Raw genomic sequence first — 144179 nt, 5'->3', positions numbered from 1 at the left:
TTTTACACAATGGGTGTTTGGGATTTGGAATGCGCTGCCTGATAAGGTGGTGACTATGGATTCAATAATAGCCTTCAAAAATGAAATGATTAAATACCTGAAGGAGGAATAAAATGAAGGGAAATGAAAAAAATAGCAGAGGAATGAAAGTAACTGAACTGCTCTTCAAAAGAGTCAGAGAAAACTCGATAGGCCGAATCGCCTTCTTCTGTATTACATTATTCTATGATCCTCCAGGATATCTTGAACTGCAGCTGTTTTTACCTATCAATTCTTTCTTTGCTCTTCCTTCTCACAGAAGCTTGCTCCTTTCATTTTCTTTCATTTCGGAATGTGGACTTCCCTCTGTCAATTCACGTCCTGAAGATGAACCATCACTTTGATTAGACTTTACCATACATTGGGACAGAGTTTCAGTTTCTGAGGCCAAGTGCAGAGGTTCTGTGGCGTTTTACGGGGGAATAAAACCCGGTGGCGTCCCCCTCGATGGTCTTGCGACCAGTGACGTGCTAGCAGTCACACCGCAGGAAACTCCCAGGAAACGGGCGGAGAATGGCTGGGTCGGTGGCCGCGCATGCATACGGTGATGCCCTGCAGCTGTCGTGCCATAAAGCATCGACCCGTGTGCGGACCTGACCTGCCAGCTAGGGCCCCCCCTGGCCACCCCCTGGTCACCCCCCACCAGTGCCTTCAGCCCTTGCGGAAGCCCCTTCCCCGGCCAGCAGCACAGCTCCCGCCCAACCGTGGCGGCACTGGACACAGTCTGTAGCCACCACGCCGAGTTCCCGCACGGTTGAGACCACAAGTGAACCACACCATCGGGAACTCGGTCCATCGGGGGCGGAACATCGAAGGAGGGCCTTCAGATGACATGCTGAGGCCGTCCAAACGGCATGCAGCGTGTGCAATGATGATGCTGTTTCGGAAGGGGCGGAGCATATGAAACCTGCGTCAAACAGGCACCGCCCCCGATTTTGGTGTCAAATGGGATTCTCTGCCCTATCGCCAAATACAAAATAGGCGTCGGGGAACAGAGAATTCCACCTGTCATCATTAAATGATACGCTAGTGGTGGCATCTTCACACGGTTTATCACCGGGCACACACGTGCAGTATTTAGGGCAGGGGAGCTCTTTCTCACTCTTATGCAATCTTCATCTTGAAAAGGGAAGATCCATTTTGCATGAAGTAGATATTTGAACTTGTTTTTCAGATTCTGTTGATAAGAAACTACAGCCAGGCTCCCAAATTTTTACATGGTTCAACAGTGGTGCTTATAGAAAGCAGAAGGAAGAAGGTTCTCTTCCCTAGTAATGGTCAACAAGCACCCATGCAAATTTATCAGCAACACTTTCAGAAATATCCACTTGATTCACTGGCGGCACACCATCATTGCTATGTGCACTGACCACAGGATGCACTTCAGAACTTGCCAAGGCTTCTTCAATCGCATCTTTTACATCTGTAATTTCCACTACCTAGAAGCACAAGGCCAGCATATGCATGGGAATACCATTACCTCAAAGTCACATATGATTCTGAGATAAACTTATCTTGCCATTCATTACGGCTGGGTCAAGAATCTAGGCTTCCCTACCTAACTGCACTTTGGAAGTATCTTCACAAGGTGGACTGCAGATGTTAAAGAAACAGCTCTCCAATGCCTTCTCAGGGGTAATTAGGATGGGTAATTAACGCTGGCCTTGCTAGTGATACCCATATCCTGAGAAATAAAGTTTGAAAAAAAAATGCCAGAACATACAAATGGCAGAAACATTGGGAAGAATTTTAACTGTCAACGGGAGACAGGTTGAGGTGCAGGTAGATTAAAGCTCCAAAGAGTATATTTCTGTTAGGAACATGTAATGATCCCTTCCAATTCCAAGTTTCACCCGGAGGTGTTTTCAGACATGTGGGGAACCCTCGTGGAGCTCTCAGATAAGTAATTAAAATATTCAAAGGGACAATTAACTCTGAATTTAATTCTGAGTTTAACAGCTGGCACACAGGTGTCCCAAGCTGTGTGGAGCTCGCCAGGGTCAGCTAGGTGACAGCAGGGCTTCTTCGGTGAAACAGACAGGTTGGGAAGCATTCAAACAATAAAGCTGAGTAGCTGCTCCCCTGCCGAGCTGAGAAGTTGTGCTCATAACCCTTCTTCTGATAGTATCATCTTATTGCTTGATGGGTGATTTAGAATTCTTCTTGAAGGAAAGTTCAGCTACTTTCCTACTTTGTAAGAAAGGTACTGCAGTAATCATGGGCGATTTTAATCTTCATGTAAAATGGATGCCTCAGATTGAAAAAGATAGCCTGGTCGATGACATTATCAAGTGTATTTGGCACAGTTTCTTGGAACAATATTTTCTGGAACCAAGTAGGGATCAAGTTATTTTCAACCCAATAATGTGTGATTTGACCCAAATAGCGATTAATTAATAGATATATAGATGCATAGAAGATAGGAGCAGAAGGTGGCTTTTTGGCCCTTGATCGCATAGTAATAGTGATCATAATTTCACATTCCATTTCAGGCTGAAAATTGTGGGTCTGAAACTAGAGTCTCAAATGCAATTACAGAGGCAAGCAACAGAGTTGATTCAAAGGGACTGGGAAAATAATACAAAGGATGACAGGAGAGAACCATGATATTTAAAGAGGTATTTTGTAACTCTATCCCCCACTGACCTCACCCCCCCCCCCCCCCCGCCACCCTCCAGAACCCCAATTATTCTTGTCACAACCCCTCAGGCCTTCCCTACTGTCTCTGCCTTGGGATACTTCACTTTTCCTCAAGTTCCCTGATTTGGTCACAGGCCTCCTGGTACAGTTCTTTGTCTGGCCACTGGAGTGCTGGAGAACCGGAGAGTTGATGGCCATTCTGATTGGCCAACAGCTCCCCAGGTAGGACTTCCACCTAAGTGAGCGGTGGAAGTCCGGTCCATTGCCAATCAATGCTCGTTTGAGCATAAAATGGCTGTGCGTCAGCTTCATCGTAAACATTCATGCCACAGTGTATTTGGATTTGCAATAAGTATTTAATAAGGTGCTGAATAAAAGGTTATCAGACAAGAGCTCATGATGTTGAGGGTGATACATTAACATGGATAGAGAATGGACGAATTAACAGGAAACAGATTCACGGGGAGGCACGGTGGAAAAGTGGTTACCCCTGCTGCCTTGCAAAGCCAGGGACCCGGGTTCAAATCTGGCCTTGGGTGACTGTCTGGAGTTTACATTTTACTCCCCGTGTCTGCATACCTTTCCCTGGATGCTCCAATTTATTCCCAAAGTCCAAAGATGTGCAGATTAGGTGGACTGGCCATGATAAAAATTGCCCATTTAGTGTCCAGGGATGTGCAGGCGAGGTGGGAATCGGGCAGGGGAGTGGGCCTTGGTAGGGTGCTCTTTCAGAGGGTCGATGCAGACTCGATGGGCTGAATGGCCTCCTTCTGCGCTGTAGAAATTCTATGATTCTACCAAATTATTCATTCTCAAGTTGGTAAAATGTATCTGGCAGAATGCCGCAGGGATCAGTGCTGGGGTCTCAACAATTTCTGATCTACATTAGTGACTTTGATGAAGGTACCAACTGTATTAAAGTCACATTTTGCTGATGATGCAAAGATAGGTAAGAAAGCAAGTTGAGGAGACTACAAAGAATCTGCAAAGGAATATAGATTGGTTAAACATGCAGGAAAAGCATTGTCTTATGTTTCTAAAAGAAATTGGAAAATGTGTGGCGGGATTCTCCGACCCCCCGTCGGAGAATCGCCGGGGGGCGGCGTGAATCCCGCCCCGCTGCTCCGACGCCGGCTGCTGAATTCTCCGGCGCCGTTCTTTTGGTGGGGGCGCAGATCACGTCGCAATGGTCGGGGGCCGTTGGCAGTGGCGATTCTCTGGGCCCCGATGGGCCGAGCGGCCGCCCGTTTTCGGCCGGTCCCTCCGGCGTGAAATACACAAGGTCCATACCGGTGGGACCTGGCTCTGAGGGCGGTTAGTGGGGTCCTCGAGGGGCTCGGGGGGGATCTGGCCCCGCCTGGCCCGCGATCGGGGCCCTACCGATCTGCGGGTGGGCCTGTGCCGTGGGGGCACTCTTTCCCTTCACGCCGGCCTCTGTAAAGCTCCGCCATGGCTGGCGCGGAGAAGAAACCCCCTGTGCATGTGCCAGAACACGCTGGCGCTCCCGCGCATGCGTCAATTCGTGCCGGAGGAAGCCCCATCCGCGCCGGTTGGCACGGCACCAACCACTCCAGCGCCAGCTTCCTCCCCCGGAAGTGGGGAGGATACCGCAACTTCCGGGCGGCCTGACGCCGGAGTGGTTCACGCCGCTCCTTGGTGCCGGTACGGCCCGCCCGCCGGTTGGTGAAGAATCCCGGCCGTGAAGTATTAGCAAAGAGGAGGATTGGTTAACTAACAGAAAGCAAGAGTGGGGATAAATGAGTGTTTTTCTGGTCGGCGATCAGTGGCCGGTGGTTTGCCTCAGGGGTCAGACCGCAATTGTTTACAATTTACGTAAATGATTTGGAGTTGGGGCCCAAGTGTAATGTGTCAAAGTTCGCAGATGACACTAAGATGGGTGGTAAAGTGTGCAGAGGATACTGAAAGACTGGGCAAGGGTCTGGCAGATGGAATACGATGTTGGTAAATGTGAAGTCATCCATTTTGGAAAGAATGACAGCAAATGGACTATTATTTAAATGGTAAACAATTGTAGCATGTTGGTGTGCAGAGGGACCTGGGTGTCCTTGTGCATATATCACAAAAAGTTGATTTGCAGGTGCAGCAGGTAATTAAGAAGGCAAATAAAATGATGTCCTTCGTTGCTAGAGGGATGGAATTTAAAAACAGGGAGGTTATGTTTTAGCTGTATCGGGTGCTGGTGAGGCACACCTGGAGTACTGTGTGCAGTTTTGGTCTCCTTACTTGAGAAAGGATTTACTGGCACTGGAGGGGTGCAGAGGAGATTCACTAGGTTAATTCTGGAACTAAGAGGATTGGCTTATGAGGAGAGACTGAGTAGACTGGGACTATACTGATTGGAATTCAGCAGAATGAGACCGGATCTTATAGAAACATATAAAGTTATGAAGGGAATAGATAAGATGGAAGCAGGGAGATTGTTTCCACTGACGGGTGAACAAGAATTCGGGGGAAATAGCCTCAAAATAAGGGGAAGCAGATTTAGGACTTTGTTGGGGAGGAACTTCTTCACCCAAAGGGTTGTGAATCTATGGAATTCCCTGCCCAGTGAATCCCCCACAAACAACATTGTGGGAATTACCATTGATCAGAAACTGAACTGGACTAGCCATATTAATACTGTGGTTACCAAGGCAGGTCAAGGCTAGGAATCCTACGGTGAGTAACTCACCTCTTGACTCCCCAAAGCCCGTCAATGATCTACAATTCAGGGGTGTAGTAGAATACTCTCCACTTGCCTGGATGAGTGCAGCTCCAACAACACTCTAGAAGCTCGACATAATTTAGGACAAAGCAACCTGCTCGATTGCTCTCCTTTCCACAAACATTCAAACCCTCTTTCACCGACGAACAGTGGCAGCCATGTGTACCATCTTCAAGATGCACTGCAGTAACTAACAAGGTTCCTTCGACAGCACCTTCCGAACCCACGAACACTACCATCTGGAAGGACAAGAGCGGCAGACACCTGGGAACCTCATCGCCTAGAGGTTCACCCTCCAAGTTGCTCACCACCCTGACTTGGAAATATATCACTGTTCCTTCACTGTCGCTGGGACAAAATCCTGAAACACTCGCCCTAACAGCACAGTGGGTGTACCTACATCTGAAGGGCTGCAGCGGTTCAAGAAGGCAATTCACCAACATCACCTGAAGGCCAACCAGGAATGGGCAATAAATGCTGGCATAACCAGCGATGCCCACAACCAGTAAATGAATAATAACAAAAAAAGTTGAGGCTAACTCGTTGAACGTTTTTCAGGCAGAAGAGGATAGATTTTTGAACAGAAAAGGAATTAATTGTTATGGTGAGCACGTGATTAAGCACTCTGTGGTCTCTCTCCGTTTAAATAATATCCCGCTTTCCTATTCTTCCTGTCAAAGTCAACATAAGAACTCGGAGTAGGAGTAGGCCATCATCCCTCAAGCCTGCTCCGCCATTCAATTGGATCATTTTTGCCCGGGCACTACAGATAGGCCAGGGTGTCCTCATACGTGATTCAAGATTCATGAAGATTAATCAGGTATTTAGGAAGGTGAATTAAATATTGGTCTCTATTGTATCTATTGAAAACTGGATGGATTATCAAAGTAGGGAGACCTTGCTACAACTTTACAGGACATTGGTGAGACCTCACGGGAGTATTGTGCACAGTTTTGGTCTCCTTACTTTAGGAAGGATATACTTGAATTGGAAGCAATTCTGAGAAGGTTCACTATGCTGATTCCTGAGACACAAGGGTTATCTTAGGAGAAAGGTTTAAGCAAGTAAACCCTAAACTTGTTGGGACTTTAGACGAATAAGAGGTGATCTTATACAAAGATATAAGATCCTGAGGGAATTTGGCAGATAGCTGCTGAGAGGATGTTTCCTCTTGTGGGGAAATCTAGAACTAGGGGGCATAGTTTAAAAATAATGGGACCCTCCCCTTTGCTGGCAGTGCACTCACCCCCGTGGATTTCCCGACGGCGTTGGAGTGGCCACAATGGGAAATCCCATTGGCCGGCTGCTGGGACGGAGGATCCCGCTGCCGGCGGGAGCATGCCGTGCCGGAAAACAGGTGCGGCGGGACAGAGAACCCCACCCAATGGTTATCCCCTTTAAGGAGGAAATGAGGAGACATCACCTCCCTCTCAGAGGATGATTACTCTTTGGAATTTAATTCCACTGAAAGCAGCGGAGACTGCGTCATTGAATGTACTTGAGGCTGAATTCCTCAGATGTTGTTTGCTTTCAGAGTCAAGGGTTATGGGGGGACAGGAAGCAACGTGGGTGTAAGGCCAAAATCAGAACAGCCATGATAATTTTGAATGGCAGAGCAGACCCAATGGGCCGAATAGCCTCCTCCTGCTCCACTTTCTTCTGGTCTAACGACCTACATTGAATTTCACTCACCTTGATCCTCACTTGCCTGCTGTCAGCCTTCATTCTGACATTGAAGCAACTTATGCAGCTCTGTCTCGCATCTTTGGTGAGGAATAAGAGGAGCAGCACCAGCAACACCAGAAGCAGCATAAAAATGAAGTGAGTGTAAGTATTTGACTGATCAGGTTGGGATGTGAGATGATGTGAGGGGAGAGAGGGATGAGTGGAGCTGCAAGCTGCATTGCTCTGAGACACATTATGAAGGAGAATGTTGGGAAAGTCTGACCTGCAGGTGTTAGGCCACTCACCTTTCCTGCCCTTCTAAGGTCTTTGTATCTCGTGAGACCATGTCTCCAGGTTCAAAGCACCTAATTCCCACAGCTGACATCCTCAGCCACTTCCATCCCTGCCTGCTTGATTACAGAGGCTGATGACTTCTTCCCATCCTTGATAAGTATAATGAATCTGTTTTCAAACCTCCACATTCCACATCATGACCTCCAGATAAGAATTTGAGAACTGGGGGACATATAAGATATCCCAGGTCCCCTTTCCATTCCTTATTGCTGAAGCAACAGGAATCGATGTATAATCCCAAGCTACTATCACTTCTGCCTGGAGTCTTCCTTTTACAATTTTAAAGCACCATTCCACCCCACCCTTTCTGATTGGTCATAAAACCCAGAAACAGTGGGGGGATTCTCTGACCCCGGGCCGGGTCGGAGAATCGGCGGGTGGGGGGGGCGAGGCGCTATTCACACGACACCGCCCCAACGCCGGTCCGCCGATTCTCTGGTGATGGCGCGGTCAGCGCGGCGCCGGTCGGGGGCCACATTACGTGGACCCCCCTGCGATTCTCCACGCAGTATGGGCCGAGTGCCCGTTGAGATAGGCAGAGTCCCGCCGGCACCATTCACAAATGGCCCTACCCGGCAGGACCTCAGCATTCATCCTGCGAGGGGCGACGTGGCAGGGGGGAGGGGGGTCCGACCCAGGGGGGGGGCTTCCACCGTGGCCTGGCCTGTGATCGAGGCCTACCGATCAGCAGGCCGGCTTCTCCAGGTGGGGGCCTCTTTTACTGCGCCGAGCCCCTGCAGCTCTATGCCATGTTGCATTGGGGCTGGCGCGGAGAAGGAAACTGGCACGCATGCGCGAATTTGCGCCGGTCGCAACGTGCATTCGCGAATTCGCGCTGGTCGCAACGTGCATTCGCGAATTCGCGCCGGTCGCAGCGCGCATGCGCAGACCCATGGTGCCCATTTGACGCCGGAATCCACAGCTGGTGCTGCGTGAGTCACTCCAATGCCATGCTGGCCCCCTGTAGGGCGCAGCATAGCTGATCCTCGTGGCCTGTTGACGCCGTCGTAAAATGCGATGGCATTTACGACGGTGTCAACACTTAGCGTCAGGATCAGAGAATCCCACCCAGGATGCTAATGTGCAATTGAACTAAAGAGCCATGGCGAAACTCACTTCAATTTCAAATGAGTACCTGACCCGATACTGACCCACCTCTGCATCCTGCACCCCCTACATGCACCGTCAACCTCTCCCCCACTTACTGCCTGTCAGTCTGTTAAGTTTAAATTCCACCCAGTTCCCATTTGGTGGAAATGTAGGAAGAGACTGTAAATTACCTCATCAGAGCTGCCATCATGCATAATCCCTGTTTCCCCTGTCTCCCTCCCATAACACAATACTTTGCTGCAACTCATTCTGCTAGCTTCAGGCTATCTTTGAGTAGAGATTCATGCCATTATCAAGTGCAATCAATGATATCTCTTCCAATGTTGTTGTATGGCACGTAATTAGCCACATATACAGAGTTAATGTCCGCCCATTGGGGGCAAGTTGACAAAAACGTTTATCTGCCTTCCTGCTGCATACAGATGTGGATGAAACATGAGGCGGCACGGTGGCACAGTGTTTAGCACTGCTGCCTCACAGCGCCAGGGACCCATGTTCAATTCCGACCTCGGTTGACTGTGTTGTGTTTGCATTTTCTCCCCGTGTCTGCATGGGTTTCCTCTGAGTGCTCCAGTTTCCTCCCACAGTCCAAAGATCTACTGGTTAGGTGGATTGACCATGTTAAATTGCCCCTAGGCATTCAGGGATGTGAAGGTTTAGGAGGGGTTACGGAGCTAGGGGGGTAGGGTGCTCTTTCCGAGGATCAGTGCAGACTTGATGGGCTGAATGGCCTCTTTCTGAACTGTCAAGAAATTTACACACAAATTAATGTCTCAAGATAAATTTGACTGGTTTCTGAGATATCTGCTGTGGATGGCTGGAATAATTCAATGGCGTACTGACTGAATACAGTGAGGACCTCCATTGTCATTGGTGGAACAGCACAGATGCTTGGTTGCTTTTTTTTTGCACATGATGGCACTTCACAGTGAGGCCTGCACCTGCTCATGTTCTGATGCTCAACTTTTCCCAAGTGGGGTGGTGTATGCAGTGCGGGGACCTGGATTATCACACTCTATCTGTCATTTGCAACCGGCACTTCCACCCTGCCCTCTCCTTGTGCTCCACTTTCTGCACTGTGAGATGTCAACAACTTGCATTCCAACTCTGGTGGAATAACGTGCTGATCCCGGCGGCAATGACACATCAAAAAGTTACCCTCTGACAAGTTCAGGGTGTCACGATTGGCCTGAATTAAGACATTCGCTTTTCTATTGACCTTTGTGATTCTGCTCAAATCTTTCATAAGTGGCTTTTAACCAGAAGGCATCAGTTCTATTCAGCACTGTTTATATTTTTGAAACCGTTCAGGAGGAGGAAGAGTCATCAGAGTTGCAGTAACCACAGCCAATTCATCCATTCATGCTGTCTGTCAGCATCACTATTTGTATTCCCTCATGCTAAAAGTGGCGGACAGGAGAATTTGTCCTGCACATTCAAACACCTCTCTATTTAAATTCTTCAAGCAGAATATATCCAAAAAATTGTATATTTCTGGTTGTGCTGAATAGATTAAATCAGCATAACGTTTGGTAAGAGATGGATACATGAGCTTCTTTGGGTGTCAGCTATAGCTTCTATTTGGAGTGGTAAAATTTGAGGACTTGCAAAGTTACAGGTGAATCTAAACCACCAGAGACACTCACAAATCCCTTTATCACAACTAACTAGACCTCTGGGGATGCAGCCATCACTGAATCACATGGAAAGGCACATAGTTCCAACTCCTCCCTCCAAAACTAGGCCACAATACGTTGAGGGAAAAATAAACTGCCTGAAAGAGGTTGTCTTCATCTGAATGCTGTAAGGTAAAATATTAGAACATTTCTAAGTGCCTGTTGATCTGTCTTGTGCTGGATGTTTTCAACTTGTGGGTGGAATTCTCCCACCTGGGAGGGGATGGGGGTGGGAAAGTGTCTCCAACTGAGGAGATGGAGGGGAAACCACACCATATCTTCTGGCTGCGACCTAATTAATTATGCATCTGGGGCTTTTGCACCGTATTCCGAGGTGGGCTGGGTTTGATGGTGTGTGTACCACCATCATATCTGTGTGTTATATTTTAAAGGTGCCGGACATCACTGACACACCAGTGAAGAATTACATATATAGAATTTACAGTGCAGAAGGAGGCCATTCGGCCCATCGAGTCTGCACCGGCCCTTGGAAAGAGCACCCTACCCAAGGTCCACACCTCCACCTTATCCCCATAACCCAGTAACCCCACCCAACACTAAGGGTAATTTTGGACACTAAGGGCAATTTATCATGGCCAATCCACCTAACCTGCACATCTTTGGACTGTGGGAGGAAACCGGAGCACCTGGAGGAAACCCACACACACACGGGGAGGATGTGCAGACTCCGCATAGACAGTGACCCAAGCCGGGATCGAACCTGGGACCCTGGAGCTGTGAAGCAATTGTGCTATCCACAATGCTACCGAGCTGCCCACAAAGAAAGAAGATGGACATCCAGGATGAAACTGAAATGGATGTTGCCCACCATCACCAACTGCTATAGCGCTCCAGAGTCATTGCTGACATCCATCCCAAACTCTGGAGACAAGCCCACACCTTCTTCAGGTAAATTCCGATTTCTGCGCACCATTTTGACCTGACGTATTCCTGACCGGCTCTTGTCACCAACTTCTTCAGGGGTCCACGCCCACTTATGTGCAAGCATCAGCTATCAGTGACTTTAGTGGGGGAGAGTGGGGGTGGGGGGGACGGGGTCAATATGGATGGGTATAAAGCAGACTGACAATTCACATTGTTCAATTTGTACTGTAGTCAAGAACAATTTCATTCCTCATGAACCAAGTAGGAATGCAAGTGTCAGGGAGAGAGGTTATTAAAAAAAGGCCACACAAGCAAGGACACTCATGGATAATTAGCTGGTGAATTTTTGTTTAAAGTCATTAGTTTATTTCTGTCAAATTTCAATAGGAGTTAAACAGATAGATGCATGGCAGGGCACTTTAGTTCCAATGAATGCACATCCTGTTCCACGTGAGAACTCCAGGACCCTTATCATGTCCTGGACAACCAGATGTGCAGGAAGTTTCATCAGCTGAAGGAGTTAGAGATACGAGTTTCAGAACTTCAAAGCTGATGTCACTGTCATGCATCCATCTTTGGATTGTATGTCCAGTTCAAAAGACTGACATATATCTTATTTAAAGCCCAATATTTCCGGACGGAATTTTTTCTTCTTTCCTCCATCATCGTGGCTTTTCCAATCCCCTGCGAAATGAAATGAGATTCAATCTTATTTCATTACAATGGGGAAGGGAAAAAAAGACTTTTAGCACAACAAAACACTCTCTCACGCACACATTAATTCTCTTACCAATGGTCAGTTTTATCTTTTTCTAGTCTTAATTGGGCTTATTTAAGTCCTGAATCAGGCGTCCGCAATCACGTTCGATATCCCTGGTATATTATTCTCTAAGTCTGAATAAAGATTGTAGACTTCCAGTTAACACAAATACTTTATTCAGTAGGTTTGTTCTGTTTCCAGAGCTTAACTAGATGTAATACAGTCAAGAGGTATGACCAGTGAAGCTAAGGTAAGCTGCCTATGTTGAGCTGTCTCTGTCTGCTGCTGCTCCCTAGCCTTGTGCTTCTGAAAGAGGCAAATGCCACCTTGGGCTGGACCCTTTATACCCGCCTGTGATGCCCTCTAGTGATGCTGTGTCTGTTACAACTGTCTGCAGTCCTTGGTGTATGTGCAGATGTATGTACAGATGTACAGATCACTACATCCTCCCCGCCCCCCCCCCCTTTTATTGGACATGTTTTCTAGACTGGCCTCAAGAAAACTGTACATAACAAGTGGTGAGAATATACAAATCTGCACACTGTGAAAATGATAAAAGTAATACAGAAACAATTAACTGTGTTGTGAGTCCATTGTGAGAAATGTCCATATTCGTCTTGTGCGTGTGTTTAAGTGTCGTCACAAATCTAGCCGGTCGGGTGCCTTACGGCTTCTGCTGGAGCGTCTTAATGGTGGTAGGAAGGATGATGGTTTGATGTCATGAAGAGTACTGTCTGGCATTGTGTAGCGAGGAATGTCCTGTAGACAAATGGACTCGGTCAAGTCAAGTGTGGGAAATACTGGCGTTGTAGGTCGAATCTCTAATAGATCCCGGCGGTTATGGCGAAAAAGTACTCCTGCAGACGATTTGACAATGTAGGACCGCGGTGCCTCCTGCCTGATCACCGTGGCTGACTCAGACCATCCGCCTTCTGGGTCCCTGATTCTGATGGTGTCACCTATTATCAGTGGCTTGAGTAGGATCGCATGTTGGAGTATAGTTTTTGTTTGGAGCATAGTGCCCGCATGTCATCGAGAACCGATGCGTTGCCGGGGTCTCGGAATTGCTTTGCCAGTAGGGCTGTCCGGGTGTCTCTGCCGAAGAGCATTTGCGCTGGCGACAGTCCTGAGCTCAATGGGGTTACTCGGTACGATAACAGAGCTAGGTTGATGTCGGAGCGTGACTCGGCTGCTTTGCTGATGAGCCATTTAATGATGTGGACACCTTTTCCCCCTGTTCCATTTGATTGTGGTTAGCGATTCTGTGTCACACCGGTGTCTGACCTCGACTCTTTCTTGTGTTTATGGTATTGATTCTGTATGTCATCGCTCGTGAAAGCTGTTTTGCTTGTTTGTTCTGGAGCAGATGTGAATTCGTGAGATTCTTTATCATGCCATGGCATGTTTGTAGCCTTGTCATTGTTTCGCAGTGTGCTGTGGCATTGTCCTTCATGTGCAGAGTTGTACCATGTTGTACAGGTCGTTATTTCATTGTTGTTTCTGTCTTTGTTGCTTTTGTTGGCGTTCTTGTTGTTGTTTTGTCACGCATGTTGATTCTATTTTCATTGTTTTCGCTTTTATTCTTGCTCGTTTTCTTGTCGTCCTTGTTGTTTCTGGGATGCTTCTTGTTGCTTTTGTCGTTTCTGTTGTTGTTCTTGTTGCTGCTGTGCTTCATGCGGTTTTTGTTGTTCTTGTTGCCCTCAATGAGTGTGCCATGTGGATGATTTGAGTCATTGTCACAGTTTTTGGTGTCCGTGTCCTTTGTGGTCTCTGCTACATTGAGCGTATCTTCTTGAGAAATGTGAGAATGATCTGATGTTGCATTGATGTTGGTGACATCAGTCATTTGTGGTGGATTTGATTCCTCTTCTTTGCTTACTTGGTACTCCTCTTCTAGAGTCATTTCTGGTTCACTTGAATCATCATTGATTTCTTGGTGCTCCTCTTTTGGAGTCAATTCAGATTCATTTGAATCATCTGTGATCTCCTTGTGCTCCTTTTTTGGAGTCAAAATCTTCATGATTTCATTTTGTTGTGGGTTGTGGTGCTCCTTTTCTGGAGTCAAAATCTTCAGGATTTCTATTGACGTGGTCTCTCTAGACTCATGGGTGGCCGTCCTCTGATTGTTGAGTGCTTCTGTGCAGCCGAGCTGAGATATGTCAGTCTTGCTGTGATCCTGCACATCCTGTATGGGAATTGTGATTTCTTCATCACTTGTCTCACATACAGTGGGTAGACATTCAGTGTCTTCTTCTGGTGGCTCAAATAAGCTTGATAGATCTTCATGGTCTTGTACATGCATGGCGTTCGCTATGGAGTGTTTGCTTGCTTCCATTTTTGAGTCTGTCACCGAGCTGTCTGTGGAGCCTTGCGTCACTCTTTGTGGAGGCTTGTGTCGCTCTCTTTGTGGAGGCTTGTGCCGCTCTCTTTGTGGAGGCTTGTGTCGCTTTCTTTGTGGAGTCCTTCATCACTCTCTTTGTGGAGTCGTGCAGTGTTCTTTGTGTGGCGTCGTCTTCGTCTTGTGTATTGTTGTCAACCAATGTATCGTTGATCTGCCATGGCATCATGGTGTTGGATTCATCTACCATGATAAGAGTCGTATTGAGCTTTTCAACCGTGTTGCTGATGCTGTGATCAGGATTTCCGAATAACTCAGCCATGTCTGAGCAGTATTGTGTGCATTGTTCGATGGACAAATCGTCGCTTTTTGTTTCAGAGTTGTGATCGTTCTCTTCATGTTCAATGAACAAATCATCTTCTTGTGTGGAGGCTGGGACCCTTCGTGGTGAGTGGACCACTCTCTGTTTCTTGGCATCAGGCCGCAGCATAATCCTGCATTCACGAGTCGGGATGTCATATATGCTGGGCTGAAGATTTCCTATTCCAATGAACTCATCGTCGGGGTCTTCACGGTACAACACCTCTAGTTGCGGTTCGGATTTGGTACTGGGGTAGCCATCTCCCAAGATGAAATCTTCGTCTGAGTCGTAGTCTACAAGGACGATATCATCTTCTAGGGCGGTGCTAGCTACTTGTTCCAGGATGTTGTGAAAGTTATTTTTTACTGCCGGTGTAAATTCGGGCATTGCTCTGTTTTTTGAGGCAAGAAAATTGGGTGTTGCAGCTTTAAATTTCTTTTTGTTCATTTTTGTGCATTTCCCTTTTAAATGGGCGTGGTCCTGGTCATCTGACGTCATGACGCTAGTGACGTTGTGTGCCGGACTCAGTTGTGCATGCGCCATTCGAGTTTCCTTTACTATGCGCTCTTGGCACAACTGCGCATGTGCGGCTCCTTCCTCAAGATGGCTGCCACTCAGAACTTCCTTCAATCCTGTCTCTGCCTCGAGGTAAGTTTTGGCGCCGTTTTTTCTGATTTTCTTTTCTGGACACTGATTCTGTGTTTGTAACGACTGACAGTGTTGATTTTGTTTTTGTTCATAAGCAAGACATTTTTGTATAGCGATTTCTAGAGTTAGATGCTTATTTTGTAATAGTTCTTCCCTCAAATTTTTATCAGATAGTCCAGAAATTAATTGATGTATTATCACAGTGTCTCTGAAATCAGCATAATCATAGCCTTGTGGTATTAACTTGAGATTTGTAATAAAATCAGAGATGGGCCCTCCGTTTCTCTGACAAGAGTTAAATCTTTCCAGCCTCTCACCAGACGGACTCTTACAGCATTTAGCAAATTTTTTGAGTATGGTTTCTACTTTCGATTTGTCTTCATCTTTTAAGTAATTAAAGAAATTATAGATTTCTCTAGCTCCATGCCCTCCTGTTGAGAGAAGTAGGACTATTTTTGTTGCATCAGAGGCATGGCTTAAATCATTAGCTTTAATAAATATTTGGAACATCTGTTCAAACATTTTCCAGTTATAAATTAAATTACCGGTTGTTCCCAGCCACCATGGAGTTCCAACAAGTTCCATCAAATCAGTTAGTCGAGGATCCATTTGCTGTGAAGTCTTCCACAGTCGAAAATCCGGTTTAAGTTTTTCTTCTCTTGCTGGTGTCTAGCTAGCTGTCTGAAATCACTCCAGTACCATATATTATTCTCTAAGTCTGAATAAAGATTGTAGACTTCCAGTTAACACAAATACTTTATTCAGTAGGTTTGTTCTGTTTCCAGAGCTTAACTAGATGTAATACAGTCAAGAGGTATGACCAGTGAAGCTAAAGTAAGCTGCCTATGCTGAGCTGTCTCTGTCTGCTACTGCTCCCTAGCCTTGTGCTTCTGAAAGAGGTGGATCCTACTTTGGGCTGGACCCTTTATACCCGTCTGTGATGTCCTCTAGTGATGCTGTGGCTGTTACATCTGTCTGCAGCCCCTGGTGCATTTGCAGATGTATGTACAGATGTACAGATCACTACACCTGGAACATGGGTCATTTTTATGTGATATGGTTGGAAAAACAAACTCCAATGGAATAGCCTGACGTTCTGGGTTTTAAACGTTTCCAGAGATGAAGGGCTTCAGTTATGTGCATCTATTGGAGAAGCTGGGGTCATTCTCCTTGGAGCAGTGGAAGATGAGGAGAAATGTATAGGGGTGTTCAAAATCATAGAGGTTCCAGTCAGAGTAAATAGGGAGGAGCCTCTCATTGGGCAAGTGGTCAAGAATCAGAAGAAAATGATCAGCGAAAGAACCAAGGGTAATTTTGAGAATAAGATTTCATGCACAGCAAGTGACTATGATCTGGAATGCACTGCCTAAAAGGGCGTGGAGGCAGATTCAATTGAAGCTTTCAAATATGAAGTAGGTAAGTTTGCTCATTTGTTTGTTTCTCTTCCCAGACCTGGTGATCCACAAGGCAGACTTTCATCTGATTCCGTAAGTGTTTTACTTGGAACAGGTCGCTAACCTGTCGCCAGAGGCGTATAGCTTGAGGGGCGCCACTTTGCACCAAGCACGTTTGACCAGGAGTCGCTCCCACTCTTAACGCCTGTTATTGTTGTATTGGAAGGATTTTGCAGGTTGATACTCAAATTGTTGAAGCAGTTCAGTGCATGAAGGGGAAGAAAAATAAGGTCAAAGCTACTGGGAAAGGACAAGCAGTGGAACTAACTAGTTTTCTCTTGCTGAGGCATCATGGGCTACAGACAAAATGTTCTCCTCCTGTGCTCTAACCGTTCCATGAATCAATGATGTGTAAAAAAACAATGCATGCAAGCTGTCTGTTTGATTGGTTGCTTCCCTGTTGTTTCATACCAGACCAATTCCATAACATTTTTCCTTTTCCATCACTATTCAATTTGAACAGTCGCCTACTATGAGACGGCAAGTACTTAAGGGACTGCCGACTGAAGTAAATACATCTCACAAAAGACATCACATGGACAACAACAAATGTGTGATCTTCAGTTCAAAAGCCCTAAGTATAATCCTTTGTTCGGATTCTGCTTTGAGCACTGAAGTGGGACAGCTGCTCCTGGATTTTCAGAGAAAATATTCAGAAGAGCGACTGTCTGCAAACTGACTTACATTTAAATGAAGTGCTGTGGGTTCATTTCTACAGCTTGTCCAGGTTCAACAGCACCCTTCACTCTCTCAAGAGGGAATGAGATTTCTGCACAAATTGCTTGTTATTCCTTCCAAAGCTGGTCTGACTAAACGGCCATCTCAATGCTTCTATTTCTAATACATATTAATGCATGGTAGGCAGCTACCATTTATGGATATTCGATGAAGGGCTTTAGCGTAAATTCCGAGGATCAAAAAGGATCACCTTGCACTGATGACTTAAAATCTCAAAATAAAAGTTGCTATCATCGCTGTTGTTGGGATCTTGCATCACTCAGGAAAGTGACTTTGACATAAGTCCAGTGTCACTGGCCCAGAGTTTTATGCTCCCCCTATTACTGTCCCCAGCTGGTGGAGTATAACTGGACAAAGGTGGGAGGGATGGTTCAGGTTGTCCAGGTGTCCTTTAAATATGAGGTAACATTTTTCCTTTTCCATCACTATTCAATTTGAACAGCCGCCTACTATGAGAGTGCAAGTACTTGTACTTACATTAGGAACCCCATGAGGTAACGGCGGGGATGGTGCCTTCTTGCCTGCCCCCGCCGCGGAAAACTGTTACCTTCGCATGGATGCCCCCCTTCCTCCGCCCCCACAGACCTGACAGAAATCACGCCTAACTTTGCGCCTGCTACCAGAATGGAAGATTCCAGCCAGGGTGTTCACAAGCTAAAAATGGAGTGTAAGAATTTACAAACCCATTGTTACTGTTCCCTTGTAATTTTGCTGGCCTCCTCCAAGTCTGCAAGCTCTGAAGAGGGCCATCAACTGATTAAGATATTTTAATTAGGGTCTTATTTCTGGGACTCGATGCCATTCCCAGAGGGACTGGGAAAAAGCAGTCAGTGCAGGGATCCCCTGCGGTCGTTCCCCTGAGAAACAAGTATACCGCTTTGGATACTTGTGGGGGGGACGACTTACCAGGGGTAAGCCATGGGGTACGGGCCTCTGGCACGGAGTCTGTCCCTGTTGCTCAGAAGGGAAGGGGGGAGAGGAGCAGAGCATTAGTAATTGGGGACTCGATAGTCAGGGGCACAGATAGGAGATTTTGTGGGAGCGTGAGAGACTCACGTTTGGTATGTTGCCTCCCAGGTGCAAGGGTACGTGATGTCTCGGATCGTTTTTTCCGGGTCCTTAGGGGGGAGGGGGAGCAGCCCCAAGTCGTGGTCCACATTGGCACTAATGACATAGGTAGGAAAGGGGACAAGGATGTCAGGCAGGCTTTCAGGGAGCTAGGATGGAAGCTCAGAACTAGAACAAACAGAGTTGTTATCTCTGGGTTGTTGCCCGTGCCACGTGATAGTGAGATGAGGAATAGGGAGAGAGAGCATTTAAACACGTGGCTACAGGGATGGTGCAGGCGGGAGGGATTCATATTTCTGGATAACTGGGGCTCTTTCTGGGGAAGGTGGGACCTCTACAGACAGGATGGTCTACATCTGAACCTGAGGGGCACAAATATCCTGGGGGGGAGATTTGTTAGTGCACTTTGGGGGTGTTTAAACTAATGCAGCAGGGGCATGGGAACCTGGATTGTAGTTTTAGGGTAAGGGAGAATGAGAATATAGAGGTCAGGAGCACAGATTTGACGTCGCAGGAGGGGGCCAGTGTTCAGGTAGGTGGTTTGAAGTGTGTCTACTTCAATGCCAGGAGTATACGAAACAAGGTAGGGGAACTGGCAGCATGGGTTGGTACCTGGGACTTCGATGTTGTGGCCATTTCGGAGACATGGATAGAGCAGGGACAGGAATGGATGTTGCAGGTTCCGGGGTTTAGGTGTTTTAACAAGCTCAGAGAAGGAGGCAAAAGAGGGGGAGGTGTGGCGCTGCTAGTCAAGAGCAGTATTATGGTGGCGGAGAGGATGCTAGATGGGGACTCTTCTTCCGAGGTAGTATGGGCTGAAGTTAGAAACAGGAAAGGAGAGGTCACCCTGTTGGGAGTTTTTTATAGGCCTCCTAATAGTTCTAGGGATGTAGAGGAAAGGATGGCGAAGATGATTCTGGATATGAGCGAAAGTAACAGGGTAGTTATTATGGGAGACTTTAACTTTCCAAATATTGACTGGAAAATATATAGTTCGAGTACAATAGATGGGTCGTTTTTTGTACAGTGTGTGCAGGAGGGTTTCCTGAAACAATATGTTGACAGGCCAACAAGAGGCGAGGCCACGTTGGATTTGGTTTTGGGTAATGAACCAGGCCAGGTGTTGGATTTGGAGGTAGGAGAGCACTTTGGGGACAGTGACCACAATTCGGTGACGTTTACGTTAATGATGGAAAGGGATAAGTATACACCGCAGGGCAAGAGTTATAGCTGGGGGAAGGGCAATTATGATGCCATTAGACGTGACTTGGGGGGGATAAGGTGGAGAAGTAGGCTGCAAGTGTTGGGCACACTGGATAAGTGGGGCTTGTTTAAGGATCAGCTACTGCGTGTTCTTGATAAGTATGTACCGGTCAGACAGGGAGGAAGGCGTCGAGCGAGGGAACCGTGGTTTACCAAGGAAGTGGAATCTCTTGTTAAGAGGAAGAAGGAGGCCTATGTGAAGATGAAGTGTGAAGTTTCGGTTGGGGCGATGGATAGTTACAAGGTAGCGAGGAAGGATCTAAAGAGAGAGCTAAGACGAGCAAGGAGGGGACATGAGAAGTATTTGGCAGGAAGGATCAAGGAAAACCCAAAAGCTTTCTATAGGTATGTCAGGAATAAACGAATGACTAGGGAAAGAGTAGGACCAGTCAAGGACAGGGATGGGAAATTGTGTGTGGAGTCTGAAGAGATAGGCGAGATACTAAATGAATATTTTTCATCAGTATTCACTCAGGAAAAAGATAATGTTGTGGAGGAGAATGCTGAACCCCAGGCTAATAGAATAGATGGCATTGAGGTACGTAGGGAAGAGGTGTTGGCAATTCTGGACAGGCTGAAAATAGATAAGTCCCCGGGACCTGATGGGATTTATCCTAGGATTCTCTGGGAGGCCAGGGAAGAGATTGCTGGACCTTTGGCTTTGATTTTTATGTCATCATTGGCTACAGGAATAGTGCCAGAGGACTGGAGGACAGCAAATGTGGTCCCTTTGTTCAAAAAGGGGAGCAGAGACAATCCCAGCAACTATAGACCGGTGAGCATCACGTCTGTAGTGGGTAAAGTCTTGGAGGGGATTATAAGAGACAAGATTTATAATCATCTAGAGAGGAATAATATGATCAGGGATAGTCAGCATGGCTTTGTGAAGGGTAGGTCATGCCTCACAAACCTTATTGAGTTCTTTGAGAAGGTGACTGAACAGGTAGACGAGGGTAGAGCAGTTGATGTGGTGTATATGGATTTCAGCAAAGCGTTTGATAAGGTTCCCCACGGTAGGCTATTGCAAAAAATACGGAGGCTGGGGATTGAGGGTGATTTAGAGATGTGGATCAGAAATTGGCTAGCTGAAAGAAGACAGAGGGTGGTGGTTGATGGGAAATGTTCAGAATGGAGTACAGTCACAAGTGGAGTACCACAAGGATCTGTTCTGGGGCCGTTGCTGTTTGTCATTTTTATCAATGACCCAGAGGAAGGCGCAGAAGGGTGGGTGAGTAAATTTGCAGACAATACTAAAGTCGGTGGTGTTGTCGATAGTGTGGAAGGATGTAGCAGGTTACAGAGGGATATAGATAAGCTGCAGAGCTGGGCTGAGAGGTGGCAAATGGAGTTTAATGTAGAGAAGTGTGAGGTGATTCATTTTGGAAGGAATAACAGGAATGCGGAATATTTGGCTAATGGTTAAGTTCTTGAAAGTGTGGCTGAGCAGAGGGATCTAGGTGTCCATGTACATAGATCCCTGAAAGTTGCCACCCAGGTTGATAGGGTTGTGAAGAAGGCCTATGGAGGTTTGGCCTTTATTGGTAGTGGGATTGAGTTCCGGAGTCGGGAGGTCATGTTGCAGCTGTACAGAACTCTGGTACGGCCGCATTTGGAGTATTGCGTACAGTTCTGGTCACCGCATTATAGGAAGGACGTGGAGGCTTTGGAGCGGGTGCAGAGGAGATTTACCAGGATGTTGCCTGGTATGGAGGGAAAATCTTATGAGGAAAGGCTGATGGACTTGAGGTTGTTTTCGTTGGAGAGAAGAAGGTTAAGAGGAGACTTAATAGAGGCATACAAAATGATCAGGGGGTTGGATAGGGTGGACAGTGAGAGCCTTCTCCCGCGGATGGAAATGGCTGGCACGAGGGGACATAATTTTAAACTGAGGGGTAATAGATATAGGACAGAGGTCAGAGGTAGGTTCTTTACGCAAAGAGTAGTGAGGCCGTGGAATGCCCTACCTGCTACAGTAGTGAACTCGCCAACATTGAGGGCATTTAAAAGTTTATTGGATAAACATATGGATGATAATGGCATAGTGTAGGTTAGATGGCTTTTGTTTCGGTGCAACATTGTGGGCTGAAGGGCCTGTACTGCGCTGTATTGTTCTATGTTCTATGTTCTATTCTTGCATTCAACTGTACGGAGTGTGCATTGGCCAATATGAATTAATGGTGTTGCTAGAGTACCTAGAAGGTAAGTAAGCATTCATTTTTATGTGACAAGGGTGAATAAAAGCCCCTTCCCAAGTGCTCCCCAGGGACCTCTAACCTCTACCTCACTGCCTCAGGAATTTGGCTAAGCACTCAGTATTATGGTGGTCCATAGCCAGGACACTCTCCTGGCTGCCCAATTACTATCAGTAGCTCAGGGTCAAGGTTACTGCCACTGTGCATCTTGATTTTCGATCAATGAATTTTTGATTTCAATGTTTACCTTTTTTACACCATTGGCTTCCAGGTATTTACCATATTGGCACACTGTTGCACTCTTAGTTTTTCTATCCGATTTGAATATTTAAATCCTGTGTTTGTTTCGACTGCAGTATGTAGACAGATTGTTCTTAATGATATTTTTGTGAGGGCCACGAAGAATCCAGCACGAGTTTTAAGGATACAAAGTAATAACATTTATTTACAATAACATATATATATAACAGCAGCAGCAACTTCCCTTGCTGCACAATTCTTCCTGATGGTTCCTGAACTGGCCAGCTTTATTTATACTAGGAGTTTACTAATGGTTTCTCCACCCCCCTCATTGGGGAAGCTCATACTCCCACAGGATTGTGGGATTGTCATTAGTCCCCAGCCAATGGTAAGTAGGCAGGTTATAACATCCCTCCCCCCCCAAAGTCCAAGGAATCCACCGAAGATCCTGGCGAAGGAGGGCATCGGACCCGTTTGGCTGCAGGCCGGACACCATTTGCACGCAGCGCTGCATCAGGCGACGTGTAACCAGACGGAGACCGGCGCTTCCGTGATGAACGGCGCAACGGTTGTACATCCAGAGCCCGTGGACCCGAGGATTCCCCCTCTGATGCATCCTGTGTCTCCATCTCGGAGTCAGAGTCCGCTGCCTCCATCATGTCAGCGTCTCTATCTTCATTCGGTTCCGTAACGACCTGCGCAGGCTTCGAGTGAGGCACCAGTGGAAGATTGTGAGGACTACCTTCCCTTGTCTCTGGTCTCTGCGGCTGTAGAAATGAGCTCCGGGGGCGGGGAATCTTTTGAGGGGATAGTCTTCTGGACCGAACGTGGTCTACATGTTTGCACTGGAGACGACCCTAGGCTTGCACCTGGTAAGATATAGGGCCCGTTTGGCGAAAGATTACGCCAGGAATCCACTGGGCACCACCAGCAAAATTCCGAACGAACACTGGGTGACCGGGCGCAAACTGCCGAATCGGCCGATGCCGAGAAAATCCCTGTCCCTGCCGTTCTTGTGTGCGGCGTACTTTTGCGCCAATGTCCAGGAAAACCATACTAAGGCAGGTGCGAAGTCTCCGGCCCATTAGGAGTTCTGCGGGAGCTACCCAAGTCACCGCATGGAGGGTGGTCCTATACGTAAACAAAAAGCGAGCCAGTCTCGTGTCCATCGATCCGGAAGACTGCTTCTTTAGGCCTCTTTTGAATGTTTGCACTGCACGCTCTGCCAACCCATTTGAAGCCGGGTGGTAAGGGGCAGTGTGGATATGGCGTATGCCATTCATCTTCGTGAACCTCGCAAACTCCTCACTCGTGAATGGAGTGCCGTTATCCGTGACCAGCACCTCGGGAAGGCCATGCGTACTAAACGACAAACGCATCTTTTCAATTGTTGCGCAGGACGTTGTCCCCTGCAACTTGTGCACCTCTAGCCATTGAGACTGGCCGTCAATTAATAGAAGGAACATGGATCCTTGAAAAGGGCCGGCAAAATCTGCATGCAAGCGTGCCCAAGGCCACCCTGGCCATTCCCAGTGATGTAGGGGCGCGGCCGGCGGAAGCTTCTGATGCTCCTGGCAAATGGAGCAGTTTTGGGCCACCTTCTCAATGTCGGTGTCGAGGCCTGGCCACCAGACATAACTCCAGGCCAACATTTTCATTTTGGTCACACCTGGATGCCCATTGTGCAAGTCTGTTAGTATCAGCTCCTGGCCTTTTTCCTGGACAATCACACGCGTCCCCCACAAGAGGATGCCGTCTTCCACGCTGAATTCTGACAGCTTGGAGGAAAATGCCCGCTACTCGCCTGGGAGCTGTCTCTGCTGCCCACCATACAGGACTATGTGCCGAACCTTTGACAGGACTGGCTCCGTCTGGGTCCACTCACGGATCTGTGATGCCGTGACAGGCAAGGTGTCCATAAAATTTAAGGTTGCAACCAGCTCACCGGTCGTGGGGGCCGGTCGATAAAGGCAATCGGCTCAGTGCGTCGGCATTTGCTATCTGCGTACCTGGTTTGTGCTCCAGAGAATACTCGTACGCAGCAAGCAACAAAGCCCAGCGCTGGATCCGTGCGGAAGCAATGGGCGGTATTGGCTTATCCTCTCTGAAAAGTCCCAGCAGAGGCTTATGATCAGTCACGATAGTGAAATGGCGGCCATACACGTACTGGTGGAAGCGTTTCACCGCAAAAACCACTGCCAGGCCCTCCTTCTCGATCTGCGCGTACTTTCTCTCCGCTGCAGTCAATGTGCGGGAGGTGAAAGCTATCGGTCGCTCGGCCCCGTTCTCCATCTTGTGGGACAGGACGGCCCCAATACCATACGGGGATGCATCACATGTGACGAACAAAGGCTTTCCAGGATCATAGTGGGTTAGTAACCCAGACGACGACAATTGTTGCTTTACCCGCTGGAAAGCAGTTTCTTGCGGCTGACCCCAAACCCGGGTGTGATTTTTCTTTAGCAGAAGGTGCAAAGGGGCCAGCATAGTTGCCAGATTGGCGAGGAACTTCCCGTAATAGTTTACAAGACCGAGAAAAGAACAAAGATGCGAAGTGTCAGTCGGGGCGGGGGCATGTTGAATTGCATGCACCTTCTCTGCGACGGGTTGCAAACCTTCGCGGTCCACCCAATAACCTAGGTAGACTACTTCCTTTGCCTGAAATACACACTTTGTGCGACGTAAACGGACTCCAGCCTCCAAAAGGCGTCTAAGGACAGCCTCCAGATTTTCCAAATGTTCCTGCTCCGATGTCCCTGTATACAAAACGTCATCTAAGTAGACAGCAACACGTGGTAAATCTCTCAAAATGCCCTCCATAACACGTTGAAAAATTGCGCAGGCAGAGGATACTCCAAAGGGCAACCATGTATATTCATACAGGCCCCGGTGTGTATTAATCGTTACATATGGTCGGGAGGCAGGGTCCAGCTCCAACTGCAGGTAGGCGTGACTCATCTAATTTTGTGAACAAGAGTCCACCTGCAAGCTTCGCGTAGAGATCCTCTATGCGAGGCATTGGATATCGGTCGAGTCGGGAAGCCGTATTCACTGTAAGTTTATAGTCGCCACACAAACGAACTGTGGCATCTGGCTTCATTACAGGTACAATTGGTGCTGCCCAGTCAGCAAAACGGACGGGCCTGATAATACCCAAACTCTCCAAATGAGTGAGCTCCCCTTCTCGAGCAAAACGTAAGGCACCGGGTGCGCCCGGAAATAGCGCGGCGTGGCTCCTGGTTCGACTTGGATACGGGCTACGGCCCCTTTTATTTTCCCCAAACCAGGCTGGAATACATCTGGGTATCGTCCTAGCACCTCAATCAACCCTTCAGAAACTGTTTGGAGGATGTGCTGCCATTGCAACCGCAAATGGCGCAACCAGTCCCGACCCAACAGGCTGGGCCCATGGCCGCGCACCACGATAAGTGGGAAACGCCCCTCCTGGCGTCCATAAACAACATGGGTCATTGTAGTTCCTGCAATGTCCAGTGGTTCCCCCGTGTAGGTGGCCAACCTGGCCTGTGAGTCGGTTAATGTAAGGGTCTGTATACCCTGCTTGATGCGGTCGAATGTCCTCTGGGCGATCACGGAGACCGCTGCGCCAGTGTCCAACTCCATCTCAAGCGGGTGGCCATTGACCCGTACTGTTACCTTAATGGGGGCCACACGGGGAGCTGCCACACAATGCAGCTGCAGGCAGTTGTCCTCCGTCTCCATGTCCTCAGGAGTAGTCACCGCAGGTTCATCCACATGGAAGGTACGGCCCCTGGGCTGGTCCCAGTTACGGCCCCTGGGCTGGTCCCAGTTTCGGTCGGAACAACGGCGCCTCTGGCGCCCCCAGGACCGCCGTCCGCGACGGGGTCGGCGCCTACAAGTCTGACACGGACATGGCTCCTCATCCATTGGTTCTGGAGAAGGCACCCTTCGGGGAGGAATGTCCGACAGCCACTGGCGGGTTGGTCCGGACTTTGCCTCACCCTAGGTACCGCAGGAGTGCGGGGGGACGTTTTCAGACGGATGGGGTTGCGCCCCAAGGCATGCACTTCCATTCCCTGTAGCTCCTGCACTCCTCGTTCTGCGCTCGCTCAGGACAATACTATTTGAATGGCCTGTTGAAAAGTCAATGTTGGCTCAGCTAACAACTTTCTCTGGGTGGCCGCATTGTTAATACCGCAAACCAAACGGTTGCGTAACATTTCTGACAAGGTCTCACCATAGTCACAGTACTCCGCAATCCTGCGTAGCCTGGATAGAAAATCGGCAAGGGATTCTCCAGGGGTCCTCTCAGCAGTTTTAAACCGGTAACGCTGGACTATCGTGGACGGGGTTGGGTTAAAATGTTGCCCCACTATATTCACAAATTCATCAAACGTTTTGGTGTCCGGCGCAGCTGGGTATGTAAGGCTCCTAATCACCCCAAACGTCTGCGGGCCGCAGGCGGTGAGCAATATGACCACCTGGCGCTCGTTTTCGGTGATATTGTTTGCCCGGAAATAGTAACGCATCCGTTGTGTGTACTGGTTCCAGCTTTCCAGCGCAGCATCAAAAACATCCAAACGTTCGTACAGAGGCATGGTATAATAGAAAACAACTTCCAACCTGTATCCAACAAAAATCCAGGGAGGTGGCTTCAGCAGTGTAGACAGCGATTCACTTTAACCTTCGTCGCCAGTTTTGTGAAGGCCATGAAGAATCCAGCACAAGTTTTAAGGATACAAAGTAATACAATTTATTTACTATAACATATATACATAACAGTAGCAGTAACTTCTCTTGCTACATACTCCTTGCTGCTGGTTCCTGAACTGGCCAGCTTTATTTATACTAGGAGTTTACTAATGGTTTCTCCGCCCCCCTCATTGGGGAAGCTCATACTCCCACAGGATTGTGGGATTGTCATTAGTCCCCAGCCAATGGTAAGTAGGCAGATTATAACAGATATTAAGGCCAATATTTTACCAGCCTATTGGAGACACTGGGAGGCAGGAGGGGAGCCTACTGTGTTTAAACTGGCAGGGGAGATTCTTAGTGGTAGGAGCAGCAATGGCTCGGCCAGATGATGACCAGATGCTGCCCGTCAATTTCCACAATTATAATGTCAGTTGATTTTCTGGCGCTGTTAGCAAAATGCCGCAAGTGGCACCAGCCCCTGTCCCTTGGGGATGCCACAAGCTTTCCGCCAGGTGGGAGGTGAAATGGTGGGTGGGTGGGGTTCTATTATTGTTGTTACTATGAGTCTTAAATGTGGAACTCACAGTTCTAGACTTACAGATAATGCTGGAGGCAACGCTTTATTAGTATCTCTCTCGTGGGTTCGATAAGATTCAGGTTCTCCATATTCTCTCTCAAACTCTGTGGAGTAGCCTGTGAATCTGCCAAGACTATTGGCTCTCTGCTCAGACTGTCTCCTTGGTCATATGGGTAAATAATCCATTCACTTGATGTTCGTCTTCCTATTTATGTGAATGCGCTTTATTTCTTCCCACTGTCTCAATCTCAGTCTTGACAAGATAACAGTAAGAAGTCTTACAACACCAGGTTAAAGTCCAACAGGTTTGTTTCAAACACTAGCTTTTGGAGCACTGCTCCTTCCTCAGGTGAAGGAGCAGTGCTCTGAAAGCTAATGTTTGAAACAAACCTGTCGGATTTTAACCTGGTGTTGTGAGACTTCTTACTGCGCTCACCCCAGTCCAACGCTGGCATCTTCACATCTTGACAAGATAAGGGGCGAAATTCTCCCCCAACGGCGCGATGTCCGCCGACTGGCGCTCAAAACGGCGCCAATCAGACGGGCACCGCGCCGCCCCAAAGGTGCGGAATGCTCCGCATCTTTGGGGGCCGAGCCCCAACATTGAGGGGCTAGGCCGGCGCCGGAGGGATTTCCGCCCCGCCAGCTGGCGGAAACAGTGTTTGTTGCCCCGCCAGCTGGCGCGGAAATGACATCCCCGGGCGGCGCATGTGCGGGAGTGTCAGCGGCCGCTGACAGTTTCCCGCGCATGCGCAGTGGGTAGAGTCTCTTCCGCCTCTGCCATGGTGGAGGCCGTTGCGGAGGCGGAAGGGAAAGAGTGCCCCCACGGCACAGGCCCGCCCGCGGATCGGTGGGCCCCGATCGCGGGCCAGGCCACCGTGGGGGCACCCCCCGGGGTCAGATCGCCCCGCGCCCCCCCCAGGATCCCGGAGCCCGCCCACGCCGCCTTGTCCCACCGGTAAATACCTACTTCAATTTACGCGGCGGGGCAGGCAATTTCTTGGCGGGACTTCGGCCCATCCGGGCCGGAGAATCGAGCGGGGGGGCCCGCCAACCGGCGCGGCCCGATTCCCGCCCCCGCCAAATATCCGGTACCGGAGACTTCGGCAACCGGCGGGGGCGGGATTCACGGCAGCCAATGGCCATTCTCGGGGGTCGGAGAATGCGCCCCAGATCTCGAACTTTTGTATCTTTTCCAGTAATTAGCCTTTTCTATTCTAGTCTCCAATCCAAACTGTGTCATCTGGTTAAGTTCTGCATTCTATGGCAGTAATAGCAATATTTTCTCTGATCTGCACAATATTCATTCCCCTTTTCCCTTACTCTCTTGATGTCAGAGGGTTTTAGACATGTAATCACTGTATGTGGAAAAAGCTGAGTCCATAGGCTTCTTCTGATCAGAAAGTCTGATGAGGCCCACCCTTTCTAAAGTGGCGTGAAATTGTAGTCAACTTTGCTAAGTTGATATCATCTATAATTTTCAACAAAACTTTGACCGTTCTTTTTCTTTCAGTCTTGCTATTTGTCTGTAGGGACCTGAGTGAGCTAGTTGTGTTGACATATCTCTCGTCTTCGATGAATTTCTTGAACACTTAATTTGCAAACTGCAGACCATTATCTGAAATGACAGGATCTGGAATGCCATGTGTTGCAAAAAATTATTTTAGTGAATTACTGATTACTTCTGAGGTTGTACTATGAAGATGTTTAACCTCATTCAAACTGGAGTAATCATCAAAAATTATTAGGAAGGTCTTCCCCTTGAGATCGTAAGGGCCCATTCCGAGATGTTCCCACAGCCTGGATGGAAATGATGATACCGTTTCATTTTGCTCTCAGTGATGGATTGTACATGTAACACAGCTCAGAATCATGCCCCGTAGTTACCTTGAGATTCTGGGCCACCAAACTGAATTGCATGCCCTTGCATGACCATTCTGGTGCCTAGGATTCCTGATGTACTATTTGAAGGACTTTCAGGATGACCAACCTATCATTGTAGATTAATATGCCAACCACAATACTGAGACATTGCTCGATGTACTGTTCCAGGATGGGATTGTTTGGAACTTATTCTGGACATTCATTTTTGCAGTATTCTCTACTCTTGGCACATTCTTCAACTAATTTCTGCGCTTGCTGTATTTTGTTTCCCCCTGTATGCTGTTGGTAGGAATTTTGAAGTCAATAAACTGTATGACTATATGTCCTCAACAAGAATTAGATCCTTCTGTTTGAGCTTCCTAACAATGACAATGCATCTGCTCTGCTGTTGTTTGCTGTTTGCCTTGCTCATGGTTGTCTGATTCCTTTACCTGCTGTTCCAGGGAGATCATTTGTCAGGTTTCCTCAAAGTTTTCCAATTCAATTCAAGTTAGTGAAAGCCCTGAAGACTGAGATAAATTCAGAATCCAGCAAGGAGGTCTAAAAAGATGATAAAGAGAGAGAAAATAAACAATGAGAACAAACTAGAGAGGAATATAAAAACTGACAATAAGAGCTTATTTAAATATATAAAAAGAAGAGCACGGTCAAAGTGAACATATGCCCCTTAGAAAATGAATCTGGGGAGATAGTTATGAAAGGAAATTGCAAAGGAGTTAAATAAATATTTTGCATCAGTCTTTGTGATGGAACATCCCATTAATACTAAAGAATACGGGAGCAATTAAATACCATCACTAGAGAAGCAGTATTAGGCGGCACAGTGGCACAGTGGTTAGCACTGCTGCCTCACAGCTCCAGGGACAAAGGTTCAATTCTGGCCTCGGGTCACTACCTATGTGGAGTTTGCATTTCCTCCCCGTGTGTGCGTGGGTTTCCTTCTGGTGCTCCGGTTTCCTCCCGCAGTCCAAAGATGTGCAGGTTAGGTGGATTGGCCATGCTAAATTGTCCATTAGTGTTCAAAAGGTTAGCTGGGGTTACTGGATTACAGAGATAGGGTGGAGGCGTGGGCTTAAGGAGGGTTTTCTTTCCGAGGGCCGATACAGACTCAATGGGCCGAATGGCCTCCTTTTGCACTGTAAATGATTCTAGGCAAACAAATGGGGCTAAAGGAAAAATAGGTCCCCTGGCCCTGGTGATTTGCATCCCAGCATCCTAAAAGAAGTAGCTATAGAGGCAGTGGATGCATTGGTTGTAATTTTCAATAAATCCTTGAATTCTGGAGAAGTACTGGAGGGTTGGAAAACTGCCAATGTGACGCCACTATTCAAAAATAGCGGGAGGCAAAAAGTGGGTAACTACAAGTCGATTAGCCGAACATTTATTGTTGGGAAAATGCTGGAAACAATTATTAAGGAAGTAATAGCAGCATATTTGGAAAACATAATCTCATCAAGCAGAGTCATGAAAGGAAATTTGTGTCTGACTAATTTATTGGAGTTTTTTGAGGAAGTCTCAACCAGAATGGAAAGAGGGGAACCAGTAGATGTGTTGTGTTTGGACTTCCAGAAGACATTCAACAAGGAACCTCCTATTGGTTAAGTCATAAGATAAAAGAGCCCATGGTGTTGGAGATAGTATATTGGCATGCAAAGAGAATTGGCTAATGGGCAGGAAACAGAGAGTGGTGAAAAGGGGTTCTTTTTCAGGTTAGCGACCTGTAACCAGTGGTGTTTCTCAGGGATCGGTGCTGGGACTGCAATTGTTTACAATATATCTAAATTACTTGAAGGAAGTATGTGAATGTACCGTAGTAAATTTGTAGGCAACACAATAATAGGTGGAAAGACAAACGGCAAGAGGGATACAAACAGTTTGCAAGAGATATCGATAAGTTTAGTAAGTGAGCAAAATGTTGGCAAATATAATACAATATGGGAAAATGTGAAGTTGTTCATTTTGGAAGGGAGAATAAAAGAACAGAGTATTGTTTAAATGGAGAAAAACTGCAGAAGGCTGCAACATTAAGGGATTTGGGGGTACTTGTGCATGAAATACAAAAAGCTAGCACATAGCTGCAGCAGGTAATCAAGAAGGATAATGGAATGTTGGCCCTTATTTCAAGGGGGTTGTAGTATAAGAGTCGGGAAGTCTTGCTGCCACTGTACAAGGTACTGGTGAGACCACATCTGCAGTGCTGAGAGCAGGTTTAGTCCCCTTATTCCTTATTTAAGGAAAAATATTATTTCATTGGAGGAGGTTCAGAGAAGGTTCTTGGATTATCCCGGTATGGAATCATTAAGCAAATCTTTCCAACGTAACAGTAAACATTCTTGGTTGTGGATAACATACAATGTTTCTGTGATTTATCTTCCTTTGTGCTACAATTTACAAGTTAATTGTCCCTTGATTTTCAGCTGAATGTTTTCTGGACTGTGGAGTCTTATGGTTGATGGCTGTAGGAAATCTGGGGCGAAATTCTCCGTTATCGGCGCAAAGTCCACCGATGGGCGCAAAAAACGGTGCAAATCCGACATGCGTCACGTCGGAAAAATGGGTCAAAAGTCTCCGGCCTGAAATGGGCTAGCAGCGACGTAACGGGATCCGTGCTTGCGCACGTGGTTCACGCCGTGCAGCGTCATACGCGCCGCACGGCGTGACGGCTCATAAGGCCGCGCTGCTCCCCCCCACCCGACCGGAACACCCGACTGGATGGCTGGCCGCCGCTCAGCCCCGAGGTTCGAGTCACGGGATGTGGAGGCGCTCCTAGACGCAGTGGAGCAGAGGAGGGACGCCCTGTATCCCAGGCACGGCCACAGAGTTGCCCCACGCCACAGCCGGCGTCTGTGGAGGGAAGTGGCAGAGGCCATCACCGCTGTGGCCCTGGCACCACGGACAGGGACCCAGTGCCACAAGAAGGTGAACAACCTCGTCAGAGCAAGCAGGGTGAGACACCCCCAAATCCCCCATCCCCCATATCCCCCCTCCCCCATATCCCCCCTCCCTCATATCCCCCCTCCCCATATCCCCCTCCCCATATCCCCCCTCCCCCATATCTCCCATATACCCCCTCCCCATATACCCCCTCCCCCATATCCCCCTCCCCATATCCCCCATATCCCCCCACCCCCATATCCCCCCTCCCCCTATACCCCATATCCCCCCTCCCCATATCCCCCCTCCCCCATATCCCCCATATCCCCCCTCCCCCTATCCCCACTCCCCCATATCCCCCATATCCCCCCTCCCCCATATCCCCCCTCCCCCATATCCCCCTTCCCCCATATCCCCCCTCCCCCATATCCCCCCTCCCCATATCCCCCATATACCCCCCTCCCCCATATCCCCCCTCCCCCATATCCCCCATATCCCCCCTCCCCCATATCCCTCATATCCCCAAGTGAATCCAGCCCTAACCTTAACCTCTGCAATGCACGCGCAACCGATGGCGTGCATTCATATACCTGCCTAACAGTGTTGCCTTTTACCTCTGCCACCCGCCCCCCCCACAGGAGAAGCGCGCACACAACAATAGGGAGCATGTGAGGACTGGAGGAGGCCCCGCTGATGAGAGGCCACTGACCGAACACGAGGAAAGGGCCCTGGAACTGGCTGGCGGACCTGACGACCGGGAGGTTGCTGATGCAGAGGTCGGGGGCGTACTAGCAAGTGACCCACCGACAGTACGTCCCCATATCCCCCCTCCCCCATATCACCTGATCACTGCCTGCGTGTCTAACCATGCGTGCTTCATTGTGTATCGCAGGACCAAACGTCCAGGCACCCATCCGCGCAGATGCAGACCGCCTGCAGGATGCCCCTCGGAGGCCACGGGAGACAGAGAGACCCGGAGCCTCCAGCATGCGACGCCCGCAGAATGCCCCTCGGAGGCCACGGGAGACAGAGAGTCCCAGACCCTCCATCATGTGACGCCCGCAGGATGCCCCTCGGAGGCCACGGGAGACAGAGAGACCTGGAGCAACAGGGAGACGACACCCCCGTCACGTGCGGGAGCGACCACCCAGCGACGAGGGGGGCAGCCACAGGCCCCCGTCACATCCGAGCCAGGACACCACTACCCAGGACACCACTACCCAGGACACCACTACCCAGGACACCACTACCTGGGACAGCACTGCCCAGGAAGTCGAAATACCGGACAGTGACTCAGAGTGGATGGGTGGAGACGAACCCCCACCCCAAAGTGCAATGGACTCAGAGTGGGACGAAGAGCACGACACAACGCCACTGCTGTCACCAACACCCTCCACCATCGCAGAAACACTCACCTCTGTTGGGCACTTTAGTGATGAGGCGTCTGGTACACTCGCTGGTGCGCACAACACAGCCGTCCCGGTACAGCAGGTGGAGGTAGGAGCAGCAGAGGGGCCGGGCGGTCGGAGGGCAGCCCAGCCCAAGCGAACATCTGCAGCCCAGATGGATCCCGGGTTCCTGGAGTTACCACACCCACACATAGATCCGATGCAACCACCGACCCGGAGACGAGCGAAGAGGGTGACGGCCAGCTTGCGGCGGCTGCAGTCGCAGGTGGAGGAGTCCCCCCGCGTCCAGGAGCTGGAAGTGGTGCCGGTCATGCGTGCCACCCAGGCCGACACCGCACGGGTGACGTCCGCGGTGGAGGCAATGGGTGCGACGGTGTCAGACATGGGGAACGGTTTGCGAGGCCTGGGGCTTTCCGTGCAGGCGGCGTCTGTGGCCCAGGACATCGCTGCCCTCTCACAGGAGGCCATGAGCCAGTGCCAGCGCCAGATGGCAGAGGCGCTCAACACCATAGCCCAGTCTCAGCAGGCCATGGCCCAGTCTCTGCAGGCCATGGCCCAGTCTCTGCAGGCCATCCCTGAGGGCATCAGCGCCAGTGGCCATGTGCGAGCCGGCGTCGCACTGTCACAGACAGGGTTTGCCAACCCCCTGGGCTCCATGGCTGCAAACCTGCAGACCCCTGTCGATACCAGCATGGGCCTCCAGGACTGGCAGCGCCAGATGTCGGGGGGCGTCAGATGGCCAGTCCGTTCGCATCCCCCACCCATGTAGAGGCCTGGGGGCCATCGAGCACCCCAAGGGAGGAGGAGGTGGTGTGGTCCGTCCCGGCTCCCCCTGTAGGGGAGGTCCCGGTACACCGCGACACCTCGGACTCCCCCCCTTCCGTCCCAGGTGCATCGGGTGGGCAACGGGCAGGACAGGCTGGCACCTCGCCATCCCAGTCGCCCGGGCTGCAGCCTGGCCCATCTAGGCCAGGACGCCCCAGGAAACGGCCGCCAAAGGGATCCAGTGTCAGAGGGCAGGAATCACAGGAGTCCACCTCCAGTTCTGCTGTACCGTCTGGGGAACCACGTAGACGTAGTCAAAGGGCCCGTAAGGCCAAACAATTAGACACTGAGTAAGTTGGCACGGGTGCAGGGCACAGATGAGTTTTAGGGGCTAGGGCACCTGCATGAACTCGTTTGGTTATTAAAGTCAATGTTACACCTACAGAAGCTGCCTTTGTGCTCTGTCCAAAGCGTGCGGGGGTGTCATGTACGTTGAGCGCAAGTGTGTGTGTGAGGGGTGGTCTTACCTCAGCCCCAGGTGAGTCTGCCCCCTTCCCCCTTGGCCGCCATCAACATCCCCCCGGGCGGAGGATGGGACCGTGCGCTGCAGTGTCACAGCCGCATGCAGGGATGGTCCGGGTGGATTGTGGTACTGTGGCCATGGGTCAGACATAGTTCAACGATGTGGAGCCAGGAGCTCACCGCAGGGTGGGTTGTCATCATCCTCCATGGCCTGCAATAGACACGCGTCCACCCGCAACTGTGTGAGCCCGGCCGTTGTGCTGCAGGTGGATCGGCAATGGGGTGGGGGGGTGGTGTGCATGCGGGTGGAGTGGGTGGGGTTGGGAAGTGGGGTGAGGGTGCTGGGTGGGTGGATGGGTGTGGGATGTGGGTGGTCGGCTGTTGCCGTGGTGTGCGGTCTGTGGCCATACTACCCGATTCCCACGCCCATCTAGTCAGTGAAGCGGGCGTCTATCAGTCTGTCCCGTGCCCGCTGGGCCAGCCGGTAACGGTGGACAGCCACCCACCTGTGTCTACCCCGTCTGCCCTGACCATTACCCCCATCCCCCTCATCTGGAGAGGACTGCGCCTCTTCCTGCTGCTCCTTTACTCCGCCCTCCTCTGCCTGAGGCACATCGCCCCTCTGTTGGGCTATGTTGTGCAGGACGCAGCACACTACAATGATGCGGCCGACCCTATCTGACCGATACTGGAGGGCGCCCCCAGAGAGGTCCAGGCACCTGAAACGCATCTTCAGCACGCCAAAGCACCTCTCTATCACTCCCCTTGTCCCTACATGGGCATCATTGTAGCGGTTCTCCGCCTCATTGCGTGGCCTCCGTATAGGCGTCATCAGCCACGATCGCAATGGGTAACCCATGTCGCCCAGCAACCAGCCCCTCAGCCGGGGATGGCGTCCCTCGTACATGCTGGGGATGGATGACCGCGACAACACGTATGAGTCGTGTACACTGCCTGGGTAACGGGCGCAGACTTGCAGGATCATCATGCGGTGGTCGCAGACCACCTGTACGTTCATCGAATAGGTCTCTTCCTATTGGTGAACACGGCCCTGTTATGTGCAGGTGGCCGCATAAGACCATAAGACCATAAGACATAGGAGCGGAAGTAAGGCCATTCGGCCCATCGAGTCCACTCCGCCATTCAATCATGGCTGATTTCAACTCCATTTACCCGCTCTCTCTCCATAGCCCTTAATTCCTCGAGAAATCAAGAATTTATCAACTTCTGTTTTAAAGACACTCAACGTCCCGGCCTCCACCGCCCTCTGTGGCAATGAATTCCACAGACCCACCACTCTCTGGCTGAAGAAATTTCTCCTCATCTCTGTTCTAAAGTGACTCCCTTTTATTCTAAGGCTGTGCCCCCGGGTCCTAGTCTCCCCTGCTAATGGAAACAACTTCCCTACATCCACCCTATCTAAGCCATTCATTATCTTGTAAGTTTCTATTAGATCTCCCCTCAACCTCCTAAACTCCAATGAATATAATCCCAGGATCCTCAGACGTTCATCGTATGTTAGGCCTACCATCCCTGGGATCATCCGTGTGAATCTCCGCTGGACCCGCTCCAGTGCTAGTATGTCCTTCGCATGGCGACGTGCATCCCATCAATCGCGCCCTGGACCATGGGGAACCCGGCCATGGAAGAGAAGCCCACGGCCCGGGCATCTTGGCTGGCCCGGTCCACAGGGAAGCGGATGTAGCGGTGCGCCATGGCATATAGGGCATCTGTCACTGCCCGGATGCACCGATGCACCGATGTCTGCGATATGCCGGACAGGTCCCCACTCGGTGCCTGGAATGACCCCGTTGCATAAAAGTTCAGGGCCACCGTAACCTTGACGGACACGGGGGGAGGGTGTCCCCCGCCAATGCCACGCGGTGACAGGTGTGCCAGCAGGTGGCAGATGTGTGCCACGGTTTCCCGCCTCATCCGGAGTCTCCTCCTGCATTCCCGGTCCGTGAGGTCCTGGTATGACTGCCGGGGCCGGTACACACGGGGCGCCCTCGGGTGCCTCCATTGCCGTGGGGCCGCGACATCCTCCTCCCCCTCCTCGTCCTGTCGGTCAGGTGTCCCTCCAGCCTGGGCGGCTGCCGCCTGCCCCTCTGCGGCAGCCTGCGCCGCCTCTCTGGACGCTCCTCCTCCTCCTCCTCCTCCTCATCCAGGGCAACATGGACATTAGCGGCTGCCGCCACGGCGGCCAACATCGCTGGTGGGCGGGGGGGGGGGGGGGGGGGGGGGGGGGAGCGGAGGGGGGACGACGACGACGACATGTCATCATTGCCCATATCCCCTCCTTCCCCCCAGCCAGGTGGCATGGACCGCATGGGTCCAACTGTTGGAGGCTGGCACCTGGCCAGGTGGACCAACTCACTTGCCCTCGCACCCCCCCTCCCCGGCACGGACCCCCCCAACCTCCTCCCCGGCACGGACCCCAACCTCCTCCCCGGCATGGACCCCCCATCCCCCTCCCCGGCACGGACCCCCCATCCCCCTCCCTGGCACGGACCCCCCCCAACCTCCTCCCCGGCACGGACCCCAACCTCCTCCCCGGCACGGACCCCCCCAACCTCCTTCCCAGCGCGGACCCCAACCTGCTCCACGGCACGGAACCCCCCCCCCCACCTCCTCCCCGGCACGGACCCTCCCCAACCCCCTCCCCGGCACGGACGCTCCTCCCGGCACTCCCCCGGAGCCCAGCCCACTCTAAACCCCCCCCCCGCCGCACACACACACACACAACCCGAGACACACCTCTCCCCACACATTCAGACTGCGGCCACGCCATCGCCTGCCCAGAGCCAACCCCCCAGGCCGTCACTCACCTCCACGCTGGTCGGCGTGAACCTGGAGCACAGGGTCACGCCGATGAAAAGGAGGTTTGATTTACATCGACGTGAACGGTCATCACGTCAACGGGACTTTGGCCCATCCGGAAGGGAGAATATCGGCAGGCCGAAAATCAGCTGCCTTGCGCAGACCCGTGCAATTCTCCGACGGCAGCGGCGATATTAACGCCCAGCCGACTTTTCTCCCTTCGGAGACTTCGGCAACCGGCGGGGGCGGGATTCACGGCGGCCAACGGCCATTCTCCGACCCTCTGGGGGGTCGGAGAATGATGCCCCTGGTTTTAACAGGTGCGATGGCTTCTTCAGCACCTTGTATGTCTTCAATTTCTTGAGTGGTACATGATCTTGGCTGCTGCTCCTTTAATTGCTTTATTGTTTTGTGAGAACTGTTTGCTGTGGAAAACTGATTTAAAAAGGCCTCTCTTCTTGCAGGGACGACACTCTCCATTTTGTTGGGACTTTCTTGGTGCCAATGCAGTCTTTTCATGCCACAGCGAGAGCACTGAATAAAGCGTTTGCCGCACCATCTTCTTTTTTTCACTGTTATTGGTTCGGTGCACTGCAACTTCTATGTGATATAAACAAGACTGTAACAGCTGGTTTTCTCTGCGAGATTTCTTTTTCACCTCAAATAAAGATTTTGCTTTGCTTTCTCTCTTCTGCCTGCCTCATTATCAGTACATATTTTTATAGGCTCAGGTCTTATGTCAACTGCAAACAGTCTGATAGTGAATCTCCAAACAACTCCACAACAATGAGACCCTGAATTTGTTCTTCTTTCAGGGCTCCATGTTCACAGTTTCCACCAAATTTACATAGCCGGTTCATGAAGGAATCCACACTCTCTCTTGATCTTTTGGTGCGCATATTGAATGTTGCTCTTTTTATAATGGTCTTTTCCCAAAGACTGAAATAAGTATCAAAGGCTTTGATAATTTCTTCACATGTAACTGCATTTTCATTTATAGATATGGAAGATATAGAATTTACAGTGCAGAAGGAGGCCATTCAGCCCATCGAGTCTGCACCAGCTCTTGGAAAGAGCACCCTACCCAAGCCCACACCTCCACCCTATCCCCATAACAAAGTAACCCCACCCAACACTAAGGGTAATTTTGGACACTAACAGCAACTTAGCATGGCCAATCCACCTAACCTGCACATTTTTGGACTGTGGGAGGAAACCGGAGCACCCGAAAGAAACCCATGCAGCCACGGGGAGGACGTGCAGACTCCGCACAGACAGTGACCCAAGCCGCGAATCGAACCTGGGACCCTGGAGCTGTGAAGCAATTGTGCTAACCACTATGCTACCATGCTGCCCACTTATGCCCAGGACTTATGTCCTGTCTGACCGTTTTTCATCTGCACTACTGTCAATGGTGTAGAATAAGGTACTGACCTGCTCCTTGCTAGTCCTCTCTGCTAGTCCCAGTGCTGTTCCATACATGGTAAACCTGCGACTCCAGTTCTGCCACCTTTTGGCTTGATCCAGCTTCCACATGTTTGAAGAACTGTGGTAGGGATAGGATTTTTTTCCATGTCTTCCTTTTTCTGTTTCTTTTTCTGGCATTTGGTTAAAGATTTTACTTTGCTGTCATTGTCCTGAAATTCTTCTAGTCATTGGGCATTTCACATGTTCCTTTCATTGGGCTTTGCTTTTTTGCTGTCATGATGTTTTATTGTTTTTGCTGTGGGACATAGATGTGACAGTTGTGGGACAGAAGTTACAGATAATGCTGGAGGCAATTGTGTTATCCAACTCTATCTCTTATTGGACATTATACTAACTATATACAATTTAAGCTCAGCGTGGGGCTCTGCACAGAACTGTTGCTCTGTTGTCATCTGATCTTACATCAGTGATGATATCAACTATGCATTTACATATTTAACATTAATCTTCTTTAGAATGATGGATGGCTTGTTTCTTGAGGCTCCTCCAGTTTCATTTTTCCTGGATGACAGTCTTTGTGTTCTTCACAGGTCTCACATCCATGACTTCAGAGGTTAATCCTTGTCTCCAAGGAGTCATCCACTGACTGTTCTGAGGTGTTAATATCCCTGGGAGATCTGAATGCTGCAGGATGAATGTATCATGGTAGCTTGTGGGGAATTCTGAATAGACATGTTGAAGTGTAAACAAATTAAACATGGGTGGAGTGCAATCTCTTTGGTTTATGAAGACTCCTGAGCATTCTGGGCGTCCCTCAGTTGCCACATCCATACAGTCAATGCCTCCCTGGACTTGAGGGAGGCCAACAGGAGCAGCAAATAGGATATCCGACCATTCATCAGTTGCAAAATGCAGTTAAGTGGTAGTCCTGGCAAACGTGGTGGGAAGACGCCCTTTTGGGAAGCAGATTGTGAGATTCAGCTGAAAAAAGCAGCAGATCTCTGAAAGGAGCTGAACATGCAAAGAAGTTAAAGGCTCTGGTGACCTGAACTGCCAATGGCAATCTATTATGTGCACTGAGTCCACATGGCACAAGGTCTTCTTCTCGGAAGTTGTAAATGTTAGTGTCCACTTGAGGGGAACTTCTGAAGCACTGGTGCTCAGCCATATCCAAAAATCCAACCCTCTGCCTCCACATCCTATGTTGAGGGTATTGCCTCCTGCAAGCTGGAGCGCTTTTCTCATCGCTCTTGTCCTGTGCGAGGGCAGGGGTTCGAGGAGAGGGCTGATGCTGCTCCTGCTGCTGTTGGCATTGCTGCTGCTACCCACCTTCTTCCTCACCTGAGGAAGAGCAGCAGAAGCAATTTCCACCCTGCTGAAAGAAAGCTGACAGCGGCAAAAAAACTCCAAGGAAGCAGAAATGACCTCCAAAGGTTTGGAGGTCACCCTCAAAGCAGTGGAAGAATACTCATTGAAAAAACCCTGGGCGGGATTCTCCTCTCCCACGCCGAAGTGGCCACGCCGTCGTGAATGCCGTCGTACGGCCCTGGTCCCGACCGATTCAGGCCCTGACAATGGGCCAGGATCGGGGCCGCGTCATCTACACGCGTCAGGCCTTGTCGCCCACGTAAAAGCGGCGCCGCATAGATGACGCAGCCGGCGCCGCATAACGGGCGTCTTCCGCGCGTGCGGGGGTTGGCCGGTGCCAACCTGCGCATGCGTGGTTGCCGTCCTCTTTAAGGCCGCCCTGCAAGGAGATGGGGGACGGATCTTGTGGGGTCTTGCGGGGCCGCGGAAGGAAGGAGGTCCTCCTTCAGAGAGGATGGCCCGACGATCGGTGGGTACCGATCGCGGGCCACCCCACATTCCAGGTAAAGCCCGGTGCAGGATCCCCCCTCGCCCCCACACAGGCCGCCCCCCCCAGCGTTCACGCACTGCCCACGACTGCAGCGACCAGGTGTGGACGGCGCCGGGGGGAATCCGCCGTTTTGGCCTGGCCGCTCGGCCCATCCGGGCCTCAGAATAGCTGATGTGCCGGAGAATTGCCATTTTCGGTGTCTCCGGCGATTCTCCGGCCTGCGGCCCGCGAAACTCGACCGGGCCGTTCCCGCCGCTTGGGAGAATCGCGGGAGGGCGTCGGACCGGCGTCCCCGGAAATTTTGGCGGCCCAGGCAATTCTCCCAACCGGCGTGGGAGTGGAGAATCGCGCCCCCTGTGAGTAAAAGCCTTTCACTTAGGTGAGGAAGTAAACATCAGGGCCGAAATTCTCCTGAAACGGCGCGATGTCCGCCGACTGGCGCCCAAAACGGCACAAATCAGTCGGGCATCGCGCCGCCCCAAAGGTGCGGAATGCTCCGCATCTTTGGGGGCCGAGCCCCAACCTTAAGGGGCTAGGCTGACGCCGGATGAATTTCCGCCCCGGCAGCTGGCGGAAAAGGCCTTTGGTGACATCTCCGGGCGGCGCATGCGCAGGAGTGTTAGCAGCCGCTGACGGCATTCCCGCGCATGCGCAGTGGAGGGAGTCTCTTCCGCCTCCGCCATGGTGGAGACCATGGCGAAGGCGGAAGGAAAAGAGTGCCCCTACGGCACAGGCCTGCCCGCGGATCGGTGGGCCCCGATCGCGGGCCAGGCCACCGTGGGGACACCCCCCGGGTCCAGATCGCCCCGCGCCCCCCCCAGGACCCCGGTGGTTTAAAGAGAGGTGGTTTAATCTACGCCGGCGGGACAGGCATTTTAGCAGCGGGACTTCGGCCCATCCTGGCCGGAGAATCGCGCGGGGTGGCCCGCCAACCGGCGCGGCCCGATTCCCGCCCCCGCCGAATATCCGGTGCCGGAGAATCCGGCAACCGGCGGAGGCGGGATTCATGCCAGCCCCCGGCGATTCTCCGACCCGGCGGGGGGTCAGAGAATCTCGCCCCAGATCTCAGTATTTACAATCTATCAATTGCTCAACTCCATCAATTCCCGCTGTCGTCCCACTTAATTTTCCCTGGTGAGTTCCAGGAAGCTCAGAAAACCAGCACATGCAGAATTCAATTGAATTTAGAATGTTATGTTAAAAGAGAACCTAATGTGCTGATAGCAGAGTTGGCTTCTTCCCTGTTGCTGAACCGGATTCTTGAGAAGGTTGGTTATTATATACATTCTCGGGTGAGATTGCCGGGCACAGCTGAAACATTTGGTAACATTTTGGCAAGGGGAGCCAAACAGACAAGACTGGCTTTTGATATGGCATTATTCCTTTCATGTAACATCATGTAAAGATGAGATGCTGTGACCTTAACGATTAGACGTGCATCTCATTGCCAAACCACCAAGTGGGTTATGAGCAGAACTATCTTTTGAAAGAGGAACCACTATCGATACTATCTGCCAATATTATGCTATCTCTGCTAATATCAGGCTGTGGATACAAGGAGGATGGGCACAAGAGAATCCATCCAGAAACATGACTGCCAATCACCTTGTCCTACTCCTCTTGTATTGTGAATATATGAGATTGGAGGACTCCTGGCGGTAAACATTTTGGTATCAATGAAGAGGGCTTTAGTCAGATTAAATAACAGACCCCTGGCATTAATGGGTACAAAATAATTTATAGCACAATTTTAAAAAAACACTGGAATTCCTCTCTTGACTTGGCCAACATTAATCCCTCAACAAACACCTAAAACAGATTGTGTAGTCATTTATTTCATTGTTGTTCTGAGAACTTACTGTGTTTAAATTGGTTTCCACTCTGCATTTCAACAGTGTTTATATTTTGAGATACCCTTATGGCACTATATGGATAAAAAATAAGTAATCAATCAATTCATTCATTCTTTGCTTTCTTCTCCTTCCATCCTTCTTCCTTTCTTCCTTGTCTTTCCTTCCTTTTCTTTTCCATTATGACATTGATGTGTACTGGATGATTCATGCTTCCAAAAGCATGAAACAATTTTATATTTATCTGACTCTCCTCCCACTCGGTGCCTGCTCCCCGCCAGCAGGTAAAATCAGCCTTAATGTACACTCCTGCCACTGGACTAGAGGGACAGTTGTTAATTTATTTCTAGAATTCTGGTGAATGATTCCCAACCTCACAAATGTTACACTTAATGGCTCAACTCCTCCAGATCAGCCAAACACGTCTGTCAATCATTAAACATGTCATCCAGCTATTTAGAAAATCTAGTAATAGATTTATCCTTTTCAAATGATAAAATTGATTGCACGGCCCGCTGAGGAATGCAACTTAATCAAGTTATTTTTTACTGTCTGGGACATAAATCTCATTAATTTGACCTAATGCACTTAGAGACTTAAACTCGAGGCTGAGAAATGAGGCTACTTGAGAACAGATCCAGAGCAAGGCGAACATTAGACAATCAACTCATTTAAACCTGTACCATAGAGTGCTTTGCAGGACAATGTGTAGGATAGGGTAATGTTTGGCACATTTAACAATGATGCAGAAAAGCCATTTGGGACTTTTTTTCTGAGCCTCAGAAGCTTGAGAATGCTCAGCACCCGATTTTCCCAGCATATCCTAAAGTTTCACCTGTTGAACAATGTTGCTAACGTTTGGTTGGTTCAATTGGCTCTGTTTTATAACCTTTGCTCTAGAGTCGCCAGGTACCTTTATGATACCGCCACGAGGTTCAAGTTCAAGTAATGATCTATAACTCAAAACACCAATTAGTAAGATTCAAATCAAAGCACATTTATTATACACGGTAAATCACTATTCATGCATAAACTCTACTTATACTTAGCTTCAGACTGGCCCACCAGGTCAGGGGAACAAATAGCCTTTCGTTCAGGTCCTGAGTCTGCGGGATTCAAAGCTGGTATGGACTAGTATCTAGGAGCGCCTATCTCGTAGCGAGCGTTGACTTGAGACTTACTTGCTTGGAGGCTGCTGGACAGTTCACTCTCAGGGGTTGCTTCGCATTGCTGAGTGACCCTGTCAAGAAGGACGATTTGAACTAGGGGGCTTTGCTTTATAGTCCCCAGGGGCTTCCCGCCCTTCGGGGCGGACCCCGTACCTGGTTTCAAGTGATTAGACTTTGTTCCAATCACTTGGTTCGATTTCTCCAATGCTGGAGCGGCTCCCTGATCGTTGGGCGGTCTTTCAGTGTCCAGTAACTTCTTTTGTGTTGGCTCCTGCTGGCGCCGAGGAGTCTGGCTTGGCTTTGTTTACCTTAAAATGTTTTGATTGTTCCTGGGGATCGCTCATTAGTATGTAGATAGCTGCTACATTACTATGCAGATGGCTGCTGGTTTCAGTGCTGTCTGGTTCCTTACAGGTCTTAAGACACATGATTTCTGTATTTGCTAGTCTTTGCCTGTGTTGGATGAATTTCCCTTCAGCCTTTGCGGTTCTCCATTTTAAGTCGGGACGTGGCCAACTCAGGTGGCTGCAATAATAGGTTCACTGGAACCCAATGAAGATTACTGTACTTCCCAAAATGGCACTGAAGCATTCCAGTGCCTATCTCAAATATTGGGTGGGACAGTAGCACAGTGGTTTGCACAGTTGCTTCACAACTCCAGGGTCCCAGGTTTGATTTACGGCTTGAGTCATTGTCTGTGCAGTCTGCACATTCTCCCCGTGTCTGCATGGGTTTTCTCCGGGTGCTCTGGTTTCTTCCATCAGTCCAAAGATATGCAGGTTAGGTGGATTGGCCATGCTAAATTGCCCTTACGTTAGGTGGTGTTGCTGGGATACGGGATAGTGTGGAGGTGTAGGCTTAAGTAGGGTGCTCTTTCCAAGAATCGGAGCAGACTCGATGGGCTGAATAGCCTCCTTCTGCAATTTAAATTCTATGACTCTATGATTCTACAAATTTTCAAGATCGACCAGCATATAGACAATAATTCAGAATGGTTTGGAAGCAATCATGGCTTGCAAAACATATAGTAAACCTCAAGGTACTATATTTATTCAACTTTAGTGTAAGTGCTAGAGGTATCAAGTCTCTTTCACCCACCCTATCCCTGTAACCACACCTAACCTGAACATCTTTGGAGACTAAAGGGAAACTTGGCATGGCCAATCCACCTAACCTGCACATCTTTGGACTGTGGGAGGAAACCAGAGCACCTGGAGGAAACCCACGCAGACACGGGAAGAATGTACAAACTCCACATAGACAGTCACCCTAGGACAGAATTGAACCTGGATCACTGGTGCTGTGAGCCAGCAGTGCTAACCACTGTGCCACCATGTCACATACTCTGGCTTATATCTCTAGCATATTACCAGCATTATTTTCTTCTCTCTCTTTTTATTGGATGTGGGCATCAGTGGTAAAACCAGCATGTGTTGTCCACTCCTATAGCCTTTGAACTGAGGCGTGCAAAGCCATTCCAGAGGATAGTTGAGAGTCAACTTGGATTTCGAGTCACAAGAATGGCATATTTCCTTCCCAATGGAACATCAGTGATAGAGATAGATTTTCTGCAATAATTAGTGATTTGGTCATTTATACTGAAAACTGGTTTAATATTCCATTAATTGAATTCAAATTTCACCAGCTGCTACAGTGGGATCTGAACCCATGGCCCCAGTGCATTCTCCAGGGTCTTCAGATTACTAGTCCAGTGACATTACCACAACGCCACCATTTCCACCCATCATCTCAAGAAGCTTCATCGAAAATGGATGTCGAACAGTAGTAGATAGAATTATGGGCGAGACGATGGTGGGAGGCATGGTCAAAGTCGTTAGCTTTAAGAAGACCTTTGAAAATGGGGAAAGAAATAACATGGCAGAAATATTAAGGTAGAATGTTCCAGTGTGTGAGGTCAAGATAATTGAATGGTCTGCAACTGAAGGTGGAGTAGAGGAAGAGGAGGCTAACCTCAAAAAAAGAATGGCACATAGTGGTACTGACACTTAGAGCAATTTGCAGAGGCCAAGTATTTGTGTGAGAATATGGATTTGAATTCAATACTTCCCTGCAATCCTGACGAACCTTGTGTGTGAGAGAAATGGGAGCAGAGCGAAGTTACAAGACTATACTCTGGTTATTCCCCTTTACTGCAGACAAAATTAAGTATAAAGCCTGTCATTCCCCCCAGCAACCCCAGCATTGCATTAACACCCTTCTGGCTTACTATCTCCGCCAGAACTGTATGATATTGTTATCCGTCCTCATGCGCGAATTAGTACCAGAAAAATCTAAAATTGGGCTACACGGTGGCACAGTGGTTAGCATTGCTGTTTCACAACACTGAGGACCTGGGTTCGATTCCTGGCCCTGGGTCACTGTCCGTGTGGAGTTTGCACATTCTCCCCATGTTTACATGTTCACACCCTCATAACCCAAAGATGTACAGGCTAGGTGGATTGGATTGGATTGGATTTGTTTATTGTCACGTGTACCGAGGTACAGTGAAAAGTATTTTCCTGTGAGCAGCTCAACAGATCATTAACTACATGGGAAGAAAAGGGAAGAAAACAAAATACATAATAGAGTAACACAAGGTACACAATGTAACTACATAAGCACCGGCATCGGATGAAGTATACATGGTGTAGTGTTAATGAGGTCAGTCCATTAGAGGGTCATTTAGGAGTTGGTAACAGTGGGGAAGAAGCTGTTTTTGAGTCTGTTCGTGCGTGTTCTCAGACTTCTATGTCTCCTGCCCAATGGAAGAAGTTGGAATAGTGAGTAAGCCGGGTGGAGGGGGGGGGGGGGGGGGGGGGGGGGGGGGGGGGGGGGGGGTCTTTGATTATGCCGCCTGCTTTCCCCAGGCAGCAGGAGGTGTAGATGGAGTCAATGGATGGGAGGCAGGTTCATGTGATGGACTGGGCTGTATTCACAACTCTCTGAAGTTTCTGGCAATCCTGGGCCGAGCAGTTGCCATACCAGGCTGTGATGCAGCCAGATAGGATGCTTTCTATGGTGCATCTGTAAAAGTTGGTAAGGATTAATGTGGACATGCCGAATTTCCTTAGTTTCCTGAGGAAGTATAGGCGCTGTTGTGCTTTCTTGGTGGTAGCGTCGACATGGGTGGGCCAGGACAGATTTTTGGAGATGTGCACCCCTAGGAATTTGAAACTGCTAACCATCTCCACCTTGGCCCCGTTGATGCTGACAGGGGTGTGTACATTACTTTGCTTCCTGAAGTCAATGACCAGCTCTTTAGTTTTGCTGGCATTGAGGAGAGATTGTTGTCGCTGCACCACTCCATTAGGTTCCCTATCTCCCTCCCGTATTCTGACTTGTCGTTATTCGAGTTTCGGCCCATTATGGTCGTATCGTCAGCAAACTTGCAGATGGAGTTAGAACCAAATTTTGCCACGCAGTTGTGTGTGTACAGGGAGCAGAGTAAGGGGGCTAAGTATGCAGCCTTGCAGGGCCCCGGTATTGAGGACTATTGTGGAGGAGGTGTTGTTGTTCATTCTTACTGATTGTGGTCTGTTGGTCAGAAAATCGAGGATCCAGTTGCAGAGTGGGGAGCCAAGTTCTAGGTTTTGGAGCTTTGATATGAGCTTGGCTGGGATTATGGTGTTGAAGGCGAAGCTTTAGTCAATAAATAGGAGTCTGATGTAGGAGTCCTTGTTGTCGAGATGCTCTGGGGATGAGTGTAGGGCCAGGGAAATGGCGTCTGCTGTGGACCGGTTGCGACGGTATGCGAATTGCACTGGATCAATGCGTTCTGGGAGTATGGAGGTGATGCGCTTCATGATCAACCTCTCGAAGCACTTCATTAAGACTGAAGTCAGGGCCACCGGACGGTAGTCATTGAGGCACGTTGCCTGGTTCTTCTTTGGTACTGGTATGGTGGTGGTCTTCTTGAAGCAGGTGGGGACCTCGGAGTGGCGTAGGGACAGGTTAAAAACGTCCGCGATCACCTCTGCCAGCTGGTCATGCTAAATTGCCCCTTAATTGGAAAGAAATAAGTGGGAACTCTAAATTTTAAAAAAATCTAAAATTAGAGAGTTCAAGGGAGGAATTTAACTGACGAGCACATGTTTGGGTTGCATAAAATGGGCATTAAGCTTCAAATTTTTATGAGTAATCTGCCACAATCAATATGGACCGTGAGTGCATCAATGGCATATTGTGTGCATTTTAATCATCCAGCAGGTCCACCTGAAATTAGCGGGAACCGGATGAATAGATCAGCGGGAATTTAGTCTGTATTTCATCTGTAGGCTTCTCCATTTTTGAACTAAATGAAGGAAGATATTGCCAAAATAAGGCTTCACATGGCACTGCTTGGCATTGGAATTGTTTGTGTCTTATTGCAAAAGCCTAATTGTGGAGTCTCTTGGTGCTCCCAATAAAAAGTTTCAAGCAGAAGGAAACAAAGGCCCTTCTATCTTAATCTTAAGACTGGGATGCATCATCAAGTGAGCAAGAGTGAATGCAAGCCTATTTAAACGGATATTATCGTACTGCTTTTCTGGAATGAGCTCCAGTAAAATAGGTCACATGGTAAAAACAAACGCATGAGTGAACACAAATATGTGAGACTTGACAGGTCTGTAAGGCCCCTTCTGCACACTCATTTACTTTCACAGTCTGCCCTACAATTATAAAGCTCTCGCATTTGCTTTAAATCGGATTATCAGCCTGTGAAGGCTGCTTATTAGTTCTACCCATTAGAGGAACTTCCACCCTGTCATTTTTACTTTCTCCGTGCTCCGATTGACAAATGTAAATCTCTTACAAAAGAATATTGATGGAAAGCTGCTTGTCCCTATTGAAATTATTTTCTTGCAAATTGCAAGTAGTGCTTGGAAGAGATCATAAATAAAAATAAATACTCAATTTGCGAGTAGAATAAGTTCGTTTATAGCTTTCACACTGGACAAAATGTAATTTTCTCCAAATGTTGGCATGCTGATAGTTGATAGTTAGCAAGCAAAGTGATTCTGGGGAGATATTTCACTGCTGATACTGCCATCCAATGACAACAAAATCAATCCGCCCTCCAGAATTGATACCTTCCTTCACTGCGGTGTTCTCCAAGGAAAAAAGATGGAGTTGGTTGAAGGAAATGGGATAATTTCCATCTCATCCCCACTCCACTTTCAGTGGTTCATTGGGTTGTTGACACCTCTTTTATTGGGCTGTTGGCATTGTTCTGCCTCTTCTCTGACTTTCTTCATCCCTCCCTCCGTCCACATCTCAATGTTACCTAGCCTTCCAATTTTCCTTAATCATCTTCTGTTTTCACCCTCATGTTTTCCTTCAATCATTGCCAGGACAAAGCTGTCTGGTCTTTGTTTCCAACATCTCTGCTTGACCATCTTTCTCTCACTAACTGTACTTATAAGAAGTCTTACAACACCAGGTTAAAGTCCAACAGTGTTTGGAATCACTATCTTTCAAAGCGCAGCTCCTTCATCAGGCGAGTGTGGAGCTGCGCTCCGAAAGCTAGTGATTCCAAACAAACCTGCTGGACTTTAAGCTCGTATTGTACGACTTCTTACTGTGCCCACCCCAGTCCAATGCTGGCAACTACACATCGTAACTGTACTTAGCAACACTTTTATTCCTTTTGATCTATCCCACTCATTAGTCTTCCCATCCATCCAGCTGATTCTGAACAAGCTCTGCCATACCCACGTTTCAAAAGTGTTATCACCCCATCCTCTTCCTTCAGAGTTCAACTCTTGCATACATAATGAGCAACATTAAAATAAAAGCAACAGACAACCGGTGCTGGAAATCTGAAGTAAGATCAGAAAATGCTGGAAAGACTCAGCATGTCTGGCAGTATATGTGGCGAGAGAAACATTAATGTTGCTCGTCCGCAGCATTAACTCTAGTTCTCTCTCCATGGACTTTCCATGTTGACTATGCTAGAAGGTTTTTTCAGCTTCATGCTGATTTTCTTGGACTTCCCGCTGCCCCTTAAGTCACCTTTTTCCATAGCCAAACTAACCTGGATTTCATTCTTGTCTGTAACTTTGGTGTGTTTGTCATTGAGCCCAGAAATTTGCATTTCTCCACTGCGTCTATCTCAGTGCTCTCAGTCTTCACTTTTCCATTGTCATTTAAGGCCATAACATTGGTCTTTGCATCATTTATGTTCAGTACAAAAGACTCACTGTCTCTTTTGACTCTGTCAATGCAGCACTGGTGTGGTACACCTCAGTGTCAGCCATGGTTGTGTGCTCACATCTCTTGAGTGGGCCATGAACCCATTTGACCCTCGGTCTCAGAAGTAAGTTCTTCCACTGAGCGATGGGTGACACAAGCCAGATTTATGCATCTATTGTTAATTGGACATCATGTTATGTATAATTCACTCGGGAATAATGTATCAATATTTATCTGTGAAATTGTGTTTGTTATGACATGACAAACTAGTCCTACAATTTTAATCTGACAGTGCAACATCCCCTATCTGTTTCCTGAATCTCACCTGCATTTTCCTTTTAATCAGCATTGCGTTTTGAGCACTGATGTCTTTCAGTCCTAGTCACATCGGAAGAGATTTCCAATTGGCCACTCAAACAACGCACGCAATCAGCTCCAGTTCTGCGTCCAGTTACTGATTAAAATTAGAGTCAGGTTAAAAGTGCGAGTGAGTAAAGTGCTTGTACACTTTAATAATGGCTGTCATAGTCCTCAACTGATCTTAATGGATGGAACCTGCAGTCAGATTTCTGTTTGTTATTATGAAAGGGGGAAGCTACTACCCTGATGATTGAATGTGACATGATTGGCAACAATTCTCTGCTCATTATGTTTGGTCATTTTAGTAGGAAGGTAGCCTTGAGTAAGGTGTGGGAGGTCTGCAGTAATCTTTAGCGGAAATAGTAATCAGCACATTCTATTTTCTTTGCTCCATTGCAATACACAGGAGTTCACAGCGCTTGACAGCAGCAAATGGAATCAAGATCAAGAACTGAACATTACATTGTGAGCAAAACAAGGAAATGTAACCGTTTGCAATAATTAGGTCAGCTTTGTGGGAGATTTCTTGGTGAATGCTTTTGCTCTACAAGACAAGAGGGATTTGCGAATGGAATGCTCGGTGGGCAAATCGCCAGTTTTTAGCACCAACCTGAAGACGGTGGCCTGAGGCCTGTTTGAAATCAGATCCTGGCCTTCATTTACCCGAAGCAAAGGAACTGCCAATGCCAATCGGGTCTTGCACTGTAACTCGCCCATTTGCCCTAACCAACTTTGGGTCAGTCAGACACGATACTGACCATAGATATTTCCTGGATTTCAGGGTAGGGGTGAGGTGGGAACACTGGGAGGATGAATCAATGTCCACAGTGACCTGTGCTACTTTTATGGAATTAGCAGCAGTGCTGTTCCTTTTGGTGTGTCAAGCAGAAGGAGTACTTCTTTAAGAACTGATTGGTCGACTCATTTGCAACACGCGTGAAAGTTTGTTCCTCAGTGCAATGCTCCTGTGCTACTGTTCATACAGCCCTTAATGAATTATCATCCATGATAGCAAAGTACAATGTCGTCTCCCTCAAGCCATGCTTTGAGCTAAACATCTTCCTTTTAAATAATCAGTGAGGGCCAATCTCTGAAAGATAAATTCACCATGGAAACTTCCGGCAAATATCAGAATGACACAGAGATCCTTCGCGGGTTATCACACATAATGGGCGAGACTCTCCGACCCCCCGCCGGGTCGGAGAATCGCCGGGGGCTGGCGTGAATCCCGCCCCCGCCGGTTGCCGAATTCTCCGGCACCGGATATTCGGCGGGGGCGGAATCGCGCCGCGCCGGTTGGCGGGTCCCCCCCCCCCGCGATTTTCCTGCCTGGATGGGCCGAAGTCCCGCCGCTAAAATGCCTGCCCCGCCGGCGTAGATCAAACCACCTCCCTTACCGGCGCGACAAGGCGGCGCGGGCGGGCTCCGGGGTGCTGGGGGGGGGGGGCACGGGGCGATCTGGCCCTGGGGGGGTGCCCTCACGGTGGCCTGGCCCGCGATCGGGGCCCACCGATCCGCGAGCGGGCCTGTGCCATGGGGGCACTCTTTCCCTTCCGCCTTCACCACGGTCTCCACCATGGCGGAGGCGGAAGAGACTCCCTCCACTGCGCATGCACGGGAATGCCGTCAGCGGCCGCTACCGCTCCCGCGCATGCGCCGCCCGGAGATGTCATTTCCGCGCCAGCTGGCGGGGCACCAAAGGCCTTTTCCGCCAGCTGGCGGGGCGGAAATTCGTCCGGCATGGGCCTCGCCCCTTAAGGTTGGGGCTCGGCCCCCCAAGATGCGGAGAATTCTGCACCTTTGGGGCGGCGCGATGCCCGACTGATTTGCGCCATTTTGGGCGCCAGTCGGCGGACGTTGCGCCGATACCGGAGAATTTTGCCCAATGTGTACATTCGAAAAGTGCTCACCCTTGCCATTGGCAAGGAGCAGAGAATTGCAATGGGAGCTTCCGAAGAAATCTCGACACCAACCACTGCGTCCTGAACCTTGGGAAAATAAGTAAATACCAGGACACTATCTTGATGCTGCATTATCAAAATGAATGAATCCCCCCAGCTCTGCAGAAAAGTGCATCAACATCATTCAGGTTGATATCACAGAGATCTCCTGTGGTTGCCAGAAATCATAGAATCATAGACTTTACAGTGCAGAAGGAGGCCATTTGGCCCATTGAGTCTGCCGGCTCTTGGAAAGGGCACCCTAGTTAAGCTCTCACCTCCACCCTATCCCCATAACCCAGCAACCCCATCTAACCTAAGGGCAATTTAGCATGTCCAATCCACCTAACCTGCACATCTTTGGACTGTGGGAGGAATCCAGAGCACCAGGAGGAAACCCACGCAGACATGGGGAGAATGTGCAGACTCCACACAGACAATGACCCAAGTGGGAATCGAACCTGTGACCCTGGCGCTGTGAAGCCATAGTGCTAACCACTATGCTACCATGCTGCCCTGCACGTCAGGGTCGTGCAAATGGTCTCTTAGAGATTGTGCATTATTGTAACCTTTAGCTACAAGTAAAAATGCATGTGAAGGTTCTCATAGCTGGTTACCTTGTTGTCCCTTTGATGAAGTCTATTCTTCTAATGTGCATCTCCTCACTAAAGTCTTCAGAGAACGTGTTTGTAAGGTTTTCGGGCAATTCGGCCCTTTTTGGACTGCCCAAGGATAAAACCCAGAGACTGTAAACTGGACACTTTTCAGCCAAGGGAACATAACCAAATTTCCCAGCAGGCTTGGTCCGCTGAGCCGAGTAGGGGCATAGGTATTTACAAACCCACCCCCAGGAGCTACAAGGAAGAAGGAGCCAGACAACTAGATAAGATTAAAACACAGACAAAGGGGCACGGGAATACACAAGGGGCCTGCCTGCAAGCAGGACAATGGGATGGTCATAGCCCCATGCAGATGTAAATGACTATGCCTCCACCAGAGCAGAATCCAATCAACATAGCAGCGATCTCCAGAGCAGATGGAAGACTTTGAAAATCTTCACAAGGGAGCTCAACCTCGTTATCTCAAAAAGCAGACTGGAGGCGGACCTAGGGGAGGTACTCCTATCTTGACAGGTCTGACCGGCTCAAAGGGGGCAGGACCAGCGGGAACTTTAAACCTTATAGATTCAATGCAAAAGGGGCTGGCCGAACACAGGAAAAAGCCAGGTAAAACGGATATAAAAGGGGCTGTGTTTCGATTGAGGGTCTCTTGGCTTGACCTCGCCACCTTTGACTTGACCTCCTGCAGCCTGTGACTGTAAGTACCCTGCAGCAGCTTGCGAAACTCCCTTGACCTTGATAGTGGTTGAGGCTTTGGGGAAGGGGACTTGATTTGTGTTCTGTGTCATTGCTAAAACTGTGTAACAATAAGATTTTACGTTGTGTCCTTTATAGTACTTTCTGAATAGACTTAGTTTGTGTTAGAGTTTAAGATTTTATTATAATTTCTTCTGTTTGATGATTTTGACCTGGGTTTTGCAATAAACCTTGATTTGCTGATAATTGGAGTCGTTTAAATTCTTCAATCTCTCACCAGCGATCTCTGACCAAGTCATTGTTAAGATATTCCTCACTTTAATTCCGGGTTCGAGAATCTAGGGTCATCTTGAACGATTCACTCAGGACAGGCTGCTGGTTAGGTAATAAACAGCAGTGTCCTATTCTCTCTCTTGGGAAAGCTACTCCAGCGAAGTAGGAACCGGGTGGGTGTTGCACCACCGGCAAGAGAGAGAATCACCTGGGCATTGGTGGGGGTCTGGATATCTGTGTGATATAAGCCTCAGGCTTCCGGTTAGGGATAAACGGCAGGCTTGATTCAGTGCTCTCTTCCGTGGAGGTGTCCCAGTGCGGCATCCCCTGGCCTCTGAAGTTTCAGTGCCAGCTGGAGAGAGACACACACAGATACGCAAACCCCAGATATCGGCCCAGTAGTGGAGTAGCAGAGATGGAACCCTCTACATGTTGAACCCCAAAATTTGTTTTAAGATAGAGGCGGGGGAAGACGCCCCACTCTCCTTTCCATCCTTCCTGTTCCTCTTCATCCTCCTTCATGATAAAACCGTACAAGGATATAAAGGATACTGTACTTTCCTCCCAGATGTTTTTGTTGTGGGAGGAAGAATGGGTGAGGTCAAAATTTACTCGAGGTCTCACTTCTCACAGCAAGTCAGAGGTGAGTCCAAGACACAGTGAAATAAAAACTGCTCTTAATTCCAATTGCAGCACTCAACTCAAATTTGCATAAGAATCTTCAGTCTCTTTGGCCTTCATTTTAACTGCAAGCAGAACTTGGGCAGGTAGATCGTGAGGTGAGTTGGAAACTCATGTATTAATGTGGAAAGCAGGCATGACCAGGCTATTTTAGCTCCCGTGGCTTATTAACCTTCTGCTCATCTATATAACTTATGCCTTTACTGTGCGGAGGGGGTATAATTGCCAACACTCAACTAAGTGTGAGGAAGCAGGGTCTGGGACAGTTGCTCAGGAAGGGAGGCACATCCAGGGGTGTGAGGATCTAAAATTCCCTTGGGTTGCAGGGGAGCGCTCCTGCTGCTCCAGGTCAAAGGAGGATAAGCGGCTTAGCTACTTAGTTTCTTCATTCCCAGGCTTGTTTCATGTTCTGCAAAATCCACTGCAGCTGCTCCCACTCAGTCAGGTTTTAGAATTGCTGTATCAGTTCAAAATTTTCAAATTCCATGTAAAAATCAATAATACTGGACTTCTATTTTAGGTTATACAGGATCAGGTCACACAGGTTTCACTCGTTTTTTCTTCTGGTAGGGCCCAAGGATGTAGTTGGCAATTCTGACCCCCTCTTCTGTCCAGTGAGAATGGTGTGTGAGAGGGATTAAAATGTAAACCTTCTACCTCCCTGACTTTTGTGTATTGGTGTTTGCAGGACTGAGGCTTGGAGTCCACTGAGGTTCAACAAACGAAGGAGATTTATGAGGGAGATGTGTTCAGTACAGACTGAAGACCTACTCTGCGCAGTTATCTGTGCAAACGGTCGATGATGTTACCACCATTATTTTAAAGTGCCTTCTGTTCAGCTTCAATGCTGCTGGTAAGAAATCACTTTAAATACACAACCCATGACATTAGGTTCACAGTGAGCAGTCAGTAGCGTGCGTAGCCACGTGCTGCCTTGCAGGCTGCAGCAATGGTGTTCCGTGCTCGCCTACTTCCCCCGGCCCTGGCAGAAGTCCCCCGGCCAGCGGCACAACTGTCTGCACACTATAGCGATATTGGACACTTATTGTACCCCCTCCCTCTCCCTCAACAGCTCATCGTCTTCCCAGCCACTTAGAAATTTTTACTACTTAAAATCGGGCCACTTTGCAGAAGACAAGTGGTGGCCGAGTTAAAGTCGCAACCTGATGACATCATCAGCATCAACATGGAATTTGCTTAACATCAGAGAAAATCCCATACAATCAGTTATCTGGCAGCAGATCCACAGGCCAGGAGGAACTGACCATTAAATATGAGGCGGGATTCCCCGTTCGCTGTGACCAAAAGCGGGAAAGGCGATTGGGTGGAAAACGGTCATGACGCCAAATTCGTGGGCGACGCCAGACATCCAGCAGAATGCTACGATCCGGTGCATCGACAGCAGCGTCAATGTGTTCTACTCTGCACGTACAGTAAATGCAGTCCGCATATCATTAGAGGGCCAGACCTGGTACTCTCCGGGGCCTCCACAATGAACCATCTCCATCATGAGGAATTATCTAAGACGAGTTTCACTTGTGTTCTCAAAAATCAGGAAACAGGCACCGTACCATGGCTGCTGAGGGAGAGGGAGGAGGTACGAAAAGTGTCCAACATCGCTGTAGTGTGCTGACCATTGTGCCGCTGTAGTGTGCTGACCACTGGCACACCCTCGACACCTCCCCATTCATAATGACCCGCACATTTGAAGCAAGATGACACAATCTGTGTAGGTTAGAATTACACTGTTAATTTTCACTATTCCAATCTCACCCCGCCGAGCACCATTCACTTGTTTATCGTGAGGTAAATACCGAACGTTCAGCTCTGCGGATTCACCGGTCCTTAATTTCCACTTTTTCTCAAGAGATACATGATAGTTTAAGTGGATTGTGGATTGAGGTAAAGAATCACACTGGAAATTCAGCCATCTTGGGCAGATAAAAGTGTGCTCTTGCCACCAGCTTGATTAGATTCAAATCCATTTCCCAGATATGAAAGTGCAGGGTATTTACTCGCTGCCCTATCTGACTTCACTGGGCAATCAACTTGTTCCACTTCAGAAATTGGTTGCATCAAATGTTACGGAGAATAATTATGCTCAATTCGCCTGCAACATCATGACTTTATTTGTCAGTCATCTCTCAGAATAAATAAAATAAGATTGACCTCTGATTCAATCTGGAGAAGAATCACATCGACTATATTGGCTCTAATTACAATAGTTTCTAAACAGCGCTGCGGGTACTGCAAGAATTACCTTTTATCTTTCAATGTGACTATCTCAGCCATCACTGCGAATCCTTGTCTCAACTTAATTAGTTGCCCACTCCTCCTTGTAGATCGGTGTACAGCTGAAGTTTATTTACCGATACCATCAGGTTTCTGTGACTCCAACTGATACTCCAACACATTATAGACTATATAATTGAACAGCACTGTATTAGTGCCGTCAGGTATTAACTGTCAATTCAGTTCCCTTATTTAGTTGCGAATGTAGGATTCAGCTGCCCACCACGACCTGGCTCACACAACAGCAAGGGATCCTTGGTGTATTGGCAATGTTACTGGGCTAGCAATCCAGCAGGTCCGGGCCAATGCTCTGGAGACACAAATTAAAATCCCAACGGAATAGGTATTTGTTCATTGCACGCAACTTATGGCCTCTGGGGCCTTGTGCCTGTGAGTTACCCCAAAGATCCGTTGGAGGACCCTAAACCCCCAAACACCACCCCATCGCTGAAATCCCCATGTGGGGATTGAATAGGAATTGACCAGGAAGTTCAGACTTCCATTGGGCAATTACCCTGTACCAGGAGCCATGCAATACTTGGATTCAAATCACCAAGTTTGAGGTCCTGAGTGTCTTACCAGAATAGTTTTCCAGGAAAAGTTAGAAGAATTAAAACCATCTCTAACTCCGGGGTAACTGTGATACTGAGGCACCTGCCCCACTGCCACCCCTCCCCCAATCATTGCTCCCCACTCTCTCCTGACTACACCCTACCCATGTGACTGTCCTGACACTCCACTAACTCTCCCGATGACCCGGTCACTGGCCACAAGACCTCTACCCCACTGATCACCACCTCTCAATGGAACACGTCCCCATGACTGCCCGACACCGACACCTCCACCCATCACCTACCCCCACACCACTGATTACGCAGCTTCAGACAATTTGATTCACTTACGTGATATCAAGAAATGGCTAAAGGCACTGGATACTGCAACAGCTATGGGGCCTGACAATATTCCAACAATAGTAATGAAGACTTGTGTTCCTCAAGTAATCACATCCCTGACCAAGCTTTTTCAATACACCTTCAACAATAACATCTACACAGCAATGTGGAAAATTGCCCAGATATGGCCTGCACTCAAAAAGTAAAACAAATCCTATTCGATCAGTTACCGATCTATCTTCAAGGAAGTGATGGAAGGGGTTATCAACAGTTTTAGCAAGTGGAACTTGCTTCGCAACACTCTGCTCACTGGCGCTGAGTTTGGCTTTGGTCAAAGTCACTCAGCTCCTGAACTTGGTTCAAACAATGACAAAAGAGCTGAATTACAGACGTGAGGTGAAAATGACTGCCCTTAACTTCAAAGAGCTCCAGAACAACTAGAATCAATGGGCATCAGGGAGAAATCTCTCAACTGGCTGGAGTCATACCTGGCAAAGAAGACGCCAGACTACCAATGGCTTCCTGCCCACAAGCGCGAATGGAGAGAACTTAAAACCAAACTTACCACGGCCCCGGTATTGGCCTTTTTTGATCCAGCAAAAGAGACAAAGGAAGATGGTTGTGATGGTTGGAGGTCAATCATCTCAGTTCCAGGACCTTGCTGTGGGAGTTCCTCAGGCTTAGGGCCAACAATCTTCAGCTACTTCATCAAGACCTTCCTTCCGTCATAATGTCAGAAGTGGGATGTTCGCTGATGACAGCACAATGTTTAGGCCCATTAGTAATTCCTCAGATACTGAAGGAATCCATGACTAAATGAAGCAAAACCTGGACAACATCAAGTCTTGGGCTGACAAGTGGAAAGTAACATTCGAGCCACACAAATGACCATTTCCAACAAGAGAAAATCTAACCATCGCACTTTGACATTGTTGTGCAATGCTGGTCCGAGGCAACAGAAGAGCTCCTTCGCGACTGCTTGGAGTCAGTGGACTGGTGCATGTTCAGGAACTCAGTGGCCAACTTAAACAAGTATGCCACCATTGTCACAGATTTCATCAGCAGGTGTGTGGAGGATTGCGTGCCAAAGAAGGTAGTACGCACATCCCCCAACCGGAAACCATGGCTTAATCGGGAGATTGACTCCCTACTGAAGGCCAGGTCTGAGGCGTCCAAGTCAGGCGACCCTGACCTATACAAGAAATCCCAATATGACCTCCACAAAGTTATCAGGGATGGCAAGAGACAATACCAGACTAAGCTAGAGTCGCAGACTAATGACACAGACTCTCGTCGGTTGTGTCAAGGCCTAAACAACATAACAGGCTACAAAGCAAAGCTGAGTAGAATCTCCGGCAACAGCGCACTGCTCCCCGATGAACTTAATGCATTCTATGCTCGGTTCGAGCAGGAAACCAACAAACTGTTGCCAAATGCCCCAGCAGCCTCAGACAGCTTCCTAAGTCAGATCGGCCATCTTGAAAGTGAACCCTCAGAAAGCAATGGGTCCTGATGGAGTCCCTGGTCATGCACTCAGATCCTGCATGGACCAACTGGCGGGTGTGTTCGCGGGCATCTTCAACCTCTCCCTACTCCGTTCCACGTTTCCCATCTACTTCAAGAAGACCGCAAACATACCGTTGCCAAAGAAGAACCCGGCAACGTGCCTCAATGGCTATCGTTCAGTGGCCTTAACATCAATCGTAATGAAGTGCTTTGAGAGGTTAGTCATGAGACACATCAACTCCAAACTCCCAGAATGCCTTGCTCCACTGCAATTCGCATACCGCCACAACCGGTCCACAACAGACACTATCTCCTTGGCCTACACACATCCGCGGAGCATCTCAACAACAATTTATTTTCATTTATTCATGGTGTCATAATATACCACAGCTCGCAGGAACCTGGTCAGGAAGACGCCAGACTTTCAATGGCTTCCTGCCCACAAGCGTGAATGGAGAGAACTTAAAACCAAACTTACCACGGCCCCGGTATTGGCCTTTTTTGATCCAGCAAAAGAGACAAAAATTTTGACCGATGTCAGCCAATCTGGCATTGGGGTAGTGCTCCTGCAACGCAATGAGGTCTCATCATGGGTCCCCGTTGCATATGCGTCACGCGCCATGACCCCCACGGAACAGCGCTACGCGCAGTTAGAAAAGGAGTGCCTGGGCCTTTTGACCGGTGTCTTCAAGTTTCATGATTATGTGTACGGCCTTCCCCAATTCACCGTCGAGACCGACCATCGTCCGCTGGTCAATATAATACAAAAAGACTTGAACAACATGATGCCTCGCTCCAGCGCATTCTGCTCAAACTCCGGCGATACGACTTCCAGCTCATAAACACCCCGGGCAAAGACCTGATCATAGCCGACGCTCTGTCCAGGGCAATCAACACCTCGTGTGACCCAGCAGGATTCGTCTGCCAGGTTGACGCCCATGTGGCCTTTGTGGCCTCCAATCTACCGGCCACAGATGAACGCCTCGTCCAAATTCGTTGCAAGACAGCGGCTGACCCCCTCCTAAAGCGTGTCATGCGCCATCTAACAGACGGGTGGCTCAAGGGCCAATGCACGCAGTTCTACAACATCAGAGACGATCTGGCGGTAGTCGATGGTGTCCTCCTGGACCGTCTTGTTATCCCGCACAGCATGTGCCAACTTGTCTTGGAACAACTACACGAGGGCCATCTTGGCGTGGAGAAATGCCGCCGACGGGCCCGCGGGGCAGTGTACTGGCCCGGCATCAATGACGACATCGCCAACACAGTGCTCAACTGCCCCACCTGTCAGCGGTGCCAGCCGGCCCAACCACGTGAGACCCTACAGCCCCATGAGTTGGTCATGTCCCCTTGGTCCAAGGTCGGCATCGACCTGTTCCATGCACTGGGCAGGGACTATGTTCCGATTGTAGACTATTTTTCAAACTCCCCGGAGGTGGTACGGTTGCACGACATCACATCGTCTGCAGTCATCTGTGCCTGTAAGGACACCTTTACTCATCACGGCATCCCACTCACTGTGATGTCGGACAATGGCCCCTGCTTCGCAAGCCAGGAATGGTCCAACTTTGCCAGGAGGTACAACTTTGTGCATGTGACATCCAGTCCCCTGTACCCCCAATCCAATGGCAAAGCGGAGAAGGGCGTCCACATAGTCAAACGGCTCCTCTGCAAGGCTGCCGATGCGGGATCCGACTTCTACCTTGCCTTGCTGGCCTATCGCTCGGCCCCACTGTCCAGTGGCCTGTCGCCAGCCCAGCTGCTCATGGGTTGCACCCTGAGGACGACGGTGCCGTCCATGCACGTCCCAGACCTCAACCACGTTCCGGTCCTTCAACGAATGCAACTGTCGCGTGCACAGCACAAGGCGGCTCATGACTCCCGTGCAGTTGATCTCCCTGTTCTGGCTCCAGATGACAACGTCCGCATCCATCTTCCAGATGGTGGCTGGTCTGCAACTGCTGTGGTTCTTCGGCAGATGGCTCCCCGCTCGTTCCTGGTTCGTCTACCAGATGGTTCCATTCTGCGCCGTAATCGACGGGCCCTTCGTCTCGTTCCGCGCTCGCTATGTGATCCTCCGCCAGTGCCATGCCCTCCTGTTGTCCCTGACCTGGACTATGCAGAGATTCCGGTTACTCTGCATCCTCCTCACTCTGACGCAGTCCAGCCCGCTCCTCAGCCGGTGGCTCCTGACCCACCCTTGAGGCGGTCAACCAGAATTCGTCGCCCACCTCAAAGACTTAATTTGTGAACTTTGTGCACTAATTGACTCTCTGGTCTGTTCTGTTCTTCCGTTTAATCATTCAAGTGGTTTGTAGATAGTGTTCATCTCGTTATTTGTGTGACACACTGGGCAAAATTCTCCTACCCGCCCCGCCACATTTCTGCCCCGACCGGCCGGCGGGAGTCTCCGTAACACCAGTCGGTCAATGGGGTTTCCCATTGTGGGGCAGCCCCACGCCGTCAGGAAACCCCCAGACGCCGGCAAAACGGAGACTCCCGCCGGCGGAGAATGACGCCCACTGTTTTTTCTGCACCAGGCACCTTCCCATGTAGATAGCTTAGTTTTATGTACATAGTCCTGTAAATATTTTGCACACACGTAGTCAGGAACATTCACCACACACTATTTATTGTCACGCAGGCACATTTTTTTATATAAAAGGGGGGATGTCATAATATACACCAGCATATCATGGTACAGACACACACTAATGGACACACAGTGGGACCAATCAACATACACAACACCGCATCCAATCACCAGTGAGAGCACATGCACTGTAAAGACAGGGGGCATCAGAGTTCCCGCTCACTCGAGTAGCAGCTAGCTAGGAGCACAAAGCTCACAGCCTGCAACACAGACATTCACCATGTGCTGAGTGCATCAACTGGTTAGGACAAGGCAAAGGTCTTTAGTTCAAGCTAGTATCGTATTTACCCACAGTTCAAGTATGTTTAAATAGTTAACCTTTCAATAAAATAGTGTTGTACTACTTCAAGTGTTGGTGACCTGTATGTGATCCAGAACACCCAACACATCACATGGGATCTGGGCATCGCTGGATAGGCCTGTGAGAATGCAACTGATTTATTTTACCGACATTTGAATCTGACTTTACTGCCACTTACTGTGAATCGCCCATTTTTGACCAAGAAACACCAAAGGGATTGGTGTGAAACCCTGGACTGGATCCACTTTAAAAGTGGAGCAGTCCTGGCCCTGAGTCACTGTCTGTGCAGAGTTTGCACATTCTCCCTGTGTCTGCGTGGGTTTCACCCCCACAAACCAAAGATGTTCAGGTTAGGTGGATTGCCCATGCTAAATTGCCCCTTAATTAGAAAAAAAATAATTGGGTACTCTAAAATTAAAAAAAAAAGTGGAGCAGAAACTTTGTTGGAAAGAGTCATTTGTAAAACTTGGACTGGTGTTTGGAATGCAAACCTCCAAGGGAAAGGATTGTTATGTGAGAAGAATTTGAAGCATGCTTTTGGGAGTGGTGGTTGGAACATTTCATGTGACAGCCATCTGGGTGGATTCTGAGGAGAAAACAGACACTAACATGGGTTCAGAGTATATGCCCACAGTCATCGTGTGCTTAATAAGGACTTTTCATGTTATTGAGGCTATTGTAATTTAAGATGTACTTTGTAACCCATGTTAATCTTTAAATCTGTGTGTGTTTGCTAAATTAAGGAGTACTGTATCATAATCCAACTTTTCATGTTTAAGAAATATATTTTTCTTGCTGTTAAAAGTAATTGGCGGTCCTGTGACACTGTTGCCTCCATGTTTTAGAAAGCAAGTTACGGTCTTTTGAGCCAGGATTCCATTCTGGGAGCTTCTCGTCCAGTTATAATATCAACTGGGATTGCAGGACCACTTTTCAAGATCCTGAAGTTTCACTCATTTTTTTTGTTAGTTTGTACACTAGTTTGATTTATAAGTGTGGTGACACTAAAGCTCATTTGGATGTTTGAATCTTCAGAGATTCAGGGCTGAATTTGCAGGTCCCCTGAAGTAGGGATTGGGGACAGGAAGAACATGGAAATACAAGCATCAGATGACATGTAGCGATCAGGATGCCATTCCTAATAGTGGTCATTTTGGTTGAGGTGATTTGGGGACCGAAGCTTCTCACTCCCACAAGACAGTTGACAAATTAGGCTCATTATGAGTCTTGTTTACGGACACATTTAGGAGGCTGACTGGCCTATAAGCCCTGACTGTCTGCCTGCTACATTGTTGGTCTGGCTGTCCTTTTTGCTATCCATTCAATTGCTACAATGCAAAAGGAGGCTATTTGGCCCATCAATTCTGCACCAACCTCCTGACAGTTTATCCCACCTAGGCCCACTCCCCGCCGCCCTCCCATATTACCACAGACCCATCTAACCTGCACATCTTTAGACACTAAGGGGCAATTTAGCATGGCCAGTCCACCAAACCTGCACATCTTTAGACTGTGGCAGGAAACCCATGCAGCCGCGGAGAGAATATGCAAAGTCCGCACAGACTGTCTCCCAAGGCTGGCATCGAACCCGGATCCTTGGCATTGTGAGGCAGCAGTACTAACCAGTATGCGACCGTACTGCCTTACAAAATAAGTGTCTGAGAAGGCACCATCTTGTTGAGATGCCCTCCCTATTACATCTCATATTGGAGCTGGGATCTTCTCTGAAGCCTGAAAGTCTGTGGTTGACTTTAATTGATAATGTTACACATAATGACAGCATATCCTATTCATAACTTCAAACTGTCATCGTGCACGAGAGCTGGAAGCGCTGCTGCCAACACTTAAAGGGTCAATTAAGACCATTAATTTACCAGTTGAAAGGAATTTTATTTTGCCTGTGCGATGTTGCAGTTATCGCATGGGCAACACGGGCAGGCGGCCAAACCATTTCCCTCAAATTCTCATCCAAGGGCAGGATAAAAGGCCCCTGGAGCAAAGGCTCTGTCTCTTTAGGTTAGAATTTATTGCTGTGAAATTTATTCGAATTGAGAGGTTTCGCTGTCATTTCGAGTGCCTTCCCTGCACGGACAGGTTATTTTTGAAATACTTTCTTTTGCCATTTTTGTCTGAAGTTTTCAGCAGAGTGCACCCTCAGGTGTACAATAATAATCTTTATTGTCATAACTAGGCTTACATTGCAATTAAGTTATTGTGAAAAGCCCCTAGTCGTTATATTCCTGCAACCTGTTCGGGTACAAGGAGGGAGAATTCAGAATATCCAAATTACTTAATAGCACGTTGTTCGGGACTTGTGGGAGGAGACCGGAGCACTTGGAGGAAACCAACACAGACACGGGGAGAATGTGCAGACTCCACACAGACAGTGACCCAGCCGGGAATCGAACCCGCGACCCTGGCGCTGTGAAGCCATGGTGTCTTGTTGCCCATTTTGATCATAGGAATTGTATACTCAGCTGTTGAGAATTCTGAGGAGGAAGAGAGGGCCAGAAGGGAGAGGCCAGGTGACTGCAGGCAGCGTCCCAGAGTGCGACGTGTGGGAGGAGCAGCGTAGACTGAGGGGGTGCAGGGCCAGCAGTCAGTGTAAGACAGAGGGGATCTGCAGGAGACACTGCTACCTTGCAGCCAGAGTGTACATGCAGCAATCCAACTACCGCAACATGTCCAAAGCCCAATGCTGAAGGGGGTTCCACCTCTCTAGCGACACTGTCACCACCATGTGATTAGGCTGGAGAGTGCCGCCATGTGCTTGGGTGGTCACCCAATGCCAGTGGCTCTGAACATCAAAGTGGCCCTCAACTTCTACACCACTGGGTCAGTGGGGGATCTGTGTGACGTGTCCCAATCTGCTACCCACATTTGCATCATGCTCGTCACTGATGCTACCTTCAGACAGGTGATGACTTTAATCCATTATTGCACAGACGAGGTCAGCCATGCTGAGCGAACCAGAGGCTTTTCAGTGATTGATGGCTTCCCTCCACATCCTGAGTGCCATTGACTGCACTCATGTGTGACCATCATGGTACCTGCAGTTGAGGAGACTGAGCTGGGAGACTTTGTGAACTAGAAGGGGTTCCACTCGATGAAAGTGCAGATTATCCACGACCGAAAAACGCAGAACTTGCAAGTCTGTGCCCATTCCCCTGGCAACACAACTCACATGATGAATACATCCTGTGACACTCACATTTGCCAAGGTTGTTCGTTACTCCTCGTTCGGATAGGTGCCTCCTGGATACCAAGGGATAGCTCCTGAAATGGTGACTCATGACTCCACTCTGGCACCCAAGAACAGAGGCAGAGGGGGCAGAGGGGAGGTACCACAAGAGTCAAATATCCATGTGGACAGTGCTAGAGGGGACCATTGGCTGTGGAGGATATGGTTCAGATGCCTCAACCAATCAGGGGGAGCACTGAATATCCTCCAGAGTGTGTGTTGCATATAGTTGTTGCCTTCTGTACTCTGCACGACCTGGCTCTGGATAGAGGGACCCACTGGCAACTGAGGATCACAAGGCAGTTTTAGGTGCTATGGAGGATGAGTATGGTGAGGAGCCCAGGGTTGGGGGGGGGGGGGGGGGGGGGCACACAGTGAGGATGTGGAGGCAGATGGTAGGAACTTTCAGGAATGTGGGGAGACCGGTTGGCCATGATAATGGCCACCTTGAGCTAGGCTGCCATGGCACCGGTTCCAGCTTTGAGAAGAGCACTGCCTCCATACAAAACATTTTGATGCACAAACCAAAGACCCCAAATTTCAACTGTAGACGATGCAATAAAATGCTATGCCTCTGCTGTCCTCAGACTATCACATCAAAATCAATGTTTATGTAATATTCAAAGGAACAAAAAACATACATAATATTTTTTAATGTTAATGATCTCACTATCAGAGGAGTTTTGAAATATGAACTGAAATAGAGTCATCCATGAGAAGGCCCTGGTGTACTCAAGGTGCCTTAAACTTTTCAGGCTCTGAGATTTGATGCCCCCCTCCCCTCCTAAAATTTAGACCCCCTCCTCCCCCAATTGGCCTTGTGTCGTGCGGTTCTTAACCCGGCTGCCTATAAGGCCCCCCTGCAGTGTCCGATCCCCCGCCCCCCACCTGCATCCCGACCGGCAATACCAGGTTAGTTCTACGCCCTCGGGAACTCGGCCGGTCGGGAGCAGGGGATCGCTGGCCTGGCCTCTGTCAATGGGTCCCGTGCGGCGTACTTCGCGTTCACTCTGATTCTCGGGTCCCAGAGAATCGTCGGACTGGCGCTGGGCCCGATTTTGGTGTGAAATTGGATTCTCTGCCCCCGCGCCGAATGCGATTTTGGCGGGTGGCTGCGGAGAATTCAGCCCCATGATCTTATTGAATGGCAGAGCAGGAGCGAGGGGCTGAATAGCCTCTCCTTGTTCATATGTTCATATGAGGGAATCAGTTGATCCAAGTTGGCTAATTGACTATTAAATGCTTATTGGAGGCTCCTACAAATTTGGCTGGTCATTTCTATTATTGCAAAGTAAGTGGAAAATGTTAGAATTGTTCAGTGGATTTATCCTAAAACGAGAAATAAAAAAACAGTTTAGTGTTCAAAGTGGGATCATTCATTGGAGCTGTTTATTATAGCCTTGGATTCTATGGAGAATTGCTTCCTTGTTTTTATAATGGCTCGAAGGCAACTTTTACTCCAAGTCAAAAGTGTCAGTCGGTGATTGCTGTTTCTCCTTTTATCTTGTGTCGGAGCAACCATGGTACGTTTAGAATTCATTAATAATGAATGAACATGTTGAACAGCAGACAGCAGTCATTATACAAGGATTCTCTTAACTCTTTGATAAACCTCTTCCTTGAGTCACATGGAGGCCTGATGACATAACTCTCCAAAGCAAGCCATATATGACTGCCATCCTAAAGAACACAAAGACCCGTAAATTCCTGTAGTCAAAGTTAATGCATTTTGAATAAATTGCTACCCTTGTCATACCTAATTACATGGTGCATAAGCTACCAATAGGCTTATTGCATTAATACAGCAGCTAAGCTTAGCGTAAACATTGCAGTCGCCAGTCAGAATTGACCAGCTGCTGAAAGATGTACATTCCCCAGTTTAACTTGAACATGAACTATTCCACTGCCACAAGAAAGATATGCTAATTCTGCATCTTTATTCGAAAAGTATTTACCTGCACAGTTTGCTAAATAAATCAGTCATTTGTTTAGTTAGGGAGGTGTTGCTCTGTTTCTCTGGTTATAAGTATGGTGGTCAATATGGTCGCCTTCCTTAATCCTAATTATGTTTGCTTTAGAGTCACCAGGTATCTCTCGATACCGCCACAAGATTCAAACCCGAATACTGATCAAAGAGCCAATACACCAGTTAGTTAGTTCAAAGTCAATACTATTTATTTACACACACAGTAAGATCTACACATGCACAAAGTACTACAAACTAAACTATCTCTAACGCTAAAGCCTATACTTAGCTTCGGGTGCCCACTCAGTCAGAGGAACAATGGCCGTTGTTCGGATCTGAGTTTGTTGTGTTCGAAGTGGTACAGGAGAACAGGTAAGGTCGTCCGTCTGGTTGCGAGCGTTGACCTTGGACTTACTTGCTGCTGGTGTAGCTGGTGGATGGGTCTCTCCGCTTTGAGAGCCAATTCCAAGAGAGCGATTCTCTCTCAGGGCCTTCTTCTTATACCAGAAGGGGCTTCGCGTGCTTTTGGGCGGGCCTTGAACTTGGACCCAATTAATTGGGCCGTATCTTGGTCACTCGTATTGATCTTGACCAATAAAGGGGTGGGTGCCCTGATGGCTGGGCGGGTCCTATGTGGCCGTTGGCCTTGCTTTGTTTACACTTTCAGTATGGGGAACTGGCGCCAGAATGTCTGGAGCTGTATGGGTTGCTTGAGTGTCTTTCCTTTGTTCCCGGAGATGGGCCATTAATATGTTAAGTGCTCGACAGTTTCAGTCCCGTCTGGGAGCTGTCTCTTCAATATGCATACAGGCTCTGTGTCTGCTTGCTTTCTTAACATTGTCCGTAGTTCCCTACATTCATTGGGAGCATCCATTTTGTATTGTGAAAGTGGCCATCCCAGATGGCTACACACCCTCCTTGTGATCCTCAACACGAAGCATAAACGATCAAATTACTGCATCTTTTTCGTTCTCCTCCAAAGTCGGGCACCCATAAGCAAGGACAGGCACTACACTACTCTGTCCTATGGATTGAAACTTTTACCTAATTTACTTTATGTACACACATCATTATAAAATTCTATGGGGCGCTATGACATTCAGGCATGCATTACAAAATTAAAAAACTGGAACCTCAAACTGTCCTTAATCTAAACTATCCTTAATTAATCAAAAAAATTTACAACATTTTTAAATTCTTTTAAACTGTACAATAGCAGCAACACAACTTTCTCTGGCTTGGCAGTCAAGCACAGAGTTTGACATTTCTTTTATTAGAACAACAAACACACAAGAAAACGGATGTACTTTAATTCACTTAAAGGGGTTGGGGGGGGGGGGGGTTTGTTGAAGTCCGAAAATAGGGGATCTGAATGTGTATACCGGAGTGCGGGAGGCTTTCTTCCGCCATTTCCTGAGTCTTAGTGTCTGAACGACACTGCAGAGTATCGCAATTACTAGTAGTGATTCTACAACGTAGGACAGGGACCAGGTGATGAACTTGTCACACCAGGTCGGTGTATCGGTTACCATCTCGGGGTACAGTGTATGGCAGGGGTGGGAAACATTCACGGCCTGTGTGGTAGGGGTCGGGGGTAGCGTCCACGCGCAACTGGAGGGATCCCGCTAAGATCCAACTGTAGAGCATGACGGTTGTCTTCATCTTTTCTCCTTTCTTTCTCTTGTGGCTTCTGTGGTTCCGGGGTTCTATGGACACAAGCATAATTTCTGTTATTATCTTGTTTAAGATCTCGTATGTTTGTCTGTCTGTCCTTTTATTGCCAATTACACATTATAGTTGGTCACCATCTGTGACTCTCTCATTTTTTTTTTAAACTAAATATTTGGAACAAGACTTCGGAGAAAAATACTGACAGAGCGCGAGCCGTCTCGCAGCTTATGCGATCTACCATCCCAGTGTTTGAGGATGTAAATAGCATTTGGAAGCAACCTAAGGATTGCCGTAAACAAACAGAAGAGATTTGAACTAAAAGTGGCAAATGGGGTGCGTATGGGCCGCGGCGGGTAAGAATGGATGGAATCCCCGGGTAGGACGGTGATCAGTGCCATATGTGCTCTACCTGAGCGTAGCTGACCAGATGGGGGTCCTCAGGCAGGGCGGGGACCAGTGTCGTTTCTCCACTGCCTGAGCGACCGACAAGAACGATAAAAAATTGTGATCGTCGTGGGGGTTGCATTTGTTGCTAACTTTTACCTTCAAAGCAGAAGAGTAGCTTTGATCGCTTGTCTGTGGACAAACTTGTTCCATTAACTGCCAGTGAGCGTTAAAAGAGTGGTGGCGTGGGGCCATGAAAACTTTAAACGAACAAACAACATTTAACATTCACAATAACAAACAAACATACATAACAAACATGATGCAGGTTCCATTAGAAAGGGCACCGTAACTCTCCATCGGTTCCTTTTTACCAACATCTGGACACCTCATTGCTCTAAAGCGAACAGAGTCGCAAAGGGATTCGTTTGGTGGGAGTCAGACTCTATGTCATCATCTTCTCCTGGTTGCCATACTCTTGACTGGAGTAGTCGTGCTAAAGCTGCTTGGGGCGAATTGGGGTCCATCTAATCGTTCCGGATGAGTCTGAACGAATTGTCTCGGTGCCAGTATTTTGAATCAAGGTTGGAGCTGCTAGGGGTTAATCCATAATCGTCGGGCGGTGGGTCTGGGTCAGGGGCTTTAATATACGTTATCTCGAAGGGGTTGCTGGAATTATGTTCGGATCGCTGGGAATGGGGCCTGGTGCAGGGGTGTAATCGTAGCGTGGTGTGTTGGGGCTGTCGCTATCGCTGTCGCTGTCGCTGTTGGTTGGAGGAAGGGAGAGGCGGAGTTGTGCCTCTGGGGTGAAGTCGTAGTCGTGTCTGAGAACGGGCTGGACAGGTTGGGGGAGGGTAGGAATATGTCGTTCGTGGGTGGGGTGTGCTCATCTGCTGCTGCAAGTACGATGTGGTGTGACTGGTGCGTCTGCGAGCCATAAGCCTTAAGCTGGTTTATGTGGAACCACGCAGACTTGCCATTCGGATAGGTGATTTTGTATACAGAGGGGCTGACTTTATCAGAGATCCAGCAAATTTGGGGGAAAGGAATGAACTGTGGTTGTATAGGGATAGCATAACTTGCTGCCCTACTACAAAATCGGTGGCGTGTACTGTCTTATCAAACAAACTTTGCTTTGTTTCTTGCGGGTTCCAAGCCTAACGGCTGCTGCAAGCTGGGCTGCTTTCACATTTTCTAAAATCTGTTGTATTGCTTTCTCATGCATGAGAGCGGTGACTGCGGGGCTGGTCAAATCCAGTCCTAATAAATATTCTGTCCCTTTCATGGGGCATCCGGTCATGAGGGTGTGGGGGGTGTATCCTGTGGACATGGATACTGCGTTTCGAATGAACATTAATGCAAATGGGAGAACTGTGTCCCAGGTGCTGTTGTGTTGTTGCACCATTTTTCTGAGGGTCGCTTTTAAAGTTCTGTTCATTCTTTCTACCATGCCGCTTGATTGGGGGTGGTATGCAATATGGAATTTTTGTTTTATGCCAAAGATTGTAAGAACGTTGTTCATCACTCATCCTGTAAAATTGGAGCCTTGATCGGAATCTATATTGCATGGAAGTCCCCATCTTGAGAAGATGTGCTGAGTGAGGATTTTAGCTGTCGTTTTGGCTGTGTTTGTTCTGGATGGAAACGCGACCACCCATTTTGCGAAGGTGTTGATGACCATCAACACATACTTGAAACCATTCCTGCATGGGGGTAGGGGTCCTATATAATCGATTTGCAAGTTCGTCTAGGGGCCATTAATGGGGCGGGTGTGGCCTAGCTGACCTTTCTTTGCGTATCTGTCCAGATTGTTTTGGGTACAGATTAAGCAATTCTCAATGTAATGTGTAACATTAGTCTTTAAATCAGGCCACCAGCAGAGAGGTCTGAGGTGGGTGAGGGTAGCTTCTGTGCCTTGGTGCCCATGGTTGTCATGGAACTGACAAATAATTTGATTCCTGTTCTGGCTGGGGACTACATAAATTCCATCTTTTAAAATCACACCGTCATACGTGGTTAACGCATTTTTATACTTATCAGAAGGGGCTGGGAAGTTGCCTTTCAAAACTTCCCTGAGCTGTGTGTCTTCTTTTTGGGCCTGTGCTAAATCCTGAATGTTGGTCTGTGAGACCTGAACCGCGTGTACTGGAGCGCTTTCGGGGGGGGGGGTTCCAAAAGTGACCATGTCTGGAACCTGCTTTTGCTAGGGCATCTGCCTTAATGTTACCAGGGGGGGAAGAACGATGGTGGCTACGGACTTTGATAATTCCATATTCACGGTCTTTGGCTGTTCTCAGAATATGCTGGAGTAATGGGGCTGAGGGTAGGGGCTAAACGGTGACAAAATTCATAATGCTGAAGTGCAAAGGGACTTGGGAGTCCTAGTCCAGGATTCTCTGAAGGTAAACTTGCAGGTTGAGTCCGTAATTAAGAAAGCAAATGCAATGTTGTCAATCATCTCAAGAGGCTTGGAATATAAAAGTAGGGATGTACTTCTGAAGCTTTATAAAGCATTAGTTAGGCCCCATTTAGAATACTGTGAGCAATTTTGGGCCCCACACCTCAGGAAGGACATACTGGCACTGGAGAGGGTCCAGCGGAGATTCACACGGATGATCCCAGGAATGGTAGGCCTAACATACGATGAACGTCTGAGGATCCTGGGATTATATTAATTGGAGTTTAGGAGGTTGAGGGGAGATCTAATAGAAACTTACAAGATAATGAATGGCTTAGATAGGGTGGATGTAGGGAAGTTGTTTCCATTAGCAGGGGAGACTAGGACCCGGGGGCACAGCCTTAGAATAAAAGGGAGTCACTTTAGAACAGAGATGAGGAGAAATGTCTTCAGCCAGAGAGTGGTGGGTCTGTGGAATTCATTGCCACAGAGGGCAGTGGAGGCCGGGATGTTGAGTGTCTTTAAGACAGAGGTTGATAAATTCTTGATTTCTCGAGGAATTAAGGGCTATGGAGAGAGAGCGGGTAAATGGAGTTGAAGTCAGCCATGATTGAATGGTGGAGTAGACTCGATGGGCCGAATGGCCTTACTTCCACTCCTATGTCTTATGGTCTTATGGTCTTTCCGTCTGCAGAAACAAAACTTCTGGTTTCCCACAGGGGTAAGAATTTGGTTAAACTGCTGCAAACATATAAACTGTCAGAATATATGTCGGCTGGGGTCGGAAACGAGTCGGGGTGTTCTAAACGTACCCTTTGGCTGCCAGTTCTGCTGCCTGCGAGCCTAAATGTCCTGGCAATTTTAACAAAATCTCTTCCAGGGCGCGTCCCCGCCCGTCCTCCACAGAAATACCGCAACCGGTAATCCTTTTTCCGTTTAAAACTGTGGAGGAGCCATCCACATAGATTCTAAGGGGTGCGCATGTGTCTGTGGGCTGGGGTCTCTGGGGTGTAGTACCTGCTTTTGGGGGAGCTGACTTCGGTACAAAGGGTCCTGTATTGTGTTTAGTGGAGATGATTTCACACTCATGTGGGGTGCCTGCATAGTGTAAATTATCGGCTAGGAAAGTGTGGGTCTTTGTCCTCTTAACTTTCATGCCCCATCCCTGTAAGAGAAGGGTCCAACGGGCTGCGTGGATTTGGCTGATTGTGCCATCCTTAAGTCTACCACCAAGTAGGAGCTGTGTTGGGGTGCGTTCAGTGAGAATGGTGATGGGTTGAGTCCTCTAATGTAGGCGAAGTATTGTACTGCCCAAAAAACTGCGAGCAGGTGCCGTTCGCAGGCAGAAAATCCTTGCTCGACTGGATCTAATACGCGTGAGGCGTATGCCACGGGGCCTAATCGTTCATGTCGTTCCTGGAGGAGCATGGCCGAAAGGGTTCAGTCGGTAGTTGCAACCTCAATTGCGTACGGGGAAAGTGGATCTGAGACCTGTAATACAGGGGCTGTGCTGAGGGCTCTTTTTAATGCATCCACGGCATCCGTGTGTTGTGGAAGCCATTCCCAAGGTGCCTGCTTCTTGAGAAGTTCGGATAGGGGCGATGCTTTTTTGGCGAAACCGTCGATATGGTTTCTACAGTAGCCAACCAGTTCTAGAAATGACCGGAGGGCTGTGACGTTATGGGGCAGGGGTAATTTGACAATCGAGTCGATCCTTTTCTGCTCAATCTCGCGTTTGCCATGCGTGATTACTGTACGTAAGTAAATCACTTTTCCCTGTAAAATCTGGGTCTTCTTGGGATTTACTTTTCAGGCAATTTGTTTTAGGAGTCCTAAAAGTTCGGCGAGAAGCGAAATGTGCGCTCCCTTTGTGTCCGCCTATAGTAGCAGATCGGGTCGGGAAACTTTTGCTAATGCATTTGCCAGCTGTCGGTGGAAAATGGAGGGGGAATTGTGGAAGCCTTGTGGAAGGCACGTCCACGTATATTGCTGTCCCTGGAATGTGAATGCAAATTTTTATTGGCACGCTTTACCCAATGGAATGGACCAAAAGCCGTTGCTAATGTCCAAAACCGAATTTTTTTTTGACTGTAGTCCCTGATGAGCATGGTCTCGGGACTCGTGGCTATGGTGGGGGCTGCTGCAGGGGTTACTTGTTTCAGTTCCCGATAATCAATGGTCAGTCGCCATGATCCATCGTGTTTCCTGACGGGCCAAATTGGTGCATTATTCGAGGAGGCTATTGATCGAAGTATGCCTTGATCAAGCAAACTCTGTATCACTTTTGAGATTTCTCCCTCTGCTTCTTGGGGAAACCGTACTGCTTTTGGAGTCTGGGGTCGGGACCTGTAATATTCGCCAAGCCAGCGATCTTGCCACAGTCGTGCTTGTGCTGTGCAAATGCTGTTTTTTGTTGCTGCAGGACTTCCCTAACTTGTTTGTCCTGACTAATGGCTCGAGGGTCGAACCAGAAATCTCCTACTTCACTGATCCTCTTTTCATATTCTCCCACTGTGAGCGTGGCGGGGGCTCGTGCTGCCTTTGCCATTCTCCACACACATTTATTCACTGTCGAATGAGAGGTTGTGGGAGCTCATAAATTCAATGCCTAAAATGTGTTCGGCTGTCTGGGGTAGATCGACCAGAACTACGGGGTGATTTGTTTTAATGTTCCCTATCTGGATTGCTACAGGGGCTGTTATGTGTTCCTGCTGTAAATTCCCTGTAAAACCGCTGAGTGTAATGGTGTCTGTCGTGGGCCACGTGTCTCACTGAAACATTGTGAAGGAATTGAGCGTGGTGCAGGACCCTCCTGTGTCCCAAAGGAATTCTAAGGGGTGTCCCCGGACTGTGCCTGTCACTACTGGTCTACCGGAGTTGACCCAAAGGGTGTCGCAGACCCAAGTTAGGGAGCTCGAACACCATCAGTCGGTGCCGTTCATATCGGTGCTGTCTGCACGGGAGCTAATACTGTGGATTGGCTTTGCCCTATTCTTATTTCGGGTGCCTGTCTGTTGGTTTCCCTCTGCTTCTGGGGTGCTTGACATTCTCATGTGTAGTGTCCTAATTGGCCGCAATTAGAACACTCCTGGGATTTGGTTTGCTGTGGGCTGTTTCTTTCCTCATTTACCCAGGCGGGGTTCTGGTGCGTCCTAACTGGATGCATGTCTGCCTGTTCTTCCTCTGCTTTAACAAATGCTGTTTTGCCTTGGATGGACTGTTCCCAAGCACGGGACAATCTCTTTAAAACCCATTTTTCATTGTGGGCCTCGTCTGAGGGGTCGTAATTTGCGCAAGCTCTCTGTCCTGCCTCTGTTGCATGAGAGACTAGGATGCGGGTCCATTTGGCCATATTATCTGGGGAAAAATGGGCGCGGGCTAACTCTCCAAACACTGCAGTAAAATGTATCCACAAGCATCCAGCAAACGCTGTGGGGTACTCTGTCTTCTTTTGCCTACACTTGTTTAGGCCTTCTACCGGGTCTCTTCTGTTATAGCCGATCGCATCTAGGATTGCTGTATGCATTTCTTGGAGTATGCCTCCTCCTACATTTTGTGGGTCGGGAAGTGCTGCCATGACAAGGGTCGAGGCTCAAAACTGTGAGCTTCACTTGCTGCTTTTCATCCAGGCCGTACATGGTCGCCTGTTGTTTTACCCTTGCAAAGAACTGGTGGGAGTCCGATGTGGGTAGGAATGGTGCTATTTTATCACACCCGTCCCGTAATTGAGTGACGGTTAATGGGGTAGTGTATAGGAAATCTGGGTCTCCTGCTGTTGTGGCCCTGCGCTGTATGGTTACAGGGTTCGTAGGGGTGTGTTCTGCCTGTGCAGTCGGGGGTTGGGGCGCTTTTCGTTTCTGATGTCTGTCCTGTGTACATGTGCCATGTACATATCTGTGGGCAATCTCGTTTAACTCCTGCCAATCAGTGCCATTTTCTTGGTCTAACTGGGGTCCAAATGTGTCCTGGAACCAATTCTGAACAGAAAGCAGAGATGGCAATTCTGCAATTTGCTTCCGGCACTTTGCGTGATCTACCGAGCTCTGCCTTTGTTCCGTCGTGGAAGTGTGGAGTGCTCGTAGGGCTGCTTTTAAGTCGTTACACTGTTTCTGCAACTGCTCAAGCTGTTGTTCTGTTTCCTGTCTTACCAACACCGCGCATTGCGTGTCTTGGTAGACTTTGTCATATTGGGACTGAAAGCTGCTCAAATGGGCGAAACAAGATTGGTGTGCCCGCTTGGCATCCGCCATCTCCTTGTCCCTCGCCGCTAACTGCTCTCTTAGTTCCTTGTTCTCTTTCTCATACCCACTCACATCTCCTTCGCTACTCTTGTCTCTCTCCTCAATCTCTCTCTACGGAGCGTCCTAACAACCTCCTCTGGGCCTCGCAATTGTGCCAAGCAGGACACGATTGCCATCGGCTTGCGAGCTTTCCCTAAGCTCTTCCTATGGATCTCTGTCAGGTTCTCCCACCAAGTATACCCTATACGTCCGGGGCCTGTTTCATCGTTCGTGCAAAATTCACTCCAAAGGGGCCATCCTTTCCCTTTGAGATATTTTCTGATCTCCTCGTCCCATACGGGACACTGTCCTACTCTGTTGGTCGCTGAACCTCGAATTCCTGGGGGTTCACAAAGTGTTCCATTGCCTTCATTGCCATTTTTCTCGCTATCTCTGGGGTCACTACTGAATTTGGAACAGGGGGTGATAAAGTGATGATGTAAACACGGGTATGGCTTACGCTAATTTCCGGCCTACAAAACTCCTGACAGTTTTACGCAACAAAATCTCTCAGGTTTACCTTATATCCCTGTTAGTACGCATGCAAATAACACACTTCCGAATCTTGGAGGTTTGATCAGTATTGGTTCTTACACTTGTGGTTTTTCTGTTTCCAATTGGATTCTAATTCAAATTTGGGTTCTCTCGGAGTGACTAGGCCACTTCTAGGTCGAGTCCTGTCAGATGTCGCCTGTAATGTTGCTCTGTTTCTCTGGTTATAAGTATGGCGGTCAATATGGTCACCTTCCTTAATCCTAATTATGTTTGTTTTAGAGTCGCCAGGTATCTCTCGATACCGCCACAAGGTTCAAACCCGAATACTGATCAAAGAGTTAGTTAGTTCAAAGTCACTACTATTTATTTGCACACACAGTAAGATCTACACATGCACAAAGTACAACAAACTAAACTATCTCTAACGCTAACTCCTTTACTTAGCTTCGGTTGCCCACTCAGTCAGAGGAACAATGGCCGTTGTTCGGATCTGAGGCTGTTGGATTCGAAGTGGTACAGGAGAACAGCTAAGGTCGTCCATCTGGTAGCGAGCATTAACCTTGGACTTACTTGCTTCTGGTGTAGCTGGTGGAAGGGTCTCTCCGCTTTGAGAGCCAATTCCAAGAGAGCGATTCTCTCTCGGGGCCTTCTTCTTATACCAGAAGGGGCTTCGCGCGCTTTTCGCAGGCCTTGAACTTGGCCCAATTAATTGGGCCGTATCTTTGTCACTCGTATTGATCTTGACCAATAAAGGGGTGGGTTGCCCTGATGGCTGGGTGGGTCCTGTATGGCCGTTGGCCTTGCTTTGCTTACGCTTTCGGTTTGGGGAACTGGCGCAGGGATGTCTGGAGCTGTATCGGTTGCTTGAGTGTCTTTCCTTTGTTCCCGGAGATGGGCCATCAGTATGTTAATTGCCCTACAGTTTCAGTCCTGTCTGGGAGCTGCCTTCCCAATACGCATACAGGCCCTGTGTCTGCTTGCTTTCCTAACATTGTCCATAGTTCCCTATATTCATTGCGAGCAACCATTTTGTATTCTGGAAGTGGCCATCCCAGATGGCTTCAAAGGCAAGCTAACTGTGATTAAGAGCTACACTCTCTAATGCAAAGTTTTGGAGACAACCAAAACTTCCCCACATGGGAGGAAAATCAAGCTGTGGAGTGCTGAATAGCGTCTTCCAACAAAGAACTTAATTTTTAAAAATATGAAACAAATGTAATTTTAATTAAGTAATCTTGTTGCTTTTTGGAGTTCTTTTAATTCCCAAATCAGCCTTGCAGGCATTGTTTCCTGTTCCCACAATAAGCAGCCATGTGTTTATCTTGTGGTATCTTTTCAAATGCTGAATGCCTCGGATCATTGATTGGAATTAAGAATACTTAAAGGTATTTAAACAACGCTATCACCTTTGCTTCATTTCTTTTGCCAGCACACAGTCTTAAAAATGTTACCATAATAATCAGCTAACAGAGTGAGACGGAATGACATCTGTTTGTATCTATTTAAATATATAATAAAGCTGCCACTGCCGATCAGCAATTCGTTATCCAACTTAAACGCGTCTCTTAAGTTCCTCCAATAAAACCTAGCAAGGCCACTGGCCACTGAATGAACTAGATCAATTTTGAGGCATACTGAAGACTGAGGTGCAGGTAAATCTCTGGATAGTTGAAATCATATAAGGAAACATTTTGCAATTTTACTTTCAGATGTGTTCACAAGTTATAAGATAGAGGTGCAGAATTAGGCTATTTGGCCCATCAAGATTGTTCTGCCATTCAATCATGGCTGATCTGTTCCTCATCCCCATTCTCCTACCTTCTCTCCATAACCCTTGATCTTCATATTAATCAAGAGATCCCTTATTGATCATGAACTCCATATTTGTGCTTGGGGTGCTGTTACCTACAGTGCTGCAGACCAAGAGTTGAGTGGTGAAATTCGTTCTTTCTTCGAACACATGAACTAGGAGCAGGAGTGGGCAATTTAGACTCCCGAGCCCGCTCCACCGCTCGTTACGATAATGGCTAATCTCATCCTCGCCTTAACTCCACCATCCTGCCTGTTCTCCATAACCCTACAACCCATTACCAATTAAAAATCTGTGTTCTGCGACTTCTGGGCACTTTGACTTCCGAAAACCTGCGAAGAACATTGGTATTGAGGCGCAGTCGACTGGCCTTTTGTCAGTAATTTGAACTCCAATTATTCCTTTGTTTGAGGAAATGCTGAAGCAATTCACCTCCATCATCATGGGGTGCACATTTGTACTTACAATTTTCTATATGCTACATTGTAATTGCATGCATGGCAGAATGGAAGGTTAGGCATTTCACGTGGGGATGAAAAAATACCTCCAGGACCAATAATAATTTAGATAAAGCCCGTTTCAGCTACCTTGATCAAAATATCAGTCTATGTTCTTGTGAAAGAGGACTTCAAAAGTTTGTCTGTGGGTCATCCTGTTATTAAAAAAGACCTATCAATTTTTCAGTGCTAGTGTATTGGAGTTAAATTGCCAGGTCATGTTCGGTGTGATGGGGTGCACTATCAGTTCTGCTACCAATGTTATGATTTCTGAGCTGGATGAATCCTCCTTTTGATCTGAAGCTTTTTCACTTATTTTAGATTTGGAACCCAAGAATTGTCCTCAAAGTTTCCTAGAGTCAACCTGTCTTCATGGATCACATACCAGCACCTTGGACTCTGCCTGTTCTCCTGAATTAAGATCGATCCCAAACGTTCTCATGTTTGATTCATGTGTCAGAGGGACACACTTTTCCAATTTGGAACCAATTGTGGAATACCTGCTATGATTTTACCGGGCTGGTAGGTCAGGACCAAAAGCAGGTCCCAAGCCTGCATGGTTAGGCAATGGGACTGTGGTGGCAATCTTCCCGGTGGCAGCCTCATAATTAGACACTACCAGGCCTGCCATCCAATTGTGCATAGTTGGCTGGCATCCATATTATGAGCTCAATCAGTGGGCTACCAGCTCTTCATCAGGAGAGGTGGTCACTGATGAGGCTGCAAAGAGAACAAGAAAGTGCCTCCATTATCACCAAGGATTATGGAAAACCTTTTTCTCAGTGTTTGGAGTGGAAATATCTTGGCATTGGGACTATGAGGATGACCACTGCAGCCTGGGGCCCTCTCGTTGGGCCACTTCGCTGCAGAAAAAATGTCAGTGGCATGGTAAAATGGCCCTTAACTCAATCTTTAATTGCCTAAATTAGCTGCCTGCTTCTAGATGGCAGAAAACCGAGCATGCTGCCAATCTCACCATTGTTACATGGCCCAGTGACAGGGCTGTAACAGTGAATCCTCCTGACATAGCTTCATTACATTTCACTGCTCCCGCAGATCTGTATTTGTCTTAGTGTCGGAAGGGAGCTATCATGAGCAAAGTTATTGAACAAAACACCGGTACCCACCCGATAAAGTCGAACAGTCTCTAGTTATAGCCTTTGCACAAAAAGCAGGACAAAGCTAGCATGGCCAATTACCCAGTAATTGTATGCTCTTAATCTTCATCAAAGTGATGGAAGATGCCATTGACAATGCTGAGACATGACACCTCGCCAACAACCTGCTCGCCAATGCTGAGTCCACACTTGTGAATAGATCTGAATTCCAGAAGCGAGGTGTAAGTTGACATAAAGGCAGCATTTGTCTCAGTGTGACATTAAGGAGCCCAATAAGTTATAATTTAATGGGAATCATGGGGAAAACTCTATAATGCCTGGAGTCATACCGAGCATAAATGAAGATGGTTGTGGCTGTCAGAAGTCAATCATCGCAGTGAATTCAGTGGACGATCCAAAAATTGGATTTACGCTACTGTGAATATTCTGCAGAATCTTCTGCTGGGGTCTACCATGGCAGATCGGGAAACCCACTGGTGGTCACTGTGAAACTGATTTGTATTCCACTCATGGGATGCAAATGATGGCCTGAACGGAATATCCCTGCCCACTTGCCTGATTCTCTGGGATGTCAGTGAGAAAACACACTGGTCCAGAACATGTGCAGAAGTCGGGACTGACATGATGAAGGCCTGGGGCTATCTCGGAAGTTAAAGATGGAGGCTGCCAGCAACCCTGGATCCTGGAACGCCACAGCAGTAGGTGGGGAGGAGCATCTATCAGGTGAATCCAGTGTCTACACAGTACCAGGGTCCCAGGTTCGATTTCTGCCTTGGATCACTGTCTGTGCGGAGTTTGTACGTTCTCCCAGTGTCTGCGCAGGTTTCCTCCGGGTGCTCCGGTTTCCTCCCACAAGTCCCAAAAGACGTGCTGTTAGGTGAATTGAACATTCTGAATTCTCCCTCTGTGTACCCGAACAGGCACCGGAATGTAGCGACTAGGGGATTTTCACAGTAACTTCATTGCAGTGTTAATGTAAGCCTTGTTGTGACAATAAGGATTATTATTATTATCGAGGAGGTCAATCGTCCAGTCTCAGAGTGTCCATGGAGATCCATCTTCTTTCTTCAGGAGGTCCATCTTCCTTTTTCAATGGTGGGTCAGTGATTGGCATTTCAACATGGCACCCACATACAATAGCAGGACACTCTCAATCAAGCCTGCCCTACCACGGAATATGGTGCTAAACTCCCAAATGCATTATTAATTAGTTGGGGCAGGAAGATTTGGTGCGGTTTCTCATTGCCCTCCACAGCGGGAAACACTCCCTGCCCCCGCCCTCTCGCCCATGGGACTTAGGCACAGATAAGAGAATGTGTTTATTTAGGAGGGTGTTTTCTGTCCAAGCCTCCAGCTTTTATCGGTGTTATGGAGTTGAAGATGTTTGATTCGTGTCCAGAGGGTGTTTCATAGAAATATGTGACAAGTTGAGGGTCTTGAAGGTCCCTTTGGATGGGGAGGTGTAAATTGCTGCTCATTTCTCTGCAGTTTGCTGTTTCCTGTCGAATGGAGGGAATGGAGGGAGGGGTATTTGAGAGGACAGGTAACCACTGAGCTGGAGTTGATCTCAGTGGTCCAGAGATTATTCTCATTACTGAGTGAAGTTGTGTGCCAGTGTGTTTAATGTGCGGCCTACAAAAGGTGTACAGTACTTAGCTGTTGAGAAAACAAAGGCTATGGTATCAATATAAAGGATGGTGATTTCGGCACCCCCAGCTTATGCCAGTGACCTTACGGATGATAATCACTTGTGCTTTCCTCTTTTCAGCAGTCTTTTGGTGTTGGTGATGGAAAGTTTAGAAGTGGTCTAGAGTCACTCCAAGATAGGAGAGCGTCAAGTTATGCTGCAGTTTTTATCCACAGAAGGTCAAATTTAGAGCGTTGTATGCACTGCAACTTTCAAGGTGGAATGCAGAGACCATGGAGTTGGCTGCTTTGGTTGCAGTATCCATCAGACTGATAAGTGTAACCCCCCCCGCAGCAGCACTATGGGTGTACCTACACTGTAGCAATCCAAGAAAGCAGCTCACCATCACCTTCTCAAGGACAATTAGGAATGGGCAATTAATGCTGGCTTAGCCAGCGATGCGATGCCTACATTACATTAATGAATAAAAGAAGATAACATCCATGCCACCCACGTGCTGGGTAATGATCATCCCTATTAAGAGAGAGTCTAGCTACTTCTATTTGACATTCATTGACGTTCCCATAATTAAATACACCATCAACTTTCTGGGACTTACCATTGCACAGGAACTTAACTGGAACAACCAGTTCTATGGCTGTAAAGACAATTCCGAGACTGGAAATTTTGTGGTGAGGAACTCATCCCCTACCCCCCCCCCCCCCCCCCCCCCCCCCCCCGGAGCCTGTTCACTCTGAGACACAATTAAGGAGCATGACAGGATTCTCTTCCCTTGCCTGGATAAGTACATCTTCAACAACACTCAAGAAACTGCACACCATCCTGGACAAAGCAGCCCAATTCTTTGTCACTCAATCCATCACCTTAAACTTTGAGTCCCTGCATCACTAGCAGACATTGTCTGTTCTGTGCACCAGGTATAAGATGCACTGCAGAAACTCAGCAGGACTTCTTCCACAGCACCTTGCGAACTCATAAACTCAATCATCTAAAAGAACTGCATGGTAACACCACCACCTCCAAGTTTACATAAAGGGGCATCGTCCTGACTTGAGAATATATATGTGTGATGAATGGTTATTGTATTACTGTACCCTCACCATCATGTAAGGTGATGTCCCCTTTAAGACCGGGCTTGGAACCCTGGGGACTCCGCCTCTGGCTCCACCCACCTGGGAGTCGTATATAAGGGGCTGCCTTGCAGACGGCACCCAGTAAGCACCCGTCTCGGCACCAGGCTAGTTCTTAGCTTATTAAAGTCTTCTTTACCGTTTTACTCTCTAGCGTCGTTATTGAGGGTACAACAATTTAATAAGCTAAACTACATCAGGATGGACGCAGGCCTAAAACCAGAGAAGCTCAATCTGGAAGCACGGCCACCGGAGGTAAAGGAAATTTTTCAATACTAGCTCCGATGCTTCGAGGCCTACCTGGGCTCCTCAGAGACTCCCATCCTGGGGCCACGCAAGCTGAGCCTACTCCACGCCCGGGTGCATCACAGAATCTCAGCCATGCTCGAAGAGGTGACTAGCTACGAAGAGGCGATCGAGATACTACGCAAGCGGATTGTTAAACCCATCAACGAGGTACATGCCCGGCATCTGCTCTCTACCTGCCGGCAGCGCTCGGGGGAAACGCTAGACGAATTCGTAGAAAAACTCACTGCGCTCGCCAGGAACTGTAATCATCAGGATGTGATGGGGGAAATCCATATGAACCTGCACATCAGAGACGCTTTTGTGTCCGGCATCCACTCAACCTACATCCGGCAGCGACTACTCGAAAACGGAGCAAAAGACCTCCAGGACACGCTAACGCTCGCCACCTCGCTGGATGTGGCCCGACATAATTTAGCCACGTACCCCGCGGACCCAGCGAGCCCCCATCGGACTTCCCCAGACTCGCCCACATTACGGGCCTGCGCCGCGCGGTGGCTCGCCCAGACCGGTGGCACACCGTGCTATTTCTGTGGGCAGGGCCAGCACCCGCGCCCACGCTTCCCAGCCCGCTCCGCCGTCTGCAGCGACTGCGGGAAGAAGGGGCATGTTGCGAGGGTCTGCCTGGCCAGGCCCAAGGGCCAGGTACACAAAGAACAGCAGGCCCAAGAATCAGGCTCACAGGCCCGCAGGCCTCGCAACGTGGCTGCTAGCAGACATTGGCTGTTCTGTGCACCAGGTACAAGATGCACTGCAGCAACTCAGCAGAACTTCTTCCACAGCACCTTCCGAACTCATAAACTCAATCATCCAAAAGAACTGCATGGTAACACCCCCACCTCCAAGTTTCCCTAAAGGGGCATCGTCCTGGCTTGAGAATATATATGTTTGCTCCTTCATTGTCACGGGACATACACCCTGGAGCACCTTGCCTAATTGCACTGTACCAGCACGACGCAGATTGCAGCAATTCAAGAAGACTGTCCTGTCCTCCAAGGCACTCCTTTTGAAATTTATTTTCTTTTGTGAACATTTTAAAACAAAGTTGTGCCACCTTGTGTTAAATTGGGAAAGAGGAAAGAAAAAATGCACAGAACAGTACAGAGTAGCCTTAGCTGGAAAGAAGATTAAACCACTTGTAGGCCTGAAGGATTATTCACCGAATCTTTAGAGTATAAAAGAAGGCCATTCAGCCCATTATGGCTGCACTGGCTCTCTGAAAGATCTTTCTATCTAGCTAACAGATAATGCCAAACTCCTGTTTGATTATATCTGTGAAAGTTCCCATCACTGGGATTAGCACCAATGTTATGGAAAGTTATCAGGCACAAATTAGTTTCTTCACCTGACAAGTTAATGACGCAATGATGTAAATTACCTCAAAAAGCATCGTCAAAATACAACATCATTCTTTTCTGGAGCATTTGCACCTGCTGGGATCCTCTTGGCTTGGCAGTTGAATGCAAACATTTTTTCCATGTTCTCATTTCAGCATTGTCTCTTTTTTGTATTTCCTGCCAAGGCCTTCTGTTGGTTCAGATAGCTATCTTGCTGCCTTCTCCTCGGCCTTTTTCCAAGCATGTGGATTGTACAATAAGCACCATCTGCAACTCTGTGGAGCATGCCTTTTGCGTTTTCTGTGCTTTTATGCTGTGATTGTCTAATTAGTGCATCTGGATTATTGCCCATTTGATGTTTTGTAGACATCAGGAGACTCATTTTCTGCTAGTTATGGTGCTCGCTTGTTGGAGGTCTCGACAAGTGGCTTAACTTTCCATTCTGCAAGTCACATGCTTGCATGGGTAGCAGCTGACAACGCTGAAGAACAAATAGCTGTGGAGCATCACCTCCATTAACTCCGGTCCTCGTCTTCAGTACACTACTTGTGAAGTTGTGTAATGGCTCAAGAATCTGTATAGAAAGGACAGATTTTCTGATGCAGTGCTGTTTCAGGTACTGTGGTACTCTGAATAGGAGAAACACAAATATAATCAGTAAGATCTCAGAGTTAAATGAAACGGTGTTAACATTCAGTGTGAATTCTGAAACTTGCCACAACAAAGGAGCTGGTGAATATGTTTTGCGGCTTGTTGATTGGAGCATTTAACCTCTTCAGACATCATGGAAACTACTTTTCTCCCCTTTCCAGAATGCCATTTGAGGTTTGAGCCCTTTGTTTGGCCCCAAGTAAGTCATCTTAATGATTTGACCATATAAACTAAATGAGAGACCCAAGGCAGAAATCCACCCACTTCCTGCTCCCCCCCACCCCCACTGTGGTTTTTCTGGCGATTGAGGTGGCTCACCATTGGCTGCTGCCAGGGTCTTCCAGTCCCGCAAATGTCAATGGCATTTTGCATTTTCCACTAGTATGAAAAAGTACAAGTCCTATCGCACTCTGAAAGCTCAACGCTATCCCAGACTAATCAGCCCACTTGATTTCACAAATACGCCCTCTGAAACATTCAGCCCTTTTACCTGCACACTGGCAACAGTATGTGCCGAATACAAATGGCAGTGCAGAAGCTAAACAATGCTCCTACTACTGCCCTTGAAAAGCTGCAACATCTGTCACATAACTGAACAAGCGCAGTAGATGCAGAGAAACAACCCCACTTGCAAGTTCCTCTCTAAATCGCGCACTGTCATCAGTTGGAAATATATTGCCATTCCTTCACTGTCACTAGCTCAAAGTCTAGGAGCTGATGTGTTGGGTAAGCTGGGTCTGCGAGGACTGCGTTTACTGTAGCAGAGAGACAGGCTTCCAACACTTGAAGAAATGCACTCTATTTTATTAAACTCTTAACTATTAAACATGCTTGAACTGTGGTTGACACTATGCTGAGTTGACTGGAGACCTGAGGCTAACCTGACCAGACTATCTTACTACCACATGGTGGATGTTCTAGTTGTTGCTCACAAGCTCTGACTGTCTCAGAGGCTGCATCCCAAGAGAGCGGGAAAACTAGTGCCCCCTGGTTATATAGTGGCCGTGTCCTGTCTGGTGATTGGCTGCTGTGTTCTGTATGTTCCTTGGTCATCCTTTGTGTCACTCACTGTCTGTCTGTGCACCATCATAAACTTGTGTGTATATTATGACATCTCCCCCCTTTCAAAAAATGTGTGTATGTGTCAATAAATAGTGGGTGTGTGTATGAGCCTGACGATGTACAAAGTATGTGAGCGTATTTACATGAGTAGGAACTGAACTATATACAAAATACGTGAACATATTTACATGGGAAGGTGTCCAGTGCAGATAGAGTGCATCCAACAAATTAGGAAGAAACAATATGTACAGATGTGTAAACGAAGCACAAGGCAATGCAACATTCAGTCTATAAGTTCAGTCTCTGTGGCGGGCGACGAATTCTGGTTGACCGCCTCAAGGGTGGGTCAGGGGCCGCCTGCACTGGAATGGGCGGAGCTACGTCCAACATAGATGGTGGCAAAAGAAACAGCAGATCAGTGACCTCTTGGAAGGGTGTGTCCTGAAGAATCAACAGGCGAGGTGGGATATCACGTTCATGTGGCGAGTGTGGAAGCAGCCACAGTGCCCGCCTATTAAGGCGAAGAAAAGAGCCATCATGCATGCGAACGAGAAATGATCTGGGGGCCACTTGCTTGACCACCACAGCTGTGGCAGACCAGCCACCGTCAGGGAGCTGAACACGAACTCGGTCAGCAGGGACCAGAGCAGGGAGATCTGTGGGCATCATACGCCGACTTGCATTGGGCCCGAGACAGTTGCATTCTTTGCAGGACCGGAAAATTGTCAAAGTCCGGGACGTGGATAGCTGGCACCATCGTCCGTAGTGTGCAGTTCATTAGCAGCTGTGCTGGGGACAGGCCAGCAGACAAAGGAGTCGCCCTGTATGCTAGCAGTGCCAGGTGAAAATCTGAACCCGAATCAGCAGCTTTACACAACAGTCGTTTTACAATGTGTACCCCCTTTTCTGCTTTCCCATTTGACTGGGGGTAGTGGGGGCTTGAAGTGATGTACGTGAAACTGTACCGTCGGGCAAAATCCGTCCACTGCTGACTGAAGAAGCACGGGCCATTATCTGTCATCACTGTAAGTGGAAAGCCATGATGGGCAAAGGTCTCTTTGCACGCCCTGATGACTGTTGCTGATGTGAGGTCATGCAGTCTGACCACCTCGGGGTAATTTGAAAAATAGTCCACGAGGAGGACGTTGTCCCGGCCTTTTGCGTGGAAGAGATCAATGCCAGCCTTGGTCCATGGGGACAACACCAGTTCATGCGGCTGCAAAGTCTCTTTCGGCAGAGCCGGCTGGAACAGTTGGCACTTTGGGCAATTTAGGACAGTGTTGGCGATGTCGTCATTAATGCCAGGCCAATATACTGCCTCTCGGGCTCGCCGGCGACACTTTTCCACACCCAGATGACCCTCGTGGAGTTGGCCGAGGACGAGCTCTCGCATACTCTGTGCTATTACAATCCTGTCCATTTGGTTAGTATGCCATCGACCACTGCCAGGTCGTCTTTTATATTGTAGAACTGTGGGCACTGGCCCTTCTGCCAACCCATCTGTGAGATGGCGCATAACCCGTTGGAGTAAAGGATCCCTGGCCGTCTCTTGACGAATCTGCACGACCCTTTCGTCAGTGGCCGGAAAGTTGGATGCGCAGAACTCAACATGGGCGTCGATCTGGCGGACAAAGTCCGACTGCTCGCAAGGCGTGGTGATGGAGCAAGAGAGTGCATCGGCCACAATGAGCTTCTTGCCCGGGGTGTAGACCAGGTCGAAATCATAGCGTTGGAGTTTGAGGAGGATATGCTGTAGGCGTGGCGTTATATCGTTGAGGTCCTTCTGTATGATGTGAACCTGTGGCCTGTGGGCCGTTTCGACCGTAAACTTGGGGAGTCCATACACGTAATCATGGAATTTGTCAATCCCTGTGAGGAGGCCCAGGCACTCTTTCTCGATTTGAGCATATCGCTGCTCAGGAGGGGTCATGGCTCTAGATGCATATGCGACTACGGCCCAGGAGGAGGATTTGTTGCGCTGGAGGAGTACTGCCCGAATGCCAGCCTGGCTCGTGTTGGTGGAGATCTTCGTCTCCTTGGCAGGGTCGAAAAACGCCAGGACCCTGGCCTTGGTGAGTTTCGCCCTGAGCGCATGCCACTCTCGCTCATGAGAGGGGAGCCACTTGAAGTCGGTGTGTTTTTTTACAAGATTACGGAGAGCTGTGGTGTGAGGTGCGAGGTTAGGGATAAACTTCCCAAGGAAGTTGACCATCCATAGGAAGCGGAGGACCGCCTTCTTGTTCTCCGGTGTCTTCATAGCATTGATCGCCGACACCTTATCTGCGTCTGGCTGCACACCGAACTGCGAAATATGGTCGCCGAGGAACTTTATTTCTGCTTGACCGAACGAGCACTTGGCTCTGTTGAGTCGGAGGCCATGCTCGTGGATCCTATGGAACACTCGCTTGAGGCAATCGATGTGTTCCTGTGGAGTTGTGGACCAGACAACGATGTCATCGACGTACACTCGCACCCCTTCGATGCCCTCCATAATTTGCTCCATTATTCGGTGGAACACCTCCGAGGCGGAGATGATGCCAAAGGGCATCCAGTTGTAACAGTAATGACCAAATGGGGTATTAAAAGTGCAGAGCTTTCGACTGTATGCGTCTAGCTGTATCTGCCAAAACCCCTTGGAGGCATCCAGCTTCGTAAATAACTTGGCGTGAGCCATTTCGCGAGTGAGCTCTTCTCGCTTAGGGATGGGGTAGTGTGCCCTCATGATGTTACGATTCAAATCTTTGGGGTCGATACAAATGTGAAGTTCCCCTGACGGTTTTTTGACACAAACCATGGAGCTAACCCAGTCCGTGGGTTCCGTGACCTTAGAAATGACGCCCTGGTCCTGGAGGTCTTGCAGCTGCTGCTTGAGGCGGACCTTAAGAGGTGCCGGCACCCGACTCGGTGCATGAACCATGGGTGTAGCATTCGATTTCAGAAGTATCTTGTATGTGTAGGGGAGTGTGCCCATACCCTCGAAGACACTGTGGTATCATGCTATGATGTCATCTAATTGGGTTTGAAAGTTGGCATCTGGCGAGGCTGATGCCTCAGCGGGCGACATGGACTGAAGCCGCTGCACAAGATTCAGGATTGAGGAATCAACAGGCGAGGTGGGATATCACGTTCAGGTGGCGAGTTTGGAAGCAGCCACAGTCTGTCTGTGCACCATCATATACTTGTGTGTATATTATGACAGGAGCTTCCTCTTAATGGTAACTATGCCATATGGTCTGCAGTCATTTAAGAAGGTGGCTCATCATTACCTTCACAAGGGCTGTTAGGGATGGGCAATGACCTTTCGTGCGATGTCCACATCTCATGAACAAATTAGAAAAAAATGTTAGCAAGGACTGGCATCATTGAAAGTGTGGAAGGGCAATTAGCAAAATCTTCAGATTTTTGTATTATTCTTTGTTATTCTTCTTATAGTTCTTTGTCCATATTAATTATATCAGATAGATCCTATCCAACGGAAACACTTGCTCCACAAGAAGTTAAGAAAAAGACAATATAAGTCGAGGATTTTGACTGCCCCCTCTAATTGTATTCAATTTCCTTTCCCCACGTTCTGAAGGTGTTAAGAGATATTAACTCACTCAAACCCATTCATTGAACAGACTTAAAATCAGGCTTGTATGGGTACAGTCTCATTGGTGCCTGTTGCACTCTGATAACTTGTCCAAGTGTCTGTGTTTCATGTGGACCTGGGCAGTGATTCTCAGAAACTATTCCACCACATAGCCATTACCACACGTAATGATATTGTCCCTACCAGTTAACATTCCAGCAGAGGTCAGCTGACAGGACTGGCTCAATTTTCATTCCTAACCCAGGAATATTGGCACCAATTGTGACATGTCAGCTGTGGCCTTTGGCTGAGGTCTGCCTTAAGTCAGAACAGGCTGGGAATTGAACCAAATACATTTACTGTTGCACGATGGAGCGGCTTTCCTCCCGTTCTTACAACCCATCACATTATCAGCAACTTCATGTATGAAAGTACTTGATCGCCATAAGGGCAAAAAACATCCTCGATCTCTTCAACTGAAGCACGCCATGCCGATTCTCGAAATATTGGGATAAAACCCTAATGTGCTTCAACATATCTTACCCTTTTCAATGATTCATTAAACTAAAATGCTTCCCTTTTCACTCTCAATCATGTTAATGAAATAAATGAATTCAAGCATGACTGATTACAGACTGGTGAATTATTCAAATATTGTACATGTATTATGAAATGCATAAGGAACACTGTGGCAGCTTGCTATATTCCTATTCCCAGTATCATGTTTAAGCTCAGGAACAATTTTAATCACAGAAATCTTTCTGTACAATCCCTGGTACATATTTATGTGGACCAGCATTTAAAAAAAAACTTCTAATCTACCATAAACTCTGATTGTTATCTGTTAATTAACACCTTTCTTTCACTGAATAATGAGAACTTTTCATTTAGATACAGTGCAATTTTGATGCTGATAATGCGAACACATTCTTAATACCCTTCTAGTATTGCTGACTCGCATCTCAAATGTTAAAAAAAAGCTTACCTGCAGCTCACAAACATTGATACTCTGTAATCCTTTTTTAAAAAAATGTGACAGCTTTGTGGAGGTGATACACTGTAGATTTTTCCAATACATTTTGCTTTGACTTGTAAAGAATATTAATTGCATTATAACACAATCAATCTCAAACAGATGAAGATTGGATATAACATATGTCGCATATTATCCTTTCTATATCCACCTCCCAGGAATCTGAAATGGTATTACTACTGTTTCCAGCCACATTGTGCTATATAGCTTGAGGTCCAACATCATTCTTACCTTTATTATTTTTACAGCTACTCTCCGTCATTTGAACAATTTGTACTTCTGATGCTTTGGACCAAGCCAACAGAAATGCAAATGTTCTGTTACATTTCAGTCTGACAATAGCTCATAATTTCTTTGAAAAGCTAGTTGCTCACATCAATGTGACAATGTAAATTACCAGAAGAAAAAAAAATCCTCTGCTTAAAGAAAGACAGGGGTGTGAAATTTGACCTGCGCACAGTTGAAAAAAAGAGGTTGAGAATGAGTCGCATGTTTGAAGGGGTTGAGGACATTTGTGACAGATGCGGGAGTGAGCCGGCCAATCGTGTACACATGTTTTGGTTGTGCTTGAAACTGAGGAAATTCGGGAACACCTTCTTTAGCACCATGTCGACAATGTTGCAGTTGGACCTGGAACCCAGTCCCGAGGGAACCATATTCAGGTGCCTGAATTGCCAGAGCTCCTGACAGAAGCAGAGGCAGATGTCTTAGCCTTTGCCTCGCTGGTGGCGAGGACGTGGATACTATTGGGTTGGAGGTCAGTTTCTCCCCCAATATGCCTCAATATGGCTGGGCGATTTAATGGAGTTTCTGAGCCTAGAGAAGGTTATATTTAGTTTAAGAGGGAATGCGGAGGGATTTCATAAAAGATGGCATCTGTTCATATCTCACTTTCAGGAATTAAACTCAATCAGTAGCTAAAAGGGGAGGGGGTAGTTAGTTAGTTAGTTAACTGTTTTCAGGTTGAGGAAGGGATTGCTAAATGTTAGTTAAATATGTGTAATGTGATTTATGTAGAAGAAACATTTTGAAAAAGCTAATAAAAATATTTATATAAGAAAAAGAAAAAAAGAGATGGTTTCACATTGATCGTTCAATACAGATCCAGTCCAACATTTTGAATTTCCCAGAGGAACACTCCAACTCCTGACCCCACAACAAAAGGAAAAAAACTCAGCTTTTTGAACTTCTTCTACTCCTGATCCAATTCATTGCTGGGCCATCCGAGTGGGTATCTCACTATTGTTTCACTATATCTCACTAGAACCCCGAATTAAGCATGGACATATTGTACTTTTTAAATAAGATGTGTGTTTTTGAAAAGGCCATGGAAGCTGAAGGGTGGTTGAGAATATAAATTCTGAGAATGTAATTCAGCCACTTTATGAAAAGTTCCTGTGTGGATTATATTCAGTCCTGAGAGACAATGGAATATCACACCCTTTTTCAGACAGGGACATTCAGACAGTCCAGAAACTGACTGTAATCTCCTGTGAAGATAATGGAAGCTGATTATCATCTCTATCCTGTACATTCTGTGGCAGACCTGTTTGTGCTTTTCCCCTTCCAGGAATGGACAAGAAAAGAGGTTAAAAAATACAACTGAAACCCAGAGGCTGGATTCTCTAAAAATGGGGTTACGTCCTCATGACGGCGTAAAAACGCTGACATTTCACTCCAGACTTTCCTAAACAAAATACAGACCAATTCACCTTCCTGAAGGGGGCTGGCAGGGCCGTCGTGATTCCTGCAGCTTTGGCTGCAGGTATGGGCTCCCGCATGTCTGGTTCCGAGTCCGCGCATGCGCACGGCGGCGGCCTCCAGTGGCTGCGCCGAACGTGATGGCGGACTCATCCGGCGGACCTGGACCAACAAACAAAGTCCCAACGATCTGCCCCACGCTGCTCCATCTAACCCGCCCGATTGCTGCCCCAGCTGTCCATAAAGCGCCCCCCTCCCCCGTTGTTTGATCCCCCGGCCCCCCCCACCAGCGCGGCCGGGGACTGAGTCTGCAGCCGCCACATGTGAGTCCCAACCGGCCAGACATGGTTAGAACCATGCCGTGAGGAATTCGGGCAGCATGGTGGCACAGTGGGTTAGCCCTGATACCTCACGGCGCTGAGGTCCCAAGTTCGATCCCGGCTCTGGGTCACTGTCCGTGTGGAGTTTGCACATTCTCCCCGTGTCTGCTTGGGTTTCGCCCCTACAACCCAAAGATGTGAAGGCTAGGTAGATTGGCCACGCTAAATTGCCCCTTAATTGGAAAAAATGAATTGGGTACTCTAAATTTATAAAAAAAGAATTTGGCCGGTCGGGACCGGATGTAGATGAGAGTGCCTCTGGCAATGGACCCCTAGACCCACGTAATTCAGCAGGAGCGGCACCGTGCCCGATTCTCGGGTAAACTTTGATTCTCCGCCCCCGCCCCAAAGGCTATTTTGGCATGGGGCTGAGGAGAATACAGCCCCTAGTCTTTGCGTGCGGATCTCCGTTATCGGCGTAAAGTCCGCCGATCGGCGCAAGAGACGGCGCAAATCCGACTTGCGTCACGTCGGAAAAATGGGTCGAATGTCTCCGGCCCGAAATGGGCTAGCAGCGACGTAACGGGATCCGCGCTTGCGCACGTGGTTGACGCCGTGCAGCGTCATACGCGCCGCACGGCGTGACGGCTCATAAGGCCGCGCTGCTCACCCCCACCCGACTGGAACACCCGACCGGAACACCTGACCGGATGGCTGGCCGCCGCTCAGCCCCGAGGTTCGAGTCACGGGATATGGAGGCGCTCCTGGACGCAGTGGAGCAGAGGAGGGACGCCCTGTATCCCGGGCACGGCCGCAGAGTTGCCCCACGCCACAGCAAGCGTCTGTGGAGGGAAGTGGCAGAGGCCGTCACCGCTGTGGCCCTGACACCACGGACAGGCACCCAGTGCCACAAGAAGGTGAACAACCTCGTCAGAGCAGGCAGGGTGAGCCTCCCCATATCCCCCTCCCCCATATCCCCCCTCCCCCATGTCCCCCATATCCCCCCTCCCCCTTATCCCCCCCTCCCCCATATCCCCCTCCCCCATATCCCCCCTCCCCCATATCCCCCTCCCCCATATCCCCCCTCCCCCATATCCCCCCTCCCCATATCCCCCCCTCCCCATATCCCCCCTCCCCCATATCCCCCCTCCCCCATATCCCCCCTCCCCCATATCCCCCTCCCCCATATCCCCCCTCCCCATATCCCCGTCCCCCATATCACCCCTCCTCCATATCTCCCCTCCCCCATATCCCCCCTCCCCCATATCCCCCCTCCCCCATATCCCCCCTCCCCCATATCCCCAAGTGAATCCAGCCCTAACCTTAACCTCTGTAATGCATGCGCAACTGATGGCGTGCATTCATATACCTGCCTAACAGTGTTGCCTTTTACCCCTGTCACCACCCCCACCCACCCCCCCACCCCCCCACAGGAGAAGCGCGCACACAACAATAGGGAGCATGTGAGGACTGGAGGAGGCCCCGCTGATGAGAGGCCACTGACCGAACACGAGGAAAGGGTCCTGGAACTGGCTGGCGGACCTGACGACCGGTAGGTTGCTGATGCAGAGGTCGGGGGCATACTAGCAAGTGAGCCACCGACAGCCCGTCCCCATATCCCCCCTCCCCCATATCACCTGATCACTGTCTGCGTGTCTAACCATGCATGCTTCATTGTGTATCGCAGGACAGGGCAGCACGGTAGCATTGTGGATAGCACAATTGCTTCACAGCTCCAAGGTCCCAGGTTCAATTCCGGCTTGGGGCACTATCTGTGCGGAGTCTGCACATCCTCCCCGTGTGTGCGTGGGTTTCCTCCGGGTGCTCCGGTTTCCTCCCACAGTCCAAAGATGTGCAGGTTAGGTGGATTGGCCATGATAAATTGCCCTTAGTGTCCAAAATTGCCCTTGGTGTTCGGTGGGGTTGCTGGGTTATGGGGATGGGGTGGGAGTGTGGACCTTGGGTAGGGTGCTCTTTCCAAGTGCAGGTGCAGACTCGATGGGCCGAATGGCCTCCTTCTGCACTATAAATTCTATGAAAAAAAAATTCTATGAAAACGTCCAGGCACCCATCCCCGCAGATGCAGACCGCCCAGCAGGGTGCCCCTCGGAAGCCACGGGAGCCAGAGAGACCCGGACCCTCCAGCATGGGACGCCCGCAGGATGCCCCTTGGAGGCCACGGGAGACAGAGAGACCCGGACCCTCCAGCATGCGACTCCCGCAGGATGCCCCTCGGAGGCCACGGGTGACAGAGAGACCCGGACCCTCCAGCATGCGACGCCCGCAGGATGCCCCTCGGAGGCCACGGGAGACAGAGAGACCCGGACCCTCCAGCATGCGACGCCCGCAGGATGCCCCTCGCACACCACGGGAGACGGAGAGACCTGGAGCAACAGGGAGACGACACCCCCGTCACATGCGGGAGCGACCACCCAGCGACGAGGGGGGCAGCCACAGGCCCCCGTCACATCCAGGACACCACTACCCAGGATACCACTACCCAGGACACCACTACCCAGGACACCACTACCCAGGACACCACTACCCGGGACAGCACTGCCCAGGACACCCCTACCCGGGACAGCACTACCGAGGAAGACGAAATACCGGACAGTGACACAGAGTGGATGTGTGGAGACGAACCCCCACCCCAAAGTGCCATGGACTCAGAGTGGGACGAAGAGCACGACACAACGCCACTGCTGTCATCAACACCATCCACCATCGCAGAAACACTCACCACGGTTGGGCACTTTAGTGATGAGGTGTCTGGTACACTCACTGGTGCGCACAACACAGCCGTCCCGGTACAGCAGGTGGAGGTAGGAGCAGCAGAGGGGCCGGGCGGTCGGAGGGCAGCCCAGCCCAAGCGAACATCTGCCGCCCAGATGGATTCCGGGTTCCTGGAGTTTCCACACCCACACATAGATCCGATGCAACCACCGACCCGGAGACAAGCGAAGAGGGTGACGGCCGGCTTGCGGCGGCTGCAGTCGCAGGTGGAGGAGTCCACCCGCGTCCAGGAGCTGGGAGTGGTGCCGGTCATGCGTGCCAGCCAGGCCGACACCACACGGGTGGCGTCCGCGGGGGAGGCAGTGGGTGCGACGGTGTCAGACATGGGGAACGGTTTGCGAGGCCTGGGGCTTTCCGTGCAGGCGGCGTCTGTGGCCCAGGACATGGCTGCCCTCTCACAGGAGGCCATGAGCCAGTGCCAGCGCCAGATGGCAGAGGCGCTCAACACCATGGCCCAGTCTCAGCAGGCCATGGCCCAGTCTCTGCAGGCCATGGCCCAGTCTCTGCAGGCCATCGCTGAGGGCATCGGCGCCAGTGGCCATGTGCGAGCCGGCGTCGCACTGTCACAGACAGGGTTTGACAACCCCCTGGGCTCCATGGCTGCAAACCTGCAGACCCCTGTCGATACCAGCACGGGCCTCCAGGACTGGCAGCGCCAGATGTCGGGGAGGCGTCGGATGGCCAGTCTGTTCGCATCCCCCACCCATGTAGAGGCCTGGGGGCCATCGGGCACCCCGAGGGAGGAGGAGGTGGTGTGGTCCGTCCCGGCTCCCCCTGTAGGGGAGGTCCCGGAACACCGCGACACCTCGGACTCCCCCTGTTCCGTCCCAGGTGCATCGGGTGGGCAACGGGCAGGACAGGCTGGCAGCTCGCCATCCCAGTCGCCCGGGCCGCAGCCTTGCCCATCCAGGCCTAGACGCCCCAGGAAACGGCCGCCAAAGGGATCCAGTGTCAGAGGGCAGGAATCACAGGAGTCCACCTCCAGTTCTGCTGTACCGTCTGGGGAACCACGTAGACGTAGTCAAAGGGCCTGTAAGGCCAAACAATTAGACACTGAGTAAGTTGGCACGGGTGCAGGGCACAGATGAGTTTTAGGTGCATGGACTCCTTTGGTTATTAAAGTCAATGATACACCTACAGAAGCTGCCTTTGTGCTCTGTCCAAAGCGTGCAGGGGTGTCAAGTACGTTGAACGCAAGTGTGTGTGTGAGGGGTGGTCTTACCTCAGCCCCAGGTGAGTCTGCCCCGTTCCCCCTGGGCCGCCATCAACATCCCCCCGGGCAGAGGACGGGACCGTGCGCTGCAGTGTCACAGATGCATGCAGGGATGGTCCGGGTGGATGGTGGTACTGTGGCCATGGGTCAGACATAGTCCAACGATGTGGAGCCAGGAGCTCACCGCAGGGCGGATTGTCATCATCCTCCATGGCCTGCAATAGACGCGCGTCCACCCGCAACTGTGTGAGCCCGGCCCGTTGTGCCGCAGGTGGATCGGCAATGGGTGGGGGGGGGCTGGTGTGCATGCGGTAGTGTGGGTGGGGTTGGGGAGTGGGGTGAGGGTGCTGGGTGGGTGGATGGGTGGGGGGTGTGGGTGGTCGGCTGTTGCCATGGTGTGCAGTCTGTGGCCATACTACCCGATTCCCACGCCCATCTAGTCAGTGAAGCGGGCGGCTATCAGTCTGACCCGTGCCCGCTGGGCCAGCCGGTAACGGTGGACAGCCACCCGCCTGTGTCTACCCCGTCTGCCCTGACCATTGCCCCCATCCCCCTCATCTGGGGAGGACTGTGCCTCTTCCTGCTGCTCCTCCACTCCGCCCTCCTCTGCCTGCGCACATCGCCCCTCTGCTGGGCTACGTTGTGCAGGACGCAGCACACCACAATACTGCGGCCGACCCTATCTGACCGATACTGGAGGGCGCCCCCAGAGAGGTCCAGGCACCTGAAATGCATCTTCAGCACGCCAAAGCACCTCTCTATCACTCCCCTTGTCGCTACATGGGCATCATTGTAGCGGTTCTCCGCCTCATTGCGTGGCATCCGTATAGGCGTCATCAGCCACGATCGCAATGGGTAGCCCCTGTCGCCCAGCAACCAGCCCCTCAGCCGGGGATGGCGTCCCTCGTACATGCTGGGGATGGATGACCGCGACAACACGTGTGAGTCGTGTACACTGCCTGGGTAACGGGCGCAGACTTGCAGGATCATCATGCGGTGGTCGCAGACCACCTGTACGTTCATCGAATAGGTCCCCTTCCTATTGGTGAACACGGCCCTGTTATCTGCAGGTGGCCGCACGGCGACGTGCATCCCATCAATCGCGCCCTGGACCATGGGGAACCCGGCCACGGCAGAGAAGCCCACGGCCTGGGCATCTTGGCTGGCCCGGTGCACAGGGAAGCGGATGTAGCGGTGCGCCATGGCATATAGGGCATCTGTCACTGCCCGGATGCACCGATGTACCGATGTCTGCGATATGCCGGACAGGTCCCCACTCGGTGCCTGGAATGACCCCGTTGCATAAACGTTCAGGGCCACCGTAACCTTGACGGACACGGGGAGAGGGTGTCCTCCGCCAGTGCCACGCGGTGACAGGTGTGCCAGCAGGTGGCAGATGTGTGCCACGGTTTCCCGCCTCATCCGGAGTCTCCTCCAGCATTCCCGGTCTGTGAGGTCCTGGTATGACTGCCGGGGCCGGAACACACGGGGCGCCCTCGGGTACCTTCGTTGCCGTGGGGCCGCAACGTCCTCCTCCCCCTTCTCGTCCTGTCGGTCAGGTGTCCCTCCAGCCTGGGCGGCTGCCGCCTGCCCCTCTGCGGCAGCCTGCGCCGCCTCTCTGGCACGCTCCTCCTCCTCCTCCTCCTCATCCAGGGCAACATGGACATTAGCGGCTGCCGCCATGGCGGCCAACATCGCTGGATGATCGGAAAACATGACGGCCTGGTGGGGGGGAGGGGAACGATGACATGTCATCATTGCCCATATCCCCTCCTCCCCCCAGCCAGGTGGCATGGACCGCATGGGTCCAACTGTTGGAGGCTGGCACCTGGCCAGGTGGACCAACTCACTTTCCCTCGCACCCCCCCTCCCCGGCATGGACCCCCATCCCCCTCCCCGGCACGGATCCCCCATCCCCCTCCCCGGCACGGACCCCCCCATCCCCCTTCCCGGCACGGACCCCCCATCCCCCTCACCGGCACGGACTCCCCCATCCCCCTCCGCGGCACGGACCCCCCATCCCCCTCCCCGGCACGGACTGCCCATCCCCCTCCCCGGCATGGACCCCAACCTCCTCCCCGGCACGGACCCCCCCCATCCCCCTCCCCAGCTTGGACCCCCCCATCCCCCTCCCCGACACGCCCCCCCCCCCCATCCTCCTCCCCGGCACGGACACCCCCATCCCCCTCCCCGACACGGCCCCCCCCCCCAATCCTCCTCCCCGGCACGTACCCCCCCATCCCTCTCCCCGGCATGGACCCCCCATCCCCCTCCCCGGCACGGACCCCCCATCCCCCTCCCCGGCACGGACCCCCCCATCCCTCTCCCCGGCACGGACCCCCCATCCCCCTCCCCGGCACGGACCCCCCATCCCCCTCCCCGGCACGGACCCCCCATCCCCCTCCCCGGCACGGACCCCCCATCCTCCTCCCCGGCACGGACCCCCCCATCCCCCTCCCCGGCACGGACCCCCCCATCCCCCTCCCCTGCATGGACGCCCCCATCCCCCTCCCCGGCACGGACCCCCCCATCCCCCTCCCTGGCACGGACCCCTCTCCCGGCACTCCCCCGGAGCCCATCCCACTCTAACCCCCCTCCCCCCGCCGCACACACACACACACAACCCGAGACACACCTCTCCTTACACATTCACACTGCGGCCACGCCATCGCCTACCCAGCGGCCAACCCCCCAGGCCGTCACTCACCTCCACGCTGGTCGGCGTGAACCTGGAGCACAGGTTCACGCCGATGAAAAGGAGGTTTGATTTACGTCGACGTGAACGGTCATCACGTCGACGGGACTTCGGCCCATCCGGAAGGGAGAATATCGGCAGGCCGAAAATCAGCTGCCTTGCGCAGACCCGTGCCATTCTCCGACGTCAGCGGCGCCATTAAACCCCCGCCGACTTTTCTCCCTTCGGAGACTTCGGCAACCGGCGGGGGTGGGATTCACGGCGGCCAATGGCCATTCTCCGACCCGCTGGGGGGTCAGAGAATGACGCCCCTGGTGTTCTATTTCCACTGTGCTCGTGTGTGCAAGAGAGTCACAGCTGAATAACATGGGCTGGGTAACCCTGCTCTTTACAGGTAATAGGTGTCACACTCTTCTCTCTCTGATTACTGGAAGGAAATCAAGTCAACAAAGCCACAGTTGAAAAGGAAGCAGGATATCTCCTCTCGGTTAAACTGCTCAACTGCAATATTCAGCTCGACCAAAATCATGGACCTTATTCATAGAATCCCTACCATGCGGAAGGAGGCCATTCAACCCATTGAGTCTGCACCAACCTCTTAAAGAGCACCTTACCCAGCCCCACTCACCACCGGATCCCAGTAACCCCGTAATTCCACCTAACCTATACACCTTTGGACATCAAGGAGCAATTTAGCATGGCCAATCCAACTAACCTACACATCTTTGGACTGTGGGATCAAACCGGAGCACTGGAGGAAACCCACGCAGATGCAAGGAGGACATGTAAACTCCACGCAGACACTCACCTGAGGCCGAAATTGAAGCTGTGCCCCTGGCGCTGTGAGACAACGATGATAACCACTTACCAGCCGCAGCACTTCACCATCTACTCCTCACGGACAAGTCAAAGACTGATTCGCATATCGTTCTGTAACTGTCCTTTTTGGACGCACTTCCCATTTCTAATCTGTGTGTGCCTGTGTTGCGCTTTATTATTTTTCTTGCATCTTAATAACTAATACACTCACTCTTTCTTTAACTCAAGAAAGCAAGGTTAAATTGGCTCCTTTTAAAACATAAATATATTCGTTCTGGGAAATGGATGGGATCAGTTAGAAGCGAACCTTGTTGCAACAAACTGAGAGGGTTGAATAAAGGGGGGGAGCCAGTTCACCCTTCCTCACTCGGGAGGATAACCATTTGGGGATATCCTGCCCGGAATTATAACAAACTGGGGCTCGTATGGAGATAGTTTCCCTGGAGGGTAACAGATTGGGGGATTGCGTCCGGGGACTGATTCTAACAAGCCGCAATAATATATTTTGGTTTGACGTGAATATGTTAAAAAAAAACAATCCCAACAACTTTGGATGACTGCTCCTGACGCCTATTCAGAAGAGCCACTAAAGAGTGCAGCAGGTCAGCCTGAAGAGCAGGTAAGTGACCTTGTATAATTTAAATCCCCACATGCCCAGATTCCAGCAGATAAGTAGATTTAAATGCATTCCCATAAACATTAGGTTCAGTGTGGTCACCAATGCTGCCGATAGTGCCTTGCTCCAGTCATAAGATAACTGAGACGGAATTTCATGCTGATGTAACAGCAGAACCAGTCATCCTCTATTTAGGGTTATGAGTGATTATGTAAATTCTAATTTATCCTTATTAAATCCCAAAGGCAAGGGACTGAATAAAGATTCATCCAACAAAGGTGGCAAATGATTTAAAAAATTCACTGATCTGATTTAGCCGTTTGATATCAAAGGAAGTACGTGAATTATCACAGATTGGATTGACACAATCCACTCAACCAAAACAAGCTTAAGCATCTGAGTGACATAGAAAAATACTATAATTACCATAAACTAGGGAAATTCATGATTATCAAAGTGAAGCATGTAGGAATGGCACATTGTAATCAAACTCCCTGTAGGAACAGAGGGTGAATGTGTAAAGTTGGATTTCCCAAGGATGTCTTTTGGAGGCAAATGCTAATTAGTGCAGAAATTAATTGGGAGAATTGTTACCGATAGAAGAGGTATCAAAGAATCATGAAAACTGTATACAAATGAGTTGGTACAGTCACCTTTCTGAACTGGGCATGAGGTTGAATTCAAAACCCAAACTGATGGACCAAAACTGTTCTCTTTGACTTGTTGTATTTCTGTTATTCAACATGGGTTTATTTTCCAGTCGGTTTTTAATCGGTAGCAATCCACAGCACATAACCAATCCAAAATTGTCACTCTCACCCAGGAAAGTAAGGAATTTGTCTTTTTTTAAGGATGTGAGTATCACTGGTGAGATTGACATTTATTGTCCATCCCTTGTTTCCTTTCAAAAGGTAACTAAGGGCCTTCCTCTTGGACTGCTGTAGCCTTGTGATGTTGGTTCTTACACAACACAGTTAAGTGAGGAGTTCCATGATTTGGCCATTTAAGAATGCATCTTCAACTCTTGGGATGAGACTTGAACCTGGACCTTCTGGTTCAGAGGCACAGCCACTACTCATTGTGCCGTGAGACCTCTTCCCTTCAGTCCTACAAAACTCCAATGAACTCTCTGTTCATCCGACTCCGACCTTTTGTGCATGCTTCACCTTGTCTACCCTCCCATTGACACCCATGTCATCAGCTATTTAGGAAAATAGCTCTGGAATTCCATCTCCTTCTTCAAGACACTACTTAAAGCCTATCACTATGACCAAGCATTTCATCACTTGTTCTAAGGTCTCTTATGAGCTCAAAGAAGCACAGTATAAAATCTTTATTGAAATGGAACTATGATGGGTGCTCCCAACCCTGTGACTCACGGCAGAGGATACATGACTACAGCCAACCAGATATGACCGTCCTCCTGTGAGGAAATCAAAGGTAATTATTTGGGATTTACATTTGTTTTGGTAAACATTAGAAATAGTTGGCATGATCCACCAGCCATGTTGCGCAAAACGGGAGCTAATAGATGCCAGATAAGGCCTCTCCCGGGCTTCCCGACAGCTGTTATGCCTCACGGAATCTAAACCCACTTAGCGTGAATACCCAGGATCTATCGGGCTCCCGGAAACTACCGGCCTCCCCAGGGAATCCCCAGCCAGGCATGTTCAGTATTGGTCTACACAAATGTGGACCAGGAGGAACAGCACCCAGGGATCTGCTGGGCCATTGGAGGCCCCTTTGTGGTCTGGGAATGAGCAGGTTGGCCCACTGGCCTTCCCCCTTAAACACGGGCACCTTGGCACTACTGGACTGACAACTTGGCACTGCAAAGTCGGCAGTTGCACTACCAGGGTAGCAGTGCCCGGGTGCCAGGGCAGCACTGCCAAGGGTTCGGGCCTTAGGGGGGGCCATGCCAAGAAAGGAGAATGGAGAGGAGGGTATGAAGGGTGGGGGGGGGGAGCGTTGCATGGCAGGTATGAAGGGGCCTCTGGAAGATTGAGGGGGAAGAAGTGTGGGCGTCCTGGAGGGGGAGGCCCCAGAGTATGCATGGGAAGGCCTGAAAAAGAGGAGCCCTCAGTGACCCGATAGCGGGGTGCCATCACCTGGGGGGGGGGGGGGGGGGGGGGGGGGGGGGGCGGGGGGGAGGAGGTGTGTGCGGTAATGCCCATTTGTGTGGGGAAGGTGACATTGCCAGGTGTGCGGGGTGTGGGATGTTTACCTCAAACCCACTTCGAGATCAGGGCACCCTTTCAAAATGGTGGTCCGATCTCTGAGGAGCCAGTCTGGTCAGTGAGTTCAGCTCACCGGTGATGAAAATAATTCCAAGTGTGGGTCAGCCTGGTGAGAAACTCCCCAGGGCCCCAAAAAGTGATCAAGTGTGGTTAGAGAACGGTGGGGAACTCTCCGACAGAGCCGGTATTATCGACCACCGTGTGTTTTTCTACGGCGGAGGCAGCCCGCCAGCAGAATCTACCAACCCTGCCGTTTTCAACGGGATCCTCGTTGCCAGGGAACCAAGGCATCAGCATGGAATCAGAATTTCCCGCCAGCCTGAACAGCCCAATCCCAGCAAAACCCGTTGCAAATGACACTTAGAAATTTTTCTGTCAGATTGCGCCCAAGGTATATATTTTTAAAAATAAATTTAGTGTACCCAATTCATTTTTCCAATTAAGGGGCAATTTAACGTGGCCAATCCACCTACCCTGCACACCTTTGCGTTGTGGGTGCGAAACCCACGCAAACGCGGGGCGAATCTGCAAACTCCACACGGACAGTGACCCAGAGCCAGGATCGAACCTGGGACCTCAGCGCCGTGAGGCAGCTGTGCTAATCACTGCACCACCGTGCTGCCCCAAGGCATTTGTTTCTGGGCCCGGAAGGGTAAATCTATAGGTAGATTCAGGCTGGACAAAGGTGCTTGCATGTGTGGGCGTTGGTTTCAATTCCAATTGTGAAGAATAAATAAAACTAGCAGGGATTGTTTAGCTACTGGAGGTCCTTGTAAGGATAGGCCTGCCATTGAGTTCCACCAGTCTACCACAATGTCTGTCGTGACTTATTTTATTTCTCTTCGGTGTCTGTACATCTGCTCTCTGAATTCTCCCACATCTGCAGACTATAAAAATGGTCCATCCACATTGAAGCAGATTTGTAGATAAAAGTCTTATTCCTCCCACGGAGACACTGACAATGAGCCATGGCTAATGAGACACGAATGGAAAATAGAAAGTGAAGGCATTTGAATGACGTTAACTTCAGAGGAAAACTGTCCCGCGTGCCCTGGGAAGTCCCCAACCGAGGACAACGGACCTTTTGCTTGTCTGTCAAATTATTAGTCCCGCCTGTTGACAATTCCTGCGGCGAGCGGGGTTGGAAGATTCAGGCTCAGTGTAAAACAGGTTGCCAATGTTCAATGAGCCGCCTTTGTACTCCTGGTCAAGTACAGTCTCACACCGTTCATGTTTTAATGAACAACATCTGCTTCATTACATGTGATTTCTGACCCAGAAAGCATTCATGGTAGGTTTATTCCATACAATTGTCAGCCAGTGTTTCCAAGCTACCTAATCCAGTCATACTGAGCCACATAGATTTAGAGCACTCCATTGGGATATTAACGGGAGGGTTCTGGCAATCACTTACAGACATGAAGCAGTGAGACGGCACCAATGGGAAACTTGATTTTATTTATTTGCTGTAATTGCAAACCCAATGCTCCTCGGGGAGAACAGATGTCAGGACAATATACAATAGGGACAACGAGGAGACAAATGAAGCATCTAACTTGAGAACTCTCTGGGGGACTATGAGTGGAATATTGTATAGATGAACAGGAATGTAACTCATTTGCACTCTGATAGAGGAGTTTAAGGTGACTCGGATTTTCCTCTGGCAAGAAAGTTGAGTTCAGCATTTTCTCTTTCTCTGTTGGGATGCCAGACTCTAATTTGGTTATTCATGTATTTTATTCAAATTCAGTATTTGTTTTGTGAGTTGATTAAATACTATCCAGATAGAACTTTTAAAGCTCTAATGATCAATTAGGATCACTTTTTGTCCATTGGAAATGTTTCTCAAAGGAATTATGCACACATATATAATTAAGCTTGTGCGGCTGAAATATGCGATACGTTGTAGTGGTGTCAAATGCCGAGTTGATGCATGCTTATTTTTGTTGGGATATTTTAATCCCGAAACGTTGCAGGCCTTGGCTGCAAGGTTTGGAATGCTACCTGTGCCATTTCTGCCTTCAAAATGGTATCCACACAGACTTATGGTACTGGCCATGACGGGGCATTAGTGGCCACAGGCAGCATTCACTGGAATTATACAGTGTAGGCAGATTGTGATGTGAATCAGTCCCACTATTGTGGAGATCAGAGAGCTCTAGCTACCACAGTCTCTTAAACACACACAGAATTACAGAATCAGCTGCGCGCACGTCATTAATCGGAGGGAAGCCCAGCAGTGTATTTAGCTTAATCAGCATACGCTTAGAGGCTAGTTGCTGATTGATTTATACTGGCTCTTTCTTGGATTGTTGATGCATTTTGGTAGCTTCCAGAGTTTTTAAGATTGCTGAAGTCTGCAGAGAGCGGTGTGGCACATGCTCAAGGACTGTGTTCTCATTTCGAGAATTCTGCAAAGGCCACTTGCTTCTCGACATGGGTGTTAATAGTTTTCATCCCCTTTGGACTACAACACGACAGGAAGTGATACACAGAGCAGGGAGTGGATTCCCTGGATCATTTATTTCCTGCCCTCCAATCCTGCTTCACTTGAAGCCTTGACTGTCCGACTGCAATGCCATAGGGGAACAATTAATTACAAACCAGTCACCTACCTGTCTGGTCATTGGAGACAGGGCACCACACGGGTTGCACACTATAGCCCAGCTGGTCATCACTTGAAGCAGGTTGGATACCATCCCATATTAGCTACTGCTCCAAAACGCATCATAATGCAGTAAAAACAATAACACCAGCCCGCTAATAATTGCTCCAGACAATGCTTTAAGAGGGCTATTACAGCAAGTTAAATTAGAATCTTACAAGTAGCCTACTTTCACAAAAGGTAGCATTCTTCCCTTCAGTCAAAAGGTATGGTAATCTTACAATGAAACTTTGGGGGTGGGAGGGGGTTTTGGTGGTTTTGAGGACAAGCAAAGAAATAGACTCCTTAAAATTGCCTTGGAAACAGAACACTCATTCTGTCATTACTGATAACTGAAAATTGGAGGAAGCAATATGTTCTCATGAAGGGTTTTGACAGAGTTAGTAATGAGAAACTGCATCCACTGGTACATAGAAATATACTTAGAAAATAGAAGCAGGAGGAGGCCATTCTGCCCTTCGAGCCTGCTCCATCATTCATTATGATCATGACTGATCATCGAGTTCAATACCCATATCCCACCTTCCTCCCCCCCACCAAGGAAAACAATTTTATCCTGTCCACTCTATCTCTTCCCCTCATAATCTTGTACACCTCAATTAAGTCACCCCTCAGCCTTCTTTGTTGCAAGGAAAATAATGTGCTAAACTGGGGAAAGGCAAATTACAATAACAATAGACTGGAATTGAAGAACTTGGATTAGGTGAAGCTGTTGGAGGGTAAACCAACATCAGACATGTGGGAGTCTTTCAAGCGACGATTGATTTGGATTCAAGAAAGCCATGTTCCTGGAGAATGAAGGATAAGTATGGGAAGTTTAGGGAGCCGCGGATAGCGCGGGATATTGTGAACCTCGTCAAAAAGAAAAGGGAGGATTTTGAACGGTCTTGAAGGATGGGGACAGTCAAAACCCTTGAGGAGAAAGAAAGCGGGAAATTAGGAAGGCAAGGAGGGATCATAAAAAGTCCATGGCAAGTAGGACTAAGGTGAATCCCAAAGCTTTTTATTCATATGTAAAAAGCAAGAGGGTGCCCAGGGAAAGGATTCGACCACTTAAGGACAGTGGGGGTAATCTATGTGATGAGCCAGAGGAAATGGGCGAGGTACTAAATGAGTACTTTGCATCAGTGTTCACCAAGGAAAGAGACTTTGTGGAAGATGATTATTGGTTAAGGAGTGTGGACAGTCTGGGTCAGGTTGACATCAAAAAGGAGGAGTATTGGGTGTTTTAAAAGACATTAAGGTAGATAAGTCTCCTAGGCCGGATGGAATTTACCGCAGAATATTGAGGGACGCAAGGGAGGAAATTTCTGGGGCCTTGACTGACATCTTTGTATCCTCATTGGCTAAGGTAAGATCCCTGAGGACTGGAGAATAGCTAATGTGGTACAACTGTTTAAGAAAGGTGGCAGAGATAATCCAAGAAAGTATAGGCCGGTGAGCCTCACATTGGTAGTAGGTAAATTATTGGAGAGAATGCTCAGGGACAGGATATATACCCATTTGGTAACAAATGGACACATTAGCGTAGACAGCAGAGTTTTGTGAAGGGGAGGTCATGTCTTACTAACTTGATCGTGTTTTTTGAGGAGGTGACAAAAATGATTGATGAGCGGAGGGCGGTGGATGTTGTTTACACAGTCTTCAGTAACGCCTTTGACAAGTTGTCTCATGGCAGACTGGTGAAGTCACACGGGGTCAGAGGTGAGGTGGCAAGATGGATACATGGAGAATGGCCATTGGCCGCCGTGAATCCCGCCCCCGCCAAAGTCTCCGAAGGGAGAAAAGTCGGCGGGGCGTTAATGGCGCCGCTGCCGCGGAGAATGTCACGGGTCTGCGCAAGGCAGCCGATTTTCGGCCTGCCGATATTCTCCCTTCCGGATGGGCCGAAGTCCCGTCGACGTGATGACCGTTCACGTCGACGTGAATCAAACCTCCTTTTCATCGGCGTGACCCGGTGCTCCAGGCTCACGCCGACCAGCGTGGAGGTGAGTGACGGCCTGGGGGGTTGGCTCTGGGCAGGAAATGGCGTGGCCGCAGTCCGATTGCGTGAGGAGAGGTGTGTCTCGGGTTGTGTGTGTGTGTGTGTGCGGCGGGGGGAGGGGGGGGTGGTTAGAGTAGGCTGGGCTCCGGGGGAGTGCCGGGAGGGGGGTCCGTGCCGGGGAGGGGGATGGGGGGGTGTCCGTGCCGGGGTGGAGGTTGGGGGGGGGGTCCGTGCTGGGGTGGAGTTTGGGGGTTGGGGGGGGGGTCCGTGCTGGGGTGGAGGTTGGGGGGGGGTCCGTGCCGGGGTGGAGGTTGGGGGGGGTCCGTGCTGGGGTGGTGGTTGGGGGGGGTCCGTGCCGGGGTCGAGGTTGGGGGGGGGTCCGTGCTGGGGTGGAGGTTGGGGGGGGCCGTGCCGGGGTGGAGGTTGGGGGGGGAGTCCGTGCCGGGGTGGAGGTTGGGGGGGGGTCCGTGCTGGGGTGGAGGTTGGGGGGGGTCCATGCCGGGGTGGAGGTTGGGGGGGGTCTGTGCTGGGGTGGAGGTTGGGGGGGGTCCGTGCCGGGGTGGAGGTTGGGGGAGGGTCCGTGCCGAGGAGGGGGATGGGAGGGCAAGTGAGTTGGTCCACCTGGCCAGGTGCCAGCCTCCAACAGTTGGACCCATGCGGTCCATGCCACCTGGCTGGGGGGAGGAGGGGATATGGGCAATGATGAAATGTCGTCGTTCCCCTCCCCCCCACCAGGCCGTCATGTTTTCAGATCAGCCAGCGATGTTGGCCGCCGTGGTGGCAGCCGCTCATGTCTATGTTGCACTGGATGAGGAGGAGGAGGAGGAGGAGGAGGAGGAGGAGCGTGCCAGAGAGGCGGCGCAGGCTGCCGCAGAGGGGCAGGCGGCAGCCGCCCAGGCTGAAGGGACACCTGACCGACAGGACGAGGAGGGGGAGGAGGACGTCGCGGCCCCACGGCAACGGAGGCACCCGAGGGCGCCCCGTGTGTACCGGCCCCGGCAGTCATACCAGGACCTCACGGACCGGGAATGCAGGAGGAGACTCCGGATGAGCCGGGAAACCGTGGCACACATCTGCCACCTGCTGGCACACCTGTCACCGCGTGGCACTGGCGGGGGACACCCTCTCCCCGTGTCCGTCAAGGTTACGGTGGCCCTGAACTTTTATTGTGCAACGGGGTCATTCCAGGCACCGAGTGGGGACCTGTCCGGCATATCGCAGACATCGGTGCATCGGTGCATCCGGGCAGTGACAGATGCCCTATATGCCATGGCGCACCGCTACATCCGCTTCCCCGTGGGCCGGGCCAGCCAAGATGCCCGGGCCGTGGGCTTCTCTGCCGTGGCCGGGTTCCCCATGGTCCAGGGCGCGATCGATGGGATGCACGTCGCCGTGCGGCCACCTGCAGATAACAGGGCCGTGTTCACTAATAGGAAGGGGACCTATTCGATGAACGTACAGGTGGTCTGCGACCACCGCATGATGATCCTGCACGTCTGCGCCCGTCACCCAGGCAGTGTACACGACTCATTCGTGTTGTCGCGGTCATCCATCCCCGGCATGTACGAGGGACGCCATGCCCGGCTGAGGGGCTGGTTGCTGGGCGACAGGGGCTACCCATTGCGATCGTGGCTGATGACGCCTATACGGAGGCCACGCAATGAGGCGGAGAACCGCTACAATGATGCCCATGTAGCGACAAGGGGAGTGATCGAGAGGTGCTTTGGCGTGCTGAAGATGCGTTTCAGGTGCCTGGACCTCTCTGGGGGCGCCCTCCAGTATCGGTCAGATAGGGTCGGCCGCATCATTGTGGTGTGCTGCGTCCTGCACAACATAGCCCAGCAGAGGGGCGATGTGCCGCAGGCAGAGGAGGGCGGAGTGGAGGAGCAGCAGGAAGAGGTGCAGTCCTCCCCAGATGAGGGGGATGGGGGCAATGGTCAGGGCAGATGGGGTAGACACAGGCGGGTGGCTGTCCACCGTTACCGGCTGGCCCAGCGGGCACGGGACAGACTGATAGACGCCCGCTTCACTGACTAGATGGGCATGGGAATCGGGTAGTATGGCCACAGACCGCACACCATGGCAACAGCCGACCACCCACACCCCCCACCCATCCACCCACCCAGCACCCTCACCCCCCTCCCCAACCCCACACACCCCACCCGCATGCACACCACCCCCCCCCCCCCCATTGCCGATCCACCTGCGGCACAACGGGCCGGGCTCACACAGTTGCGGGTGGACGCGTGTCTATCGCAGGCCATGGAGGATGATGACAACCCGCCCTGCGATGAGCTCCTGGCTCTAAATCGTTGGACTATGTCTGACCCATGGCCACAGTACCACCATCCACCCGGACCATCCCTGCATGCGGCTGTGACACTGCAGCGCACGGTCCCGTCCTCTGCCCGGGGGATGTTGATGGCGGCCCAGGGGGAAGGGGGCAGACTCACCTGGGGCTGAGGTAAGACCACCCCTCACACACACACTTGCGCTCAATGTACATGACACCCCCGCACACTTTGGACAGAGCACAAAGGCAGCTTCGGTAGGTGTAACATTGACTTTAATAACGAAAGGAGTTCATGCACGTGCCCTAGCCCCTAAAACTCACCTGTGCCCTGCACCCGTGCCAACTTACTCAGTGTCTAATTGTTTGGCCTTACGGGCCCTTTGACTACGTCTACGTGGTTCCCCAGACGGTACAGCAGAACTGGAGGTGGACTCCTGTGATTCCTGCCCTCTGACACTGGATCCCTTTGGCGGCCGTTTCCTGGGGCGTCCTGGCCTAGATGGGCAAGGCTGCGGCCCGGGCGACTGGGATGGCGAGCTGCCAGCCTGTCCTGCCCGTTGCCCACCCGATGCACCTGGGACGGAAGGGGGGGAGTCCGAGGTGACGCAGTGTACGGGGACCTCCCCTACAGAGGGAGCCGGGACGGACCACACCACCTCCTCCTCCCTCGGGGTGCCTGATGGGCCCCAGGCCTCTACATGGGTGGGGGATGCGAACGGACTGGCCATCCGACGTCCCCCCGACATCTGGCGCTGCCAGTCCTGGAGGCCCGTGCTGGTATCGACAAGGGTCTGCAGGTTTGCAGCCATGGAGCCCAGGGGGTTGGCAAACCCTGTCTGGAACAGTGCGACGCCGGCTCGCACATGGCCACTGGCGCCGATGCCCTCAGCGATGGCCTGCAGAGACTGGGCCATGGCCTGCTGAGACTGGGCCATGGCCTGCTGAGACTGGGCCATGGCCTGCTGAGACTGGGCCATGGCCTGCAGAGACTGGGCTATGGCGTTGAGCGCCTCTGCCATCTGGCGCTGGCACTGGCTCATGGCCTCCTGTGAGAGGGCAGCCATTTCCTGGGCCACAGACGCCGCCTGCACGGAAGGCCCCAGGCCTCGCAAACCGTTCCCCATGTCTGACACCGTCGCACCCATTGCCTCCACCGCGGACGCCACCCGTGCGGTGTCAGCCTGGGTGGCACACATGACCGGCACCACTCCCAGCTCCTGGACGCGGGTGGACTCCTCCACCTGCGACCGCAGCCGCCGCAAGCCGCCCGTCACCCTCTTCGCTCGTCTCCGGGTCGGTGGTTGCATCGGATCTATGTGTGGGTGTGGTAACTGCAGGAACCCGGGATCCACCTGGGCGGCAGATGTTCGCTTGGGCTGGGCTGCCCTCCGACCGCCCGGCTCCTCTGCTGCTCCTACCTCCACCTGCTGTACCGGGACGGCTGTGTTGTGCGCACCAGTGAGTGTACCAGACGCCTCATCACTAAAGTGCCCAACCGTGGTGAGTGATTCTGCGATGGTGGAGGGTGTTGGTGACAGCAGTGGCGTTGTGTCGTGCTCTTCGTCCCACTCTGAGTCCATGGCACTTTGGCGTGGGGGTTCGTCTCCACCCATCCACTCTGACTCACTGTCCGGTATTTCGTCTTCCTGGGTAGTGCTGTCCCGGGTAGGGGTGTCCTGGGTAGTGGTGTCCTGGGTAGTGGTGTCCTGGCTCGGATGTGACGGGGGCCTGTGGCTGCCCCCCTCATCGCTGGGTGGTCGCTCCCGCACGTGACGGGGGTGTCGTCTCCCTGTTGCTCCAGGTCTCTCCGTCTCCTGTGGTCTCCGAGGGGCATCCTGCGGGCGTCGCATGCTGGAGGGTCCGGGTCTCTCCGTCTCCCGTGGTCTCCGAGGGGCATCCTGCGGGCGTCGCATGCTGGAGGGTCCGGGTCTCTCCGTCTCCCGTGGTCTCCGAGGGGCATCCTGCGGACGGTCTGCATCTGCGGGGATGGGTGCCTGGACGTTTGGTCCTGCGATACACAATGAAGCATGCATGGTTCGACATCAGGCAGTGATCAGGTGATACGGGGGAGGGGGATATAGGGGAGGGGGGATATGGGGACGGGCTGTCGGTGGCTCACTTGCTACTACGCCCCCGACCTCTGCATCAGCAACCTCCCGGTCCTCAGGTCCACCAGCCAGTTCCAGGGCCCTTTCCTCATGTACGGTCAGTGGCCTCTCATCAGCGGGGCCTCCTCCAGTCCTCACATGCTCCCTATTGTTGTGTGCGCGCTTCTCCTGTGGGTGGGGGGGGGGGGGTGGCAGGGGTAAAAGGCAACACTGTTAGGCAGGTATATGAATGCACGCCATCGGTTGCGCGTGCATTACAGAGGTTAAGGTTAGGGCTATATTCACTCGGGGATATGGGGGAGGGGGGATGTGGGGGAGGGGGGATATGGGGGAGGGGGGATATGGGGGATATGGGGGAGGGGGGGATATGGGGGAGGGGGGATATGGGGGAGGGGGGATATGGGGGATATGGGGAGGGGGGATATGGGGAGGGTGGATATGGGGGAGGGGGGATATGGGGGATATGGGGGGGGGATATGGGGGATATGGGGACGGGGGGGATATGGGGGATATGGGGGAGGGGGGATATGGGGGATATGGGGGAGGGGGGATATGGGGGATATGGGGGAGGGGGGATATGGGGAGGGGGGGATATGGGGAGGGGGGATATGGGGGATATGGGGAGGGGGGATATGGGGGAGGGGGGATATGGGGGAGGGGGGATATGGGGAAGGGGGGATATGGGGGAGGGGGGATATGGGGGATATGGGGGAGTGGGGGATATGGGGGATATGGGGGATATGGGGAGGGGGGGATATGGGGCTATGGGGAGGGGGGATATGGGGAGGGGGGATATGGGGGAGGGGGGATATGGGGGAGGGGGGATATGGGGGATATGGGGGAGGGGGGATATGGGGAGGGGGGATATGGGGGAGGGGGGATATGGGGGAGGGGGGATATGGGGGATATGGGGGAGGGGGGATATGGGGAGGGGGGATATGGGGGATATGGGGGAGGGGGATATGGGGATATGGGGGAGGGGGGATATGGGGAGGGGGGATATGGGGAGGGGGGATATGGGGGAGGCTCACCCTGCCTGCTCTGACGAGGTCGTTCACCTTCTTGTGGCACTGGGTGCCTGTCCGTGGTGTCAGGGCCACAGCGGTGACGGCCTCTGCCACTTCCCTCCACAGACGCCGGCTGTGGCGTGGGGCAACTCTGCGGCCGTGCCCGGGATACAGGGCGTCCCTCCTCTGCTCCACCGCGTCCAGGAGCACCTCCACATCGCGTGACTCGAACTTCGGGGCTGAGCGACGGCCAGCCATCCAGTCGGGTGTTGCGGTCGGGTGTTCCGGTCGGGTTGGGGAGCAGCACGGCCTTATGAGCCGTCACGCCGTGCAGCGCGTATGACGCTGCACGGCGTGAACTGCTGCGCAAACGCGGATCCCGTTACGTCGCTGCTAGCCCATTTCGGGCCGGAGACTATCGACCCATTTTTCCGACGTGACGTAAGTCGGATTTGCGCCGTTTTTTGCGCCGATCGGCGGACTTTCCGCCGATAACGGAGAATTTCGCCCATGGTGTTACACAGGGATCTGTGCTGGGGCCTCTGTTGTTTGTAGTATACATAAATGATTGAGGAAAATGTAGCTGGTCTGATTAGTAAGTTCGAGGATGACACTTGGGTTGGTGGAGTGGCAGATAATGTTGAGGATTGTCAGAGGATACAGCAGGATTTAGATAGATTGGAGACTTGGGCAGAGAAATGGCAAATGAAGTTTAATCCAGACAAATGTGAGGTAATGCATTTTGGTAGGTCTAACATAGAGGAAAAATATACTGTTAATGGCAAAACTCTTAGAAATATAGAAAGTCAGAGAGATCTAGGCATGCAGGTCTTTGAAAGTGGCAACACAAGTGGACAAGGTAGTCACAAAAGCATACGGAATACTTGCCTTCATTGGATGGGGCATCGAGTATAAAAACTGGCAAGTCATGCTGCAGTTGTATAGAACTTAGATAAGGCTGCACTTGGAATGTTGTGCACAATTCTGGTTGCCACACTACCAGAAGGATGTGGAGGCTTTGGAGAGGGTGCAGAGGAGGTTTACCAGGATGTTGCCTGGTCTGGAGGTTGTTAGCTATGGGGAGAGGCTGAATAGACTCGGATTCTTTTCATTAGAACGATGGAAGTTGAGGGGAGACTTGATAGAGGTCTATAAGATTATGAGGGGCATGGATAGAGTGGATGGGACAGCACTCTTTCCCAAGATGGAGGGGTCAGTCATTAGGGGGCATAGGTTCAAGGTCCATGGGGTAAAGTTCAGAGGAGATGTGCGAGGCAGGATTTTTACAAAGAGGGTGGTGAGTGCCTGGAACGCGTTGCAGGGGAAGTTATGGGAGCAGGTACATTAACTGTGCTCAAAAGGCATCTCGACAAATACATGGATAGGATGGGTACAGAGGGATATGACACTAGGAAGTGCTGAGGGTTTTGGCCAAGGGTGGTACCATGACCGGTACAGGCTTGGAGGGCCGAAGGGCCTTTTCCTGTGCTGTATCGTTCTTTTAACCCCAACCTATCTAATCTTTTCTCGTAGTTACACTTTTTGAGCCCTGGCAACATTCTTGTAAACCTCCTCTGCACTCTCTCCAGAGCAATAACATCCTTCCTGGAATGTGATGACCGGAACTGCACACAATACTCCAGTTGGGGCCTCACCAGCGTCTTACACAATTCCAACATTATATCCTTACTTTTATGTTATTGCCCACGCTTTCATTTTTTTGCATTAAATAACATGTTTTCAGTGTTTCCATCCCTGTTCCGAGTGGGCTGTAGATGCTCAGTATCACAGTGATCCTAATTAGCCACATTGGAAATCCCAGGAGGTCAGAAAGCAAGCTCCAAACAAACTCCTGAATAACCTCAACTTACCCAATTAATGAGGCGGCCAAGAACAGCCTGAGCTTCCACAGCAGCACTCAGGCATTGGGTGCTACAACAGCAGCTAAGGCATTGGCCATCATACCCTGTATTGTGGCTGGGCCCACAAATGCTCTCATGGAGTTGGCAACCATTCTCAGCTTTATGCAAAGCGCTGTGCCAAGCGAGTGCTTGTCTCCTCTTTGCCCCTTGGTATAAACTTTGGCGGTGATGTGTTAGGCAGGTCGGTTCGGTGTGGACTGCACTTGATGCAGCGATGCGAGAAACAGAACTCTAACACTGTAGAAGATCCAACACGGTTTAATTGAACGATAGAACTAACATACATATTTAACTGTGGGTCGACATTATACTGAACTGACTGGAGACCTTGTACTAGCCTGACCAGACTTACTAGCTACCGCATGGTGTTTGCACTGTGCTAGCTCGTGGACTCTGACTGTCTCAGTGGCTGGGTCCAGAGAGAGCGGGAAACCTAGTGCCCTCTGGCTTTATAGTGGTGGTGTCCTGTCTGGTGATTGGCTGCACTGTGCTGTGTGCTTACTGGTCATCCTGTGTGCCAATCATTGCCTGTCTGCCCTTCATTATATACATGCGTGGATATTATGACAGGCGGGATTCTCTGATCCTAAGGCTAAGTGTTGACGCCGTCGGAGATGCCGTCGCATTTATCGACGGTGTCAACACGGCCTCAGGATCAGCATATCTGGCCCCTACAGGGGGCCAGCACGGCACTGGAACGGTCCACGCCGCTCCAGCTGCTGATCCTGGCATCAACTGGGCGGCGCGGGGTTCACGCATGCGCAGTAGCACTGGCGCCAACGCTTGCATGCGCAGTGGCGCCGCTGCCAACACACGCATGCGCAGTGGCTCCCTTCTCCGCGCCAGCCTCGACACAACATGGTTTAGGGCTATAGGGGCCGGCGTGGAAGAAAGGAAACCCCCAGCCTGAGAGGCCAGCCCGCCGATCGGTGGGCCCCAATCGCAGGCCAGGCCACAATAGAGGCCCCCCCCCTGGGGTCGATCCCCCTCTTCCCCCCCGCCCCCCCCACAGGTGGCTCCCTGACCCTTCCACGCTGGGGTCCCACCGGCTGAGAGCAGATTGGAACGGCGCCGGCGGGACTCGGGTTTTTTGCAACCTGGGCCGAGAATCGGCAGGTGGGCCGCTCTGCCGACCAAGCCGGCGCCGATTCTCCGCAGAGTGGCGAGTCGCGTCCCGGCGTGGCGCGATTCACGCCGGTCGTGGGGATTTTCCGGCCCGGCCCCGGGCTGAGAGAATCCCGCCCTGTATGTTTTTAGCCTTCCAATGCACTGAGGATTTTATTGTACATATCTATCTGTCAGCCACCTTTTGTGACCTCGCCATTGATTTGTTATGTTGTAGGTGCAACATAAGCGGCTTCCTTGTGATGCACTTGACAAAGGAAGGTTCAGACGTGGAGATAACTTCAACACATTTATTAAACTATTTACGCTTCTATTACTCGGGTTCAACACTACTGCTAATCCTACTATTGCTACCCAGACTGACTAACCAGTTGCTGCAATCCACGTGGTGGGAGTGATATTGAATCAACCCTGTGTCTGTACTCACTGACTGTCTCCACTGGAAAGAGGCAGATCATGTGTGTGGTGTCCTTTATATATGGGTTGGTGTAATGCCCCCCTGTGGTCGTGTCACCTCCGTGTGTACCGTGAATGCCCATTGGTCACGTCCTATCTAACTGATCTATTGGTTGAGTGGGTGTGTGTGATGTTTCTGCTGCTCCCTCTAGTGTCTAGCTAGCCGACATGTATTTACATTGATGCACATCACCACAGCCATTTGGCCTGCTGGCATGAGCCCCACCCTTGTTTCCTACGTTGGCTGCAGCCAATGATGTCTGATATCTTACCACATGCATATCCTCTGCCTCTAATCTACTTGCTCTATTGTATGCACCGTAGTTCAGAATGTCAGTACCTGAGATTGTGGTTGTGAGTGTGAGAAAGAGTGGCAGTGTTCCTTCTTCATTGTTGTCTTTTTGCTCCTCCACCTCCTTTCTCTTTGACACTCGATGAGTATGCTGCAATGTGTTTGAGTGATGTGCCTTTCATGTTTGAATAGCTACAGTGTTGCAAGCTGTGAGATGTGAGCATGAGGTTTGCAGCAGTACTAAATGTGTGAGGATGTAATTAAGCTTTGGATGGTAGGTATGAGTTGCGATGGATAAAGATTGCTGGTAGGTGAGGGTGGGAGTGCAGTGCATTGTACAATTTATGAGGCTGGTGGTGCAGTTGGTGAAATAGGTACATTGACTTGACCAATCGTATAGACACTGAACTACTTCCACCGCTGAAACCAGTTCCATGGCATTAGACTCATGATAATGCCACAGCTTATCTGGAGAATCTCTTGGCTTATTGCTATCTCAGCTTCCAATACACCGCAGACCCAAGTCACACAACCTTTGATTGCTTCAGTGAAATCTCATAAGATTGCTTCTTGCCAGAAACCCTGTTTGGTACCACATAGGCCCAGACTGCTGCTACTGCTCAAAGGGTATTACAGGGGTCACAACAGTCTAGAAATCTGTCCTCCTTCAGGTTATTAGGATTGCTGAGGCATCATCCTAAGGGAATGGCAGTAGCTCCCTGATGCATGAACCTGCTGTCTTCTCTCAGGGTGACAGCATTCTTGGTCCCACCACTGTCACGCTGCCAGTGTGCTTACTATTAGCTTTCAACCTGTCAGCCCAAACTACTACCTGTGCCATGGAGGAGCAGTCTGAATCTGGGCTTCGAAGCCCAGAGCTACTTGAAGCAATCTGTAGTATCCCCCAGTGAATGTCTTCCACCAGCCATGCCACAGTCACTGGAGTACCACTGCATCGCAGCACTAGGATGGGCAAAATACCCTTGAAACAGGCACTAAGAGGATACCAAGAGTGAATAGTTGAGTTTTGTATATATTACTAGATATGTTGTCAGATAAGGTTGTTATGAAATCATTTTATGATTGGTGTTTTTTATTTTGTGATTTTGGCCAAGAGGACACCAAAGGGACCCCCCCCCCCCCCCAGAGATCCCCAAACTCAAAGAGAGTTAAGTGCATTCCAATCACCCCTTCATGCTTGAGTGATTTTGAAGTGCTGAGATGGAAATTGAAAGCGCTTAACTCTCTTTGAATATGTTGATGTCTATAAACATTGTAATCAGAGCACTTAGAGTTACTCATCCAGGAAGGAAGATGAATGAAGCAAGGCTAATAGCTGTGTTTGTAGAAGCTGTCTCCCACAGCCCACTGGAAAATGGATGAATGGCTTGCAGCTCAAGGATCTGAGGGGTTTAACCAAAGGTCATTGCTTTTCTCTTTCTAGCAATGGACACTTGGTGCTACCGGTGTCCGAGCCAGTAGGTGTATGCCCAGGTGAGTGTTACGACAATAGTTTTTTTCACTGCCCTTGTCTGGATTGTTCGCTAGCTTCCAGACAGGGACCACTTTTGTGGGGGGGGTCTCTGGGGGAGGGTCCCTTTAGTTTGGAGCTCTTTGTGGGTGGTTTCTTTAGTAATGGGTCTCTCGAAGGTTCACCTATCAAGGGGGTCTCTGGGGGGGGGGGGTTCCCCTATTAAAGGGGTGTCTGGGGATCTCCCTATCTAGATGGTATCAGGGGGGTGCCTTCCAATTTAGGGGGGTCTCTGGGAGGTAGGGCAGTGTGGGGGGGGGGGGTCCTTGTAAGGGAGAGGTGAGCAGGTCACGCACTGTGAGGGGGTGGCACTTGAGTGGACATTGGGGGCAACTACCTTAAGTAGTTAGTTACTCCCTTGGTCCTTGGCGAGGTTCTGCACATCAGGGCCACGCTGGTAATTACCAGGACCAGAATTCTCCAGTCACTGCCATTCAATTTTTCTGCTGGCACTGCAGCCCCACCAGCAGGTTTTGTGGGGGCATGGGGTGGTTACAATGGGAAATCCCATTGAGAATCGGCGGGAAGATAGGATCCTGTCGCCAGCGAATAGCACACAACCGAGGAACATGTGGCTGGCGAACTGGAGAATCACGCCCCAGCAGTGATCCGCGCCCACTTAATTCCTGCCCTGGAGGACCAAAGAATTACGAGTGCCTGGAGAATCTGGTCCCGGGTCTGCTAAGTGAGCATCCCCCTGCTGGAACGCAGATGTAAACCTCTATCACGCTGCCAGCAGGGACCGGAGCACAGCAGTCAGTTCGGCGCCCGGCATGAACCTCGATTTCAGCCAGATGCCCAATTCTCCGTCCGATCGCAATCAGTGTTGACAGTGTCGCGGGGGAAAGAATCCAGCCCAATATGTTCTTATATTCCTGGGAGTTTATTCCCATATTTTTGTTTTTCCCTTTTTAATCAATGTTTTGATGGCCTTTCACTAGTTTCTCAAACACTCCCAATCCTCAAACTTAGTACAATTTTTTAATAAATCTCTTCTCTTAATATAAATAAGGGCGGGATCCTCCGTCGGCCAATTCCGGAATCGGGAATTGTGATTGGGCGGAGCAGTTACGATGCCAAAATTGCGGCAGGTGCCGATTTCGCGCCAAATCGCAATATTCCGTCAATGCATTCCAGAACTCCCATACAGCAAACATTCTTGGCATATCATTAGCTGGCCTGACCCAGTAATCCTCGGGGCCTCTGTGATTCTCCACCTCCACTGGGGTGAATTCCCAATGGTGAGGTTCACTTATGCTTTTAGACATCATGGGCGGGATTCTCCGACCCCCCGCCGGGTGGGAGAATCGCCGGGGGTTGGCGTGAATCCTGCCCCCGCCGTCTTCCTAATTCTTCCGCCCCCCAAAAACTGCCCCGGCGTGAGTCGAGCCACCCGCCTCGGAGAATGGCGGGATCCGGCGCGACTCAATTGGCCCTGGGGCTGACCGAATTCTCCGGCCCACGATGGCCGAAGCCCCGCTCGTTCTTTGCCAGTCCCGCCGGCGTAAATTAGAGTAGGCCCCTCACCGGCAGGACCTGGCGGCGCGGAATGGCTCCGGGGTTCTTGGGGGGTCGCGGGGTGATCTGGCCCCGGGAGATGCCCCCACGGTGGCCTGGCCCGCGGTCAGGGCCCACCGATCTGTGGGCGGGCCTGTGCCGTGGGGGCACTCCGCACCGGAGGCTGTGGTCTTCCGCAATTTCTGGTGCGTAAGCGAATCCCTCTGCGCATGTGCGGGGATGATGCCAGTGTGCGCTTGCGCCCCCGCGCATGCGCCAACTCGCGCTGGCCAGCGGAGGCCCTTCGGCGCCGGTTGGCTTGGCGCCAAGCCCCTTTCCAGCTGGCCGGCGGGGCGCCAACCACTCCTGGGCGGGCCTAGCCCCTTTGGGGCGGCCCGTTGCCGGAGTGGTTCACGCCATTCCATCCCGCCGGGACCCCCCACCCCACCAGGTAGGGGCGAATCCCGCCCCATGAAACTGGCACCGTAGCTGATGAGGCAGAGAGAGATGATGTAGGAGATGCTGAGTCGCGACCGTGGGCTGCCGGTCCTGACTCTGGCTGGGCTGGCGGGGTTGCGGGGGGATGGCTGTCAGGGCCGGGGGGTGTGGTGGGTTTGGTGATGGGTGAACGGGCCGTGGGGCTGTAGTAATCCCCCCCCCACAGGACTGGGGCAACGTCCAGGCATCCACCCCCATTGCCGTGGCCTGCAAGGCTGCCATCTTGCTCCGCATCCCAATGACCACCCACTTTGGCCCCTGGTTCTACAGCTGTATGGGGCCCACCACCCCAGCCCCTGTATACTGGACACTGGTGCAGATGCAAATATCCTTCCATTTGATACACTGAAATGTTTATACCCACAGATGTGGCAAGTGACGAGTCACCAAACCACTGCCAAACGCACAGGTTTGGAGTTACCATCCCTGGGGCAAATTACACTCAAGTGATGCTACAAAAACTCACGCTGGTCAGACAAGATATTTTATATTGTAAATACCATGGGTCCAGTGATCACAGGCCTTTTGGGGTGCACCTGCTCTTTGTCACCATGGTATCGTCAAGATAATGGTGAAGACCATAAATTGTCTGGCGTGTCAATATGCTGACAGTGAGAGAAGATCATCTAACTCTAAAACACAGATCATCAGTAGATAGGCTACATGGCAGTATTTGAACTAAATATGTACACACATTCCAAACGTGCACACTTCATTCCATTGGGAAACAAATGCAGAATTACCGATTGACAGACAAGAATCCCCAGTCTACACTTATTGATTTTCCCGTGGGTGCAAGGTTCATTAATCGAAAAACAAGAGAAAGTAAAAAATACCCATGACCAACATGAGGGTAACAAATTACCCAATGTAAACAGTGGACAGGAAGTTTATGTACAAGATAAACTGAGGACACATGGAAACCAGCAGCCATCACCAGCAAACGCCCAGAACCAAGGTTGTAAGAACATCAAGTGACATGACAGTGCAAAAAACAGATGTCAAGTCAGTGCAAGACCACAATCAGAAACACCAAATAATCTTATTGCAAACAGAACAAGTTTTCAGATGCTACACAAACAAAACACTCGTAACTAGCATTCCGAAAGTGTGCAGCAACCTCCAGCAATGATCACCATAACTAAATCTGGACAGATAAGCAAACAATCAATACGTTTCAGAGACTTGTAAATGTATTACCCTGTGTTAAAGTACATTAAATGTTGTTCCATTTTGTTGTCCTGCAAATAATTTGATTCTTTAATGTTTCAGAATAAGGGGGTTATGTTGTGATGTGATGGTGATGTACCTTTAAGGACGCGTATTTTAAACTGCTGTCAATCATAACAACCTTGACAGGATGAGATATATTAGTCCCATGACTTGAACTCAGCATACAAGCCGCAGCAGTCAAATATAGTATACATTGTCTCCTTGTTCATTCTATTATTTTTAAATCATATCATCAAATAACGAATCCATATTTTTGTTTCATCAATCCTTGTCATGTAATTTGTACGTTTAGATCAAACAGAAGAATGTAACATTGATGGTCAGCATTCCTTGCCCTGCTTTCTTGGTCGCAGGTCAGGTTGTAAGACGTGGAATAATTCAGCTACCACCTCCTTGCCGAAGCTGAGTACCTCACATCTCTCCTGGCTGAGGCGGAGGTCAGTGACGTGCTTCCTAAAGTCCCTTGGAGAGTTGGACCACCTATTGAGAGCCCTTCTCCTCCCTCTACACACAAGCCATCTCTATTTGTTGCCAGGGTTCCTCGTCAAAGGCACACTGCCATCCAGCAGGAACTGCAATTGCTCCCCTCATTATGAAAGCAGGCTTTTTCCTGACAGGCCATTCAACTCCTCGGGCCTCCTTGTCTAAATCAAGCATGACTCACAGTACTTGCGCCAATTCTGCAGCAGAGGAAAGTCAAAAGCACCTGACCTGAATGTTGCATGGTTGGTCCTTTAAATAGCATGAGTGTTAGTTGTGTTATGTTACTTCGAGTAACATAAGCTGCCACTTAATGTAGGCCCTGCTGAAAGATGCTCCAGACTCGGAGATAGGTTTAACGTATTTATTGAACGATTAACAATTCTCCGAAATGAGTTTGACACTCTACTAATCTGCCTCTAGTAACTCAGTCTATTCTGCTTACTATACAAGCTTGCTCTCGACTATGTGCTGGGGTGTGATGTTGCTGTAATCAACCCTGTCCTACTCTCTTGGTCTCTGCCGGTGGAAGAGGCAGAGCCTGTGGGCCTTGTCCTTTTTATATGGGTTGTGTAGTGCCACCTTGTGGTAATGCCACCTCTGGGTGTCCAGATAACCCATTGGTTGTGTCCTGTTCTAATGACACATTGGTTGCGTGTCTGCATATCATGACATCTCTGGTACTCCCTCTAGTGGTTACTTAGTTGTAGTGTATTTACATTAACCTCTTGTGTATGTACAGTGATGCATATCACTACATCCCCCCTTTTTTCTTGTTACATATTTTTTGTACTTTGTTAAGGAAAATTGTACAAAACAGGTAGATAATTGATATGTACAAGTTGTGATGATATTGGTGATTATACAATACCAATTAATATTTATTGAGTCCAAACTTTATGAATTTGTACGGTCAAGTGGCTTTCTCCTTTTGTTGTTGAAGTGGTGATGTTGGTGTTGTCATTTCTTTGTCAACGTCGTCAGTGGTCTTGTGTTTAAGTAACCAAGAAGTCATCATGAGGTGTTTGAATGGTCGAATCACTTCGTTGTCTGATTGAGACTTTTTTTTCTTTGCTTGTGGTCGCGATTCTGTATGCCTATTTGTTGTCTGACCTGGACTTTTTCCTGTGCTTGTGGTATTGATTCTGTATGTCATCTTTGTTGTCTTTGTTGTCGTACTTGTTGCTTTTGTCATGCTCAATGACTGTTCCGTGTGGATAATTCGAGTCATTCTCAAAATTATTTGTGTCAGTGTCCTTTGTGGTATATAGGGGGGGCATTCTCCGTAATCGGTGTGATGCCCACCGACCGGCGCCAAAAACGGCGCAAAACAGTCCAGCATCGTGCCACCCCAAAGGTGCGGAATCCTCCGCATCTTGAGCGGCTGAGCCCTAACCATGAGGGGCTAGGCCCGCGGCAGACTGATTTCCACCCCACCAGCTGGCAGGAAAGGCGTTTGGTGCCCCGGCAGCTGGCGCGGAAATGTCATTGCCAGGCGGCGCATGCGCGGGAGTGTCAGCGGCCGCTCACGGCATCCCCGTGCATGCGCAGTGGAGGGGGTCTCTTCCGCCTCCGCCATGGTGGAGACCATGGCGAAGGCGGAAGGAAAAGAGTGCCCCCACGGCACAGGCCCGCCCGCAGATAGGTGGGCCCCGATCGCGGGCCAGGCCACCGTGGGGGCACCCCCCGGGGCCAGATCGCCCCGCGCCCCCCCAGGACCCCGGAGCCCGCCCGCGCCGCCTTGTCCCGCCGGTAAGAGAGGTGGTTTAATCCACGCCGGTGGGACAGGCATTCCAGCAGCGGGACTTCGGCCCATCCAGGCCGGAGAATTGCGGGGGTGGGCCCGCCAACCGGCGCGGCGCGAATCCCGCCCCCTGCCAAATCTCCGGTGCCGGAGAATTCTGCAACCAGCGGGGGCGGGATTCACGCCAGCCCCCGGCGATTCTCCGACCCGGCGGGGGACGGAGAATCCCGCCCCTGATGTTTCATTGAGCGTTTCATCTTGAAGATTGTGTGAATGATCTGATGTTGCTTTGATCTTTGTGACATCACTTCTTTGTGGTTGATGTGATTCCTCTTTGATTCCTTGGTGCTCCTCTTCTGGAGTCATTTCTGGTTCACTTAAATCATCATTGATGTCTTGGTGCTCCCTTTCTGGAGTCAACATCTTCAAGGTTTCATTTCCTTGTGGATAGGCTCGAGTGGATGAGGTTTAATTGACGTGGTCTCACTGGACTCAAGAGTAGTTTCACTTTGATTGTTGAGTGCTTCTGTGCATACGAGCTGAGATCTGTCAGTCTCGCTGTGATCTTGCACATCTTGTATGGGAATTGTGATTTCTTCCTCACTTGCCTCACATACAGTGGGTAGACATTCAGTGTCTTCTTGTTGGTTAAATCAGCTGGGTAGACTTTCGTAGTCTTTTTCTGGTGACTCAAATAAGCTGGGTAGACTGTCAAAGTTTTTTTCTTGTTCACGTGAGCTTGGTAGACTTTCATAGTCTGCTGCTGGTTGCTCAGATAAGGTGGATAGACCTTCATGGTCTTGTTCATGCATGGACCTCACTATTGAGTTTTGAGTTGCTTCCATTGTGTAGTCTGTCACTGAGCTCTCCGTAGAGGCTTGTATCGCTCTCTCTGTGGAGTCTTTCATCGTTCCCTGTGTGGAGTCATGCAGTGGTCTCGCTGTGGAGTCGATCTGTGCGCTCTCAACGGAGTCGTTCAGTTGCTTGTGTGTGGAGTCGGGGACTCTTCGTGGTGCGTGGACCACTGGTTTGGCGTCAGGCCGCAGCAGACTCCTGTACTCGTGGGTCAGGATGTCGTCGATGCTGGGCTGAGGATCCGGATGAGAAGTGTAGACTTGTAGACTTGTCTGTATGTGTCGGTTGGACACTGTCAGGTGGCAGGACGCCAGTGCCGTAATTGCGTTGCCAGTGGAGTCCTGGAGTTTGCAGGCAGCTGGAAGAAGCTTGGGAGCCTTCTTGATTCTCGTGAAGTCCGACTGCGAGATCAGGTTGGCGGAGGCACCTGTGAGCAGTTTGAACTGTATGGGGCATTGGTTGACATCCATCACTGCATTCCATTCGTCCTTGAAATCCACGGCAAGGATGGACGGGACCTGTGATGTGCCCGGTGTGGCATAGTTGCGATCGTCCTCAAAATCCATAGCAAGGATTGACGGGACTTGCGATGTGCCCGGTGTGGCATATTCGCACATCGTGATGATGCCTACTTGGTATGCGTTATCCAGGTAGTCATCGTCTGGATCTGTAGCATTGCCTTGTTCCACGGTGCTGCAGAGGTTATTTCCAACTGCTGGTAGAAGTTCAGGCATTGTTCTGTCTTTCGAAGTAAAAGAATTGTGTTTTGTGGCTTCAAAACTTTTCTTTTTGATTTTCGGACATTTCCCCTTTAAGTGGGCGTGGTCTGGGGACTCGGATGTCATGATGCGGGTCGGAGAATCGCCGGGGCTGGCGTGAATCCCGCCCCCGCCGGTTGCCGAATTCTCCGGCACCGGATATTTGGCGGGGGCGGGAATCGCGCGCGCCGGTTGGCGGCCCCCCCCCGGCGATTCTCCGGCCCGGATGGGCCGAAGTCCCGCTGCTGGAATGCCTGTCCCGCCGGCGTGGATTAAAACACCTCTCTTACCGGCGGGACAAGGCGGCGCGGGCGGGCTCCGGGGTCCTGAGGGGGGGGCGCGGGGCGATCTGGCCCCGAGGGGTGCCCCCACGGTGGCCTGGCCCGCGATCGGGGCCCACTGATCCGCGGGCAGGCCTGTGCCATGGGGGCACTCTTTTCCTTCCGCCCTTGCCATGGTCTCCACCATGGTGGAGGCGGAAGAGACCCCCTCCACTGCGCATGCGCGGGGATGCCGTGAGCGGCCGCTGACGCTCCCGCGCATGTGCCGCCCGGCATTGTCATTTCCGCGCCAGCTGCCGGGGCACCAAAGGCCTATCCCGCCAGCTGGCGGGGCGGAAATCAGTCCGGCGCGGGCCTAGCCCCTCAAGGTTAGGGCTCGGCCGCTCAAGATGCGGAGGATTCCGCACCTTTGGGGTGGCGCGATGCCGGACTGATTTGCGCCGTTTTTGGCGCCGGTCGGCGGACATCGCGCCGATTATGGAGAATTTCGCCCCTCGTTTTGTCCTGCCCTTCGGAACACTGAAACAAGTTGAAGATCTCTATTGCATGCTCACCTGCAATGGTGAGTAGAAGAGTTATCTTCCGAGCACGGCCACGACATATATGTTGGATGCTTCCATGTATAGTTGGAATTTCGGTTTGAACGGACGTCAGCTAGCACTAAGATTGCCTATGGTCCTGATGAGGAGCCTGAATCTTGTCCATCGGCCTGGATTTGGTTGCCGGTTGTCTCTAACGTTGCTGAGTTGAACTAGGGAGATTGAGCAGTCACTCCTGTCCCATGTTGTGTTATGTTACTTCGCTGCCACTTGATGTAGGCTCTGCTGAAAGATGCTCCAGACTCGGAGATAGGTTTAATGTATTTATTGAACGATTAATAATTCTCCTAAATGAGTTCGACACTCTACTAATCTGCCTCTAGTAACTCAGTCTATTCTGCTAACTATACAAGCTTGCTCTCGACCATGTGCGTGGGTGTGACGTTGCTGTAATCAACCCTATCCTGCTCTCTAGGTCTCTGCCGGTGGAAGAGCCAGAGCCTGTGTGCCTTGTCCTTTTTATATGGGTCGTGTAGTGCCCCCTTGTGGTAATGCAACCTCTGGGTGTCTTGATTACCCATTGGTTGTGTCCTGTTCTAATGACCCATTGGTTGCGTGTCTGCATATCATTACATCTCTGGTGCTCCCTCTCGTGGTTACTTAGTTGTAGTGTATTTACATTAACCCCTTGTGTATGTACAGTGATGCATATCACTACAGAGTTTGGAAGGGGCAAGTTCCTTGTTGTGCTGATTGCATGTTCAGCTGAGAGTGATTAAGAGAGATCAGTAAAACGCCTCGAAGATCCAAAACAGCAGATAATGCACCAAATCACATCAGAGGTTGAACATCATGATTAGTGTACTCTGCATCCTCTGTCGTGCATATCATACCCACACTTGCAGAATATTTACTTCACTGACAGAGAAAAAACTTGATTTTTTAAATCACCTTCCATGACCTCTGGATGTCTGAAAGCGCCTCATAGTTAATGAGACATTCTTGAAACATAGTCATTGTTCGAATATAGGGAAAGAGTACCAGAGTGAAAATATGTTGGAGAAACTTGGAAAGAGAGTCATTTGGAGAATGAATCTCTTATCATAAAGATTTTCTGACTACTTCCATTTCTTGCACAGCTCTGAAAGAAATCGGTCAAAGTTGTTCTTAGCAAGCTTAATTAATCCTTGACACGACTCAATTTTAGATAGAGGTCACGTTTGATGGCACTATGTTATGTAACTACAGCCAAGCCACTTGTCCCCTCTGTCAAAAATGAAAAAATAATAATAATTAACCAATTGATAAAATGTAAATGCCATTACCACCTGTACTTTCAGCCTGATCAGTCAAAGGTGGCTAGGATAGAAAGCCTCCATGTTCTCGAATAAATGTTTATTCATTCGTTGATGTCATCTTATTAGCAGAGGTTTGGTTGTCCTGGATCTCCACCTTTGTCCTTGTGTTACCCTTAAACATTCCACAACGGTTAACTGCATCCAGTCCATTATATCCATCATCAATTCTTTCCTCCGCTTCCCTCTAATATGTTTCCATCGATTTTTCCTTCAAATAATTGTCTCTGTCTACCATCTGCTCTCGTGATGTGGCCAAAATATTGTATCTTTCTCCCTCTGATGTTATGCAATAATTTCCTCTCTTCTCCAGCCATTTCCAGTACTTCCACATTAGTCTTTCTGTGATGTGCAGGATATACAGAACGTCCTCTTACAGTCTACATCTCAAATGCATTCATCTTATCAACAGACTTTTTGTTTGTTGTTAATGGCTCTGACACATACAACATGGGTGACAAAATGTAGCACGTCAGCATCGGTGTCCAAAGATTCAGTCTCAGTGTCTTTGACGTTAACTCATCCTTCATTCTGGCGAAGCTAGCCTTGGCAATCTCAGTTCTTCTTTAGATCTCACAATCATATGTGCAATCGTCTGTGATAATCTGCCCAAAGTATGTGAACCTTTTTCACTTGTTCCATTTATTTCAATTTTTACTTCCAGTGTTAGCTCTCTGCTTACCCATCTTGTCTTGGCCCGCTTCACATTCATTCTCAATCCATGTTCCACATTCCTTGCTCACACTTTGTTTGCAAATCCCTGTACTGCCTTTTCTGACTCTGCAATCAGTGCCATGTCATCTGCGTATCTCAAGTTATTTATGTTCAACCCACCAATGTTGCAGTCTGGTCAATCTTCTATGTTTCTGAAGATAGCTTCAGTTTACAGGTTGAACAGTTTTGGGCACATAACACATCCCTGACACACTCCTCTTGATTGAGAAGCTGTCCGACAAGCCAATATCAAATTTCAACACTGCTGATTGATTTCAATGTAGATTCGGAATTATCCTTTCATCATTTCTGTCAGTTTCTAGTTTGTCTAAGCACTCCATTATTTTCTGAAGGTAAACTCGACCAAATGCCTTTGCACAGTCCATTAAGCATACATCCACAGGTCTTTCCACTTTCAATGACTACTCTCAAGTTAAAGATGCCTTCTTTTGTTCCTTGTTTTGGTCTGAATTCTGACTGGCTTTCATTACCTGTTTCTATAGTCATTTCTTTCCAAAACATTATTGGAATCAATTTCACCACATGACTCATGAAGCTGATTGCCCTCGGCTCTCAACACTGTCGGGCTATTGGTTTTTGTGGGAGCTTTAAGAACAATGAGTGCAGAAGATCCTCAGGTAGGAATCCTGTTCTGTAAGGAGAGGTCTGTCAGCCACACAATGTTAACTTCACTCAGAGCTTTCAGACATGCTGTTGGCGTTGCATCAATTCCAGGTGCTTTCCTGGCTTTCATCTTTTTGAGCGCTGCACTGACTTCTGCCTTTAATATCTCTCGTTCTTCTGTTCTCTCTGATGGCACCAATTCACTTCTATCTTCATCACCATACCGTTCCCTTATATATTTCAAACACTATCTCTCTGCACTAATTTTTGAAGAGAGGTTCACCTTCCTTTCTCCTTACGCAGCCACTATTTGTCGTTTTTCTTTTTCCTTATCCATTAGTGCTTTAACTTTCTCATGCAATTCTGTACCTTTTCTCCAGTCCTCCTATTACCTTACAACCATATTTATATAACATTCCCTTGGCTGCTCTACAGGCTTTTCTTATCTGCTTTTTTAATTTGCCGTTGTTTTCCTTATTGCTCTTACTCTGTCTTTTAGTTTCCATCATATCTAGTATGTCACCTGTCATCCACTCTGGAAGCTTCCTCCTCACTTTATTGGGGACTGTCTCAGTTACTGTGCATTTCATGCTCTGTTTCAACCTTCCCCAATACCTATCAGTCATTTCCTCCTCTCTAACATCTCAATCTGTCACATCCTGAAGTAAAACTTCTTACTTGTTGGCAACATCCATGGCCTACTTCTTCCTCACAGCTTCCTCTCTCAGTCTAGGTTCACCTGGTCTTTCACATGGATCAGGTGCAGTGAAAAATTAATAAGAAAGTTTGTAAACAATTGTTCATATTAAATAACCCATGGTAAATCCAAATCCATTGAATCCCAACAGTGTAGAAGGAGGCCATTCGGCCCATTGAGTCTGCACCGACCCTTTGCACCAACCCTCACCTAACCTGCACCTCTCTGGACACAATGAGGCAATTTAACATGGCCAATCCGCCTATCCTGCACAGCTTTGGACTGTGGGAGGAAACCGGAGCACCCGGAGGAAACCCACGGGGAGAAAGTGCAAACTCCACAGAGACAGCCACCCGAGGTCAGAATTGAACCCAGTGTCCCTGGCGCTGTGAGGCAGCAGTGCTAACCACTGTGTCACTGTGCTGCCCTATACAAATACTATAAATAAATTAATGCTCTGGATTGTTCAGGTGCCAAAAATTCTTAGCTTCTTCTGTAGTCTGATGTCCATTACAACCTTTCCGTTTGTTGTGATGTGATGTACATGAATCGTTAAACAGTGCTTATCTTACACTGCTGTGTATCACTATCCAGGACATCACTGCAGGCATTCCTCAGGTTAGTTATCCCAGGCCCAATTTTTTCAGCCACTTCATCAATAACTTTCTTTCCATCATAGGGTCTGAAGTGGTGATGTTCACTGATAATAGCACAATGTTGAGAATCATTCAGATACTGAAACAGTCCATGCCCAAATGCAATAAGATTTGGACAATATCCAGACTTGGGCTGAAAAGTGGCAAGTAACATTTGTGCCATGCAATGACCATCTACAAAAAGAGAGACTAACTATCGCCTCTAGACATTCAATGGCAATCATAGGGTGGCTCGAGAAATACTCTGGAGGCGTTCAGTCATAATAAAGGGGTTTAATTAACAAAGGCAAAAGCTGTTAAATATACAGGTACGGAACACAATAGGATGGGTTGTGTCTCTTTGGCTCCAGATTGCACACTGCCCAAGCTCCGACCCTCAAGAAACCGCGCTATTGGCTGGGGTTTATGCTCTCTCGCATTGGTTCCGAGCTGGTCATGTGGGCCACCAGGCCCATCCCCTTGAAGGGGTCGTGCTACCACAATTACCATTGCTGAATCTCACATTATAAACATCATTGGGTTTGCCATTGACCAGGAAATTAACTGAACTACCAATATAAATATTGTGGCTACAAGAGCAGGTCAGAGGCTAGGAATCCTGCAGCGAGTAACTCACCTCCTGACTCCCTAAAGTGTGTCCACAATCTACACTGCACAGGTCAGGAGTGTGATGGAATACTCTCCACTTGCTTGGATGAGCACAACTCCAGCAGCATTCAAGAAGCTCAACACCATCCAAGACAAAGCAACCAACTTGATTGGCATCCCTTCCACAAATATTCTCTCCCTCCATCACCAACGCACAGTGGCAGCCGTGTGTGTATCATCTACAAGATGCATCGCAGCAACTCACCAAGGATCCTTAGACAGCACCTTTCAAACCCACAACTGCTACCATCTAAAAGGACGAAGGCAACTGGCACATGGGAACAGCACCACCTGCAAGTTCCCCTCAAGTCACTCGCCATCCTGACTTTGAAATATATCACCCATTTCTTCACTGTTGCTTGGTCAAAATCCTGGAACTCCCTCCCTAACAGCACTGTGGGTGTAATTACACCACATGGACCGCAGCAATTCAAGAAGGCAGCTCACCACCACCGTCCTCCGGTCAATTATAGATGGGAAATAAATGTTGGCCTAGCCAGTGATGCCCACATCCCGTAAATGCATAGAAACTATGAGACCGGAAAATAATGGATAATCAAACATAGATCAAATACAGCAGATACATGTTAGATGTGTCTACATAGCGTCCCAGTTAATATTGTCTGTATTGTGATGTTCTTTGCTTTCTGGATAAGGATGGCTTTGATTTGTTGTGTTCAACAAAGAACATCAAGCTATGTTGATCAACAAAGCTAATTTATAACTACTTATAACTAGATTTGAACGTCTTACTAAGATACAAAGATTGCTAAATAAACTAAACTTTAATTCTATCTACAGACCTCCTGAACACACAACTATTCTCTATCCCGCCTAATCATGTCCTCCCCAAATCAAGGGTGTAACGTGATCTACGTGACTGCTCTTGATCACCATCTGGTGGTTACCTGCGTTTGCATAAAATTGTTAACCATTCATTTACAATACAATATTCATACTGTTACATGTATAGAGTCCTATCTTCAAATAAAGAACCCACAATATTGTTTTACCAATACTTGTATATGATTGGTATGTTTTCAACAAATAGAGGGATGCAACAACTTTCTCCTCTTTCCATTTGAATTGAGCACAGTAAGAAGTCTTACAACACCAGGTTAAAGTCCAACAGGTTTGTTTCGAATCACTAGCTTTCGGAGTGCAGCACCTTCCTCAGGTGAATGAAGAGGTGAGTTCGAGAAACACATATGTAGACAAAGTCAATGATGCAAGACAATTCTTTGAATGCGAGTCTTTGCAGGTAATTAAGTCTTTACAAGTCCAGACGGAGCGACTGGCGAGAGGGGTAATCACAAGTTAAAGAGGTGCGAATTATCTCAAGCCAGGACAATTGGTCACGCCTGAGGCATGGTACATTGGCGAGACCATGCAGACGCTACGACAGCGGATGAACGGACAGCGCACAACAATCGCCAGGCAGGAATGTTCCCTTCCAGTCGGGGAACACTTCAGCAGTCAAGGACATTCAGCCTCTGATCTTCGGGTAAACGTTCTCCAAGGCGGCCTTCAGAACGCGCGACCATGCAGAATCGCCGAACAGAAACTGATAGCCAAGTTCCGCACACATGAGTACGGCCTCAACCGGGACCTTGGATTCATGCCGCATTACATTCACCCACCACCATTTGGCCTGGGCTTGTGAAATCCTACCAACTGTCCTGGCTTGAGACAATTCACACCTCTCTAACCTGTGTTTATCCCTCTCTCCAGTCACTCTGTCTGGACCTGTAAAAACTTAATTACCTGCAAAGACTCACATTCAAAGTATCGTCTTGCATCATTGACTTTGTCTATATATGTGTTTCTGGAACGCATCTCTTCATTCACCTGAGGAAGGAGCTGCGCTCTGAAAGCTAGTGATTCGAAACTTTAACCTGGTGTTGTAAGACTTCTTACTGTGCCCACCCCAGTCAACGCCGGCATCTCCACATCATTTGAATTGAGGTAGTTTGTGGCATCCTGAGTGTTAATGAATATGTTTAACACATTTCCTCACCACTCAGAATGTTGGGATGTCCATGGGATGTGAGTGTCTCTGGCAAGGTTGGCATTTATTGCCCATACCTAATTGCCCTGGAGATAGTGATGCTGAGCCACCTTCTTGAACTGCTGCATCCCATGTGGTGTAGGTATACCAACAGTGCTGTTAGTGAGGGATAGAATTACTGCAATTCTTTCTTTTGCTTTGAGGGAAGGGGAATGGCAATGGAAGCAAAGTTAGGATTGACCTTGAAACAGGAAGGTGATTGAATAGAACAGAATGGAGCTGGGAGGGAGTTTAAATACATCATTGGAATTGCATGTTGGAAGTCTATCCAGTTACGATTTGCCCTTTGGGACAAACAATTTAAAAAAGTGTATGGGCCAATGGTAGATAATGAAAGCAGTCTTAAATATTACGGGTGGGAGATTTAGAATGTCATGATGAAGGATGTAGGTGGACCATGGAAATAATAGAGGGGCCTCAGAATCCTAAGAGGTGGGATTGGAGAGAGTGGTGGTGGTGGTGGTGGGGGGGGGGGGGGGGGGGGCAGTGGTGGTGGGGAATGGTGGTGAGGGCAGAGGTTGTTGGCAGCAACATATTGTAAACACAAACGTTAGCTCAAATTCAGACATATGAAGCAGTTAGAGAGGCCATGAGAATGAGGAGGGTATTTCTTTAGAGCAGGAAATAGCATTTCAAAAGTAGAGAGAGTGAATTAAATTTTGGAGACATGAAGGGAGCAGGAGGAGAATCACAGCCGGCACATCTTTATATATCTTAACACAGAACGTTTGCAGTAATCTTATGCTGATATAGCTTGTGTGTGCCGTGTGTGAGAGGGAAAGAAACAGAGATAAAGGGAATTACAAACATGAAGGAAGACATCACCACCATTTGGGTTTATCTATTATTTCCTGATCACTTAAAAAGTCTTTATGCCTTACTGAGTTGATGCTAGAAATGCTAACCTGCAATTTTATTAACCAAGCTTAAATAAATCTTTATGAAAATAAATCTCACACTTAAGCTCATGGCCTGATTAATTTGATACATTCCTGATGGAAATCAACTCAAAACTGTTCTTCGTCATGTGAACCAAATACTTAGCAAGGCACATTCAGAAATGAAACATTCTCCTGATATTACAAAATGTCTTCAAAAAACTCATTCCCTCATATAATATTCATTCCCCGGAGTGGGAATCATTGTCAGATTGCCACTCCACTTCCTTTTGCTTGCACCGGTTGGGAGCTGCACATTTCTCGCCAGATCTTCCGGTCAGGAGGTGAGTTACTCGCCATAGGATTCCTAGCCTTTGACATACCCTGATAGCCACAGTATTAATATGGCTGGTGCAGCTCAGTTTCGAATCAATGGTAACCCCCAGGATGTTGATTATGGAGGATTCAGCGATGGTAATGCCTTTGAATGTCAAGGGGCGATGGTTAAATCTTCTCTTGTTGGAGATGGTCATTGCCTGACACTTATGGCACAAATGTAACTTGCCACTTGTCAGCTCAAGCCTGGATATTGTCCAGGTCTTGCTGCATTTGAACATGGAGTTCTTCATTATTTGAGGAGTCGCAAATGGTGCTAAACACTGTGCTGGCATCCGCAAACATACCCACTTATGACCTTACGATGGAAGGGAGGTCATTGATGAAGCAGCTGAAGATGGTTGGGCCTAGGACACTACCCTGAGGAACTCCTGCAGTGATGTCCTGGAGTTGAGATGATTGACCTCCAACCACCACAACCATCTTCCTTTGTGCCAGGTATGTCTGCAACCAGTGAAGAGCGTTCCCCCGATTCCCATTGACTCCAGTTTAGCTAAGGCTCTTTGATGCTGTACTCAGTCAAATGCTGCCTTGATGTCAAGGGCAGTCATCTCTGGTATTCAGCACTTGTGTCCATGAACCAAGGCTGTAATGAGGTCAGGAGCTCAGTGACCCTGGCGGAACCCAAACTGAGCGTCCATGAGCAGGTTATTGCTGAGTAAGTGCCACTTGATAGCACTGTTGATGACTCCTTCCATCACTTTGCTGATGATGGAGAGTAGACGGATTGTGTGGTAATTGGCTGTGGTGGTAACTGGTTGTGTGGTGGGGGAGGATGGTCAATGGCAGGAGCTAATTAGGGGGTATTCAAGATTTTTGGAGGTAGTCATTGGGGTTGGTAGGTTGGGGTATCAGGAGGATAGTCAAGGGTTTGGGAGGGTAGATAGATAATCAGGCATTGTGAAGGTAGTAGACAAGCTGGGAGGGTAGGCGAAGGTGTGTGATTGGGAGTGGGGGACAGCACCATAGTTACCCAGAAACTAGAAGTGATTTCAATCCTTGTTCCAGGTTCAGGGTAATTGCCCATCGGAAGTTTAAATTTCCTGGACAACTCCAGTGCAGTCCATACCTGTGGACCCTGGTGCATCCCATAGCGCATCTCCTGGGGTACATCCGGGATACGACTCTCCGGGGAACTGGAGTTCTGGGGCAACCCAACTCTAAAATGTTGCCAAAATTGACTGTGATTTAATTGAATAATTTGAATTAAGAAGTGACACAGATTCGGGAGACACATTAGATCTGAAATACCCAAGAAATTGCGTTCCAGCAGACATGCCATGATGACGTTAGCTAATCTCCACTGAAGTTCAGCTTGTAAGGAGGAAGTCTTCTTATTTACATCAAAATGGTGGGAACCTGACAGGGTTGCATCTGAGGTGTCTGCCTGGTAAAGATTCTCTTGTCTTACGGAATGAATAATAAAGTAAATTAAAACCGGCATTTTGATTCCTTACTAGGCCTGGGCCCTGGCTGAGTGCATATTCTCTGGCTTTTCTGATGTCCCATTTCAAAGTTGAAGGATATTTGAAGCAAATATCTATGTATGCTCAATAACAATGAATGGAAACTTAGGGCTGGGTTTAATGGAATACACTCGAGTGGGCTAGGTGGAGCACATAATCGCGGGGTGGAGGCCACACACGCCTTTCCCCAAATTGAGCCCCATTAAATCAGTGGTGGGAATGGCTGACATGCGGAACGTTCTCTCTGTGTTCTCACTGTCTAATGAGACTCAGTAACAGATAACTTAATGTGGCCCCATGTGAATTTTGGCTGACTGCTGCTGTGGAGCACTTTGAGACATTTTACAACATGGATGGCACTGTGCGAATTTGAGTTTCCATTCTTGCTGATTCTGTTTGGCTATAAAATGTATGTGCGGAATAATGCATTCCTAAACCATCGTCCAAATTATACAATATTGCATGTTGTAAGTCAAAACAAAGAACAAAGAAATTTACAGCACAGGAACAGGCCCTTCGGCCCTCCAAGCCTGTGCCGACCATGCTGCCCGACTAAACTACAATCTTCTACACTTCCTGGGTCCGTATCCCTCTATTCCCATCCTATTCATGTATTTGTCAAGGTGCCCCTTAAATGTCACTATCGTCCCTGCTTCCACCACCTTCTCCGGTAGCGAGTTCCAGGCACCCACTACCCTCTGTGTAAAAAAACTTGCCTCGTACATCTACTCTAAACCTTGCCCCTCTCACCTTAAACCTATGCCCCCTAGTAATTGACCCCTGTACCCTGGGGAAAAGCCTCTGGCTATCCACTCTGTCTATGCCCCTCATAATTTTGTAGACCTCTATCAGGTCGCCCCTCAACCTCCGTCATTCCAGTGAGAACAAACCGAGTTCATTCAACGCTCCTCATAGCTAATGCCCTCCATACCAGGCAACATTCTGGTAAATCTCTTCTGCACCCTCTCTAAAACCTCCACATCCTTCTGATAGTGTGGTGACCAGAATTGAACAGTATACTCCAAGTGTGGCCTAACTAAGGTTCTATACAGCTGCAACATGACTTGCCAATTCTTATACTCAATGCCCCGGCCAATGAAGGCAAGCATGCCGTATGCCTTCTTGACTACCTTCTCCACCTGGGTTGCCCCTTTCAGTGACCTGTGGACCTGTACACCTAGATCTCTCTGACTTTCAATACTCTTGAAGGTTCTACCATTCACTGTATATTCCCTACCTGCATTAGACCTTCCAAAATGCATTACCTCACATTTGTCCGGATTAAACTCCATCTGCCATCTCTCCGCCCAAGTCTCCAAACAATCTAAATCCTGCTGTATCCTCTGACAGTCGTCATCACTATCCGCAATTCCACTAACCTTTGTGTCGTCTGAAAGCTTACTAATCAGACCAGTTACATTTTCCTCCAAATCATTTATATATACTACAAAGAGCAAAGGTCCCAGCACTGATCCCTGCGGAACACCACTGGTCACAGCCCTCCAATTAGAAAAGCATCCTTCCATTGCTACTCTCTGCCTTCTATGACCTAGCCAGTTCTGTATCCACCTTGCCAGCTCACCCCTAATCCCGTGTGACTTCACCTTTTGTACTAGTCTACCATGAGGGACCTTGTCAAAGGCCTTACTGAAGTCCATATAGACAACATCCACTGCCCTACCTGCATCAATCACCTTTGTGACCTCATCGAAAAACTCTATCAAGTTAGTGAGACACGACCTCCCCTTCACAAAACCATGCTGCCTCTCACTAATATTCATTGATTATTTTGATTAATCTCGAACCATTCATTACTTCTCGTGCACCCATCATTTTGTATTTGTCCAGATACCCTCATTTGAGTTCCAGGTTTATTCATTCACAGGATGTGGGTGTCGCTGGCTGGGCCAGCATTTATGGCCCTTGAACTGAAGGGCTTGCTCGGCCATTTCAGAGGTCGTTTGAGAGGCACCAACACTGCTGTGGATCTGGAGTCACTTGTGTTGTAACCGCCCCCAAAGGAAGGAGTCCGCATTGAGTTTCCGGATAAACCGCAGGTTTATTGAAGCTTGTTGCAGAGGCTAAAAGCTGCTCCTCCGGTTGAGGGCCGGCCCCGTTCTGAGCCAGCCAGCTTTATACCGGAATTCCTCGGAAGCTCTGCCCCCTTTCTGCAGGGGAGCACGTATTCTCCAAGGGCTTCTGGGAAAACCAGATCCCGACTCCACATGCTTTCGTCAGGTCCAGGATATGGCAACAGCGAAGGACAGCAGGGGCGGGATTCTCTAAAAATGGGGCTATGCCCCCATGCCAGCGTGAAAAGCAGCGCTAACATTGCCGGCATCAACGGCCCCCAAAAGTGAGGAATTCTCACCTTTCTAGGGATCGAGGTTGCCGCCAGAACTGTCCCCGCAACTCCAGCCAGCAGGGAACGGCCAGCGCGAGTCCGTGCATGCCTTTACTATTAAGCTATTTTTCTGATAGGGACAGCTGGTTTTCAAACAGATGCACCAGATTGGGTTCAACAGTCACAGGATGTGAAATTGTAAGCTCGTTGAAGAGACCGGAGAGGTCACTCTCAATCTTGCTTTTTGACTTGAACTGGGCCCAGATATTCCTTCCCTGAAGGACATCAGTTTTTATGACGATGGTTTCATGGTCATCATTAGACTTTTAATTCCAGAATTTGTTTTTTTATTGGATTCAAATTTCATCATCTGCCATGGTGGAATTTGAACCTAGGCCTCCAGACCATTACCCTGGGTCTATGGATTATGGGTTCACTACACCACCACTCCTCCTAAAAATTGCATGATAAACATTCTTACTGAGTTAAACTTGAGGCATGTGGACTACAGTCCAGCATCTACCGAAGACTATGAGAGAGGATTCTATGACTTCTAGAGGGTACATTTATATTTATCTTTAGCTAACCCATGGACAATAAAGATAGAGTCAAATTACTGGGTTAAGGCATTCCCTCAACTATTTTTACTGTATCTAAAATAACTTTAGAATCTGATGATACATTTAATTTACATTTTACAAAATCAAATAGATAATGCACAATAAGTGAACACTTTCACAGAATCATAGAATTTACAGTGCGGAAGGAGGCCATTCGGCCCATCAAGTCTGCACTGGCCCTTGTAAAGAGCACCTTACTTAAACCCACCCTATCCCCAGAACCCAGTAACCCCACCTTTTTGGACACGAGGGGCAATTTAGCATGGCCAATCCGCCTAACCTGCACATCTTTGGACTGTGGGAGGAAACCAGAGCACCCGGAGGAAACCCACGCACACACGGGGAGAACGTGCAGACTCCACACAGACAATGACCCAAACTGAGAATCGAACCTGGGACCTTGAAGCTGTGAAGCAACAGTGCTAAGCACTGTGCTACCATGCCACCCATACTTTGATCATCTAAACCTGGAACAGCTTTGAAATCAACATAGTATCTATATTTCAGATATGCATTTTTAATGTTGAAACTGACTGCAACATGTTGTCAAACTAGATTGTGGACTACAAAATTAGAATTAGAAAACTGGGGGGAGTTAGGTGGCATGGTGGCGCAATGGTTAGCACTGCTGCCTCATGTTGCCGAGGACCCAGGTTCGATCTCGGCTCCTGGTCACTGTCCGTGTGGAGTTTGCAAATTCTCCCCATGTCTGCGTGGGTCTCAATCCCTACAACCCAAAGATGTGCAGGGTATGTGGATTGGCCACGCTAAATTACTCCTTCATTGGAAAAATCTTAGGGAGAGAATTCTCCACCGCCCACCTCTCAGTTTCTGATACGGGAGAGAATCTAATGTCTGGCAGCATCATGGTTCATGCCCTGTTCCATCAGGAGGGTGCAAATGGATCATTTGAACACATTTAAATCCAATTAATAGGCTGGACTTAGGATTCTCCATGTCTCCGTGATGCTCTGGCCCTCTGGGCCAGGATTCACATGGGCATGGAATGGTGCAAGTATTTGCCTGCACGGCCCTGACGTGGTGGGCCAAATGGATACATATTTAAGGTAGGTGACCCCAAGATCCTTTGGAGGGCCCATCCCCACCACAGCGCCTATACTCCCCACCCCACCCGATCAGAGACCGCCATCAGACACCCCCATCAGAATGCCCCACCAGATCCTCCATCGGCCCCCCAACAGATCCCCACAGCAGATCCCCTACCTGACTCCCCCATCATAATCCTCTACCAGACCCTCTTCACAGAACTACCACCATGTCAGTGACCCCCTCACATCAGAGATGGCCATAACAGATGACCCCCCATATCAGAGAATCCTCCATATCAAGACCCCCATATCAGAGAGCCCCCCATATCAGCGGACCCCCATATCACAGACACCTCTGATAACAATGAACCCCCACATCGGAGAAATCCGATAACAAAGAACCCCCATATCAGAGACCCCCCCCCCCCAACTCCTGCTACCAGTCACCCATGCCTGGGAGTGAAAGCAGTCCTGACAGAAACAGTGAAAAATCATGGTCTAGATTCTCCGTTTCTGCAGCTAAGTACCGGCTCGAACAGAGAATGCGTGAGAGGTTCACGTGAAAAATATCGGTGGCGAACTGATTCCGATTCCGGTGAGGGGCTAACCCCGGCGCCGACTGAAACACCCGCCTCTCGCACTGAAAATGGCTGAGTCCCGGGCTGCGGATGTTCACGGCTGATGACCTGCAGCGTCGTGCTGTACAACATGGTGCCGGCCGTGCGCGGACCCAACCCGCCATCCATGATGCCACAGCCCACCAGCTGGTCACCCCCTGGCTACCCCCCACCAGTCCCCTCAGCCCTCGTGGAAGTCCCCCAGCCAGCGACATGGATCCCGGCCAAGTGTGGCGGCGCTGGACACAGTCCGCAGCTGGCATGCCGGGTTCACTATTTGGGGGACTCGGCCCATCGAGGGCGGAGCATCGAAGGTGGGCCGGCCGATGAGGTATCAACGGCATTGCGACTGCGCGCGGCGCGCATCATAATGATGCCATTTAGTAGCTGAGCATGGCTGGCAGCAGTCAAACCAGCGACGGCCCCGATTTCGGGGTCGGAGCCCATTCTCCACCCAATCACCGAACATGATTTCAGCGTCGGGCAACGGAGAATTCTGCCCCATTGCTTTTTCACTGATCTGTCCATTACACCTGCTGCCTCAGACTGATGTCTGGAAAGCAGCAGCTGTTAGAAAGTCAAAACGTATCACAAGGCTATAAGCTCCCTCAAATCCTTTGGTCTGCTAGGTTTCTAGTCCCTTTCAACAAGAAATAGCTTTTAGTAGGCTATAAATGATAGGGTAATAGCTTCCAGACAGCCAGATATTTGGATTGTTTATTTTCATTTTCCTTCATGCTTAAATGCACCTGAACATAACCACAATGTTTATAAACATCTAACCATGATTGACAGTTCCTGGTCACATCAAAAGTTGTTAATGTTTCCTGCTGAAAAAAAAGCAAGTGAAAGCACTTAACTCTGAGATGTTTATTTCCCAATCTTTATTTTGCTGCTTTATATTGTATGATTTGGTTGATGCATGACTAAGTGACCATTCTTCAATCTGAATGGTTGAAGAGTTTCACTGTTGCCAAATTTATGCATGGTGGGTAACGCAAGGGATTCCATTCCAAATCGTGCTACAGGGCACCATTTTGAACAAGGTGTAGTGGCTGCCCCCCTTCTCCCAGCAATGAAAATCCTGCCCCACTCCACTAAGAGGAAAGGGCATCCCCCACTCCCCCATGACGGCATTGATGAGTAACCCCACCTACCCACAGTATGCACGCTTACGGGTGGCTTGAACCCCCCACCAACCACCCATCAGAGATTTCCCACAGGACTCCCCCACCAGACCCACTCAGCAGAGACCTCCACCAGAGGCCTCCCACCTGACATCCCCACCAGAGACACCACCCAGAGATGCCAGATCCATCACTACCTCCCACCAGAACCACGCACCAGAGACCCCCACCAGAGACCCCCACAAGAGTCTTCCACCCGAGTCTCCCACCAGAGACACCTATCAAAGACCTCCCCCATATCAGAGGCTGAGGTGGGGTGGGGGGCGGGGCATCTCTGTTATTGGGAGCAAGTCACTGTTATGGGGGGTGGGGCTCCCTGATATGGAGGGATTTCTGATATGGAGGGGTTCTCTGTTATAGGGGTTTTTTCTGATATGGGAGGTCTTTGATATGAGGGAGTCTCTGGTGGGGGTCTCTGATGGGGTTTCTGATTGGAGGGTCCGATGGGGGGGGTCTGGTGGGGATATGATAGGGGTCTTTTGTGGGGGGTGTCTGGTGGTGGAGTCGGAGGGGTGGAGTGGGAAGTGTTTGCATTGTGTGGTGGAGGGAGTCCCTCCGATGGACTTTTGAGGGCATCCATCTGACATACTTACCCCCTTGGCCCTCCGCGTCAGAGCCACGCTGGCAAATACGTGTGAATCCCAGCCAGCGGCGATCCCGCTTTTTCTTCAACACAAGATTCTCCATTGCATTAGGACCTCCGCTACTGCAGGCGGACAGCAGAGAATCCCCTCCATGATTCAATGGTCACGTAAGGTCCAAACGTGTTGCAGACAGCTATGGAACGATAGCTCAGCATAACTGGAATATTCAGTCGAGGAGCGAAGGAAACCAGAAAGAGAGAGTATAATACTGTTAAAGGTTAATGAGTACACTGTCAGTTAAGCTGGTACCATTAATGCATACAGAATCAATATTCAACCATGTGAAAATTTGTAAAAAGAAAACTCATATGAAATAACACTTCATGGTTGGCAGGAGAATGCAATGTTCCAGAATTCATTTAAAGGCATGATCAAAGTTCAACAGTGAACTAAGGTTTAAACTAGCAAATGAGTAGGAATTCACCCATTGTCTGTACAACCCTTCTGTGCTTTCAATTACACAAAATGTTTTCCCATTCACTCGTGGCTGCATTTCTCAGAGGTCATAGTTAATGCACAATTGACCAAAAATACTTCACTATTCCTTGTGGGGTGTTTAACCTATACTGTGGCTTTAACCCTCTGAGTATTGAGTGTCCATTCACTGTTTCAAACATACCTCTCTCTATCACATCGCTGTGAAGTTCTATAAACAAGTATTAGGAAAGGGGGATTACAGAAATCTCACCAGTATAATTTCCAGTCTTCTCTGATAAATCTCACACAATAGTAAACGTAAAAAGAACTTTGCGGACAAATGCTGTTCATTTACATCTCCCAGGTGCTCCTTTCATGGTGTCATTGAAATGTGTGAGAAATGAAATATTCAGCATATTCTCTGCTGTTCCCCTTTACTTAATCAGTCGGAGTCACTGTGAGCTGCACTTTATTGCGTGTGCATTATCCTTGTTTTACAATAACAGGATTAATCATTGAATTACATTTGTATACTTGGTGCAGGAGCACTGAACAAAATTATTTGGATGATTTGTCAGCTGGTAGCATTTTTTTGTCCTGGGACAGGTTTCAGAAATGCCCGACTTTACAAAATTCATATCTGGAAAGATATGGCAGTGGTTTGTCTCGAATTGATTGTTTGGCTTTTTTGGCCAATAGGCTTATGAACAATGAAGATCCTTCCTTAACGGGACAGAATTTATCGGAATGGTTGACCCGACAAATGGATCTCATGAAATCAAGTTTGAGTATCGCTGATAAAAGACATTGGGCGCGATTCAGCGGACAAAAGCTTAAGTCTGCTTTTGGGTGCTTTTGGCAGGGTGCTTCTTGGTGGCTACAGCATAAAAATCACCCCGCTATTCAAAATCAGTTTACTGATTTTTTTTTTGGCATTGGGGAGTTTCTCCCTGCAGAGGCCATACTTAGAGAGATTTTCTGCTGGCGAACTGATCTCACCAGCAGGGACGGCTGTTCGCAGGTCAGAGTGCCATTTTGAATGGCACCCCAGATCTCCCTCCTCCCCCCCCCCCCCCCACCCCCCAGACAACTTTCTGGACCCCCCCACACCCCAACCTTGTCGAAGCCCCTGAGAAACTCCACCCCTCAACCCCCCTTCATTTGGCA

The 144179-nt window shown here is 49.6% G+C and overlaps 1 long non-coding RNA gene across 1 annotated transcript; it reads right to left on the bottom strand.

Annotated features, from left to right (window-relative positions):
- Positions 1–67766: 67766 nt before the first annotated feature.
- Positions 67767–142798, bottom strand: LOC140409482 (uncharacterized). The gene is made up of 2 exons (XR_011940349.1): positions 142545–142798; positions 67767–69285 (listed from the first exon to the last, which is right to left on the bottom strand). It is a non-coding gene; the product is annotated as an uncharacterized lncRNA (long non-coding RNA).
- Positions 142799–144179: the final 1381 nt, after the last annotated feature.

The sequence above is a fragment of the Scyliorhinus torazame genome, chromosome 3 (assembly GCF_047496885.1).
Source record: "Scyliorhinus torazame isolate Kashiwa2021f chromosome 3, sScyTor2.1, whole genome shotgun sequence".
Classification (NCBI taxonomy): domain Eukaryota; kingdom Metazoa; phylum Chordata; class Chondrichthyes; order Carcharhiniformes; family Scyliorhinidae; genus Scyliorhinus; species Scyliorhinus torazame.
The sequence above is the reverse complement of the archived record's forward strand: the minus strand, read 5'-3'. Positions and strand labels throughout refer to the sequence as shown.